A 116,464-nucleotide genomic window follows, 5' to 3' on the forward strand; every position below is an offset into this window, starting at 1 on the left:
TTAGAAGATTTTGGGCTGGGTGCGGTGGCTCACGCCTGTAATCCCAGCACTTTGGGAGGCCAAGGTGGGCGGATCACAAGGTCAGGAGTTCGAGACCAGCCTGGCCAATACGGTGAAACCCCATCCCTACTAAAAACACAAAAAAATTAGCCCGGGCATGGTGGCACACGACTGTAATCCCAGCTACTCGGGAGGCTGAGGCTGGAGAATTGCTTGAACCTGGGAGGCGGAGGTTGCAGTGAGCTGAGATCGCACCACTGCCCTCCAGCCTAGGCAACAGCGATACTCCGTTTCAAAAAAAAAAAAAAAGGTTTTGTTTCGTTTTGTTTTTGGTCTTTTTGGAGACACAGGTCTTGCTCTGTTGCCCAGGCTGGAGTGCAGTGGCTTGATCATGGCTCACTGCAGCCTTGATTTCTTGGGATTAAGTGATCCTCCCACTTCAGCCTCTCAAGTAGCTGGGACCACAGGTGTACGCCACCATGCCCAGACAATTTTTTTTTTTTTTTGGTAGAGATGGGCATCTCACTATGTTGCCCAGGCTGGTCTTGAACTCCTGGGTTTGAGCAATCATCCCACCTCCCTAAGTGCTAGGATTATAGGTGTGAGCCACCACACTCATGGTGTTTTCATGTTTTCAATTTTTGCATTTTATAAATAATATTGTGCGTTTATGAAGAAAGCTTTGGCTGTATTTCAGATTATTTCCTTCAGAAAGAATCCCAGATATGTGATTACGGGGCCCAAGAGTTATGAACATTCTTTTGTTTGAGACAGGGTCTCACTCTGTTGCCCAGGCTGGAGTGCAGTGGTGCCATCATGTTGAGAGGTGACAGCGTGCTGGCAGTCCTCACAGCCCTCGCTCGCTCTCCGTGCCTGCTCTGCCTGGGCTCCTACTTCGGCGGCACTTGAGGAGCCCTTCAGCCCACTGCTGCACTGTGGGAGCCCCTTTCTGGGCTGGCCAAGGCCGGACCCAGCTCCCTCAGCTTGAGTGGAGGTGTGGAGGGAGAGGGGCAGGAGGGAACTGGGGCTGCACACCGTGCTTGTGGGCCAGCGCGAGTTCCAGGTAGGCATGGGCTCAGCGGGCCCCGCACTCAGAGCTGCCTGTCGACCCCACCGGCCCGGACAGTGAGGGGCTTAGCACCTGGGCCAGCAGCTGCTGTGCTCAATTTCTCGCAGGACCTTAGCTACCTTCCCATGGGGCAGGGCTGGGGACCAGCAGCCCGCCATGCCTGAGCTTCCCCCTGGTCTCCGTGGGCTCCTGCGCAGCCCGAGCCTCCCCACGAGCGCCACCCCCTGCTCCACGGGCGCCCAGTCCCATCCACCACCCAAGGGCTGAAGAGTGCGGGCACACGGCACAGGACTGGCAGGCAGCTCCACCTGTGCTGCGGTGCGGGATCCACTGGGTGAAGCCAGCTGGGCTCCTGAGTCTGGTGGGGCCTTGGAGAACCTTTATGTCTAGCTAACGGATTGTAAATACACCAATCGGCACTCTGTATCTAGCTCAAGGTTTGTAAACACACCAGTCAGCACCCTATGTCTAGCTCAGGGTTTGTGAATGCACCAATCCACACTCTGTATCTAGCTACTCTGGTGGGGACTTGGAGAACCTTTGTGTCGACACTCTGTAGCTAGCTAATCCAGTGGGGACATGGAGAACCTTTGTGTCTAGCTCAGGGATTGTAAACGCACCAATCAGCGCCCAATCAAAACAGACCACTGGGTTCTCTGTAAAATGGACCAATCAGCAGGATGTGGGTGGCACCAGATAACAGAATAAAAGCAGGCTGCCCGAGCCAGCAGTGGCAACCCGCTCAGGTCCCCTTCCACAATGTGGAAGCTTTGTTCTTTCACTCTTTGCAATAAATCTTGTTGCTGCTTACTCTTTGGGTCCACAATGCCTTTATGAGCTGTAACACTCACCACGAAAGTCTGCAGCTTCACTCCTGAGCCAGCGAGACCACGAACCCACCAGAAGGAAGAAACTCCAAACACATCCGAACATCAGAAGGAACAAACTCCAGACGCGCCACCTTAAGAGCTGTAACACTCACCGCGAGGGTCCGCGGCTTCATTCTTGAAGTGAGACCAAGAACCCACCAATTCTGGACACAATGTTACTGGAAAGGAGTCCCCACCCAGACCAGCCTGGCCGACAGGTTGAAACCCCGTCTCTATTAAAAGTCAAAAAAAAAATTAGGTGAGCGTGGTCTCAGCCGCCTATAATCCCAGCTACTTGGGAGGCTGAGGCAGGATAATCGCTTGAGCCCAGGAGGCAGAGGTTGCAGTGAGCCAAGATCGGGCCACTGTACCCCAACCTGGGCAACAGAGTGAGACTCTTGTCTCAAAAAACAAACAAACAAAAAAAGTAAAGGAATAAAAGAATGGCTACTCCATAGGCAAAGCAGCAGCTTGGGGTGCTGGACTAAAACTACCTATAGTTATTTATTGATCATATGATAAACAAGTGTTGGGTTATTCATGAGTTTTCTGGGAAAGGGGTGGGCAATTCCCAGAACTGAGTGTTCCTCCCCCTTTTAAACCATATAGGGTAACTTCCTGATGTTGCCACGGCATCTGTAAACTGTCATGGTGCTGTTGAGTGTCTTTTCGCATGCTCCTGTATTATAATTAGCATAAAATGAGCAGTGAGGATGACCAGACATCACTATCATTGCTATCTTGGTTTTGGTGGATTTTGGCCAGCTTCTTTACTGCAACTTGTTTTATCAGCAAGGTCTTTATGACCTGTATCTTGTGCTGACCTCCTGTCTCATCCTGTGACTTACAATGCCAAACCTCCTGGGAATGCAGCCCAGCAGGTCTACACCTTATTTTACCCAGCCCCTATTCAAGATGGAGTCGCTCTGTGGTCAACGCCTTTGACAATCATAGCTCACTGCAGCCTCAAATTCCTGGGCTCAAGGGATTCTTCTGACTCTTCAGCCTCCTGAGTAGCTAGGACTATAGGTACATGCCACCATGCCTGGCTAATTTTTATAATTTTCTTTTGTAGAGATGGGGTTTCAGTATTTTGATCAGGCAGGTCTCGAAAATCCTGGGCTCAAGCACCTTCCCGCCCCAGCCTCCCAAAGTGTTGGGATTACTGGTGTGAGCTTCAGCAGCACTGGCCAGTTATGAACATTCTTTTTGCTTTTTTGCTTTGTTTTTTTTTGAGAGGGAGTCTCGCTCTGTCGCCAGGCTGAAGTGCAGTGGCATGATCTCGGCTCACTGCAATCTCTGCCTCCCGGGTTCAAGTCATTCTCCTGCCTCAGCCTCTCTAGTAGCTGGGATTACAGGCGCGTGCCACCACACCCAGCTGATTTTTGTATTTTCAGTAGAGACGGGGTTTCACCATGTTGGCCAGGATAGTCTCGATCTCCTGACCTCATGCTCTGCCCGCCTCAGCCTCTCAGGAAGCACGGGGATTACAGGCATGAGCCACTGTGCCCTGCCATGAAAATTCTTAAGGGTTGAATCACAGTGCCAAACAGCTTTATAAAGAGATTATTTCAGTTTACACTCCCACTCACAATGTCTGAGAGTACCCTTTTTATCTCACCAGCCTTGAATGTTTTCTTTCACTTAAATATTTACTAATACGATACCCAACTAAAATGTTGCAATTTTTGGTCTGTTTGCTGTTGCAGAGGATAGGATAAAATCAAGGCTTTTGGAGTCAAATATATATTTGGGTTTGGTCGCTGCTCTGCCAGTTCCTAGTTTTGTTACATTGCGGAAATTACTTACCTCTTTTTAAGCTGTCTTTATTCATCGATTGTTTTTTAAAAGGGTCAACAATTGTATTTATCCCAGAGGGTTTTTGTAACCATTAAAAGACACAGTCATGTAAAAGAATTTCACACCAGTGTCTGGCACCTGACCAACAACAGTAAATCCTTCACTTTCAGTTGCAAAAATGTGTTATATAATTTCACTTGATTAGTGTACTATGTACGAATTTACATAATACATTTTTTCTTACCTACTTCATGGGAAGTATTACATAATACTTTGATTATGCCTGCAACCTGATGTGGTAGGCTGAACAATAACCAGGATAATTCTTGCACCCTAGGGAGAAGGTAAGGAGTGATCTTTTGGTGGTCCCTAAGAACCACAAGAACCTATTTGGTTGCAAAGCACACACCTGGTTCCCATCCTTGAGGAATTTGCTATCTAAAGGCCCATGAGTTTAACCCTTGAGTCTCTTGGGGGCTTTTAATTGTTCAGAGAGGTCTCAAAGGGCAATAGTGGAAACTCACTGAAGAGGCAGAACTAGTGAAAGTGATTTGCAGATATTTCCTGGAAAAGCTACTGTCTCACCTAAGGTAAATGCTAAGGCAGGAAGTATAGGAGTTATTTGTCCTACAAAAGTAAGTATACTCAGGAGTTTTGTTATTTGAATCTAAAGTTTGTTCACAAAAGATAAGCTAAAAAAAGTACTGCAAACAGGGCAAGCCAGGCGAATCTGATTTTGTGCGCTTGCTGTTTGTATACTCATAGCAAGTTTTGCTCCCTGAATCATCCCAGCAGACAATACTGAGGGGACTCAGCATGGATTAGATGACAGAAGACCGATCCAGAAGTCAGGAGCTTCCTGTCTTATCCCAGCCACTAACCAAAGTGAGTGGGCTAGACTTAAGTCTTAAGATCGAATGCCTAACTTTCTCTAAATCTAGAATTATGTAGGTTTGGCGGCTCTTTGGGGCCCTACTTCCAACTTTTTCTTGCTAACCCACTCCTTCCAACTGCCAATGCATGTCGTTGGTAATAAAAAATTATCACACATCCTTGCTTGGATTAAAATTTGCACTCCTGATTTGGGGTCTTATCCACTGAGGTTTTGGTGAAGTTTAAAAATTGTCGCTGAAAAATTAAGTTTTTCTAGTTGGTTAATACCTGCCAAAATAATGTAAACGTTCTTTGTTGCAAATCTAAATTCCGCTCAGGTAGGCCCTTTTTCTCTCTCCCAGTCCAGGATCTTCAAACCTAACAGCCAAGTCTCACGCTCCATTTGGTCCCCGGCTCCCTCTGGGAAGAATTCCTCCTCTGGGGGCGACGGCAACGCCCTCAGTGAGTTTGCTGGCACCAGCGGGAGTTTCAAGTTTCCACTCGTTGGGGAGGCGGCGGGCACACTCCGAGCTTTGGGCTGGGCGGCTCCGCTTCCCTCGACCGCAGGCTTAGCTCGAGCCCAGCGCTCTCTGGAAGGGCTCGACCCTCCGGCCCGTTCGCCCTATTTCCCTGGGCGCTCCCGAGCCCGCAGCCTCCACCCTCGCGTTGGCCCGCCCCAGACCGCGACCCCCGGCCACGCCCGGAGCCGGGCCTGTGACTGCGAGCCTGCGGGAGGGGCGGGGCGCGGGCGGCCCCCGGCGGCAGCGTTGGCGCTCAGGCCGCGGCGCGACGACGGCCGGCCGGCCGGGAGGGGGAGGCGGGGGGCGCCGGGCAGCCCCGCCTTTTCCCCGCGGAGGCGCCGAGCGGCCATATTGCGGAGCTGTGTGCGGTGGCGGCGGCGCCTCTCGTCTCCCGCGGCCCAGCGCTCGCACCACCGCTTCTCCCTCCCTGCCGCAACCGCGCCGCCGCGCAGCGCCCCAGCCACACGCCGGCGGGCAGAAGCCGCCCGCTCTCCGGGTAAGCCGCGGCGCTCTCCCTTCCCCCACTCCCCGCTCCGGGTTCCTCCGGAGACGCTGAGGTGGCGGCGAGAAGTTGCGGGGCCCGCGCTGCCCGCCCGTGGCGCCGCCGCCAGGCCCTGGCGCGCCTCCGCTCGCGCCCCGCTGGCCGAGGCGCCACTGTGGTAACGGCCCTGCCGGCCAGGCTCCTCCCGGGGCTGGCAGGGGCCCCGAGGCCCTGCCCGAGTTGTGGCTGAGCCGCGGCCCGAACGTGCCTGGCCGGGCCAAAGTCGACCTTCGCCGCCACGGGATTCTCCTCTCCTTGGGGCGCGGGGTCTGCCTTCAGTGCCGGCCTCGGACCCCCAGCGCCCTGGGGACGGTGGGCTCCCGCTGCCTGGACTGGGACCCGGGCCCGGGCTGGCATGGCCCCAAGGGTTGTTTGAAAATCCAGATATTCAGCGTAGGTAGAATTCGATTTTGCATTTATTAGAACTTGTTCCCCGGCCTCCAGTTTGAAAGGAGGGGTGTTGAATTACTAGAGAGCGTACGTTCCGCCCCAGTGGCAAAGGGGATGTTGCATGACAGGCTTTGGGGCGCCAGCCGCTCCCGCCGCTCGCACCCGCCAGGCCAGGGCCGCGGTTCCCGGCCGCAGCTCTACCTGCTGCTGTTGCAGCTCTCGGAGCCCTGTAACTTTCTCGGGTCCTTGAGGCCGCTCAGTTTTAGTGTCTCAGACCCCACCAGACAAGTTCAGTACATGAGATCCCTCTTTTGCTTTAAAGGATTCTAAACTCAATTCCCGGACTAACTTTGAAAGGGGGCAGTGCATTGTTTTTTTTTTTTTTTTTTTTTTTTTTTTTCAGTTTAAACAGACTACATCACTTCCTAGACGGATGTCATGTTTCTTCAGACATTCCCAATATTTGGTGTTTTTTTTTCCTTAAAGAGTAATTATTAGGTTGGAAATGTGTTAAAAGTCAACTTCATAAAAATATATTTTAAAATACAGTTGAGATTTTGGTGGAAGACACGTTGCTGAGGAGCTCGATGGCATTCCTGTGGTACTGAGACTGGCAGGATGTAAATATAAAAGCCTAAGATAATAAGGGTTTATTTGATAAACGAGTACTTTGACATAGACATTGTAATCTATTGTTTAAGGAGCATACTTCTTTTTTTTTTTGTTTTTTTTTTTTTTTTAGAACACTAAATACTCTTTTATATGACTGATGGAGCTAAGAAAGAACAATTACCCCGTTCATGTTGCTGGATAAATAATGGTTTGATCCATTTGCCAAAACAGCATCACTGGATTTGAGAAAGGAGACTAATATTCAGGATTGCAGTTTTTTATTTTCAGAATTTCTTTGCTTTCCCCAGTGTGCTTTATCTTCCAGAGACTAATACTTTCCTTCAAATACAGCAACATGTAAAACACTCCTTTTGAAGTTAATCGTATGCTGTAAAGACGATTGCAGTGACTTTCTTTGCTTAATCGCTTTTTTATATATGATGGAATTTAATAAACAGTTGGTATATTATTAGCAAGGAATGAATAGACATTGGCATTCTTTACAGTTTTATTTAAATGAGACAGAATTTGATTATGGCATTGAAAAAACGTTGAGTTCTTGACCTTAGGAATCACATACAATGTTTTGTTCACTCCTGTATCCCCACACATGGAAGATTATGTAGGAGAGGCTCAGAAGTAGCTGTAGAATAGATGTAATTAATTTGGGTGTAGGGAAAATACGTTGAGTCTGTCCTTTTGTTTTTTGTTTTTTTTGGAAATTGTGATTAATTAACTGAAAGTCAAATTGATTACTTTCCTGTTGATGGTAAGAAATGACAGACTTTGCTGTTCTTTCCCTCCCTTGCTGAGTCTCATTAGTCTCCGGGATGGGGAACGTCTTTTTTGTTTATTGGTTCACTGTTCCCAAGAGCAGAATTGGATTTTTGTTTTAAGTCGATAAATTTTTACTCAAGGAATTCCATGTTGTGATTTCTTCCACTGTCCATCAGGGTCACTTTAGATCCTCTAAAGAGCTAGAGTCAAAAGATTTATCTTCAAGTTAGTCCTTTTTAATGAAACTGATGCTTATTTTTAATCCAGTTAGCCCATCTCACTCTGTCGCCCAGGGTGATATGCAGTGGCATGATCTTGGCTCACTGCACCTCCACCTCCCGGGTTTAAGTGATTCTTGTACCTCAGCCACCCGAGTAGCTGGGGCTACAGGCGTGCACCACCATGCCCGGCTAATTTTTGCATTTTTAGTAGAGACGGGGTTTTGCTATGTTGGCCAGGCTGGTCTGGAACTCCTGGACCTCAGGTGTTCCGCCCGCCTCGGCCTCCCAAAGTGCTGGGATTACAGGCATGAGCCACTGTGCCTGGCCAGAATTGGATTTTATTATTCATTTTTTATCTTTGGCAGGCTGTTGAAGTGAAAGTCTTTATATATTTTTATTTTGCTTTCAGTTCTCAATCTTTTAACCTGCTATCTGTGATCTGATATAATAGTCTGAAATGGTGAATGATGGTGAGAGTCTTGTTTTTTCATCCATTTTTAATTTAATGCATTTTAATTTATGCTACTCATGTTTAAAAACGGGGTCAAATTTTAACCAATATTTCCTCTAGGCCAAAGTCTAAAAAAATATGTTTTATTAAGGTTGTGAAGACTGAGCTATATGCTGGTGGAGTTTATCTGTAAGGTGTAGCTAAATATAATTTCATGTTACTTCTGTGAATCGGGGAAGTCAAGCAAGTCACCCTTGGGTGGCAGGAACCTTCCTGCAGACCACGAGCTGGCAGGTGGTACTTAACTGATACTACCCTTGGGGTACAAGATTCAGTGGAGCTGGAGTGGGTTGCTATGGACTCTACCCTTAAAACATTATTTTAAGTCTCATGGCATTACTGATCCAACTAAAGGCTGTTCTGGTAACTTCCTTTGCTGCAGCCAGGGTGTGCGTACTGCTTTGATGATAGAGGTGTCCAATCTGGCCCCAGAGAGTTCCTCAATTTCTAGCCTATTTTAGAGAAATCTTGCTTTTCCTACTTTAAGTTCCTGGTATATATCTTTATATTGAATGTGTAGTTTAAGCCATTTTAAAAAAACTATAAAAGTGATATATTTTATGGCAAAGTTTAAAAACTCAGAAAAATGTCAAGGAAAGGGTCAATGTCCTCCTTACTCCCTAGAACACCCCAGCTCCTTTCCCAGTCCTGTTTTCCATAGGTAGCTGCTGTTGGCAATTCCTTGTTTATAGAAAATGCTAGTAGGTATGCAGGGATAAACATATACTTTATATCCCTTATTTGTGATTTTAAAGTCTTGTTAAAATAGGGTTATATTGTAACAGACATTGAAAGGATGCTTATTAACTTGTGTTAAACATTGAGTAAATCATATTTCTCATGTTTTCATCATTTGAATAAAAGCACACAATAGAATTCCCTACGCTAATTCTCAAGTGTGTATATGTGCACATTTGTTTGTGTACAGATTTTCTTGATTAATGATTGAAGATGAAGTTTACTTTTTGTTTTCTAGCATGTGGCATATAGTTGAAAATGAGAAATGGTGTCTTTTAAAAAAGGAGGTTTATAATTTGGTGTGGGAAATATCCACATCTTGCTCTTCATGAAATAAGTTTGCCAGCTCCTTAGAAAAAACATCCTGTTGAAAGGATATTTTAGATATAGTATTGAAGAAACAGGTACTGCATCGTTTATTTTCTCTAAAATTATGGAATTTATAAAGCTGTTAGTAATTGAGATAATGGACTGTTTTCTTCTGAGTTGTAGATAATCTCTATGGCTTTCAGGACTTTAAATGTTTTTTTTTTTAATTTATTTGTGAAAAGTTTAAGTCAACTAGGACTGACTGCAGGTAAATTTTTGAAGTGAGCACTCTTCAGTTTTGAGCCCTTAGGTCATTTAAGATGCTTTGGCATCAAATAACAGAAAATTCTCCAACTGGTTTAAACAATGAGGAAATTTAATGTCATTTTTTCTTAATTTTTTTTTTTGAAAACAGAGTCTTCCTCTGTCACCCAAGCTGGAGTGCAGTGGCACTACTACAGCTCACTGCAGCCTTGACCTCCTGGGCTCAAGTGATCCTTTAAGTTCCTCCCACATCAGCCTCACTAGTAGCTGCCACCACAGGTGTGTGCCACCATGCCCAGCTAATTTTTTTTTTTTTTTTTCGAGACAGGGTCTCGCTCTGTTGCCCAGGCTGGAATGCAGTGGCATGATCTTAGCTCACTACAGCCTCTGCCTCCAGGGTTCAAGCGATTCTCCTGCTTCAGCTTCCCTAGTAGCTGGGATTTAAGGCACATGCCACCAGGCCCGGCTAATTTTTGTATTTTTAGTAGAGACAGGGTGTTACCATGTTGGCCAGGCTGGTCTCAAACTCTTGACCTCAAGTGATCTGCCCGCCTTGGCCTCCCAAATTGCTGGGATTACAGGTGTGAACCACTGTGCCTGGCCAACAACTAATTTTTTAAAAAACTTTTTTGTACAGATGGGGTATCCCTATGTTGCCCAGGCTGGTCTCAAATGATCATCCTGCCTCAGACTTCCTGCCTCGGACTTTCTGCCTCGGCCTCCCAAAGTGTTGGGATTACAGGTGTGGGCCACTATGCCTGGCCAAAATTTAATGTCTTACATACTGAAAGTCCAGAGGCTCAAGAATGATTCAGTGATGACATCAAGGACTCCTTCTCTTTCCAACTCTCTTCCCTGTGATTTTCCCCATTAACTTCATAGTAAGACTGCCCTTCCCCATCTCAATTTGGCTGCTGCAAAGGAACCAGGAGCGGTGGTGTGGACCTGCAGTCCCAGCTACTCAGAGTGCTGAGGTTGGGGGATCACTTGAGCCTGGGAGGTCAAGCCTATAGTGAGCCCCTTGTCCCAGTTTGGCTGCTGCATGCCATCCAGACAGGGCAATATCCAAAGGAATAAGAGGAACTGTTTCCAGAAACCCCCAAGCAGATGTCTTTTGAGCTTCATTGGCCAGGATTCGGGCACATTCTATACCTAACCAGTCAACTGGCAAGGGTAATGGAATTGCCCTTTCTTCCAACTCTGTTCCCAATAGATTCTCTACTTCTTTTTTCTTTTTCCTTCCTCCCTCCGTCCCTCCCTCTTTCCCTGTCTCCCTCCTTCTCTCCCTCACTGTCGCCGCTCTGCTGCTGGAGTGCAGTGGCATGATTATAGCTCCATGCCACGAACTCCAGGGCTTTGAACTCCAGGGCTCAGCCTTGAACTCCGGGGCTCAGGCAGTCCTCCCACCTCAGCCTCTGGAGTAGCTAAGACTACATGGGCACACCACCATGCTTGGCTGATTTTTATTTTTTTTTAGAGATACCGTTTCACTATGTTGCCCAGGCTAGTCTCAAACTTCTGGCCTCAAGTGATCCTCCTGTCTCAGCCTCCTAAAGTGCAAGCAACTGCACCCAGCCCTGCTATTTTCATTATTCATCTATATTACATGTCTTTGGTTCTTTTTTTACCGCCACCCAAAGTCATACCCGAAATTGATCCATTACAGATAGTCATATGCAGTGAGCTCATATCTTTGTAGGTACCAACTTCAGTTAAATTATGAAAGGAAAAGTGTTGATTCCTGTTAAACTACTTGGCAAATTGTGGTCCATGGGCTAAACCCAGCCTACTGCCTGTTTTTGTAAATAAAGTTTTATTTGAACACATCGTAGCTTACTTGTTTACATATTATCTATGGCTGCTTTCCTGCTACAACAGTAGAATGGTTTCAACAGAGATTGTGTGGCTTACAAAGCCTATAATGTTTACTTAGCTGGCCCTTTACAGAAAAAGTTTTCCGACCACTGCTTTAAGGTGTCAGTCGTACATTCGGACAGTTATTATATGCCACATACTCTTTGCATTTGAGAATGGAAAAATGAGTAAAATACTGAGGAGTTCTCACTCTAATGGGCAGATAGATGTGCCATATTGTATTCATAAAGTGTGTTAAATGCTTTTTTTTTCTTTTTGAGACAGTGTCTGTTGCCCAGGCCAGAGTGTGGTGGCTTGATTATAGCTCACTGTGAACTTTACCTCCCAGGCTGAAGTGATCCCTCCACCTCAGTCTCCCAAGTAGCTGGAACTATAGGAGCTTGCCACCGCTCTCGGCCTTTTTATTTTTTGTAGACATGGGGTCTCACCATGTTGCCCAGGCTGTCCTGGCTTCAAGTGATCCTCTGGCCTCAGCCTCCCAAAGTGCTGGGATTACAGGCGTGAGGCACCACACCCGGCCTGTTAAGTGTTGTCACAGTAGTGTGTATAAGTTAATTAATACTCATTGCAGCAGCGTTTTAAGCACAGTCTTCTGTGCTGTGAGTTCTGGATGTTTCTTGCTTCCTTTGTTTTTTTTTTCTTTGTTAAATCCTGTCGTTTTTGTAAATTGACTGATAATCTTTTAATAAGTTAACCAGAGTGAGTATGTTTATAACAAAAAATCCTGGAATAATGTACATGGAATAATGTGGATACATTATGCAACATAAGGACTCTTTTTTTTTTTTTTTTTGAGACAGAGTCTCACTTTGTCACCCAGGCTGGAGTGCAGTGGCATGATCTCAGCTCATTGCGGCCTTTGCCTCCTGGGTTCATGCGATTCAACTGCCTCAGCATCCCGAGTAGTTGGGACTATAGATGCACACCACCAAGCAGGTCACCACATCTGGCTAATTTTTATATTTTTAGTAGAGATGGGACTAATTTTTATATTTTTAGTAGAGACGGAGTTTCGCCATTTTGGCTAGGCTGGTCTTGAACTCCTGACCTCAAGTGATTCACCTGCCTTGGCTTCCCCAAGTGCTGAGATTTCTGGTGTGAGCTACCGCCCCCAGCCAACATAAGGACTGAGTGAAAGGGAGAATGGGAACACAGAAAATCTCAGCTGTGGTTAATTGACTTTAGATCCCTTTGGCTTGGATTAAATTTTCTTAGCCACTGTGAGGACTCCTGATACTTAAGCTGTTTATAGGTTCTAGACTTAGAAAATAAAAACTTAGTTTGGCTATTTAGCAAAGTTAGTATATATCACCAGAAAGCTTACTACTTATATCTAGTCAACAAGCAGCATGGTAATTACAGTTATCATTAAGTGTGTCAAATTATCTGGCCTTTAATTTGATTGTCAACTTAATTGAAATTATTAAAATATTTTTGGGTAGAGATGGTTAAGGCTTGAATTTCGGAGGCCTAGTTGTAAAAAGTTTTTTTTTTTTTTTTTTTTTTTTGAGATAGAGTTTTACTCTTGTTGCCCAGGCTGGAGTGCAATGGCACGATCTTGGCTCACCACAACCTTGGCCTCCCAGGTTCAAGTGATTCTCCTGCCTCAGCTTCTCAAGTAGCTGGGATTACAGGCATGCGCCACCACGCCTGGCTAATTTTTTATTTTTAGTAGAGATGAGGTTTCTCCATGTTGGTCAGGCTGGTCTCGAACTCCCGACCTCAGGTGATCCGCTCGCCTGGGCCTCCCAAAGTGCTGGAATTGCAGGTGTGAGCCACCGCGCCCAGCTGTAAAGAGCTTTTTTTGTTTCCCATGTTCATGTTGGTTCTCTCTTCTTAGTGATGCTTATTAGTTTGGTCATTTTACAATATAAAAAGAGAGGAAACTATTGCCCTTGACACTAATCAACAGAAAAATTAAAATTAGTATTATGTGTAAGATTAATTCGCCAACAAAATCAACAGACATTTTGAGGCCCAACTGTGAACCAGGCATTGTATCAGTTTTTCAAAAAAGGGAGTTAATATCTAGAAAATTAGAAGCTTAATTTTTTTTATAGTAATAGAACTGCCATATAGCCTCATTGACTGTGTTAGAGAATATTGTCTAATTATAAAGACGTTTAAGAAACATTGACTTTGTTCTGTTTTGAAAATAAGCTATAATATCTGATGTTTCAAAGCACATCAAGGGTAGAATTATTTGTGAGAATTATTTTGTGTTTGCTTCTTTCCTGTTATATAAGTGACGTGCATGAACCTATCTTTGTTTTCCCATTTCTAAACATTTTTATGTGAATGTTTAATGTTTTCTTAAGAGTGAAATGAGGAAGTTGAACTGGATTTAGCTTTCTTACCTTTTTTATTTTTATTTTTATTTATACGTTTTTTGAGACGGAGTCTCGCTCTGTCACCCAGGCTGGAGTGCAGTGGCGCGATCTCGGCTCACTGCAAACTCCACCTCCCGGGTTCACGCCATTCTCCTGCCTCAGCCTCTCCGAGTAGCTGGGACTACAGGTGCCCGCCACCACGCCCGGCTAATTTTTTTGTATTTTTAGTAGAGACGGGGTTTCACCGTGGTCTCGATCTCCTGACCTCGTGATCCGCCCTCCTCAGCCTCCCAAAGTGCTGGGATTACAAACGTGAGCCACCGTGCCCGGCCAGCTTTCTTACCTTTTAGTATTTAATAATTGCAAATGATAGTGTATTATTTTGTTTTCTGCTCACCTTAGGAACAATACAGATATGATTTTCCTTTTTAAATTTACAAAACTCTTAGAAGAGATCCTAAACTCAGTGTAAAACTTTGGTGTTAATATTGCAGTTCAGCTTTATAAATTTTAGAAATTTGCTTTGCATTTTCAGTAACATGTATATTACTCAAATGTTGAATATTTCATTTCCTTGAAAATATCATTAAACCAGAAATCATTTCTACATGAGCAAGACTTAATATCTTATTTAAAACTGCCTCTCACCCTTATAGGAAACGCACTTACAGAGATGATCATACCGGTTATTAATGTGCACTTAAAACATCTTTAGAGGTAGTCTCTTGACCTGCTAACAATAGAGAAGAGAGCTTTAATAGCCTACTTCTTGAAAAGCCCTAGTAATTGTTTGGAATGAACTTGTCTAGAATGGTATCTGAGAAAAGTAGAATAAGATAATCAAAAGAGCCCAAGACTAGGATTTAAAAGGACTTCTGTCTTTGTTAAGTAGCCCCCTGACACTGAGCAAGTCATTTATCTGAATCTTAATTTCTTTTTTAGAAGAATGAGAGATTGTAACACCTGTCTTGGGCAGGAAGGGGGAGGGCAGTTATTGTGAAGATTAGGAAATGTAGGCAGAGTGGAGAGTGAGCATTCTACAGATGCTCCCTGTATTCACTACCCTTCTTGCTTTTGGCCTTATTTCTTTACTTGGAAAATGGAGCTAAAAATTCTTGTCCTCTTTGCTTCACTTAGGGATGACAGGATGACATGGCATTATATAGGTAAAAGTGCATTATTATTGCCATTAAATTTATTAACACTGAGCTAACAGCATAATAAGCATAGTTCTTTGTATATTAAAGGTTTTAAACCTGGGGACATATGACCTTGAATGGGGAAAAAGTTACATCTTTATTTTTACTTTTTCTTCTGTTATGAATATAGACAACATTAGCATTAGCAGTACAGTACCAGAGACTGTGTCGTCTGTTTTTTAATTTAATTTTTATTTTTTATAGAGATGGGATCTCAGTCTGTTGCCCAGGCTGGAGTGCAGTGGCACCATCACTCCTGGGTTCAAGTGACCCTTTGGAATAGCTGGGACTACAGGTGCACATCACCACACACAGCTATTTTTTATTTTTTGTAGATTGCCCAGACTGGTTTTGAACTCCCGGCCCAAAGCCATCCTCCTGCCTTGGTCTCCCAAAGTGTTGAGATTACAGGCATGAGCCACCATAACCAGCCCAGAGACTGTTTCTAATAGAAATGGTAGATACTTTTTTTAATACATTAAAGCTGTCTCAAAATAACTTACTGTTACTTGAAGTATTAAAAAAGAAGCATATATATCACTCAAAGTTTGTGTTTTTTATGTTTTGATAATTATATTCCAGTGTAAATGGTTTCTTTTGTAATTTTCTGTATTTTGTGCATGTATTTTATGCATTAAAAAATACTTTTCTTGGAAAGAGTTCATAGGCTTCACCAGCAGGGCCCATGCAGGAAAAACAAAATGATTAAGAACTTCTTTAGTAGATTCCATTATTGTGTTGATTGGACTGCCAGAGTTGCCTTATTCAGTTTATACTGTTCTTTGTTGTGCTGCTTTCTTCCAGTAAATTGGCAGAGGAGTTCTCTTGGAGTATTTTGGTTTCTGGAGAGACCACAGTTATGTTCAGAGGTCATTTCTAAGTCCGAAAAGGCAGAAAGAAATTAAAATAATTAAAATAGGCTTAGGGAAAAGAGTATCTCAAAAGTAAAATCAGGCAATCTGCTATGAATTATTGATGCTTCAGTGCAGGCCCTGCATGGACTAGACTTTATAACACCTGTTTTACCACCTGACAGGTGGGAGTCTTGTGCCACTGACTTAACAGAGCTCAATGTGTTGAGCGTGAGGCTATTTTTCCATTGTATTAGGTAGAAAGGAGACTGAAGGTTACCCTCAGAGTTAAAAGACAAAGGAGAGAATGTTTATTATGGCTATTTTGTCTCTAACATGTGGCACTGTGTTTGAGTATATATTCATATGAGTGGCTTTCTCGAGATGGGAGACGTTTGCTGACTGGCAGCATCTCTCCAGACGACCTGCTGGGTATGTTGCTGCCATGACTGCTCTTTTATTTTGGAGGAGTAGGTATGGAAAAGAGGCAGGGCAAGACCACTTTTAAGACATTTAAGAGTGGGAGAAAATTAAGAATTTAATTGGTTTAATTAAGTTTAAACCAATAAACTTGCAGATTAAAATTAAGAGAAGAGTGGGGAGGAGGGAGTAAATATGAGGGAAGAGTGGAAGTATACAAATATTTGATATATAAATATATGTCTGATATATAATGGTTTAGGCAACTTATTTTTTATTATTATTTTTATACATTTTTTTAATAGAGGAAAGACTTGAAAGACCACGTTTTGTTTCAAGTTAGAGATGGAACCCCAGGATATGCATCTAGGTTTCTTTGTTTTCCATGTGACATATTATGAAATTATCTATTCTGCTACTAATAGATGCCAGTTTCAATTAAAAACATACTAATATATTCATAGACTAGAAATGTCTTTTTTTTTTTTTTTGAGACAAAGTCTCACTCTGTCGCCCAGGCTGGAGTGTAGTGGTGTGATCTCAGCTCATTGCAGCCTCTGCCTCCGGGATTCAAGCGATTCTCATGCCTCACCCTCCTGAGTTGCAGGGACTACAGGCATGCGCCATCATGTTTGGCTAATTTTTTATTTTTACTAGAGACAGGGTTTCACCATGTTGCCCAGGCTGGTCTCAAACTCCTGACCTCAAGTGATCCGCCTGCCTCAGCCTCCCAAAGTGCTGGGATTATAGGCGTGAGCCACCATGCCTAGCTAGAAATGTCTCATTGAGGTTAAACAATATTCTCTTTTATTTTCTTTTGAGATGAGGTCTCACACTGTCACCCCGGCTGGAGTGCAGTGGCGCGATCTTGGCTCATTGCAGCCCCCGCCTCCCAGGTTCGTGCAATTCTGCTATCTCGGCCTCCCCAGTAGCTGAGATTACAGGCACACACCACACCCAGCTAATTTTTTGTATTTTTAGTAGAGACCGGGTTTCACTGTGTTGGCCAGACTGGTCTCAAACTCCTGACCCCGTGATCCGCCCGCCTCGGCCTCCCAAAGTGCTGGGATTACAGGCATGAGCCACCGTGCCCGGCAACAATATTCTCTTGATATAAATATTTTCCATTAATCACTAAATTGGTGTAAAAACGTAGGTTTTAATAGCATTTATACGTAGCTTTGCCCTGAAAAATTTAAGGTAGAATTTTTACATCTGTGTGTTATAGAAGCTAATGAAAGATATGTATAAGCAATTTCATGAAATATGTTTTTGAAATTCTTATCTCTGATTTTTAAAATTAGAAACTTAACAAAACTCTGTTAAGTACTAAGTTTCTGTGTATTCAGACGTCCTTTTTAATAACACCTGTGTTGGCCGGGCATGATGGCTCACGCCTGTAATCCCAGAATTTTGGGAGGCTGAGGTGGGTGGATCACGAGGTCAGGAGATTGAGACCAGCCTGGCTAACATGGTGATATCCCGTCTCTACTAAAAATACAAAAAAAAAAAATTAGCCGGGCGTGGTGGCGGGTGCCTGTAGTCCCAGCTACTCAGGAGGCTGAGGCAGGAGAATGGTGTAAACCTGGGAGAGAGAGCTTGCAGTGAGCGGAGGTCGCGCCACTGTACTCCAGCCTGGGCGACAGAGCGAGACTCCATCTCAAAAAAAAACAAAAAACAAAAAACAAAAAAAAACCTGTGTTTTTCTGTGTTGATGGATGGGTAGTTACATATTCTGCCTTTACACTTAACCTTACCTAAATGTTGACACAGTTTGTTTTAATAATACCAAAAAACAAATAAAAACCCCCCACAACCCTGGAGTAGTCCATGTTATCACATAGTATCAACATTACTTTGGTGATTGTAATCATTGGCTGTTGTAAAGAATGCTGCTGTGAATATCTTGATACAGATTACTTTCTTTTATATTTAGTTTGGGGGGAGAAATACCTTCTGGGGGATTTATTACAAAAGCAGAATTTCACATTCAAAAAAGCTGTGTAGCTTTTGTTATGTATTCTCTACTTTCTGGAAATGTGGAGCCAATATCTGTTGATACCTACAATACTTACCTACTTGTTTACCAACATTGTTCGTCAACCTTAGCATGCATAATTAATATTTATTTTGCTAGTTTAATGAGTATATCATTGGTAAAACATTTGTAGTTTTAATCAGTAGAACATTTGTGTGTTTTTTTTAACATAAGATTTGTTGGCGAAGTTTCTTATTGAAGTGTTTACTGAGTGGAATCTGAGCAATATCTTTATATATTTAACCATTTGATTACTTTGCATAACAGCTTTATTCTACTGTTGCAAATTTTTCTACTCTTTTATTTTGGTATTTATTTTACCTATGTAGAGATTTAAAATAAAATATATTTATGTTTTTATTAACCTATATATCTTTCTTAGTCATATTATGTTATTCTTCCAAAACTATAATTTTTTTCAAGTCTCTTTTTTTTGTTTCAAATTATTTTTTAAAAAACATAGAGACGGGGTCTTGCTATGTTTTCCAGGCTGGTCTTGAACTCCTGGGCTCAAGCAGCCCACCTGTCTCGGGCTTTCAAAGTGCTGGGTTTACAAGTATGAGCCACTGCTCCTCCTTTCTTTTTGAAAAAAATATTAACTTACTTACATCTTATTAAATGGTATTGTGAAGTTATGAGTCCAACTTTAGTTTACTTATTTAGAATAATTCTGTTTTTTCATTGTAAGAAATTAGTTTTTTAGGCTGGGCATGGTGGCTCACATCTGTGAGCACTTTGGGAGGCCGAGGCAGGCAGATTACCTGATGTCAAGAGTTCGAGACCAGCCTGGGCAACATAGTGAAAGCCCGTCTCTACTAAAAATTCAAAAATTAGACGTGGTGGTGCATGCCTGTAATCCCAGCTACTTGGGAGGCTGAGGCAGGAGAATGGCTTGAACCTGGGAGGCGGAGGTTGCAGTGAGCCAAGATCACGCCACTGCACTCCAGCCTGGGTGACAGAGCGAGACTCCATCTCCAAAAAACAAAAAACAAACAAAAAGAAAATTAGTTTATTACAAAACCTCTACATTTTCATTTTACAAGTTTACAGATTTCATTTTAATTATTCGAGCCTCTTAATATTTTAGAATATAATCATTCTGGTCTTTTCATTCATTCCTTTTTTTTTTTTTTAAGTGATATTCTATGGATTTTTTTTTTTTAATGTTTTATTTTTTACATTTTAGACAGAGTCTTGCCCTGTTGCCCAGGCTGGATTGTAGTGGTGTGATCATAACTCACTGCAGCCTCAAACTTCTGCGCTCAAGTGATCTTCCTGCCTTAGCCTCTTGAGTAGCTAGGACTACATGTGCACTCTACTATGCCTGGTTTATTTTTATTATTTGTAGAGACATGGTCTCTCTGTGTTGCCCAGGCTGGTCTTGGACTCCTGCCCTCAAGTGATCCTCCTGCCTTGGCCTCCCAAAGTGCTGGAATTACAGGTGTGAGCCACCATGCCTGGCTACTATGGATGGTTTTAATACATGCCTTTGTACTTAGTGGTTTGTGAATATCTTCCTATGTCATTTAGTATTTTTCTATAATATTTTGTTGAGCTGCATTGTGATCTGGTGGATCCTTAGATATACCATGATTGACTTAGCTAAACTGTCAGTTTTACATGTACTTTTATAAATTGTACTGTAGAGTCTTTGTAGTTGTATCATTATACATATTTGTTAATATTTTCTTCAGGTATATTTCCACAAATGAAATTAGTTAGCAGTTTTTTCATATCAAAAAAAAGGAAGACAGGCTGGTATGTTGTAGAACTCTGGATGCTAGGTGTCAAAAGGCTTGTAGTTTGGCCATTTATTGCCCACGTAACTTAGGACAAGCCATTTTGGCTTAGGATAAAACCTTTAGTGATTGTATTACTGATTCAAAAAATTGCTTATGTAATCTAAACAACTATTATGATTCAAAAAATGGCCAAAGTTTTGATGCAGACACACGTCTTTTATATGTGTGAAGAATTTGAATAAAATTGTTCTGTGAAATGTGAGATGAAGCCATTTTTCTGAACCAGTAGGTTATAGATCAGTTTTTGTTTGTTTTTTGAGATGGGGTCTTGCTCTGTCACCCAGGCTGGAGTGCAGTGGTCGCAGTGGTGCATTCAAAAAAAAAAAAAAAATCTCAGGCGGAAATTTCCCCTGAAGAGGCTTATTGGTAATCAATTACTTGTGATTGAGTAGAATTTAGGGAAATGGCCCTACCTAAATTTTATTTTTATTACAACTTAGAGAATTTCTCTTTTATTAGTTATAGCATCTTTTCTTTTTTTTTTTTTTTTTTTAGAAACACAGTCTTGCTCTGTCGCCCAGGCTGGAGTGCAGTGGGATGATGTCGGCTCACTGCACCCTCTGCTTTCCGGGTTCAGCTGATTCTCCTGCCTCAGCCTCCTGAGTAGCTGGGATTACAGGCACCTGCCACCATGCCCGGCTAATTTTTGTATTTCTGGTATAGATGGGTTTTCACCATGTTGGCCAGGCTGGTCTCAAACTCCTGACCTCAAATGATCCTCCTGCCCCAGCCTCCCAAAGTGCTAGGATTACAGGCATGAGCCACCATGCCCAGCCTTAGTTATGGCATCTTAAACAGCAATCAATAACATTTTTTTGTTTGTTTGTTTGTTTTTGAGACAGGGTCTTGCTCTGTTGCCCAGGCTGGAGTGCAGTAGTATGATCACTGCTCACTGCAGCTTCAGTCACCTGGGCTTAAGCAGTCCTCTCACCTTGGCCTCCCAAAGAGCTGGGATTACAGGTCCTAAAGTGTTGGGATTACAGATGTGAGCCGCTGTGCTAGCTGAATGCAGGTTGTTAGTGTGCAGAGCTTTGCCTGTTTCATACACATTGGGTGAATAAGCTATTCATATTTTCCCCTATTCATATTTTCAAACTTAAAAGAAGGAAAAATAAGCCAGGCATGGTGGTGCATGCCTGTAATCCTAGCACTTTGGGAGGCACAGTTGGGAGGATTGCTTGAGGCCAGGAGTTTGAGACAGCCTGAGCAACATAGGGCAATCTTGCCTCTACAAAAAAATAAAATAAAAAAACTGGCTTGGGCATGGTGGCACATGCTCGTGATCCTAGCTGCTTGGGAGCCCAAGGCAGGAGGATCACTTGAACCTGGGAGGTTTAGGCTGCAGTGAGCTGTGATGTTACCACTGTACTCCAGCCTGAATGTCAGAATGAGACACTGTCTTTAAAAAAATAAAAAAAATAAAAATTAGTTTCTTCCATTTTTTTGTAGATTACGTTCATCAGAATTTCCTTTTGTTTTTGGCAGTACAGAAAAAAAACATTGAAAAAGTATTCTTAAGATCTTCAGAATCTGAATCCATGTGTCCTCACTTTTATTGTTCCTTTCTCTAACATCCGGGAAACAGAGATGAACCTGACTCAGAGAGCGAGCTTTTGGGCTCTAAGCAATGATGTTTCCTTGTTCTTTGTTGTCTGTAATTAAATTAAAACTTCTGGTAGATCAGTGTGTTTATACCATGTTATTTGAGATGTGTGGTATTTTTAATCTCAGATTTCAATCTTTTTAGGGAATGTGCAATGCTAGTAGAAGATAATGAAAATTAGAATGAAATCACTCCTTGTTACTTTAAATCCACCTTTTCAAATATTTTAATTTATGTCTTATACAAATTATAGTTAAAATAGAAACCTTATATAAAAAGATAATAGATAATGCTTTTTTTTTTTAACAGAAAGTGACAACAGAATTCATTGAAGATTTTTAAAGAAGGTAACAAAAAGAGAAAGAAAATGCCGAAACCAGTAAGTGTATTTTATTACATTTGACAGTGTCTCAATAATAAGATATCATTAAATTTGTTTTGGAACAAGGCAAAGAATGTTGGTAGAGTTGTTGGAAGAAAAAGGCACTGATACTATTTGTTTTTAGATTAATGTGGCCAGAGCATAGTATTATGTGGTCATGAGTTCTAAGGTCAAACTGTCTTAGTTTTTACCTTGGTTCTGCCACCAATCTGGGTGACCTTTGTTAATTTAGCTCAATCTGTCCAATTTTTAATTTCCTTGCATATAAAATGGGAATGTAATTAGTTACCCAACGGAGTATGGTAAGGGTTAGAAGAATCTGATACATATTTAGTGCCCAGTAAATGGTAACATTGTTAAATGGGAGGAAATAATGAGAGGTCAGGAAGATCTGTGCATTTTAGTGTTCTCATAATTCTAGTTAAGATGCAAGTGTTATCCATACTGATATTATATAGTCTTAGATTTTTTTATTTAAGGGTACGCGTGTGATTATTTTACTTAGTTTTATAGTTATTTGGTTCTTCTTGACTAAGGTTTATTCCTTTATTCTTAAGGTGTAAATGTTCTTTTCTTAATCTAATAAAGTGAGTTTTTTTTTTTCTTAAATGGTTCTTTTGGCCAATTATAATTTTAAAGAAAGTCATTAGTTATCATTTTTGGGATTTTCTAGCATGGATAACACTTTAGAATGACTTAAAGACTCAGCAGGTCGCAAAGTATGCATTGTTAGAGGGAGAGAAGAATTAAAAAAAGGCATAAAGATCAAAATGAAAATTTCCTATTTGCAGATGACATGATTGTTTCTGTAGAAAATCCTCATAAATCTACAAAACAATTACTAGAACCAATAACTGAATTTAGCAAGATTGCCAGATATAAGATTGTGTTAAAAAAAATCAATGGCCTTTTTTATATAAAACTAGTTTGGTTATTAAGTTATTAAAAAAACATGACATACTTAGTAATAAATGTACAAATGCTGTACAAGGTCTCTACACTGAAAACCAGCTATAAGAAATTAAAGATTTAAATACATAGAGAACTATAAAATATGTATAGAGATCTTTATAAGACGTCAGTTCTCCATGAAAGTGTTCGTGAATGAAATTCATTTCCAGTCAGTTGAATCCAGGTAGTCTTCTTTGATTAAAATTGATTAAAATCCAGGCAGTCTTCTTTGATTAAAATTAAAATTAAAATAGCTGATTCTAAAATATATTAATATATGGATATGCCAAAATGTGTACAGGGTAGCTAAAGCAATTTAAAAAAGAAAACTTACACTCCTGGATTTCAAGGTTTATTCTTAAGTCACTAAAATAAGACATTGAGGTATTGATGAAAGAATAAATAGATTAATAGGACTGGTGAAACGAAAATACACCAACACACATATACACATATGTATTCATTAGATTTTTGACAAGGGTGTCACACAATTTAATGGAGAACTGTAATTATTTTCAACAAATGGTATTGGCACAAAGGGTTATCCATACAGAAAAACATGAACATTGACTGTTGTCTCACAGTTTACAAACATAAACTCAATGGATTATAGACCTACATGCAAAAAGCTCAAACTATAAAACATCTAGAAGAAAACATAGGAAAAAATTTTTGTGACCTTGGAGTAGGTGAAAATTTTTAATATAATACACAGAAAATTTGAACCATTAAGAAAAAGTTGGGGCCGGGCACGGTGGCTTATGCCTGTAATCCCAGCACTTTGAGAGGCCGAGGCGGGCGGATCACGAGGTCAGGAGATTGAGACCATCCTGGCTAACACGGTGAAACCCCATCTCTACTAAAAATACAAAAAATTAGCCAGGCATGGTGGTAGACGCCTGTAGTCCCAGCTACTCGGGAGGCTGAGGCATGAGAATGAAGTGAACCCAGGAAGCGGAGCTTGCAGTGAGCCGAAATTGTGCCACTGCACTCCAGCCTGGGAGACAGAGCAAGACTCCGTCTCAAAAAAAAAAAAAAAAAAAAGTTGGACTTAATCAAAATTGCTCTTGAAAGACAGCAATAAGAATATGGAACGGCAAGACAATGGGAGAAAATAATTGCCATATAAAGTTCTTTTACAGTTCAATAATAACACAACTGGGATTTTTTTTTTTAGTGGACAAAATATTTGAGCAGGTATTTCACAAAAGAAGCTATGTTGAAGACTGGTTGGCTGGGCATGGTAGATCATGCCTGTAATCCTAGCACTTTGGGAGGCTAAGGCGGGAGGATCACTTGAAGTCAGGAGTTCAAGACCAGCCTGGCCAACATGGTGAAACCCCATCTTACTGAAAGTACAAAAATTAGCCAGGCATTGTGGCACATTCCTGTAATCCCAGCTACTTGGGAGGCTGAGGCAGGAGAATCACTTGAATCCAGGAGGCGAAGGTTGCAGTGAGCCAAGATCGCACTACTGCACTTCAACCTGGGTGACACAGTGAGACTCGTCTCAAAAAAAGCAAAACAAAAAAATAACAAAAGAAGACTGGTAATAATCCAGTGTAGATATGGATGTGGAGCATCTGCGACTTTATTGTGTTTTTGTTAGGAATGTGAACGTTTACAGCTACTTTGGAAAACTCTCTGCCAGTATAATTTAGTGGAGAGTGTTTATTGTTCCTTAAAAAAATCAAAATTGTATGCAGTTGGATATCAATTGTGTGTTGTTGATTTATTGAAGATTCTGGAAGTATAGAACTTGCCTTGTGGAGAAAACAACTCTTGAAGCTAGATAAGTTTCAGAATGTGGAAGTTTTTGGATTTTAGAAAGATGAATATATAATATATTATGTGCATATGTCATTCTACCATGAAACCCCCATCAAGGTCTGTGGCATCACCTCTAAAACATTAGTATTTCTATAGTTTAATGAGTGAATAGTCACGTGAAATGGAATAAATTAATTCACTACAAGAGATAGTCTTGTATCACTTCATGTCAGATTTTTCCTGAAAATTAACTCATCTTCAGGTTTCTGTGCTTTTAGGATGTTAAAATTATGGAATAGAAACTGTGGATCCATGTTTACAATACCCACAAAGCCATAATGATCTAGGAGAAAATATCTAACAAATGAGTAAAGTGATTTATATGGAGTAAATTATAAGCAAAGTGATTTATATGGAGCAAATTATAAGCACTTCTTTCAAAAGATTTTGAGTCATTAAAGGAGATCTAAGTCAATGTACAGTGAGAAAACCATAGTCATGTATAGAGTCTATATTAAAAAAATGTTAATTCTTACCCAAAGATACCAAAGAATCTCGTGTCGTTCCAATACTAAATCATAAATGGTGTATTTTGTAAAGTTCACAGTTTTATATGGAGCCAAGAGCAAAGATAATGACCCAAGACTAGTCAAAATAGTTCTGAAGAATAATGGAGACTTGCCCTACCAGATATTAAGACTTATTTAAAGAAATGCTAATTAAGACAATATGATATTAAGAGTAGTTTAATTGACCATGGAACAAAATGAGATCCACACTTATGCAGATACTTGATTTGTGACAGCACAGACTTTGGAGAATAAATGAACTAATAAATTATGTGGGGATTTAAAAAAAAAACCCTGTATTTTCATTCATATGGAGATTAAAAAATGAAATTGGACCTCTAACATCATAAGCAAAAATCATTGAAAATTATGAAAATCAAAATAGGAAATATATGAATATCCTTATGACTCCAGAGTGTGGAAGGATTTCTTAAGGATGGCAAAAAATTGGCTGGGTGCAGTGCCTGATGCCTGTAATCTCAACACTTTGGGAGGCCGAGGCAGGTGGCTCACTTGAGGTCAGGAGTTCGAGACCAGCCTGGCCAACATTGTGAAACCCCATTTATACTAAAAATACAAAAAATAGTCAGGCATGGTGGTACATACCTATAATCCCAGCTACTTGGGAGGCTGTGGCAGGAGAATCACTTGAACCCGGAAGGCGGAGGTTGCAGTGAGCTGAGATCGCGTCACTGCACACTAGCCTGGGCGAGAGAGTGAGATGCTTTCTCAAAAAAAAAAAAAAAAAAGATGGTAAAAAATTGGTATCTGTGTGTAAAATATTTATAAATTCAACATTAAAATTAAGAATGTCAATTTATCATAAAGGACACTACGGAGAAAGTAAAATGATGAGCCACAATATGGGAGGTTCTCTTGTAAGAAATAACTGACAAAGGATCAGTATCAAGAATATATAAAGACTTCCCACGTTAAAGTAAGAAAAAACAACCCAGTAGAAAAATAAGCCATATGTGTGAACATTCGCAGATGAGAATGAGTGGTCAGTTAAACATATTGTATTAGTTTTCCATTGGTCTATGACCAATTACCACAAATTTAGTGTTATAAAACAGCACCCATGTATTATCCCACAGTTTTATAGGTTAGAAATCTGGGATGCTGTGACTGAGTTCCCTGCTGCAAAGTCTTATAAGGCTGAAATCAAGGTGTAACTTATTCTGCAGGTAGCCAGATAAATTGATTAGCTTAGGCCCTCCTAGATAATCTTCCTGTTCTAAAGTCAGCTGATTAGTAATCTTAAGTACTTCGGCAAAATCTCTTTAATCATGTAATGTAATGTAATCATGAGCATGACACCAAGGGCCATCTTAGAATTCTGTATGCACATGCCATGTACAGAAATGTGGACGTCATCAGCAATCGAGGATCCCACTTTAATACCATATTGAGATACCATTTTCTGCTAACTGAATTGTCACATATTAATAAATCTGATAATGCCCACTGTTCCTGGAAATATAGAACAGCAAGAATTCTTATACAATGCTGACGGGAGTATACGTTGACACAGTTACATTGTACAATTCAGCATTATGTGATAAAAGTAGAAGGTGTGCTCACACTTCATTACTCAAGAATTCTGAGCATATTCTGGAGAAATTCTGACACTCGGAGACATGTACAAGAATGTTCATAGCAGTATTGTTCTTAATAGCCAAAAAATTGGAGACAGTGTTCATTGACAGGAAAATGGGTGAGTAAATTTTTGTTTGGCCACATACAGAATGTTGCATAGCAGTGAAAATTCTAATTACAAAAACATCAATGAATCTTAGAAACACACTGTGAAAAATTAAACTAGTATAGTGCAATTTTAAAGAATTTATTGAAGTAGAATATACATACCAAACAGAATATATGAGAAGTGTGTAGTACAGTAGTCCCAGCCACTCCAAGAGGCTGAGGCGGTAGGATCGCTTGAGCCCGGGAGGTTGAGGCTGCAGTGAGCTGGGATTGTGCCACTGTGCTCCAACCTAGGCAACAGGGAAAAAAAAGTATGTAGTTGATGAATTTTCGTAAAGTGAATATACCCGTGTAAGCATTGCCCATATCAAGAAGGAAAACTTGATCAACAAATATCGTGCAGTTATAATACAGCTAAAAATCAAGAAAAATGAAGCTATTTTACATACAGATATGTATATTTATGTTAGAACCATTTTTTTTTAAAAGCAAGAGAATAACAAAATTTAGGTTAGTGATTACCTGTTGGTATTTACAAAGAACAAATACAGTGGTATATGCAACATTATTTACCATTTGTTGTTATTCAGTTGGATGGTAGATTTATGGGTTTCATTTTATTGTTCTTCATTGTTTACATATGACATGTTTTGTATATATCATTTCTTAATAAGATACAGTTTTAGAAAAGAAAAAAATAAGATTGTTTTAAAGAAGGATGAATCTAAGATTTGATTACAGAAGTTATTCCAGGTGAAAGCTATAACGTGCTGAGGTTGTGATTGTTAGACATATGGGGAAATAAGTCTGATTTAGAGTTTTTATAGTGTGAGTTAAAGTTAGAAAGATAAAATGGCACAAGCTGTGTCCTCAGTAAACCTACAGGCTGATGGAAAAAGATACATAAAAACAAATGCAGTAATACATATTAATATAAAATTTTAAATACAGTTGTTACAGAAACAATGTTAGAAATCACTGCAGTTTATACTAGTTAAGGGAAAAGTAAAGATTGTTACAGAATAGATACAGAAACAGCAAATGAGATGTGGGAAAATTAAAGGAGAAATAAGTTAATAAAAGATAAAATAATTTAAAAAGCTAAAAAGATATATTTGGATCACGTGAAGAATTCTAGGTGAAGATGCTATTCTGTGGTAAAATTATTTTGGTAAGGCATGTTGTTTTTGAGATATTAGAAAGGTATTTACACAATAAAATTATTATTTAAAATAGAGTTTGGAGCTAGGCATGGTGGCACACGCCTGTGCTCCTAGCTGCTTGGTAGATTGAGGTGGGAGTATAGACTTGCGTCCAGGAGATCAAGGTTGCAATGTGCCGTGATTGCACCCATGAATGGCCACTGCCCTCCAGCCTGAGCACAGCATAGTGAGATCCTGTCTCTAAAAACAACAAAAAATAGAATCTAGCAAATAAAGCACTCTAGATAAATGCTTTCCTAAAGTGAAGAATGTATTTAAAGTATGAATAAAATGAAATCTGATTTTCATGTTGAAAGAAATATGGGATAATGAATCACATTCAAAGAATTTGGAGTTAGACCTCAATTTAAATACCTACTTTGCCTTTTTTGTTTTGTTTTGTTTTTGGAGGCAGGGTCTTGCTCTGTTGTGCAGGCTGAAGTTCAGTAGTACAATCATAGCTCATGGCAGCCCTCAAACACCTAGGCTCAAGTGATCCTCCCACCTCAGCTTCCTGGAAATAATAGGCACATGCCACCACGCCCAACTAATTTTTAAATTTTTCATAGTCTTACTGTGTTCCCCAGGCTGGTCTCAAACTCCTGGCTTCAAGAGATCCTCCCACCTTGGCCTTCCAAAGTGCTGGGACTAAAGGTGTGAGGCACCATGTTCGGCTCTTGCTCTGCCTTTTAATATCCATGTGTCCTTAGGTGAATAATGGAAACTCTTTGCGTTTCTGTAGAAATAAAGGTAGTATCTCCTAGTATTATAGCAAGGGCTAAATGAGAGTATGGAAAGCCCATAGCTTAGTGCCCAGTATATGTTAAATATTCAACAGATGTTCCTAAATGAGAACTTTATAAGCTCTTTGTTTTTCAAATAGATTTAAGATTTCTTGTGATTAAAATAAAACTTTATCACTTTAATAAAGAAAATCATAAAAGTTTTCTCATGCCTAATAACTTCTCTTCTACTTATTATTCCTTTTATTTTTGTTACAGATCAATGTAAGAGTAACTACAATGGATGCTGAGCTGGAATTTGCCATTCAGCCCAATACAACTGGCAAACAACTTTTTGACCAGGTATCATTATACTGCATGAAATATGCAACTTTTGACACCATAGTGTGAATGTTGTTGCATACCTCTTTCTCTGTTTTTCTGTACTTTTGCTGATAATCCAACAGTGTACCACTTGGAATTTTTCATAGTAGCTATTCAGATATCCCTACTACAGCAGTAGGGATATTCTTTATTCTTTCACATTCCTACATTTGTGGGAGAGGACTTCTTGAAAATAATTTTCAGCAGGCATTTATTTAACATCTATGAGAATCATTGTGATGGTGACTAAAAGGGATTCAAGGATAATCCACAAAGTTGTTGAGTGAAATGAGTAGGAATCCTGGGCAGAAGGAACAGCAGGAGCGAAAGGCATAGGGAATTACAGGTTGAAAGCATCCGTTATCCAAAATGCTTGGGACCAGAAGATTTTGGATGTTTTTAGATTTTGGAATATTTGCATATGTATAATGAGATATCTTGGGGATGGGACCCATGTCTAAACACAAAATTCATGTATGTTTTGTGTACAACTTATACACATAGGCTGAAGGTAATTTTATAAAATACTTTAAATAATTTTGTGCATGAAATAAAATTTATACTGAGTTTTGACTGCGACCCATCATGTTAGGTTAGGTGTGGAACTTTCCACTTGCAGAGTCATGTTTGTACTGAAGAGGTTTCAGATTTTGCAGCATTTCGGATTTTGGATTTTTGAATTAGGGATGCTCAACCTGTATAGGCTATACAGAGATCACTAACAACAATTTGGTGTCATAGGTTCATAATGTATGAGGCAAAGGTTGGGATATGGAGGTCAGGTATCCGGTATGTTAAGGAACTGGGACTACTGATCTTATCTTTCTTCTCAGTCTTGAGTGTGCATTAGTCACCTGTGGAGCTTTAAAAAAAGGGAGAGGAGACAGCGCTTGGAAACCCCTTCCAGAGATGCTGATTTAATTGTCTGGGCCTACTCTAAATCATCAGTATTTTAAAATTTAAGCTTCCCAGATAATGTTGTATTGCAATGTAAGCAAGTTTTGCTGAGAAAATGAGGTAAGAGATTGGCCCCAGGGATTAAGTAAGAACATGAAGAAACTGTTGCAAAGAGAGAGGAAGGTGGTATATATCATGCATGGCATGAAACTTAGAGGAGGATAACTTTTACATAAACTTTACATACACTTTTTCTTAGGAGCAGGTGAGCAATAGCCTGTAGTCAGAATAACTTGATCTTAAAGAATGAAAGAGTTTCTAGCATTTCAGCAGTAAGTAACACTAGATACCTTGGTTTTGTTAGTTGTTACTCTGTCAAATACAGATTCGAATCTGATGAAATAAAAATTCTAAATTGTGTAAAGTTGTTTATTCTCCTGACAAATAATATACTTAATCTCCTGATTTGGTAATTCATAAATTTAAAAGTCCTGGTAAGGTCTTTTGGGATGATGAAAAGCTTTTTGTGTGGATGTGCAAAATTTTAAAGCAAAATCATAAAGAGCTAAGTTCACCATACCTTGTGAACCAATCTCCAGTTTTTTCTTTTTTCCAAATCACTTTTGTTCTGATACAATATCCACTTCTGTTGATTCTTCTGTGCCTCCTGTTTGTGAATATATAGTCTATCTTATTTGAAAAAAATGTGAATAGAGTTAGCATTTATTGTACTTCATAGCAAATGGAAATGTTATTTATAGTAAGTGAAATGTTTGTGGCAGCCAAAAACTAATCAGCAAGTTATCCTTTTTGGTATTGGATACTAAGAAATAAAACTTGTTTTTTATTAAGTAGAATTACTTTCACTTGGATATAGGAAAATGAAACCTCATTTATTATAGGGCAGTGATGTATAGTGGTTTAGAAGTGTGGGCACTGGAGTCACACTGCCTGCAGTAGTTGTAGTTGTAGCTGTTTGACTTTGGACAAATTAATCTCTTTGCCTTATTTTTCTTGTTTGTACAATTAGGATGATGGTAACATTACTTCTTCAGAGGTTTATTGTGAGAGTTAAATGAAAATCTATGTAAAGTGCGTAGAACAGTATTTGATAGTTTTGTGCGTATCTGTTTCTATTTATGTAGATAAATACAGTGTCCTGTGCCACATAATGACATTTCGATCAATGACGGGCCACTTATGCAACAGTGGTCCCGTAAGAGTGTAATACCATATTTTTAGTATACCTTTTCTATGTTTAGATACGTTTAAATACACAAATACTTAACAGTTGTGTTAGAGTTGCCTACAGTATTCAATATAGTAACATGCTGTACAGGTTTGTAGCCTAGGAGCAACAGGCTGTACCATTTAGTCTAGGTGCGTAGTAGGCTATACCATTTAGGTTTGTTTAAGTATACTCTATGATGTTCATACGATGATGCAATTGTCTAACGATGCGTTTCTCAGAATGTAACCCCTTTGTTAAGCAACCCTGACTACACACACACACACACACACACACACACACACGCACGCACACACAATTCATATTGTAAATGGTCCAGATTATTACTTATTTCTTTATTAAAAAATTTTTTTTGTTTAGATAGGCTCTCACTCCTGTCGCCCCAGGCTGGAATGCAGTGGTGTGATCTCGGCTCACTGCAACCTCTGCCTCCCAGGCTCAAGTGATCCTCCCACCTCAGCCTCTTGAGTAGCTGGGACTACAAGTGTGCTCCACCGTGCCTGGCTAATTTTTTTTTGTATTTTTGGTAGAGATGGGGTTTCGTCATGTTTCCCAGGCTGGTCTTGAACTTCTGAGCTCAAGTGATCCGCCTGCCTCGGCCTCCCACAGTGCCGGGAGTACAGGCGTGAGCCACCGTCCAGCCTGGTCTAGATTATTGAGTATTGTTATCTGTTATGGACTCTTCTCAGCAGTTCTTTAGTCCCTGTTCTATGTCCTGACTGCTTTCCTTGAACTCAAATGCAATGATGAACTTTCCTTGAACTCAAATGCAAAGATCAAAAAATGCAGACTTTACTTTTGTATGTAGTGTGTGTGGGATAAGCTGGCAGGTTCAGGTCAAGCCAAGGGTAAACTGGGTTCTCTAAAATGAGAGCACATAGCTACATGAGTCCATGTGTAGTAAAGCCCCACGTCTGATTATGATGTTAGATCGAGGCCAGCTGCTCTGTGTTTGGGGACTCTGAGTGCTTGAAGTCCTTTGGTTTGCTTCTTGCTGACTTTTTTCTTGACTAGCCTCCTCCTTTAGCTGCTTCTTGTGGGATTAGTTTACAGAGTGTTCATACCCCCAAAGAGTGTGCAAGAACATCTCTTAGGGTGAAAGAAGTATTAAAATATATTTTTAGGCTAGACTTGGTGGCCCACGCCTGTAATCCCAGCACTTTGGGAGGCCAAGGCGGGAGGATTACTTGAGGTCAGGAGTTCAAGAGTGTAATACCATATTTTTACTGTACCTTTTCGTGTCCAATATTGCAAAACTCTGTCTCTACTAGAAATACAAACATTAGCTAGGTGTGGTGGTGCACCCTTGTAATCCCAGCTACTCAGGAGGCTGAGGTGGGAGAACTGCTGAAACCCAGAAGGTGGAGGTTGCGGTCTGCACTTCAGTTTGGGCAAAAAAATAAATAAATAAATTAAAAATATATATATATGTATGTATAATATGTGTTTTTAAAAATTTTTAAAAATATATGCTTTATAGTGTATTAGCATGGTAGTATGTAACTTGTAAATAAGTATACATGTTATAGTTGTGTGCCCAAGCAGATTCGCTTCTAAAAGTATGTGATCAAAAGTTTATGGGAGCTCAAAGGACAGCCTCACTAAAATATATTAATTAAAAAAAAGCATTCTAGGAGCACCTTCTGAAGAAGTAGAGAACCACTGGGGGGATAGGGCCTTTTAGGGAATTTCACAGCTGAGCTTTCTTGTTCCTTGTATTTGTGTAATAGTCTAAAGTTAGTTAAGCTATTATCCCTTGTGCCCACTGTGGAGCATCTCCCTTTTACTTAGCATTGTGAATCTCACAGAGTGTGGAGGCAGAAGCTGAGTCCAGCTGCTTTGTTATACTTCTCTCTGCTGCTTTTGACCTGTACATTACTACTCCTGCCATTCCAAGCTTGAATGTTTTCTATGGCACTGCTGGGGCAACCTATCTTTTACCAAAGTTAGATTATTTGGAATCTCCTTTTGTCCACATTGAATTTTTCATTGTTTGACATTGATCAGCTTTTACATTATCAGTATGAGACTTTATATTCCACATCTTCTAGAAATTTCTCACTTTTTACTTTTTTTTTTTTTCGAGGCAGAGTCTTACTCTGTCACCCAGGCTGGAGTACAGTGGCGCGATCTCAGCTCAATGCAGTGCAGCCTCCACCACCCGGGTTCAGGCGTTCTCTACGTCAACCTCCTGAGTAGCTGGGATTACAGGCGCTTGCCACCACGCCCGGCTAATTTTTGTGTTTTTAGTAGAGATGGAGTGTCACCATGTTGGCCAGGCTGGTTTTGAACTCTTGACCTTGTGATCCACCTACCTCAGCCTCCCAAAGTGCTGAGATTACAGGCGTGAGCCACCATGCCTGGCCCACTTTTTGCTTTTTTGATGGTAACGTTTTCTAAATGCTTTTTTCTTATTTTTAATTTTTTTTTTTTTTAGACAGGGTCTTGCTCTGTCACTGAGGCTGGAGTGCAGTGGCATAATCACAGCTCACTGCAGCCTTGACCTCCTGGACTTAAGTGATCCTACCACCTCAGCCTCCTGATTAGCTAGAACTAGAGATTGGCCTGACTACTCAGCTAATTTTTTTTTTTTTTTTTTTTTTTTTTTTAAAGAGACAAGGTCTCCTTACGTTGCCCAGGCTGTGCACCACCATACCTGGCTAATTTTTGTATTTTTAGTAGAGATGGGGTTTCACCATGTTTACCAGGCTGGTCTTGAACTCTTAGCCTCAAGTGATCTAGCCGCCTTGGCCTCCCAAAGTGCTGGTATAGGTGTGAGCCACCCTGCCCCGCCAAATGTTTTAAGATTATTTTTTAAAAAACAGGCTGGGCATGATGGCTCATGCCTATAATCCCAACACTTTGGGAGGGCGGGGTGGGCAGATCGCTTGAGCTCAGGAGATCAAGACCAGCCTGGGCAACATAGTGAGACCCTATCTCTACTAAAAGTATAAAAAATTAGCTAGGTTTGGTAGTGCATGCCTGTGGTCCCAGCTACTCGGGAGGCTGAGGTGGGAGGATCACTTGAGCCCGGGGTGGGGGTGGACGTTGCAGTGAACTGAGATTGCACCACTGCACTCCAGCCTGGGTGACAGAGTGAGACCCTGTCTCAAAACAAACAAACAAACAAACCAAGGGCCAAGCACAGTGGCTTGCATCTATAATCCCAGCATTTTGAGAGGCTGAAGTGGGAGGATCACTTGAGGCCAGGAGTTTAAGATTAGTCTTGGCGACATAGCAAGACCCCTGCCTCTACAGAAAACAAAACAAAACAAAACAAAAAAAAACATTAATGTGGTGGAATGCGCCTGTGGTCCCAGCCATTCAGGAGGCTGAGGCAGGAGGATTGCTTCAGCCCAGGAGGTCAAGGCTCCAGTGAGCCGTGAATCACACCACTGTACTCCATTATGGGTACAGAGTGAGACCCTGTCTTTAAAAAAAAATAAGCAAAAAATCCCACAAAAAACCAAGAATGTTTATTATTTAAGAACTGATATTGAATCTTTCTGTAAAGCTTTTAAAATGTTAATGAACTTTTACCTCCCCTGGATCATTTTCCTCATTTTATTTTAAATATAGATTTTTTTAAAAAACATACGCTTTTGTTAGGTGTGGGTAAGTCCTGGGTGTGTATCCTAACTCCACCACTTTATTTACTCTTACTTTCTTTTCTTTTTTTTTCTTTTGAGATGGAGTCTTGCTCTGTCGCCCAGGCTGGAGTGCAGTGGCATGATCTCGGCTCACTGCAAGCCCCGCCTCCCGGGTTCACGCCATTCTCCTGCCTCTGCCTCCCAAGTGACTGGGACTACAGGCGCATGCCACCATGCCCGCCTAATTTTTTTTTTGTTTGTATTTTTAGTAGCGATGAAGTTTCACTGTGTTAGTCCGGATGGTCTTGATCTCCTGACCTTGTGATCCGTCCGCCTCGGCCTCCCAAAGTGCTGGGATTACAGACGTGAGCCACCACGGCTGGCCTACTTAGTCTTACTTTTGACTGTCTACCACAGGCTAATCATCCTGTGAGATGCTATGGATTTTAAGACACATAAATCAATAATCTCTGTCCATAAGCAGTCAAGGAGGGTAAATAGACACACTGCTATAACACAATTATGATAGAGTAAATTTTCTAATAGCAGGATAGATAAAGTCCTATAGGAATATCAGGGAACAAGTGATTAATTTTATCTAGATGGTAGGAGAGCTTTATTCACAGAAGGCACGTTAGTTGAGCTGGTACTTAAAGAATAAATTGTTCAATAAGTCATAAAAATACAGAAGACCCATTCTAGGCAGAGGAAAAAACATCAGCAAAAATGTAGAAGGGTGGAATTTATGGTATGTTCTAAGAATGGTTTCTTGCTCAGTGAAGGTAGAACATGGAATATATCAGGCACTTTTCTTATCACCAAAATGATACCATTTGCCCTAAATATACCAGTAGGGTACTTGTGGGGGTAAATAGAAATTGGAACGTATGATTATGAAAACTATATATGTATATATTTTCGAGACTCTTGTTATTGTTGAGGTCATGATAGATAAGGAAAAGGAGGTATGAAAAAGTGGATCAATTAAAAGGATTGAAGTGACACTACAAAATTGAGGATTAGAGGCCAGGTGCAGTGGCTTACACCTATAATCCCAAGACTTTGGGAGGCCAAGGCAGGCAGATCACCTGAGGTCAGGAGTTCGAGACCAACCGGGCCAACATGGTGAAACCCCATCTCTACTAAAAGTACAAAAAATTAGTTAGGCGTGGTGGTGCATGCCTGTAATCACAGCTACTTTGGAGGCTGAGGCGGGAGAATCACTTGAATGGAGACGGAAGTTGCAGTGAGCCGAGATCGTGCCATTGCACTCCAGCCTGGGTGACAAGAACAAAAAAAAAAAAAAAAAAAAAAAAACTTCTTCTCAAAAAAAAAAGAAAAATTGAGTATAGAAAACTCGAATTTGAGTTTTCAAAAATGTTCCTTTAATATCTTAAATTTAGGAAAAGCCTTTTCTATGGCAAAGGAATATACGTATACTTATGTAGTTTTGTTCTCCTTTGGAAGTGTATCATCTAGACACAATGTGTATGTTGGACTGAAATTGTTTTTTTGTCGTTGTTGTTGTTGTGTTTTAGGTGGTGAAAACAGTCGGTTTACGTGAGGTCTGGTTTTTTGGGCTGCAGTATGTAGACAGCAAAGGTTATTCTACGTGGCTTAAACTAAATAAAAAGGTAAAATATGTACGATAACATTAAACTAATAATTATGTTAAGTTGAAGTTATCATGAATTTGTGCTGGAAAAGCTAAGTCTGACTGATTCCAGGCTTCCTTTTGTAGTTATCTGTTAATCATTATGAGGTACCATGTTTTTTTTAAATTCAATCAGGCACCATCAGCTTACCATCTCAAAAAAAAAAAAGAAAAAAATGCTTACTTTTCCTATTTGAAAACTTAGCCTATAACAAATATTAAAGCAGGTATTACAAATGGCATACTGAGTACTTCAATTTTGATGTAAATATCTGTAGGATAAGCTTCTCAATAATATGGAAAAAAGTTTTCAATTTGGTTATTAGAATCTGAGTTATAGGTCACATTCAAGAGCATAGAATCTTTTATCACATGTATTTGTTTACAGATTTAGAATATTACACACTAAAATCTTCATAGATTTAGAATCTATTTCACTTTTCATTTTCTTCCAAAAAGAATTTGATGTGACTAGGTCTAATTATTGTAAACTTAAGATTTTTGTTGATTATACTTGAAATTACTTTTCCAGGTGACACAGCAGGATGTTAAAAAAGAGAATCCTTTACAGTTCAAGTTTAGAGCTAAATTCTTTCCTGAAGATGTTTCTGAGGAATTAATTCAAGAAATAACCCAGAGACTTTTCTTCTTGCAAGTTAAAGAAGCCATCTTAAATGATGAGATATATTGCCCTCCAGAAACTGCAGTTCTTTTGGCTTCCTATGCTGTCCAAGCCAAGTATGGAGATTATAATAAAGAGATTCATAAGCCAGGCTACCTGGCTAATGATAGACTGCTACCCCAGCGGTAAGTGAAACATGCGTTTGCATTATATTGTCTGAAAATTATATTCTAGAAGTCTACAAATAAAATGTTTTTCAGGTTTTTTTTTTGTTTTGGAGACAGGGTTTGGACCTGTCACCCATGCTGGAGTGCAGTGGCGTGATCTCAGCCCACTGCAACCTCTGCCTCCTGGGTTCAAGCCATACTCCCACCTCAGCCTCCTGAGTAGCTGGGTCTATAGGCACATGCCATTATACCTGCTAATTTTTTTTAAATGTATTTTTCATTGAGATGGGGTTTCATCATGTTGCCCAGGCTGGTCTCAAACTGCTGAGCTCAAGTGATCTGCCCGCCTCAGCCTCCCAAAGTGCTGGGATTACAGGCATGAGCCACCGCACTTGGCTTTTTTTTTTTTTTTTTTTTCAGATTTTTAAGTTGCCAGCTGGATCATGGGGTATACTTCTAAAAATCATTACCTAGCACCTCCATAGATTTATATGCTCTATAATTACCTAAGGTTGATCTATCTCTTCTTTCCTCATAAGCAATAAATGGAGGCAGTGATAATCTGGACTTGAGGAAAGGATGTGACTGTTGCTGCTTGGTACAAATTCTAACATAGGCAGGTGCTTAATAAGTGAGAGTAAGTGGCAGGCTGTGTTTTCTTCATAGAATTCCCTGACTCCCCCCTCGCCCCGAGATAGAGCCTCACTCTGTCACCCAGGCTGGAGTGCAGCAGTGCAATCTCAGCTCGCTGAGATTGGAGTCTGCCCCTCAGGTTCAAGTTGATTCTCCTGCCTCAGCCTCCCGAGTAGCTGGGATTATAGGCATCCACCGCCATGCCCAGCTAATTTTTGTATTTTTAGTAGAGACAGGGTATCACTGTGTTGGCCAGGCTGGTCTCGAACTCCTTACCTCAAGTGGTCCTCCCACCTTGGTCTCCCAAAGTGCTGGGATTACAGGCGTGAGCCACTGCTCCTGGCTGAATTTTCTGACTTTCTGAAAAGGCTTTTTAAACTAGGTTTTCAGACTCCTAGGCTGGTGCATTGTTCTTATCTACAGTGTACTGCTGCTTCTATAATGGCTACTTTAAAATAATATGGCATAGGAAAAAATTACCAGAAGACCTACATTTTGAGTACTGATTCCACCCTTTGCTATATATGTGACCTTAGGTACGTGACCTAAAACCTCTGAGCTCAGTATCTAAATCTGCAAAGTGGGGATAATAATCCTGCTCTGGCTACCTTCTAGCTTATGATTATAATTAATGAACTGTATGATTTACAGTTTTAATTGTCAGGTGTGATACAAGTGTTATTTGGCAGTATTATTGATGGAATCTAGAAAATGAAACATCAAATATTACTTTTTAATTTTTTTTTTCTTTGAGACAGAGTCTTGCTCTGTCGCCCAGGCTGGAGTGCAGTGGCACGATCTCAGCTCACTGCTATCTCTGCCTCCCGGATTCAAACGATTCTCCTGCCTCAGTCTCCTGAGCAGCTGGGATTACAGGCACGCACAACCACACCCGGCTAATTTTTGCATTTTATTGGAGATGGGGTTTCACTATGTTGGTCAGGCTGGTCTCAAACTCCTGATCTCAAATGATCCACCCGCCTCGGCCTCCCAAAGTGCTGGGATTATATGTGTGAGTCACCATGCTTGGCCAAAATTTAATTATTAAATGTTACAGTGTTCCGCCCTTTAATTTTGTAGCAATAGTAGTCACCTTGGAAAAGGATAGAATTATGTAAGTTGTTCACCAAGACAGTCAGGAATATGAGATATTTGATAGTCTGTTTATATTCTTTTGGTTTTGAATGTTATTCTAACCTAACATTCTTCATCTTAGACTACTGAATTGAGTAATCAGACTGTTATGGTGGAATTTCATTTCATATAAGGATTACCTTTTATTTTATAATCAGAATTACTAAAAAAAATTTTTTAAAAGTTAAATAGGAATGCTTTATCTAAACAAGTACAGCATTGATCTTTCATTGTTAAGCCAGATTGCTGTTTGATTGAGCAGCAGATGAAGTAATTGGCTTACATTTCATAACTCATGTAATTAAAAAAATTCTTAAACACTACAATAACACACAAGCACAGTTTATTTTAAATACATGTGTGCTCTAACCTACTCTGTTTAAAAAGAAGGAAGGTGGCTAAATGCTTTAGATAGGGTTGCTTGTGGTTGCTAGTGCAAATGCCCGTTTCAAGATTTGTTCCTTAATTTCGTAGGTCATTTGTTCCTTCAGAGTTGATATTCCATGGAGGACTAATTCAAGCCATCTAATCTTAAATGAGACTTAGTCATAAAGTTAGAATACCATTTTTTTTTTATTTTCTGTTTAGAACAGAGAGGATATTTTCACAGTGATTGGCTTATTCCAGTATGGTATATAGGATGCTATTTCTCAGTATCTAAGTACAATCTGGGGAGGAAATGAGTAATTAGGTTATTTGGTGATAACAAATCAAATAAAATAATTTAGTGATTCTGATACATTCTGATTTCTTGTATTGAAAAACCCAAATCAGCAATCTGTTCTTACTGTAGAAAAGTTTAGCTCTTGTGGTATAGATAATTAGCTCCACCAGATAGTACTGCTTCCCTTTGAAAAGAGCTGGATATACATAAACTTTTACTTACCAGGTTTCTGACTTGGGCGGCTGGGTATTTGGTAATACCTTTTATCAAAATGAGTGGAAGAAAAAATACATTTGAGGGGGAAGATGAATTCAGTTTTGAACCTATTGAGTTTGAAATATGTGCAGTATAACCAAGAGAGATATCTAGTATTTATTTGCATATGTGGGTACAGACCTTTTAGAACAGTCTTGGACTATACATACAGTTTTGGGAGTAATCAGTGAATAGATGGTAATTAAACCATGAGGATGAAAGAGATCAATCTACCAAGTACATACAAAATGAGAAAAAGACCTAGGACAGATCTTGTTGAACCTCAGCTTTTGTCTTTGGGTTCTGCATTCACAGAGTCAACCAACCACAGTTTGAAAATATTTGAAAAAAATAAAATAACACAGCAATGAAAAGGTACAAAATTTTAAAAATACAGGATAACAATACATAGCATTTGTAGTGTATTATTATACTACATAGTAGTAATAATATGGTGTATTAGTATTATTAGCCTAGAGATGATTGAAAGTATACAAGAGGATGTGCATAGGTTATATGCAAATATTGCACCATTTTATATCAGGGACTTGAGCATCCACAGTTTTTGGTATCCACAGGGAGTCTTGGAACCAATCCTTTATGGATATGGAGGGACAACTGTACTGAGACAAAATGGCCAGAGATTCAAAAATAATTCTATACTAGAAGATGGCTGGGCATGGTGGCACATGCTTGTAATCCCAGCTACTCGGGAATCTGAGACATGAGAATCACTGGAACCCGGGAGGCGGAGGTTGCAGTGAGCCAAGATGGCGCCACTGCACTCCAGCCTGGACGACAGAGTGAGACTCCGTCTCAGAAAACAAGAATAATACCAGAAGAGTATTATATCATGGAAGCCAAGGTAAAAGAATACTTTAATGGAGAGAATGGTCAGCACTGCCAAATAGTATCAAGAGGTCAAATACGAGGAGAACTAATGTATCTGTTGGAATAAGGAGATTGGTAGTGACCTTAGAAGAGCAGTTTCCGGCTGGGCGTGGTGGCTCACACCTGTAATTTCAGCACTTTGGGAGGCCGAGGTGGGCGGATCACCTGAGGCTGGGAGTTCGAGACCAGCCTGACCAAAATGGAGAAACCCCGTCTCTACTAAAAATACAAAATTAGCTGGGCATGGTGGTGCATGCCTCTAATCCTAGCTACTTGGGAGGCTGAGGCAGGAGAATCGCTTGAACCCGAGAGGTGGAGTTTGCAGTGAGCCGAGATCATGCCATTGCACTCCAGCCTAGGCAACAAGAGTGAAACTCTGTCTTAAGAAGAAAAAAAGAAGAAGAGCAGTTTCCATAGAGTATTGGGTGTTTGAGCCAGATTATGGTAGACTGGGGGCAGTGGATGTCACGTATGGAAATTGAGGTTATTGTATAATGGACAGCCCATAAAGGAAAGTTGTCTCTGAAAAAGAAGAAAAACTAGGGGTTGGGAAAAATTGATTAATTCATTTATTCACTCTACAAATTTTTGAGGCCCTCTTTAGTACTGGCATTGGGCATATAATTATGGTAAGCAATCGACTGCACTGGGTTATGTCTCCAAGGCTGATTGCATGCCTGTCTGTGAGCCCAGAGGCCAGACAGCAAGAAAGACAAGAAACTATGGAAACCTAAGCTCTCTAAGAAGGAAAATAAAACTCTTCTCCCCAAAAGCAAGAGCTTGGAAAAGATGCTTATAGAAAGGAGCAGAGTATATAATAAGAACATAACAGTATGTCTGAGACCCCTTTAAGGAATCTACTCTAAGTAGTAGGTAACTTATCCAGGGGGAGATTTTATCATTCCTTTATACTGCCAAGAAATCCTTGGGTTTCATGCAAGATTTTTTATATAGTAAAACAGTAATATTTTAACATCACAGCTTCTGCTCTCAGTAAAGTAGGATCTGGTAAATAAAGGTGAATAATTATCATATGAGCCAAAGAGAATAGAAATCATAAACTGTAATGTGCATAGTAGGTAACTTATAATCATGTTAACTTTGCTGATTTGGTGTTAAAATAGTAGTAGTAGAATATAATGTTTGTATTTGGCTGGGCGTAGTGGTTCGTGTCTGTAATCCCAGCACTTTAGGAGTCCGAGGCAGGTGGATCACTTGAGGTCAGGAGTTCCAGACCAACCTGGCCAACATGGCGAAACCCCGTCTCTACTAAAAATACCAAAAAAACACACAAAAAAGAAAAATTAGCCAGGCATTATGGCGCACACCTGTAATCCCAGCTAAGCGGGAGGCCGAGAGCATCGTGGCACACACCTATAATCCCAGCTACTTGGGAGGTTGAGACAGGAGAATCACCTGAACCCAGGAAGCAGAGGTTGCAGTGAGCCAAGATTGTGCCACTGCACTCCAGCCTGGGCAACAGAGCGAGATGCCATCTAAAAAAAAAAAAAAAAAAAAAAGTGTATTTGCTCACACTTGAATTAAGAACACTGGAAGGATAAAAAAAACAAGTTATTTGGGGAGTATTGGACTGGAGTATGACTTTTCACTCTACTTTTTTTTTTTTTTTTTTTTTTTTTTTTTTTGAGACGGAGTCTTGCTCTGTCGCCCAGGCTGGAGTGCAGTGGCGCAATCTCGGCTCACTGCAAGCTCCGCCTCCCGGGTTCACGCCATTCTCCTGCCTCAGCCTCTCCTAGTAGCTGGGACTACAGGCACCCGCCACCATGCCCGGCTAATTTTTTTTTTGTATTTTTAGTAGAGACGGGATTTCACCGTGGTCTCGATCTCCTGACCTCGTGATCCGCCCGCCTCGGCCCCCCAAAGTGCTGGGATTACAAGCGTGAGCCACCGCGCCCGGCCTTCACTCTACTTTTTAATTGAAAGTATTACTTACATAAAACAACAAAATTAGTAGCAAAAAAGTAAATACATAAAGGAAGAATTAGGGCCCAAGAATTCTGGTTTTCAGTCTGGTCTTTACTTTTCCTATTAACAATGAGCCACTTTTTTATCTAATATTTTATTCCTTTGAACTATTTAGGTTCCTATAAGCTATCTTGATAATCACTTTATGGAGCAAGTATTATTTCAAGGAATGTAAGGATCATCCTAGACACTTTTAACTTTGAGATAATTACTGATTATTCTGATGCAATTGTAAAAAATAAGAGAGATCCCTGGTATCCTTCTCCCAGCATTCCCTGATGGTAACATCTTGTGTAACTACAGTACAATATTACAGACAAGATACTGACATTGGTACAATGTAGCCACCTTATTCAGATTGCATCAGTTTTACCTGCACTCATTTCTGTGTGTATGGAATTTAGTTCTATGCAGTTTCATCATGTGTATTAATTTGTCTGACAACTAGCACAGTCAAGTTACTGAAAGGATTCTCTACTTTTAAAGTGTATGCTTTTGAATCATCAAGGCATTATAATTTTTTTTTTTTTTTTTTTGGTCCTCAGTGTATTGGAACAACACAAACTAACAAAAGAACAGTGGGAAGAAAGAATACAGAACTGGCATGAAGAACATAGAGGAATGTTAAGGTATTTGGGTAGCTATTTTCTGTGTTTTCTTTTTTCCTTCAAAGTAGTTTCATGTCGTAACATTTACTATTACATTATTTCCAAAAGGTTATTTGACTTATGTAAAGTACTAATTTTTAATTTCAGGTATTTTGCAACTTTAGTTTGATATGCTCCTACTTAAATATATTACATTTAGTTTTATTTCAACAGGGAGGATTCTATGATGGAATACCTGAAGATTGCACAAGATCTAGAAATGTATGGAGTCAACTATTTTGAAATAAAAAATAAAAAAGGAACTGAATTATGGCTAGGTGTTGATGCTTTGGGTCTGAATATTTATGAGCATGATGACAAGTAAGTAAATTAGTTGCATAGTGAACTAGGCATTGTTCAGTGGTCTAAATGACTTTAATCTTATGTCCTGTTTTTCAAAGTAGTTTCTTGTCTTGATTACCCTTACTATTTTCAAACTAAAAGATTAGTTAATGACACATAGACTTGTAGATATTTTACCTCTATTTTCTTATCACCTTGCAGTTTCAGAGTTTTACTTTTCAGTGTATTTATCAAATGAGATGATTGACTTTTGTTTGAATTGTGCTGCTTTAGCTCTTGTGAGTTATGTCTAGTAACTTAATTAAAATTTGCTCCCTCGATAGGTGAGAAATAATTCTTTAAAATGCTATTATGCTTGACAAATAGATTGAAATTGAACATACATAAGAAATCAGGAGCAATGAGGGAATGGATTTAATAAATATGTCTATTATATCTTAGAGGATTTTTTTGAACATTTATATATAGGAATTGTTTTGAATATGTTTGGACATTAATGCAATAGAATATCCCTGTATTACACATATTGAACACTGTAATTATATCTTGAAATTGACCAAATCTTTTTTATTATACATATATAATTCATCAATATTTTATTATATGTATAATATATGTATATTTACATATACATATATATACTATACAAATACATGGGTAGATACTATATAGAGGTGGTATATTATACACATACACATGCAATATAAAATACATCAGACTCTTTTCAGGATTAATAACTACAATTGTCTTAGACTTTAATTTATTTACCATACCACATAAGCATGCAAGTCTATGCCAGTAATTAATGCCTTTTCCTAAGGCATTATTCTTTATTCTAGGTTGGCGCCAGAATTTTAATTTTTATTACTACAGATACCTAATAAAATATTAATTTCAAAGCATATGTGATTCCAAACAAGAGCATTTTACTATTTTTACCCTAATATCTTCTCATATTTTTATTACAAAGCAAGTTAGAACGTTACATCATTCAGAAAATTTTTGAAAAGCAAAAATGACTTCAAGACTAGTTTTTGTAAACTGAATCTTTTTTTTTTGTTTGTTTTAGAGAATGGGAGCTTGCTATGTTGCCCAGGCTGGTCTCGAACTCCTGGCCTCTAGCAATTCTCACGCCTCTGCCTTCTCCAGTGCTGAGATTACAGGCGCGAGCCGCTGTGCCTGGCTTCTTAATTTTTTTGGTTATTGTTGTTCTGGCACATATTGGAGCAAATTTTTTAAATGTTAAAAAAGTTATTGTATTAGCTTCCAGGCTTACCTCACAAGAGTGTTGTGAGAATTATATGAGGCAATTGCTTTAGAATTTTTCAAAGTAGCATATAAACGTAACATAGTGTTCTCTAAAATACTGTGTTGCATTCCTGCAGTCTCCGTTTTAAGCATGTTACTTTGACTTATATCAGGGGCCATTAGAGGGCCCTCTAATATGCTTATTGAGTAAAGAATGTTTTATGTAGAAAAGACTCTGCTGTGCTGCAGTACCTACTCTGCTTGAGAACTAAAAGGAATATAAATAGGTAAAAATTCATGCTGTGTTGTCAGAAGCCTGGCTAAAAGATGTCTTCTGGCCAGTATAGGTGTCAAAATAATTTCTCACTCTTAGTTATTAGGACAATAGGACAATAGTGATGCATATGATAGGTAGTTTGAAACAGTAAAATACATGAAAAGGCAGAAACAAAATCACTTATTCCAATATGATTCGCTATATCTTTGTGCGTAGGGTGGTTAAAAAGGAGGCAACTGCTGTGTCTAGTCTCGAGTTTGAATTCCATCTCTATTATTTATCCAAATATTTATGTATGTGTTTAAAATTAAGTTGAGATATAATTCATATACCATAAGATTCTTTCAAAATATACTGAAAATTAAGTATTTTTAGTATATTCATGAATATCCAGACATTTTCAAATTAAACGCAGGAAGGAAGTACTGTTTTTTTATCTGCAGTAACTTGCCCATAATTCACATGAGACGTTATAAAGGCCTTTTTTTTCTTCCCCCTTCTTACACATATTTAAACTGTAGTTGTAGCTTGAATCCAAACAGAATAAAAACTGAACAGCTAGTTCAAACCCCAGGAGGCTTCGTTCTACACTCGGGTCACCAGGTAGTTTTTCTAGGTAATTTTAGGAAAATATACTGCTTTTAAGGTTCATGACACATTTATGAAATCTTTGGACAGTTATTTGTTTTATGTGATTTATCAGTTTTCCCCTTAAAAGATAAGGTCAACTGTAGTTATGAATAAGTTAATACATTTTGAAAATCTGGAACTCTTAAGATTGGTCATTCAGTCAGTTTAGGTCCTAAACAAGAATTTTATTCATTGTTTCCTGCCTTTAATTAAGGAGATGCTCTCATTTTTTAAGGTTAACACCTAAAATTGGTTTTCCCTGGAGTGAAATCAGAAATATTTCATTTAATGACAAAAAATTTGTTATAAAGCCAATCGACAAAAAGGCACCTGTAAGTAATTTCTTTAATATTTTGTGTATTAACTGTTTAATATCTGCTAGTTTCCCATGATATCACTTGAAGAATAACAGTGTTCATTTATTAAATTGCTTCTGAGGACCATTCTCTTTCCATAGGTCAGCTTTCCCAGTGATGAAATAATATATGTTAATAAAAATCCAAAGCTTTAATTTTTTAAAGTAAGATGTAAATATTAGAATTTTATTTTATTTGAGATTCAGTTATAAAAAGATAATATTTATTAGGAGGCTAATGAAAACAATCACGATTCCTAAGAAACAATTTTAAAGTGTTTCTTCATTGGTGGCTAGAATGTAGTAGAGGTAGCCCTATTCTAAATTAACTTCATTTATGCAGTTTTGCTTTATAAACTTTGTATTTTTGTAACTTGAAGCCTTGAACTTAAGAAATCTTTTTATTTAAATAGATTTTTAAAGTTCCTCTAATGTCAAGTATACTCTAGTATCCTAACCCTGTTAGTTACTGAAAAGGTAAAAGTAAGGAGAACAGGCTGGGTGCGATGGTTCAGGACCATAATCCCAGCACTTTGGGAGGCTGGAGAGGAGCAGATCACCTGAGATGAGGAGTTCATGACCAGCCTGGCCGACGTGGTGAAACCTCATCTCTACTGAAAATACAAATATTAGTCAGACGTGGTGGTGCGTGCCTGTAATCCCAGCTACTAGGGAGGCTGAGGCATGAGAATTTCTTGAACCCTGGAGGCAGAGGTTGGAGTGCACTGAGATGGCACCACTGCACTCCAGCCTGGATGACAGCGAGACTCCGTCTCAAAAAAAAAAAAAAAGAACAATTCTAGGTTAAAAAAAACTCTACAGCCATGAACGAAGAACCAATTTTGACATTAATGGCAAATGGTGTATAAGGAACAGGTGCTCATAGTTACTTTGGAGAACAAAAAGGAATAAATGACATTTAATGTATTGCAAGGATAAGAATATTAGCCTCTTTACAAAACTGGTAGGATATGAAAAGGTGAGGAACCAGTTATGTGAAAGTATGTCATGCTCACTGGGAGTTATGAAATTGTATGATTTCTTATTTCTAAACTATATGTAATATGACATTAAAATTCATACCTCACGTTAAAATTTAGTACAGATTGTTATGAGAGACAGTATCCTTCAGGAAGATTTTAAATTCAGAATACTTTATGTTTAGGATTTTGTTTTTTATGCACCTCGTCTGAGAATCAATAAGCGGATTTTGGCCTTATGTATGGGAAACCATGAACTATACATGCGAAGAAGGAAGCCTGATACTATTGAAGTACAACAGATGAAAGCTCAGGCTAGGGAGGAGAAACATCAGAAGCAGTTGGAAAGGTATGGAGTTTATGACCTTTCACTTTTAATTGGTAGGAGTAGGCTATCTAAAATTTAAGACTGCTCAGTTTTTTAAATGTACCTTAAATTTGTATTTATTAATATTTTCATTATATTAAAATTCAAAGACAGTATTATCACTCTATCCTTTAAAACTAGTATGTATAATTTTCAATTTAGAAATCTTTGACAGATGTCTCGAAGAAAATAGCTTTTTGTGACTCATTTCTTGCTTTTCACTGATAGACATTGTTTTAGATATAGTAGTTTGAAACTTTCAAAATTGTTTCGGTTGTGACTTATATTTCTTAATTTTTTCAGGGTAAGAATGTGCTGAATATTTAACTTTGAAACAATGTCAGTGACATTGTAGAACACAACTGAAACGTCACTGTGCCAAGTAGGGTAACATCAGTACTCCCTGCCAAAGACCCTAATCTTTTTAACTCTGTTTCTCTTAGACTTAAAAAAGAAACTGTTAAATATATTAAATTGATAATTTTTTAAATTGAATGATAGTGAATAAAATTTATATCAACCCTGGAATCAGATTACTGGGTCCAGTGACATTAATTCCCAAATCTGGTTTTAGATTAATTTCAACTTTGTGCTTTACTTGAAAAAATTTAGAGGCCAACTAAAGTTAACCTTTATTGAATAAATCTTTATGGAACAACGTGATAGTCTAAGAAATAGAGTAAGTCCTTAAAAAAAAATTGAAGAGCCCTAAATATATATATTTTAAATATTGGATATAAGGTACTTTGTATCTAGAAGGAAGCCATCTGCAAGATACCATTTTGCTGCTATAGTTTTAGATTTTATATTGAATGATTTTTTTTCTTATTCAACAACTGTTCTGTGTAAGAGATTTTATTGATTTTTACCTATTTTGTAATATTAAGTCAAATTATCTTCCTTAGAGAAGTTAACCACATAACAAAAACATTTTTTATATGGGTATGAAGCTTGTCAGTAATTACTAATCCCTTCATTAAAGATACTGAGTTGGTGAGCTGAGCATGGTGGCATGTGCCTGTAGTCTCAGCTACTTGGGAGGCTGAGGCAGGAGGATTGCTTGAGCACAGGAGTTTGAAGACAATCGGGGCAACAGGCAACATGCAACATGGTAAAACCCTTTCTCTTAAAAAAAAAAAAGAGTAATGAGTTGGATTGTTACTTTGATGGGCTCTGTCCTTTTTCATTGTGGTTATGTTCTTTAGCATTACATTGTGGTTCTAATCTTAAATGCTTTTTAAAAATACTCTTTATTGGGCTTTACTTTCTATACAGTACATTCTTATCCACATAGCCTTGCATTTGCCTCTGTCAAAGAGAAGACTTCTTTTAGTTTCTACTTAATTTTTTTAAATCGTCTTAAAGATTTCACTGTCTCTTAAAGGTCTTCTAGCATGAGATAAATGAGGAATTATTTTATATACAGTTCCTGTATCTCATACTCATCACTCTATAGTATGCCTAACTGTTCTGCTCATTCATAATGTTGATATATTATTTACATTCTCAACTTACTATATTTATCTATATGTCCTTTTTTTCATGGCTTATAGAGGAGTACTGTATTGCTTCTAGTACAGGTAGTATGTTTACTTAGTATCATTTGGATTTGCTATATTTTAGTTACTCTAAGGCTTAGATGGAAGTGGAAGACTTAAGTTTCTTTTTTGGCACAATAATCCGTAGTTCTCCTGGATGAATGTTAGAGCTCTTCATTAGTAAGCATTTATTGACTGCTTTATAATCAGTTGGAATTCAGTAACTTTTATTCAGTTTGAATGCCTAGGAGATACATTATTCTAGTCACCTAGGAATTGGCAGTCTTTCAGAAATGGCATGCTGAGTCATTTATTCCCTGCTTTACAGGTCAGAGACAGAGAAATGGCAGCTGTCTGTGTGGAAACAATTTTGATTAGGCCCATTGGCAAAGTAGCCAGCAGACATACCTGGGAGAATGCTCAGAGGTATGCTGCCTGTGCTGCTAGACTCTCTTGGGCAAGAACAGTAGTTGGGAGAGAGTAGCAAAGAGACCTCTTTCCCTACAATACTTTGGTATATTTGGCTATATTTACTCCCTATAATTTTTATAACCTTGGGGTTTTTTGGCAATGAAAATGACCTTATACACTATGAGTGGTTATTCCATGTAGTTTTTGAAGCTCTTAAATTATTGGCACCCAAATCGAATTATGACTCATAATTTTTGCACATTTTTGTATGGCTAAAACTGTTTCCACATGTGAAAACTGAAAGCCCCCAAGTTTACATTTTAGAGTTACATACCCGTGTACCAATTGTAGTTTAGCTGTGGGAGATTCTGCACCAAGGCTGGCTAGTGTCATACAAAGAACACAGGTTTTGGAACTAGATAAATCTGGGCTTGGCTCCTCTTCTAACACTCAACCAAACAGATAATTTTGAGCCTGTGTTTCCTTGCTCTTACTATGAAAATAATATTCTTACCTTTTTGTAAGAAATCACGACAGTGGTATACAGGCATTTAGCAAAGTACCCGGTACTTAATAAACAATAGCCATTATAATAATTCCTAATATTATTATAAACTAAGTTGGATATGTTTTTAATATTCATGGAAGAAAAATGTAATTGGACCCATCTGATCTTTAAAAAGTAAGATATTCTAAAGTAATTTTTTGCATATTAATACAAGGAATAATAGTTTATTAATGTGATTTATGTCCTTGAAATAGAACAACTGCGTTGAAATGAGTGTTTTCAAACCCAAACTCCAAATAAAAATATCTGCATCTATTATTACAGTAATCACAAAAGACTTCATGAGGAAAGTGGGACTGAGGCTTGAAGGTTAGAGAGAGCAAGAGATAAGTTAAGAAGAAGAAGCCAACATAGATGAATATGTAGAGATAAAAATATGTGTGGTGTGCCTATGGGCCAGTGAGGTCCTCTAAAATGAACAGCATTTAGGGGAGCAGCAAGATCTGGTTTCATAAAGGAGACAAGACAGGCCTACAAAAACTAGGTATCACTGAGTGATGTAAAGGGCTGAAGGCATTTGTATTATTTGAATGAAGTGTTGGCTGGAGATGGCTATCGTCAGGGTAGGATTCTTGTAAAATGTGAGATATGAGCCTCAGAGTACAGTAAACTACAACATGTTTTAAATATTATAATCAGGTTAAATATCTGCTGTATACATATTCCGTTTTTCTGTAGGAAGACCATTCTCCACCCCCTCCCAACTTGCATATGGCCAGATTATCTTCATTCTTTTTTTCTGCTTCCATATCTCCTTCACCTCCATCCTTGAAGAACAAATGAAACATCAATAGGGAAAAGCTAAATAAAACCAGCACATCCATCTGCAGAAAGGGCCATATATGCCAGAGCTGGGTCTGAAAGGCTCTTAGTTGGTGGAATATGATGGTAGCCTTCTGGTTGAGATCTGGTTTGCAGTGTAAGTCCTCGAGAATTGTCTTGGGACCTTGGGAAAGGAGGGAGGGAGGTAGTTGGCTTGGGAACTGTGGCAGAACTGGATGTGATTGCATAGAGGCTGGGGAGTGATTGGGTAGTCTAATCAACATCCTAGGGTGGCAGACAACCTGGCATGGAAAAGAATAGCTTTTGGCCTTACTAGCAATTACTCGAAAAGTACTGTGCTTTTGCTTCTTTTGCTTTCACACAAAGCCTGATGTTTTAGCTATCTAAAGAACACAGAAAGGTCAGCAGCCACTGCAGGGGCCACCAGGCCTTTCTTTTGCTCGGAGAGATTGGGAAACACAAACTTTCCCTTAAACTCACATCTTCTAGAAGTGTGGAAGCTTGTATCTCCTTAAATCTCTCTGCCTGTATATGCTTTATAAATTGAAATAGGATAAAGAGAAAGAGGTGAATGTCCTGCAGAGTGAGCCCAAGTACTGGGGTTAGGAATTATTATTGGCTCTTCCTCCTTGCTGTTGTGAAAGTACCTCATAGGCATAGGGAACTCCAGAACAGAGATGGAGCTTCCCTTGCATGAGTGCCCACCAGGCCCTAGTTTTTTTGTTTTTTATTTGACAGGGTCTTGCTCAGTTGCCTGCCAGGCTGGAGCACAGTGGCATGATCATAGCTCACTGCAGCGTTGACCTGGGCACAAGTGATCCTCGCACCTTAGCCTCTTGAGTAACCAGGACTATTGGTACACACCACCATGCCTGGCTAATTTTTTATTCTTGTTTTTAGAAGAGGTGAGGTCTCGCTATGTTGCCCTGGTCTTGGACTCCTAACCTCAGGCAATCTTTCTGCCTTTGCCTCCCAATGTGGTGGGATCTCAGGCATGAGCCACCATGCCCAGCTTCTCTAGATTATTAAATGGTGGGAGGATTCATTAAACCAGCAGCAAGGTGTGGTGACCCTTTATGTTTTGGCTTGGTGCATGCACTAGGAGGTCACCATCAGTGTTTGACCTCTTGCTGACTTGTGACACCTCTACCTGTTTGTCCCAAAGGTAAGGTCTCTTTTCTGTTTTAGGGGCAAATGGGTATCTAGGAGCTGCAGGAATTTTAAAATTTAGGTTTATAAATGAGGGCGAAATCTTTGATAGCAAAACTTTGCTGATAAGTTTATCAGAGACTGCAAGTTGAGAAACTATAGGGTTTTGTGCTTGAAATTCAGAATTGACAGCAGGTGGCAGTGCTCTTTTTGTGGAACATTAAAGCATACTCAGATAAATTTCAGAGATGAAATCATAACTGATTTTTTTAAGTTATTAGTGATTTGAATATTGATTCAACTTAAGTAAACAATATTGTCTGATAATAGAGTTTTTCCATGTGACTTTTATTCCTCTTTATATTTTTGCCCCTAACATAGATTCTGACGCATGGTAGGCTCTTGGTAGATGTTTGGTGAATGAATTTGGCAGTATTTAAAAGAAACACTCTCATCAGGCCCATGGCAGATGCAGCTAAATGATCAAGGCATTTTTTCCCACTGAGCTCTGATGATATTTTTTAAGATCATTAGCCACCTACTATCATTCTAATGGAATTGTGAAAGGAGGTGAAATTGATTTGTCATCTTGTATCTAGGCATAAATGGGTACTACCCAAGAAATTAAACTTGGATTAATTCATTTTTAATGATTGAAAATTGTTGCCCTCCCTGTTTTAAGATACATGCCTTTGTTTGCTCCCTTCAGTCCTTTATTATTTCCCCAGTGGAGGTCTCCGGTTAATCTAAAGAAGACATTTTCTTGGGGCATGGCAACTGTGTGGTTAACTCTTTTGGTGCTGACATTTAATTTGTTGTCAGAGTTCTTCCCGTATGCAAATGGTAAATCTGATTTTTCCCCCATTAAAGTGTGCCTTATAAGCATGTTCTGTACACAGGAATATATATTCAACAGTTATACTTTACTAGCAGTTTTGTAAACTCATCCTTCGAAGATGTTCCTAAATGTCTAAGTTTTTAATATTTTTTAAAAATAGTCTCAGTGGTCTTTATTGTGAACCCACAGTAAGTAATATATTGGAACCTAGCACATGTATGTACATACATGAGCGTATGTATGTCATAGTCCTGTAATTTTAACTACATATGCTATTTTGAACACAAGTGTAATACAGTGAAAACCCTGTTAAAATATTTATGCTGTTGTTTCTTCTTAGTTGATTCAGTTCTTAGGTTTCACATGAATACTATTTCCAATTATTATTATTTTATTTCAATAGTTTTTGGAACATAGGTGGTTTTTGGTTACATGAATGGGTTCTATCATGGTGAATTCTGAGATTTTAGTGCACCTGTCACACGAGCAATGTACGCTATACCCAATATGTAGTCTTTTGTCCCTCACCCCATTCCCAACCATTGCCTCTCAAGTCACCAAAGTTGATTATATTACTCTGTCTTTGCGTCCTCATAGCTTAGCTCCCACTTATAAGTGAGAACATATGGCATTTATATGTTCTGAGTTACTTCACTTAGAATCATGGCCTCCAGCTTCATCCAAGTTGCTGCAAAAGACATTATTGTGTTCCTTTTTATGGCAGAGTAGTATTCCATCACATGAATAATGTTTCTGTTTGTTAATTTGTAACAGCAATTGCAATTCCTTTTAAGGGCACAATTAGAGAATGAAAAGAAGAAAAGAGAAATAGCAGAAAAGGAAAAGGAAAGAATAGAACGTGAAAAGGAAGAGCTAATGGAACGTCTAAAACAAATTGAAGAGCAGACAATTAAAGCCCAGAAAGGTAAAAGTTTCTTTTTGAAAATGGATTAAAAATTTTTATTGCTCTGTTGTCAGATAGTGGTATTTATTTTTTACTACTCTTAAACCTTATTTGTTATACAGGACAATTGTATATTTAATTGCCAAATTAATACTTAGTGGAATCACATCATAAACATGTTTCACTAAGGCACATTCATTTATACAGTGCTGATGTTTCTCTTAAACATGCAGATATTTTTCTTTTTTTAGTTTTTTATTTTAAACATGCAAATTATTTTTCATATGTATTCTTAAATAATTGTAAATGTATATATGGGCTTTATAAACAAAAAACATATATCCAATACATTCTGGCATTTAAACAAAAGTGTGCAGTGCTTTATGGCTGTATGAGTAAGGCATTTAAGTAATTTAAAGTAATTTAAGCTATTCCTACTATATGAACTTTTTTGGAACTCAATTCCTAAAAATATTTTACTTTATTCTACTAGAAAATACACAACACATAGACATGTTATAATGTTTTTTGTTTGTTTTTGGTAATATGTTTGGAAGAACTTACTTCTTAGGCAATATATAACCAAAGTGCTACTGTATATAGAAAGGATACACTAGATTTATAATATGTGGTTTATATTAAGTAACTTTAGGATATACTACTTTCACTCAGCAAATAGTGGAGAAAGCAAGAAAAAAAAAAGTATTGCATGAATAAAATGTTTTTCTCCTCTAAGCAGCAGGCTCTCAGGGGTAACATGAAGTCTACACTCTTTATAAAAGCTCTATTTAATAACCTGCTTTCTTACAATTGGTAAAACAAGCTATTCAGTTCTGTTGGAAATAGCCAACACAGGTTGAATATCCCTTGTTGAAAATGCTTGGAAACAGAAATATTCCGAGTTTGGGATATTTGCATTGTCCTACTGAGCATTTCAAATCTGAAAATCCAAAATTGGAGCTTTTTTTTTTTTTTGAGACACAGTCTTACTCTGTCATCCGTGCTGGAGTACAGTGGCATGATCTCAGCTCAAGCTATTCTCCTGTCTGAGCCTCTCAAGTAGCTGGGATTACAGGCGTACTTCACCAGGCCCAGCTAATTTTTGTGTGTTTAGTAGAGAGAGGGTTTTGCCATGTTGGCCAGACTGGTCTTGACCTCCTGACTTCAAGTGATCCACCTGCCTCGGCCTCCTAAAGTGCTGGGATTACAGGCATGAGCCACCATGCCTGGCCCTGGGCATTTTCTTTGAATGTCATGTTGGTGCTTAAAAAGTTTTGGATTTTGTAGCATTTCAGATTTCATGTTTTTTGGATTAGGGATACTCAGTCTTATTTAAGATATATTTTAATTTCTCACACCAGTCTGCTGTGGTGGAGACGTACTCTTGAGCAATGAGTAGAATAATTGTAAGGGAGAGTAGCTAGAGGGGAAAGCCACAAAGATTGCTATAAATGCTCAAGCTGATTGATCATTTCAATTCCAAGAGGATTAGAAATAATACTTCTAGGAGAATAAAGAGCAATAACCTAGGCTGGGTGCGGTGGCTCATGCCTGTAATCCCAGCACTTTAGGAGGTCGAGGCAGGAGGATTGCTAAAATCCAGGAGTTTAAGGCCAGCCTGGGCAACATAGTGAGATCTTATCTCTCCAAAAAATAAAAGTGAGCTAGGTGTGGTGGCATATGCCTGTCATATTAGCTACTCAGGAGGCTGAGAGGTGGGAGGATCACTCCAGCCTGAGCAACAGAGTGAGAACCTGTCTCAAAAAAAATGAAATATCTATATATAGAGCACCAGACCTGCATTCAGTTACTGTCCCAGCAAATATCAAAGTGAATTCCATCTTCAAGAAGACAAACCACAGAAAAGAGTTGGTATAATGATTTCATTCATTTTGGATACACCTTGTGTGTACTAGGCACCTTTCTAGAAGTATTGAGATTATAGTACTGGACAAAAACAGTTCCTATTCTCCTGGAGTTTACATTTTATTGGGGGAAGACAAAGCAATATATTAAATAATACAATTATTTTACGTAGTTTTAAGTGTTACAAGGAAAGGAAACATGATAATGTGATGAAAGCAGTAGTTGTGGGTAGGAGGGGAGTGTCTAATTTAGATATATATTGTTTACAATTTTAAAAAGCTTTACTTCTGTCATTAACTTAGAATATGACTATAAGCAAGTCATTTTAACATCTTAACTTCCTTAGGATCCTAATTTCTAAAATGGAAATAATCCCTAATTTAGCATTCTAAGATTAAAAAGAAAATTTCTAGTTGGGTTCTTTTGGTGAGACAGATTCTTACTCTGTTGCACAGGCTGGAGTGCAGTGGGTGTGATCAAGGTTTACTGTAGCCTCAAACTCCTGGGCTTAAAGTGATTCTCCTGCATTTGGCCTCCCAAAGTGCTGGGATTATAGGCATGAGCCATTGCACCCAGCCTTATAGTTGTATTTTTTAAAAAACAAAAAATTTGGCCGGACGTGGTGGCTCATGCCTGTAATCCCAGCACTTTGGGAGGCTGAGGTGGGCAGATCACTTGAAGTCAGGAGTTTAAGACCAGCCTGGCCAACACGGTGGAGTGTAAGTCTCTACTAAAATTACAAAATTAGCAGGTTCCTGTAATCCCAGCTACTAGGGAGGCCAAGGCAGGAGAATCACTTGAACCCAGGAGGCGGAGTTGGCAATGAGCCAAGACTGCACTACTGCGCTTCTGCCTGGATGACAGAGCAAGACTGTCTCAAGAAAAAAAAAAAAATTTGAAGTACAGATACAGTAATATACATATTTCTCAAGTATGAGGCTCAATTTTTACAAAGTGAATTTACTCCCATAAGTGCCCTGAACATGATAGAGAAAATTATGTGCCCTCACACAGTCTCCTTTTCTCTTTTTCTTTTAACTTCAAATGTGATTTCTGTCATTCTGACTTATACCATCATATAGAGATTAGTTTTGTTTGTTGTTTTCTAATAGCTTTGTTGAGATATAGCTTATAATTTACATACCATGTAATTACCCATTTGAAGTATACAGTTTAAGGGTTTTTAGTATATTCACAAAGTTGTACAGCTATCATCATAATCAATTTTAGAACATTTTCATTATCCCAAAAAGAAATCCCATACCCATTAGTGGTCACTCCCATTTCTTCTCAGTACCCCTTCTCTCTGCCGTAGACAACCATGAATCTTTCTCTAAAGATTTGTCTGTTCCAGACAATCATATATGAATGGAAATCATGCAAAATTTGGTCTTTTGTGACTGGCTTCTTTTTTTAAATATAATATTTTAAAGGTTCGTTTATATTGTGGCATTTATCAGCACTCCACTCTTTTTTTTTTGAGCCAGAGTCTCACTCTGTTGCCCCAGGTTGGAGTGCAAATGGCATGATTTTGGCTTGCTGCAACCCCCGCTTCCCAGGTTCGGGCAATTCTTCTGTCTCAGCCTCCTGAGTAGCTGGGATTACAGGCATCCACCACCACACCCAGCTAATTTTTATGTTTTTAGTAGAGACGGGGTTTCACCATGTTGGTCAGGCTGGTCTTGAACTCATTTTATGGATATGGTATATTTTATTTATTTGCTTGAAATCTGATGTTTTTTATTGTTTCCACTATTTAACTAAGGTGACTAATGCTGTTATGAACATTTGTTAGGTAGGTTTTTGTTCTTCCTATGTCCTCATTTCTTTTGGGTGTAACCTAAGGAGTGGAATTGCTGGGTCATGTGGTAACTGTATTTAACTTCTTGAAGAACTGCCACATTGGTTTCTAAAGTGACTGTACCATATTACATTCCCACCAGCAAGTTTGATTTCTCCACATTTCACCAGTACTTGTTAATGTTTGTCTTTTGGATTATAGTCATCTTAATGGGTGTGAAGTGGTATTTTATAGTTTTTATTGTGTATCTCTAATACCTGGTGATGTTGAGTGTCTTTCTTTGTGCTTTTTGGACATGCATATTGCATCTATTCTTTTCTTTTTTTTTTTTTCTTGAGACAAGATCTTGCTCTGTCACGCAGGCTGGAGTGCAGTGGCATGATCCCGGTTCACTGCAGCCTCAGTCTCTGAGCTTCAAGCGATTCTCATACCTCAGCCTCCTGAGTAGCTGGGATTACAGATGTGCAGCACCACGCTCGGCTAATTTTTATATTTTCAGTAGAGACAGGGTTATACACTTGTTGGCCAGGCTGGTCTCCAACTCCTGGCCTCAAGTGATCTGCCTGGCCTCCCAAATTGCTGGATTACAGGCCTGAGCCACTGTGCCCAGCCGTGGATCAGTTTTATTCCTGTTACTAGTGATTGAAAGTACATTTGCTCTATGTCCTTACCACTTCTTCCACTAGTTTTTATTGTTAGGGTTTGGTTTTGTTAGCCATTCTGGTGAGTATATAGTGAATATACAGGTTGAGCATCCCTTATCTTAAATACTTGGGGACCAGAGTGTTTTAGATTTCAGGTTTTTGGTTTTTGGTTTTTTTCTTTTTTTTAAATTTTGGAATATTTGCATTATACTTACTGGTTGAGCATCCCTCATTCAAAATTCCAAAATCTGAAATGCTGTCAGTAAGCATTCCCCTTGAGTGTCATGCAAATGCTGCAAAAATTTAGGATTTTGGAGTAATTTGGAGTTCAGATTTTTGGATTAGGATACTCTGTCTGTAGTTTATTTTCTTGATTACCAATGATGATAAATATTTCATGCTTTACAGACCACATGGTCTCTGTCCCAGCTATTCAGCTCTGCTATTGCAGTGTGAAAGCAGCTGTGTAATATAATACCTAAACAAATGAGGGTGGGTATGTTCCAGTAAAACTTAATTTACCAAAACAGAAAACAAAAAAAAAACCATTGGATTGGGTTTGCTCCATGAGCCATAGTTTGCTAACTCCTGTATTAACTCAGTTAATTGGAGAGGAAACAGCAGAAACCATTTATGGGATATATGACTGTTAAAAACCTTCCCTTTTTAGAAGGGACTGGAGTAGACCTGATGTTTTCAGAGTTCATTTTAAACATTTTTTAAAACTTACACTTTTATACAATTCTTAATATATCACAAAATACCTGTTGCCTTATCTGTCATTTATTACAAAAAGCTGATAAAATGAATATTGGGGAATGTTTTAGAATTTAACTTTGTAACCCAGACTTATTTTTCTTTTTTATCTCATAATACAGAAACAATTTTTATTATGAGAGAAAATAAAGCATTGAAGTTTTTGGCTTTTTTTTTTTTTTTTTTTAAATTTTTTGAGACAAAGTCTTGCTCTTGTCCCCTAGGCTGGAGTGCGATTGTGCAGTCTTGGGTCACTGCAACCTCCGCGTCCCGGGTTCAAGCGATTCTCCTGCCTGATTACAGGTGCCTGCCACCACGTCTGGATAATTTGGTATTTTTATTAGAAACGGGGTTTCACCATGTTGGCCAGCCTGATCTTGAACTCCTGACCTCATGTGATCCGCCCGCCTCGGCTTCCCAAAGTGCTGGGATTACAGGCATGAGCCACCGTGCCTGGCCAGTTTTTTGCCTTTTTAAGTAATATAGTTCACTGATGCAAAATATATTGGGAATGTTGTGCAGCCATCACCACTATCCAGCTACATAATTCTTTTCATCTTGTAAAACTAAAACTCTGCACCCATTAAACAATCCCCGTTTCCCCGCTCCCCACAACCCCTGGCAACCACAATTCTACTTTTCGTCTTTGTGATTTTGAGTATTCTACCTGTATAACTGGTATCATACAGTATTTGTCTTTTTGTGACTGGCTTATTTCACTTAACATAATGTCTGCAAGGTTCATCCACGTTGTAGCATATGTCAGAATTTCCTTTAAGGCTGAATGATATTCTGTTTGTATACCACATTTTGCTTATCTGTTGATGGGCACTCAGGTTGCTTTTGTGTTTTAGTTATTGTGAATAATGATGTTATGAACATGGATGTTTAGGTATTGCTTTGAGACCCTACTTTCAATTCTTTAGTGATTTGTTTGCTTGTTTAGATGGAAGATAAAACCATGAGCTTTGTGGGTGTTTTATGTATCAGTCAATCAGATGAAAGGAATTAATCATTAAAGTTTGAGGCTGGGTGCAGTAGCTCACACCTGTAATCCCAGCACTTTGGGAGGCCAAGGCGGGTGGGTCACCTGAGGTCGGGAGTTCGAGACCAGCCTGGCAAACATTGTGAAACCCCGTCTCTACTAAAAATACAAAAATTAGCTGGGCATGGTGACACACGTCTGTAATCCCAGCTACTCTGGAGGCTGAGGCAGGAGAATTGCTTGAACCCGGGAGGCAGAGGTTGCAGTGAGCTAAGATCGTGCCACTGCACTCCAGCCTGGGCAATAGAATGAGGCTCCATCTCAAATAAAAAAAGAGAAAGAAAGAAAAGTTTGATAGGCCAGCTTGATTATCTAAATTTTAGAAGGCAGATTCTAAAATGAGTAATCGTAGAATATCGCTATGGTAACATCTAGTGCTGTATACATTTTGTCTTTATAGCCAAATAGCTACATAGAATTTTTATATTATTTATTTTTTATTGAGGTAAAATATACACATATAATACAGAATGTACACATCTTTACCTTTTTTTTTTTTTTTTTTTTTTTTTTTAGAGACAGTCTCACTCTGTCGCCTAGGCTGGAGTGCAGTGGTGTGATCTCGGCTCATTGCAACCTCCGCCTCCTGGGTTTAAGTGATTCTCCTGCCTCAGCCTCCTGAGTAGCTGGGGTTACAGGCGCTCACCACCACACCCATCTAATTTTTTGTATTTTTAGTAGATACGCGGTTTTGCCATGTTGGCCAGGCTGGTCTCGAACTCCTGACCTGAGGTGATCTGCCCACCTCGGCCTCCCAAAGTGCTAGGAGTACAGGCATGAACCACCGTGCCTGGCCATCTTTACTGTTTTTAAGTATACAGTTCAGTAGTAATAAATACATTTATATTCTTTTTTTCCTCCCCTCAACTCCCCCCACCCACTTCCTGGCCTTTGGTAACCACCAGTTTATTTATCTTTATGAGATTTAGCTCTGACATATGAGTGAGAACATGCAATAGTTGTCTTTCTGTGCTTGGTTTATTTCACTTAACATAGTGGCTTCCAGTTCCATCCATATTGCTGCAGATGACAGGATTTCATTTATTTTTATGGCTGAATAATATTCCATAGTGTATATATACCACATTTTCTTTATCCATTCATTTATTGATGGGCACTTAGGTTGACTTCCTGTTTTGGCCATTGTGAATAGTGCTGCAATAAACATAGGAGTACAGCTATCTCCAATATATTGATTTCCTTTGTTTTGGATATATACACGCAGTAGTGATATTGCTGGATACTATGGTAATTCCGTAGTTTCAGTTTTTTGAGGACTGTCTATATTGTTCTACATAGCGGCCTTACTAATTTGCATTCCCACCAACAGTGTATGAGTGTTCCTTTTCTCTACATCCCCGCCAGCATCTGTTACTGCCTTTTTTTTTTTTTTTTAAACAGAGTCTTCCTCTATCAACCCAGGCAACCTCCACCTCCCTGGTTCAAGTGATTCTTAGCCTCTGCCACCCAAGTAACTGGGATTACATGTGCCACCATGCCCAGCTGATTTTTGTAAATCCCAAAGTCCGGAGATTTACAGGCGTCAGCCACCTTGCCCAGCCTTGCCTGTCTTTTTGATACAAGCCATTTTGACTGGGATGAGATGATAGTTCATTGTGGTTTTGATTTATATTTCTGTGATTATAGTGATTAACATTTTTTTCATATAGCTTTTGGCCATTTGTACGTCTTTTGAGAAATGTCAGTTCAGATGTTTTGCCCGTTTGTAAACGAGATTATTTGGTTTTCTGCTATCGAGTTTGAGCTCTTTATATATTCTGGTTATTCGTCTTTTTTTAGATGGACAGTTTGTAGACACTTTCTTCTGTTCTTTGTTTGTCTCTTCACCTTGTTGGTTGTTTCTTTTGCTGTACAGAGCTTTTTAGCTTGATGTAATACCCGTTATCTCTCTTTGCCTGTGCCTTTGAGGTCTTACACAAAAAATCTTTGCCTAGACCAATGTCCTTGTTTCACTTCTTTGGTTAGATTGATTCCTAGGTGTTTTACTTTTTTTTTTTTTTTTTGGCTATTGTAAATGGAATTGCTTTCTTGGTTTATTTTTCAGATTGTTTACTGTTGGTATATATAAATGGCTACTGATTTTTCTTTTTAATTTTAGTTTTTAAGAAGAGATGGTGTCTCACTCTGTTGACCAGACTGGTCTCAAGCTCCTGGTCTCAGGCAGTCTTCCCACCTTTCCCTGCGAAAGTGTTGGGATTACAGGCGTGAGCCTAACCAAAGCCTAACCAAAGAGTCATTCTTCTACAACCCTCTCAAAACCTTCCAAGTGTTTTTTTTTTTTTTTTTTTTTTTTTTTTTTTTTTTTTTTTTTTTTTTGAGACAGAGTCTTGCTCCGTCGCCCAGGCTGGAGTGTAGTGGTGCAATCCTGGCTCACTGCAGCCTCCGCCTCCTGGGTTCAAGCGATTCTTCTGCCTCAGCCTCCCAAAGTAGCTAGGATTACAGGCGCCCACCACCATGCCTGGCTAATTTTTGTATTTTTAATAGAGACGGGATTTCACCAGGTTGACCAGTCTGGTCTCAAACTCCTGACCTCAAATGGTCCACCCACCTCAGTCTCCCACAGTGCTGGGATTACAGGCATGAGCCACAACACCTGGCCTAAAACCTTCCAAGTCTTAACTGCAGTTACTTAACTAGTTCTGATCAAGACCAACAAAATTAAGAACAGTAAGTAAAAGCTTGTAAGTTACAGTTAGCTTTCAAATTTCATGACATATAGATTTTCTTAGTATACAGTAAGGGAGAATCATTCTTTGTAGGACCTTGTACTGTCTTAGTAGGTGGCATTCTGTTGTCTTCTGTCACAGGGCTTAAATAATTGTCAAAATAATATTTAAAGTTAGTACTGTTAAACTGTCTTAAAAATTTATTTTCCTTTCCTGTTCAACTCATTGGAATAAGAAAAGAGAGCTGATTTAGTGATCTATACACGTAGGATTAAAATTCATGTTATTTATCTCCCAATATTACTTATCTTCATGCTGTAGGAATGAATAGATACCAATAACTCACATTTTTCAATAATTCATATAATTCACATCAAAATTCCTATTTTGGGGTCAGTAAATACTGTTTTCAATCTTAATTTCTTGGATTTACTTATTAGTTTAGATAAGTAAAAGCTTAATGGAAGTTTTAAAATGTATTATAGATTTCTGAAACATGGCAATTTGTTTACTGAGGTCAAAACTTTAGATGGAGAGATTATTTTTTAAAAATAGAATAGTTACGTGCTTGTAGCCTTTTTACATAACTTGAATTGCAAAAGATTTTCATTTCTCTTTAAAAATTATTAGGCTTTTGCCAAGTTGGAAACGAGGTATAGCGCCTGTAGTCCTAGCTACTTGGGAGGCTGAGGCAGGAGGATTGCTTGAGCCCATGAGTTCGAGGCTGCAGTGGGCTATGATCGTGCCACTGCACTCCAGCCTGGGCAACAGAGCGAGACCCTGTCTCAAGAAAACAGAGGTATATATGTATTTACATGTGTGCTAATTTTTAGAAATTGAACAGATTTGATTTCTTGCTACTGTTTTAGCTTCTTTTGATAATGAGAATGGTTGGAATTAATCACTGTTGGGGGGAATACACATATTTCACAGAACTAGAAGAACAGACTCGAAAAGCTCTAGAACTGGATCAAGAACGAAAACGAGCAAAAGAAGAAGCAGAACGGCTTGAAAAGGAGCGTCGAGCTGCTGAAGAGGCGAAGTCTGCCATAGCAAAACAAGCTGCCGACCAGATGAAGAATCAGGAGCAGCTAGTAAGGAACTGTCTTCTTAGAGAAAAAAATTTAAATAAAAGCATAGAGTGAACCTTCTAAAAAGAAAAAACAAAAAACAACCATTTTGTGCTTTCTGGAGAGCAAGCCAAAGATAACATGTAACTTAATAACAAAGTGTGGACAAAAACCTAAAAAATTTATTTCTGCCTAAACAAAAACCTAAAAATACAAAAGAATAAGATATTTTTCTATAGATGATTTGTAAATGGAGTCTACTTCAGCAAAAGGTTCTGATTCACTTTGACGTTGGACAGGTTCCGCAATAAGTCAGTTGGCGTCTTTTGCTTTAGATAAATTAATATGTTATAGTTCCTATGAGATAACTACAGGCCATAATTGGTTGGGTTTTTTTTTTTATTTAGTGGACTTGCAAATAATTAGGTGTAAGCATGTCACTTAAAAGATCCTGGATTTAAATATTCGTTCACACATGTACTTGCTATGTATGTGTCCTTGGGTCTTTCTGAGCCTCAGTTCCCTCCTTTTGAAAAGAGGAATGATGGCCGGGCGCAGTGGCTCACGCCTGTAATCCCAGCATTTTGGGAGGCCGAGGCAGGTGAATCACCTGAGGTCAGGAGTTCAAGACCACCCTGACCAACATGGCGAAACCATGTCTACTAAAAATACAAAATTAGCCAGGCACAGTGGTGCACGCCTGTAATCCCAGCTACTTGGAGGCTGAGGCAGGAGTATTGCTTGAACCTGGCAGGCGGAGGTTGCGGTGAGCTGAGATCATGCCACTGGGCTCCAGTCCGGGCAACAGAGCGAGACTGTCTGAAAAAAAGAAGGAGGAATGATACTACCTGTTAATGATACTACCTCTTAGGATTATTGGGGTATTAGATGATTTGACAAAGTGCCATTTAAAGTATATGGCATTAGATAAATATTTTCTCTTTTGTGGACTTTAACAGATAGTTTATTGATGGAAATTTTTTTAAAAAGCTTTTAAGTTACACATTTTAAGTTCCTGCTACTGAAAGCAGGATTAACTAGTCTGTAGAATAATAGTAATCTTTTAATTTTGTCTCCTTAGCTCAGTACCGAAAGGACTTACTGTAAATAAGCTATTTAAGATCTTAAGAAATACTGTATTTTTTTAAATGGAAGGCTAAGAAAAACATAAACAGCCTAAGCATGTGCATTAAAGCTTTGTTGACTTATAAGATGATTCAAAATATGTTATTTTAATCTTGGAATTATATTGTTTACTTTAGGCAGCAGAACTTGCTGAATTCACTGCCAAGATTGCACTTCTAGAAGAAGCCAAGAAGAAAAAGGAAGAGGAAGCTACTGAGTGGCAACACAAAGTAATCATTTATTCATTTACTAGCTTTTATTGAATAGCTTTTGTACCCAGGATTATGCTGACTTTGTAGAGATAAGTATAAGATACTGTCATAATTTAGAGTAGGAAAGATACTTGTGTTATGTGTATTGTAAATATTTATCTATGGATATAAACCAAGTACTTTGGGAACACAGAAGAGTTGATTAATTTCTGTGGGGACCAGGGAGTTGTCGGGAGACCCATATACGTTTAAGCTGGGTCTTGAATAATGAATTAAATTTTGGGGGTACGAAAGATTGGGATGTAAGATTGGGAATAGTTAGAGACTGAAGAAGTGGTCATTCTAGACAGAGGGACCTGAATGAGTATAGGAAGTATGAATGTATGTAATAGATTTGAGGATAACCAATAAGCAGCCGAGGCTTAGTGTTGTTCAGAAATGTTGGGAGATGTGGCCCTCAAGTTTGATAATAGGGAATTATGAAAGGCTTTAAATAAATGCTCTGCTACAGCAAGGCAGTGGGAGTATCGATTGACTTGGGGCTTAGAGGATTTCAAAACAGGATTGTAACATGATCAGATACGATTTTATAAAAACCATGTAGTGATCACTGTGAAGAAAGGATTGGGATAGTGGATACTTAAGAGATAAAGACCCAAACTGAGGATGTGGAAATGAGAATAAAGAGGAATGGGAAGAGATAAGAGACATTTTATGGTAGACACAAAAAGGCATGGGAACCAGTGATTGGATATGAAGTTGAATTATTATTTTTTTTTTTTAGAGACATGGTCTTACTCTGTGTCCCAGGCTGGAGTGCAGTGGCACAATCATAATTCATTGCAGCCTTGAACTCCTGGGCTCAAGGGATCCTCCCACCTCAGCCTCTGCAGTAGCTGAGACTACAGGCATGCACCATCATTTTTATTTTTGTTGAGAATGGAGGTCTTGCTGTGTAACCCAGGTTGGTCTCGAACTGCTGGCCTCAAGCAGCCCTCCCATCTCAGCCCCCAAAGTGCTGGGATTTTAGGTGTAAGCCACTGTGCGCAGCTGATACCGAGGTTTCTAATGAGTCCTAAGTAGCTGAAACCACTGTTGTCTAAAGTAGCACACAATTGTAAAATCAGGCTTTGGTTGAAGGGTGGGGGAATATAAGATAATGAGAGTTTAATTCAAACAACATTAACTCTTAAATGAAAAGATAATTTTTTTTACCCCAAAAGATGATATTTAGTTTTAGAAGATGATTTTTCTACAATAAAATGTACTTATACAGAAAACAGTTTTCTTTCACTCTTAAGTAAATCTTTGTAGCAGTTTAAATTTCATTGGGTAATTTTAGATGTATTGAAAATTAGTTGTATATAAATAAAACTACAAAAGGAATGCCACTGTTAATTTCCCAGTTACTCTACTTTGTTATTAGAATTTTTTAGATCCCTTTTAGGGTTGATTTGTGAAATTTAGAGACACAAACTTTAAAAAATTAGCATATTACAGATATCAAGTCTGTGAATTACAGAAAATTAGAAAATGCACACAAAAGACAATTGTATTCCCATAAACTAGGGGCAATACTGCAAAACCTTAGTACATATCCTTCCAGGATACTTCCTGTTTATATATTCAACATGAAATCTTACGGTATGTACTATTTCATTTTAGTCAATTTTCGTCTCAGAATATTAGACTATATTAAGAATTTCCCAAAAAGTCTCATAGCTAATTTGCCAGACAAGTGTTCAGAGGACTTTACATTGTCTCTATTTGCTGTAAGTCTCTTTTAATGGAGGGCAGTTTCTCTTTTTATTATTTTGATTTATTGAAGGGACCTACAGAATGTCTCACCTCCTATATTTGTTTAGTTACTTCCTTGTGTCATCGACCTTATCCTTTAACTCCAGTATTTCCTTTGAACCAGAAGTTAGATCTAGAACCTGGGGAATTCAAATTAAATGTTTTTGACTACAGTGCATCAGAGGTGAGACTTCCATATAATTGAACATCTAAACTGGAGTACTTTTGAGGAAAAGGGGATATTGTTCATAATTACACCAGGACAACAGTGTAACAGGACTTTTCCAGGTAAACCAAGATAATATGATCACCCAAATAATTGGTGATGTTAGATATTTCTTCTGTATCATATCAGAAGACACTTAATATCTTGTTAACTCACCATTAGTATTTTTTAGTGATCATTGGATTTGAGTAACGACAGTCTCATTCCTCCATTATTTGGTTACATTTTCCCCTTGTGGCTCAAATAAAATCTATTGGGTGTGAGATTCTTAGGCATTATGTGAATATCCATTTCTCGTCAACTATTTGTACAACAGTTTTAGCAAACAATTGATAATCCTTGCCAGAATTAATAGTTCTTTTTTTGCATGTGTGCTTGTTTTTCTTTTAACCTGTCACTGACTTGAAGCTCACAGTTAGTAATTCTAATAGGGTTTGCATAATAATGTTTTTGATTTTCTCTTTTACCTGTTGGCATTCTTTTATGAAAATAGAAGTTTCATAAATAGGGCTTATTTTCATTTCCTTGAAATACAGTTTCTGTTAAAAAGGGAGTATAACTTGATTGTTTTGATTATTAATTTTTGAAGTAAGTTGCTCATAAATGTATTTTTTATGGTCAGGCTTTTGCAGCCCAGGAAGACTTGGAAAAGACCAAAGAAGAGTTAAAAACTGTGATGTCTGCCCCTGCTCCACCTCCGCCACCACCAGTCATTCCTCCAACAGAAAACGAACATGATGAACACGATGAGAATAATGCTGAAGCTAGTGCTGAATTATCAAATGAAGGGGTAATGAACCATAGAAGCGAGGAAGAACGTGTAACCGAAACACAGAAAAATGAGCGTGTTAAGAAGCAACTTCAGGTATTTAAAATTTGCAGTTAGTTGTATGCGCATTTGAAATATAATGCGCATTTGAAATATAATTTGCATTTTCCCCATCTTAGACAAACTTAGTTAAAAAGAATATAGAAGTTTTAATACTGGCTGCCCTTGTGATTGGTTTGTGGGTGTTTGGCCTATAGTCATGTTATTTCATTTCTTCCGTTGTGTGAACCCATTAGCAAATACCTGTTAGCTTTGTATAATCAGACCTTAACTAGTGAGTTATTTAATTACAGCTTGACCCATTTTAAAAGGTAGAAAGTATTCTAATGTCATGTTGAAAAACATGTGAATTTAGTTTTTGATCAATAATATGTCCATTGAGGGCCAGGTGCAGTGGCTCACACCTGTAATCTCAGCACTCTGGGAGCCCGAGGCAGGTGGATTGCTTGAGGCCAGGAGTTCAAGACCAGCCTGGCCAACATGATGAAACTCTGCCTCTACCAAAAATACAAAAATTAGCTGGGTATGGCGGTATGAGCCAATAATCTCAGTTACTTGGGAGGCTGAGGTGTTGCTGGAACCTGGGAGGTGGAGGTTGCAGTGAGCCGAGATCATGCCACTGCACTCCAGTCTGGACAGTAGTTAAGTGACTCTGTCTCAAAAAAATAAAATAAAATAAAATAAAATGTACATGGGAAGGAATGATAGTTAATATACTATGTTTAAGACATTGCATAATCTTAATTATTTGTTCAGATTTTATATTGGCAAAAGGTCAGTATATTACATGGACATAACTAGGTCAAAGTAGAGGATTTTAATATTATGAGCTTTCTTTTTTCCCAATAAGTTATCTAATATTTTAATTGTTAAAATCTTTAAATATTAAAAGAAAATGAGGTGATAGTTACAATAAATATATTAAGACTTTTGGAGAAGGCTTCCCTTGAGGTATAGATTTTAAATCTCATAGTAATATTAGTCTATAATGGCTACATTGAACTTTTTAGCCATTTCAAGTATTAGATGAGAAAGTTAAGGAAATTTAGAATAATGTACAAAATACCATGGTTGATAAATGTAGAATGTCATGTGTATTCCCTCCTTACCACTGCCACCACTATTACTAAAACAAACTTATACACTAAAGAAAAAGATTTCACAGTGGAAATGATTTGAAATATGTATTTTTGCATCTTAAAGCCATTTTCATAAATTTTTTTAAATCTAAGAAAAAAATAATAGTTATGCTTTTTATTTTTTAAATAGGCATTAAGTTCAGAATTAGCCCAAGCCAGAGATGAAACCAAGAAAACACAAAATGATGTTCTTCATGCTGAGAATGTTAAAGCAGGCCGTGATAAGTACAAGACTCTGCGACAGATTCGACAAGGCAATACAAAGCAGCGTATCGATGAGTTTGAAGCAATGTGAGAGCTGTTATTTTGCATATATGTTCTTCATAAGCTGAACCACCAACAGAGAAAAGCAGGCCTTTGCAGATATGATGGAATGCATCCCACCTTGCCAAAGCACTTATACCAGTTTGACTGTGCTAGCTAAAAGACAAGTTTAAGGGGAGCTCTTCAACATTAAGGCAGTATGATATCATGCTTGGTTTTCTTTTTTCTTTTGGTCCAGGGAATGGAGAATGGTGTTCCATTGCCTCCTTTCACATTTTTTTCTTTTTTTTTTTTTCTGTTGAAGATTAACACTAATTATCACGTCTGACAAATGTGTATGTGTGGTTTCAGTTCTGTGTACATTTTAAAGGATAATGGTGAACATTTTAATGGGTTTCCCTTGCCCCTTCCATATTTAACCTGTGTTTCCACATTCTCACTCACATTTTCTTAGTATGCCCTTCTCTTATCTGCCATGTCCATAGCCATAATTCCACCATCATACAGATCAGGCAGTGTTTAAAATGATGGTAGGTAGCACAGTGGACAGTCTTTGATCATCATGTAGAGTATGGCTATGAATCATGAAAGAGATTAGAACATTTAATAATTATGTACAGTTGGTGGTTTTTTTTTTAATCTAAATTTAATTACCTTATTGGATATTTGATATTTGGTTATTTAATCACAGTCATCTTTAACAGCTTACGTTGATTGGTGTTTTATCTCCTGTAATTCTTTGATGGCTTTTTTTGCCTACCATTTCACAGAGGTTTAGACAGCAGTGGTAGCTCCCTAGGAGAGTTTACTGATGAAACAGCCTCTACAAGATTTTAAAAGTTTTGTTCTTTTATAGGCTGATTTAGAAAAGCAGATGATTAATAAAAAAAAGAAAATATACATTTGTTGGTAACTAATGTTAATTATTTTTTAAAACCTGGATCTTTCTGGAAGGGCAGCATATAAAAACATCAGTCCCGAGGAGGGGACAACAATACTACCTCACTACTACACCTGTGATGACTGGTTGTTCAAACACAATGTAGTGTGTAAGCTATATGTTTTATAATTCATAATCATAGCCTTGATCATCAAGAAATACTTTCGAAATTTCATTTTCCTTCAGAATATCTTAAGAGTGCTAAATTTTTAACTGCCTTTTTGTCGAGTCAAACTGTGGGATTCTGATTTGTATTAAAATTGTAAGCTCCTTACTGGTATACTATCATCCTGGAGGGGTGTCGTATGGCTGAGCAAGAGAGAGAATGAGAGAGAGACTGTGTGTGTGAGTGTGTGTACTCTGCGTGTGTATGAGAGAGAGAGAGAAATGCTAACCTTGTAGCGTATGAAGAATGTCTGTACTTTGATACGATACTTACATAATCAGTATATTTGGTTTCTAGATCACTGTGCTTATTTTTTTTCAATCTCTGACTAAAAATACTTAAATTTGGTTTGTTCTTATTTTAGAAATTATAATTTTAGTTTATATTAATTTCAGTTATAGCTTACTGAATAAATCTTTCCAGTTAGAAGGAAGTTCTAATATTCACCTGTTCTAATACTTTGTTTATTGTAAAACAGCTAAATTTGGAGATACATAAAGCCTTGTTTTCTCTGTGTGGTTCAGCTACTTTCCATTTGGTATTACACAGTCAAATTTACATTTATCTATTAAAATTGCCATTTTATTAAACATTTTCATGCACAGTAGATTCAAGTTGTGTCTGAAAATATCTCTTGTGCTTTTTTGATTTTGCTGACTTAAAAAGGATTAATCTGGGCAGACATGAAAAAGAAAGGTTGCGTTTAATATATTTTTTGAACTTTGTAGGACAAAACATAGCTGGTTAACCTTGAAGTGACTGTTGTACCATGGTTGTGCACATGCTTCAGAATCTTATGGAAGAGAGTGTTCCTACTTGCAGTACATCAAAGGAATGGATGGTGGACCCTACTATTCATGTTTTGAAACAAAAATGTTCACTTTAAAGCAATTGCCATAATAGATAAAAACCTGAACTTTCATTGGATTTTTGTTAATTTTCCTCATTTTGAATTATGTGCACTACCATAGCTACATCAGTTTGATACAGTATTGAAAAATTATCAGTTATATTTTGCTGTTTATGATCTATTTGTAGATTAGGATTAAAATGGATTTAATCCATTTTTAAGGCTGTGTGAATTTTTCTAAACAAGAACCATTTGCAATATGGATTTCTTAGAGATTAAACCAATTATAACTTATTAGCAGTCGCGAGCACATGTTCATATAGTCAATGTAAAAATACACTAATGAGTATTTGGTAAATCCCAGTAGGCTTTTACCATTAGCATAATTTTGTGTTGTACAATTAAGTTACAATTACATCTCTAATTTTGGATAATATTCATTGGTTAACAATAAAGTGACAAAAGCTCATGCCTTCAAGGTCCACTGTTGTTATTTAACATGGATTTCTTGTATATTTCTTGAAAATTACAATCTTTATCACAGCCATAAATCACCACAACTTAAAAGTAAGAAGTAGATAGGAAATAATTTTAAATCCTCATTGATCTACTCTTTCCCCCAAATGATACCTCTTTGGTATGGAAGTAATAGTGATTAATTCTGTGGAAAAGTTAAATTATTAAATTGACTTTCTTGACAACAAAACGTAATTTAGGGTTTCCAAACATTGCCTTTATTGTATAGTGGTTAATTTCTTTTTCCTGAGGAAGATAGTTTCTTGTCATTGATTCATCTCACTATTAACATTTCAACATTCTTTAAAGAACTGTATGCTAAGTATATTTATTTAAGTACATGTTCTTATTTTGAAGCTATATTATAGAGCAGTTACTATAAATCTAGAAATTGCCTTTTTTAAGTCTTCTTACTAATTTTTAACTTAAATAAGTGATAAATCTATAAAAATAGTAAAAGCTAGATTTTTTTGTTGATAGTAATATTTAACTGTCACTTTATTATTTCTGTTCTCAAGGACACATAGTGATTTTTTTTACTCTGATCCTGTCAGAAAATGGAATTTTAAATAATATTTTGCTTTATGTCTAATTAGAGTTTTTAAGAACTGGAATGGCCCCTTATAAAGTTATGTTAGATTTTATTGGAAGTCACTCATCATTAGAAGTGTTTCAATATTATTGTGTTTTTTTTTTAAATCCCACTGTATTCTGTCCCAGTATTGATCACCTTGTTGATTGTTAATGTTTTTAGAAATGAAAATAATTTTTTTAATTCACAGGCGTCCCATTTTACACATGCACAATAAAAACAATTAGTCATAAAAGTTAAAGCTTGAAACTAAAGTCTAAGGGATTACTAACTTATCATTAACATACTGAACTAATGAGTAAACCAAAGCTTAGTAAGAATAAGAGAAAACAGTTCAGTGTGGAGCTGTACTGTTAGGTTCCTCTCTTAAGTCTGTTCTAAATGAACAGAACTTTAGCAGTTTCTTAGTTTGTACCACTTCCATTTTTTAAACTATCAGATATTCTAATGTGGTCTGTCACACGGAATGACAGTATTCTAGCTCATACAAAAGCTCTTTGGATTCCGCAAATGTGTTTGATAACTTTATGAAATATTCAGGCAGCCTGACTCCCCACAGTCTACGGTAGTAACTAGGAAAAACTGGCTCACAATCATGTTCCATATGTTAAAGATTACCACATTCTTATCCTTAGCTTTTCCAATTAAATAATTTTAACTCCCAATTTTTCCTTAGTAGACCTACCTCTTACTATGTCCATCTATCAAGATATAAGAACTACCATTTTCCCTGTGGAAAGATCATGGCTGTGTGGTTCAGCTACTTTCCATTTGGGTAGTAGACACTCAGATTTACGTTTATCTGTTAAAATTGCCATTTATCTCCTCAATACTTTGACTTCCCTTAACCTCTGTGATAGAAGAGTTTTCTGATTTGGGATTATATGGACTGCTTTAGGAGTTGAAGTATTTCCTATACAATTTTTACATGAACAATCTTGACTAAGGTGATTACCCCATGACACATCCTTTGCATTCAGGTTTATGTTTTGGCTGTGGAGATCCCTAACTACTCGATGGCTCCAGGTTCTTATTTAATGGTTGTCGTTTAGCCAATACATTTTTATTAAGAGCTGGCTATATTCAAGGACTTAGAAGCAAGATTAGGATGATTGTGACCCTTTGTTTTGGCCTATATAAGGGACTTCAAATACTAATTTATCTTAGCCTTAGATCATTTGCATTTATCTATTACAATATCATTTCTTTTAAAATGGCAATGCCATATTGTTGATTCCTGTTATTTGTATGCCCAGATTCCTCCATGTTTGTAGCTAGCTAGTTGCTTCTATCAGTGCAACTTGTTATTTTTACCACCCTATTCTAATTGTTCTTGACTTTTATTTAATAATTATTTTAAATATTTGGATTCATTTTCATATTTATGCATGCCATTTAGTTTGCTCCTAAAAATAGTGATACTGGTTTTAGTTTTTTACTTACTAAATCAGTATAGCCAAATGTCCATCTTCCTAGTGGTAATATGCTATCAGAATGTCTGAGATTATTTATGTGACTATTTTTGGAAAAGTTTCTTTTGATAAAACATGGATTTATTATATGAAATTCTTCTTGTACTGTGTTACAATATATGCTATGATATCCCTTTTTTTTCAACTTAAATATGGTGTTTTATATTGTTTTAGACTTAGGAATCATGTATTTTTTAGAATCATAAGGGAATATATCTCCTCCCTCACTTTCCTTTTATATATATTGAAAAGTCTATGAAATTCAAGTCTAGCATTTGAATTCTCTATGCTATCATTGCATTTACCTAATTATTTACTTTTAAATTTTAGCTATTTTCGTAAAAACAGTTTTGAGATGAAGGAAACTTACACAATAAAAGGAAGATCAATAAGCAGGAAAATTAGTAACTGACAGGGAATACGAATGAATACTCAGTATATGTTTCTCAGGTATGCTTATTTTCTGATAAATTACTTAATTTTCATTTCATAGGCCAAATTTTAAACACCAGTTAATAAAGTTATCCTAAGAGTCTCTAATTTGAAAAGTTTTTCTAACCTAGGAAGACTCATTTTAGACCCAACTGACCAGTCAAATATGAGTAATTGATAATATCTGTATTAAATATTGAGAAGATTAATAAAGTTAAAAGTTTTCAGTTGAATCTTTTTTTATCGTGGTAAAATATACATAAAATTGATCATTTTAACCACTTTTTAAGTGTACAGTTCAGTGCCATTAAGTACATTCACATTGTTGTGTAACCGTCACCACCATCCATCTCCAGGACGTTTTCATCTTCCCAGACTGAAGCCTGCACCCATTAAATGGTAATGCCCCATTCCCCCCTCCTCCCCAGTCCTTGGTGACCACTGTTCTACTTTCTGTCTCTATAAATTTGATGTTTCTAAGTACCTCATAAAAGTGAACTCATACAGTATTTGTCCTTTTGTGTCTGGTTTATTTCACTTAGCATAATGTTTTCAAGGTTCATTTATGTTGTGGTATGTATCAGAATTTTATTCCTTTTTAAAGCTAAGCAATATTCCGTTGTATGCATATACCATATTTTATCCTTTTATCTGTAATTGATGGATGCTTAAATTACCGCTATCATTTGGCTACTCTGAATATTGCTGCTTTGAACATTGGTGTACAAATATCTTAGAGTCCCTGCTTTCAGTTCTTTGGGGTACATACCCAGAAATGGAATTGTTTGGTCATATGTTAATTCTGTGTTTAATTTTTTTTTTGAGATGGAGTTTTGCTCTTGTTGCCCAGGCTGGAGTGCAATGACGCGATTTTGGCTCACTGCAACCATATGCCTCCTGGATTCAAGTGATTTTCCTGCCTCAGCCTTCCGAGTAGCTAGGATTACAGGCATGCACCACCATGCCCTGCTAATTTTGTGGTTTTTTCTTTTTTTTTTTTTTTAGTAGAGACAGGATTTCTCCATGTTGGTTATTAGGCTGGTCTTGAACTCCCAACCTCAGGTGATCTGCCCGCCTTGGCCTCCCAAAGTGCTGGGATTACAGGTGTCAGCCACCGCACCTGGCCCTATGTTTAATTTTTTGAGGAATTGTCATGATATTTTCCACAGCAGAAGCACCATTTTATATTCACATAGCAGCGCACAAGGTTCTAATTTTGCCACATCCTCACTAACGATTGTTATTTTCTGGGTTTTTTGTTTGTTTGCTTATTTGCTTGCTTGCTTGCTTGATTTTGATGATAGCCATCCTAATGGTAAAGCAGTACCTCATTGTGGTTTTGACTTGCATTTTCCTTTGATACATTTCTCAGATCATAAAAGAAGTTAGATGTTTTTTCATGTGTTTATTGGCCATTTATATATCATTTTTGGAGAAATGTCTATTCAAGTTTTGCCCATTTTTTAAATTGTCTATTTTTCTGTTGTAGGAATTCTTTATATTTGGGATTCAAAACATTAATCCATTATCCCAGGATTTGGAATATTCCTTTTCAGATATGAGTTCCTAATCTTTTTTCCCATTGTGAATTGCCTTTTCACCCTTGGTATAGTGTAGTTTTCTTTGATGCACGAAAGTTTTTAATTTTGATGAAGTCCAATTTTTTTGTTGTTGCCTGTGCTTTTGGTGTTTGTGTTCTTTTGAAGAGGAAAAATAGTTTTTAATGAAGAAGGTGTTACAAAAAGGCACAACAGAAGAGAGAATACGTATAGTGGTTAGTCTCTAGACTGTAGAAATGCAAGTAAATAGATAGAAAATGTGAGCCAGTGTGCATTGACTGTAGGATGATAAAGCTGGAGTGGGTTGGGCCCAGGAATTTATGGAGCCTTGAATCCTATGTTTAGATGGTTTAGTTTGATTTGAGGACAACTGATAGCTTTGGGAAGGCACAGCTACAGGAGGGAATAATAACTAAACCTTGCTTGAAAAAGAAAACTCATGTTGTGATGTAAAGTATACTAGAAAGTGCAGAGGAGATAGCATAATAGAAGAGCTATGTCTACTGTAGTTAGCCTAAGAAAGGCCGTGGCCATGGGAATGAATTTAAAGGAAATTCTGATAAAGGAAATGTCTAAGTGTAATTTGCTCTCATGTTTGCTATATTGTTCATGTTTGTGGTAACGTATTTTCTTCTGAACTTATTTTCCAGCTGACCTCTTTTGAGACACTTAAAACCTCAGTTTCTTTTCTTTTATCCATGACTTTTTGGGAATGGGTTCTTTAGTGGCACAATAGAAGTAGAAATTAAAGACATGCAAGAACAGATGAATTTGGTTCTGGGTTCTAATTCCAAGTCTTATACTCTCGTACTCTAGCTTTTTTAACCGATTTTATAGTTCTGAATCAGATTGTCCTTTTTCAGAGCATTTCTCTGGATTCAGATTATGGACACTTCCATTCTAGATCCATTATCTTCACAAAAATGTATGCCTAACCAAGGCTTAATATCTGTGTATGTTTGAATTATTAATACTAGTTTATAGTTGAAAACTATTAACCTTAGAGTAATGCTTATAACAATAGTTTATCAAACTTCTTTTTGCTCTCAGATGACCATAATGTACTGGCTTTTAGAAGAAATTCAAAGGGTTTTTTTTTTAAACAGTTTGGGGTTAGAAAAATAACTCAGCTCATTATGAAAGGATTATGTTCACCAAAACACAACTCAGAGATTATCTCAGAATATACAGACACAATTATTTCCTGGCTGTGACAACTGTAAACAAATCACTTTGGAAATTTCTATAGATTTCTTTCTTTCTTTTTTTTTTTTTGAGATGGAATTTTCACTCTTGTTGCCCAGGCTGGAGTGCAATGGCGCTATCTCATCTCACCTCAACCTCGGCCTCCTGGGTTCAAGTGAAATTCTTGTGCCTCAGCCTCCCAAGTAGCTGGGATTACAGGCATGCGCTACCATGCCTGGCTAATTTTTGTATTAGTAGAGATGGGGTTTCTCCATTCTCCATGTTGGTCAGGCTGGTCTCAAACTCCTGACCTCAGGTGATCCGCCCACCTCGGCCTCCGAAAGTGCTGGGATTACAGGCGTGAGCCACTGCTCCCGGCCTAGATTTTTTAAAAGTTGAAAACTACTTGATTATGCTCATCAATTTAGCTTTTGCTAGAGGTATGATTTGATTCATCTGCTTACACCCAAATGACATCTTAGATTTTTTTTTCCTTCTTACTTTTGATTGTTTCTCTCAGACAATTCCTAATACAATCTAGTTCTCAATTTTTAGGCCGTAAAGGTTTTCAAATACCGGTAGATGAAATATTTTGATAGAATCTAAGTTACAAGTAGATGGTTTCTTCTCAGGAACTTTACTTTATTTATTTTTTTGAGACAGTGTCTCGCTCTGTTGCCCAGACTGGAGTGCAGTGGTGCGATTTTGGTGCAGTGCCACTTTCACTTCTCGGGTTCAAGCGATTCTCCTGCCTTAGCCTCCCAAGTAGCTGGGAATAAGGGTGTGTGCCAACATGCCTGGCTAATTTTTTTATTTTTATTGTTATTATTATTTTTTGAGATGGAGTCTCGCTCTGTCGCCCAGGCTGGAGTACAGTGGGGCGATCTCGGCTCACTGCAAGCTCCGCCTTCCGGATTCACGCCATTCTTCTGCCTCAGCCTCCAGAGCAGCTGGGACCACAGGCGCCTGCCACTGCGCCTGGCTAATTTTTTGTATTTTTGGTAGAGACAGGGTTTCACCATGCAGGCCATGCTGGTTTTGACCTCCTGACTTCAAGTGATCCGTCCCCCTTGGCCTCCCAAAGTGCTGGGATTGCAGGTGTGAGCCACCGTGCCCAGTCTAAAATTTGTGTATTTTTAAAGCATTTGCTGTTGAAGGACATATAATCATTCATTGTATGTAAAAGTACATAATAGTTTACTTTTTAATTCCATTAATGTTTGCAAATGTACTTGATAGTAGCTCACTTGGGTTTCTTAAAACCTTTAGGTTGGTTAAACTGCCTGTCATTTTTCAAGAAATATTAACATCTTTTAAAAGTAGTCGTTTTTGTTGATGGGTACAATATAAATCCCTGTTCGTTCGTTCATTCATTCATTCATTCATTCATCCATTTATTTGAGTCGGGAGTCTGGCTCTGTCGCCCAGGCTGGATGGAGTGCAGTGGTGCGATCTCGGCTCACTGCAAGCTCCGCCTCCCGGGTTCACGCCATTCTCCTGCCTCAGCCTCTCAAGTAGCTGGGACTACAGGCGTCTGCCACCATGCCCGGCTAAGTTTTTGTATTTTTAGTAGAGACGGGGTTTTACCGTGTTAGCCGGGATGGTCTCGATTTCCTGACCTCGTGATCCGCCTGCCTTGGCCTCCCAAAGTGCTGCGATTACAGTTGTGAGCCACCGTGCCTGGTCCATTTAGTAATTTATATGCATTCTTAAAATAAGCTGAGATAATACTTCCATTTTGTAAAAGCTTTGTACCAGACAATATAAGACCTGGAATTAGAATCCAGAACCTAATCCTCTGGTTATAGTCTAATGTACTCTTAAGGATATTTAAAATGAATTTGGGGGGCATAAGCTGTATAAAAGGCTTTGTGTGAAATGTATCCATTGGAAAAGTAGGTTTGCATCTTTACAGGCGGTTAAGGTATGTAAATTTTTGGAATGTTCTCAAGCATTGGGAAGACTGCAAGTAAGTATGTCTTCTAGATAACTAATGAGATGTATACAGATAGGAAAATGTTGTCTGCCACCTCTTATTTTTCAACCATTATGTTTTAGCTCTTAAAAATTAGATATTTAAAATATTTTCAGTTTAATAGTACTATGAAAGGAATGCTGAATTAGGAGAAAAGAAGGCATGATGTTTATTCCCTTTTCCATAAAATAAGACATGTATAGACATAATATACATTTGCATTCAGAGTCATTCAATCAGTGATTTTCAGAGCAATTGCTGTTTGTGCACTGTTGGAATTATGGGAGATAGATGAATAGTGAGACTTTGCGACTCTGCCAAGAAAATTGTAGTTAATCAGGGATTTGAGTCCTGGACTCAGATTCAGGTATAGAAAGTATGGTAGTTAAGTGCCAGAAGAAAAACTGAGATAAAATGTGCAGGAGATAGAGAAATGAGAGGCCACTTAGTTCAACTTTAGGTCACTTTGATTCAGTGTTTATTCATGTGATATTTCTTGATGAAGCTAAGGAAATGTTCTTTGATTTTAGAGCTTAGGTTTTAGATCAGATATTGTTCTTGTGCCTATAAACTTTTATCTTAGTTCGTGTGTGTGTGTGTGTGTGTGTGTGTGTTTTGGAAACAGGGTCTTGCTCTGTTGCCCAGGCTGGAGAATAGTGGTGCACTCTCGGCTTACTGCAGCTTCCACCTCCTGGGTTCAAGCAATTCTTTTGCCTCAGCCTCCTGAATAGCTGTGACCACAGGCATGTGCCACACCACACCTGGCTAATTTTTGTATTTTTAGTAGAGATGGGGTTTCACCATGTTGGCGAGCCTGGTCTCAAACTTCTGGCTTCAAGTGATCTGCCCCCCTCAGCCTCCCAAAGTGCTGGGATTACAGGCGTGAGCCCCCACGCCCAGCCTGATCTTAGTTCTTAAATGATTTTCTTGCACCACAAGTATTTTGGGGGAGTACAGCCTAGGATTTGTTTCAAAAGTGCTAATGATAGTTCATGTTAATAACATAGAAGAAACAACAATCTTAGTAATTTGTGATTTCCCTCTCCCTAGTCCTTTTCCCCAAGAGTCACATTACATTCTTCATTTGTGTACCAGAGAGATTCAGAAGGGCTTAGCCTGTAATGGTCACCATCTTGCCATTGCTCTTTTAGCCAGTCGCTGCCACTGAGGTCTGATCCTGTCTCTGCATGGTTTTTCTAGGCATGCTTAGAAACTGTCAGGAGTCAAAATACAGACTCTGTAGCGCATGGTTATCCCCAAATTAGGGGTATAGGGATCCCGTACCAAATTTTCCTGCTTTTTCAACAAATGTTTTGTTTTTTTTTTTTACAGAGGCTGTTTAGATCCAGGTTTTATCAGTTCACAGCACATTAGATACATAGTCTGACAGGCATTAAGAGAATCTCTGGGGCCGGGCGAGGTGGCTCATGCCTGTAATCCCGGCATTTTGGGAGGCCAAGGCAGGCGGATCACCTGAGGTCAGGAGTTCGAGACCAGCCTGGCCAACATGGTGGAACCCTACTCTACTAAAAATACAAAAATTAGCCAAATGTGGTGGCAGGCGCTTATAATCCCAGCTACTCGGGAGGTTGAGGCAGGAGAATCGCTTGAATCCAGGAGGCGGACGTTGCAGTGATCCGAGTGCAGTTTGGGTGACAAGCAAAACTCTGTTTCAAAAAAAATAAGAGAAATCTTTGGGATAGCTGTGAGGCACCATGATGTTGAGGTAACTGCATGGGTTTTAGATTCCCACATCGGGTTTGAATCTTGGCCTGGCCACTTCTGAGACCTTGGGAATCCACTCGGCCATTTGAGCCTGAGTTGTCTCATCAAACAGAAGTTAACACTATTAATCTTGTGAGTGTTGATTGTAATAATAAACATGAAATACTTTGTTTACAGCCTTGGCATAGTGGAAATGTTAATAAATAGTAACTTCTGTCATTTTGGTTTTCATCTGTCAGTATTATGAATATTCATATTTGTAGCCAAGTCCTTTGGGTTCCATTTTTTAATATGTTTTGTTTACCTTTTAAGGATTCTAGTTATGATTCTCTTAGAAGGTATCACTCCCTATGTTTGTTGAGTGTGTGCCAGGCCTATGCAAAGCATATAGAGATAAGAAAGACATGCTCCTAAGCAGTAAATAGTTTATGGTTTTCTCCCGGTACACAAAATACATAATTTATATGTGTTTGTGTGTTATGAATAAGTGCGGTTCCTTCCTCAACCCCTTAATATTATAGTGTGCCAAGTCTCAGTCCTTCTGTCTACATTAGGGTCTCTTAGTGACCTTATCCAGTGTCATTGCTTTAAATACCACCTGTAGGCTGAGAAACTTAAATCTCTAACCAAATTCTCCCCTGAACTTCAGATGTATATATCTAACTCTCTACATAACATTTCCAGTTTGATATCTAATAAGCATCTCAAACTTATGTTAAACTCAAGATCTTCCCTCCTTAAACTTGCTCCTGCCTCAGTCTTCCCCTTCTCAGTTGATGAATGGTAAGTCCCTTCTTCCAGCTAATTAGGCCAAAACCTTGACCACATCTATGACTCTCTCATAATCTCCATCCAGTCCAATCACAAATCTGTTGGCCCAGCATTCAGGATATATAATGTATCCAGAATATGACCACTTCATCCTCCACAGCCATCAGTGTTCCACCCACAGGATTGCCTGGATTATTGCAAAAGACTTCCATTCTGTTTTCTTGATTTCCTCTTTGCCATTTTACAGTCTTTTAAGATCTTACAACAGGTAAATCAGACCATGTCACTTGTGCTCAAAACCTTTCCGAGGTTTCCCATCTCCAGGTAAAAGCCATGTTCTTTTCAGTGGTCATTTGCAGCCTAATCTATTCTGGTCCCTGCCAAAGCTCTCGGGCCTCCTCTGCTGATTTCCTCTTCTCTGGTTAAATTGAAGTCACACTGGCTTCCTTGTTATTCTTTAAAGCAGCCAGCTGGTCCAACTCCTCTTACTCAGCTTGGAAGACATTTTCCCAGATATTGTTATGACTCACTCCCTTGCCACCTCCAGGAATTTGCTTAAATGCCACCTCAATGAGGCCGCCTCTTACAACCCTATTTAAAATTATACCTTCCCCAAGTATCTCGTACCCATTTCTTGCCTTTATTTTTCTCTGTAGCACTTACCATCTAGCATACAATATATTTACCTATTTGTATTGTATCTGTCTCACCCCACTAGAATGTAAGCTCCATGAGGGCAGTAATTTTACTGTTGTGTACACTGGTATATGCCTAGGGCCTAGAGCAGTGCCTGGAATGCCGTAGATGCTCCTATTTAATAAATGAATCGATAGATGAGCTCTGAGAGCTCAGAAGGAAGGCACCTGATCTTACTGCAGAGCTCCAGGGAAGGCTTCCTGTAGGAGATGATCCCTAAGCCAAGTCTTTCAGGACGAGTTACTCTTAATCGAGGAGGCAAAGATAGGAAAGTTTCTGGAAAGAAGGAACTGCATATGCAAATACATCAAGTCACAAAAGGATGTGGAGTGTGCTGGGACTGTCCATTTGTATTGAAAACGTAAAGTTTGAGATTCAGAAGGTAGTGCTGTGAAATACTAGAAAATCATGAGGGATAGCAGGTTTGGGTGTGCCTGTGACATTTCTTTTTGGACAATTTGAGTTTGGAATGCTGATGGAATGTCAGATGAAATTTCCCAAAGGGAAAGTGTAAGGAAAGAATTGGTGGGTTTAGTATAGGACCTTGGAGAGTGCCAACATGAAGTACTGCCAAAGCAAGAGAGGACCCCACAGACATGTAGGACAGAAAGGTGACTGCATGTGACCATCAGTGCCACACGGGGAGAAAAATCTATTACAATATTTAAAATGTAAACTGGTTTCAGCAACAAGAAGATCATTGAAAAGAGCAATTTCTTTGAGTTAGAATAGTTGTCACTTAACTGTGTTTCTTCTGCAAAGTGTTTTCCCCAAATCTACAGATAATTCTTATGTTCCAAGAATAACAAGAACAAGAAAATGCTGTCTCTAACAGTGTCCTCTGTCAGCTCCATATGTCTAAATCTGACATGTTGGCATGAACCCCACTCCATACCCCTGCTCAAGTAAGTGAGATTATGCCTAGTAAAGTGAAAATCTGTTCCCGTATTTGCCATCTATAGTAAATAGGCTCCACGAAGCACTTGAGTGATGTCATCCATTCAAATAATGTTATTCATTCATTAAACATTTATTAGATGCCTCAAGTTAGGCTCTGAGGATTCATAAGTAATTTAATACATCATAAATAATTTAAAACATCATCTAGAGGAAGAAACAGAAGAGTTAAATAATTATGACAATGAGACGAGTAACAAGAGGCACTCAGAGCTAGGTAGTGACCAACCTCTTGCTAACATTGACAAGGTTATAGAGGTTATTGTGATTGTCAGCAGTCACCTCAGGAACAAGTACCATCTCCCCCCTACCCCTTGCCTTTAGGGCCAAGGGCATATCTCAGTGGATGTTCAGTTCAATAGTGGTCTTGATGCTGATTCACAGAGGAGTTTCAGAATCTATCATGCTTTAGGAGTAATTTCCAGCACTAGAGCCAAAGGTATCTGCTGTATGAGTAGAGGGTGAGGAGGTCTGGTAGCACTGCCTTGGGCTGTCGGTTAGGAAAGTCTGTTTCTATCTTGGGCTGCTCTCCTCAGGAGAGGTTAAGATGGACTTTGTGTACGTTCTGGGGCTGCTAAGGACTTTTGGTGGGAGGAGTCCTTCCATTTATTCATCCAAATATGTTGGCGCTTGACAGGCGCTGTGTACTAGTCATTCAGAATATCATAGTAGCCAAGTCCCTGCCCTAATGAACTGAATTCCAGTAGGAAAACACAAACACTGGAAAACAGAATAATTAATACAAATTGTATTACTAGGTTGAATCATGTGCAGTTACTGATATTTAACCATCCCTGAGCTATAAAAACAGCAATTTTATATCCACTTAAAACTATGAAAGAAACAAGGGACTGAGTTAGAAGAAAATGTAATCAAGGACAGGAGGTAAGAAAAAGTCTCTGAGAAGTGGCATGTAAGTTGCTACCTGAAGGAGGAAAAGGCCAGCTCCTCTTGTTCCTCTGTTTAAATCAAGATGGTAGATGCAAATGCCAGACAGATGAAAAGAGTGCCCTGGGCCTGGTGGGGACTGTGTCTAGTCAGGAGTCTCCTGCCCTGTTGGAAGAGTGAGGAAGAGGGAGGGCATCAGCTCTTTACATATGGGGTAGGTAGGCCCTGTGTTGCTATACCTTGTGATCTTCCAAGATAAGCCAGAAAATGGCTTTTAGAAGAAAAGCATTCAAATATACTATATTTGAGTTGAAATGTAATTTTTATGTGAAGTCTTTCAGATTATACATGTCAGCTATTTCAATGCAGTGGTTTACACCTGAAATCCCAGCAATTTGGGAGGCTGAGGTGGGAGGATTGCTTGAGTCCAGGAGCTCAAGACCAGCCTGGGCAACATAGCAAGATCTCAACTCTACAAAAATTAAAAATAAAATTAGGGCCTGGTATGGTGGCTCACACTTGTGATCCCAGCACTTTGGGAGGCTGAGGTGAGAGGATCACTTGACGCCAGGAATGTGAGACCAGTCTGGGCGACATAGTGAGACCTCCTCTCTATTAAAAAAAAAAAAAAAAAAAATTGGTGTGGTAGCGCACCTGTAGTCTCAGCTACTTGGGAGGCTGAGGTGGGAGGATCACTTCAGCCCAGGAGGTTGAGGCTGCAGTGAGCTGTGTTTGTGCCGCTGCACTCCAGCCTGAGCAACAGAGCGAGACCCTGTTTCAAAAAAAAAAAAATTAGAAAAAGTTTTGCAAGCCAAACTAGGTACACCTGCTTGCCAGAAGTAGCCCACTGGACACCAATTTACAGCTTTGCTTTAAAATTCCAGGTAGAGGGAACAACATATGCAAATACTTTGAGGCAAGAAAGAGCTTCACTTGTTCATGGAAAAGACAGAAAGGCGGCATGTCCAGAGCCAAGTGATCCCAGAGGAGAGTGATGTGTGAGAGGAAGTTGAGGAAGAGCCAGATCACAGGAGCTTCCTAAGCCATGGTGAGAAGCCTACAAGATCTAGGCCAATGTCCACGGAGCAGTTTGGCCCTGTAGGACAAAAACATTGCTACCAGAATCGAGCTAAGCAAAGGTAAATTCAAGAGAAGTTTGAGGAACAGAGGTGCAGGGATGGAAGTGTGAGTGTAGTTTGTATTCTTCTCAACAAACTGTACCCTGGGGCTAAATGGCTGCATCTGCCTGAGCAAGGGGCACTGTTTCCTTATCCACACAAAGACATCATAAAGGCTGCAGGTGTCCTTGAAGGTATTCCATTTTACAGCTAGGTAACCTGCCCAAGGACAACCACAGTGGCAGACTCCGCATTTGGATTTTGGTTTTCTTAGAAGGGAAAGCCCGTATCTTTTTTATTACAAAACATGACCTTTCCAGTTTAAAGCCAACTGAGACATGTTTACTTGCTCTTGGAAGGATTATTTTGTCTGCATAACTCAAAGTGAATGTATCGATTGATTTATAGGCCAAAGAAGACTGCTTTAAATCTTAAGTTCGACTTGAATTCAGAGTGGTAGTGACCTGATCAAACCCACCAGATTGAAGACCAGCCTCCTTGAACCACTGCATGTGGGCTTGTAACTCTAGTCTATCCAGTTTAGTGCTCCTGTTTTCAAGATGAGGTCAATATAGCTTAAAGATTTAAAGTTGAAATATATGATTTACTCTTGGAGGGGAGGGAAAACTTTATTATTATTATTATTTTATGTATTTATATATTTTTTGAGGTGGAGTCTCGCTCTGTTGCCCAGGCTGGAGTTCAGTGGCACGATCTCAGCTCACTGCAACCTCCGCCTCCCGGGTTCACGCCTCCCGGGTTCACGCCATTCTCCTGCCTCAGCCTCCCGAGTAGCTGGGACTACAGGCGCCCGCCGACCATGCCTGGCCAATGTTTTGTATTTTTTAAGTAGAGGCAGGGTTTCACCATGTTAGCCAGGATTGTCTCAATCTCCTGACCTCATGATCCTCCCACCTCGGCTTCTCAAAGTGCTGGGATTACAGGCATAAGCCACTGCGCCCAGCTGAAAGCATTATATTTTTTAAAATTATTACTTTGAGACAGAGTTTCGCTCTTGTTGCCCAAGCTAAAGTGCAGTGACGCGATCTCTGTTCACTGCAACCTCTGCCTCCTGGGTTCAAATGATTCCTCTGCCTCAGCCTCTGGAGTAGCTGTGATTACAGGTGGCCGCCACCACCCCCAGGTAATTTTTGTATTTTTATAGAGACGGGGTTTCATAATGTTGGCCAGGGTGGTCTTGAACTCCTGGCCTCAAGTGATCCGCCTGACTCGGCTTCCCAAAGTGTTGGGATTATAGGCATTAGCCTCCACGCCTGTCTATTTTTTTAATTAATAATTGACTATTAAAGCCCTAGAAATCAAAGAAGAGTCTGTGCTCAATAAATACTCGAAATCTAGAGGAAAGTTGAAATTGGAGAAGTGAAGATGGATGTGGATAGAAGGCTTTTTAAGCCACCCAATAGGTGTTGAATAAAATAATTCAGGAACTCAGTGAGCAAGTCTTCAGTGATAAGAACTGAACTCAGTCTGGAGAAAATTCAGGAGGTTGAGGATCAAAGGGAAGAAGGCTCTTGGTGAGTTTTAGCATGTGGAAGAGAGCCAGCAAGGAGGGACGCCACTGTGAGAGCTGAAAAATGAAGTTATCAGACAGCATTTGAGACAGGCTTATAGTTTGAGTTAACCTCCTGAATAAACGCAGGAAGAGAATGCTACATTCGTTTTCAGAACAATGTTTCAGAATTGAATGAGTATTTCATTGAAATGTACCAGTCAATTCTTTGTGCAATTCTTTGGCATTTATTAGAAATTTGAAGAGAGAAAGCATAACTAGGAACATTTTTCAGATGCTCTGTGCGGATTATTTGAATGGCTTTGTAGATAAAAATAGATCTGGGCCGGGCATGGTGGCTCATGCCTGTAACCCCAGCACTTTGAGAGGCCAAGGCGGGAGACCACCTGAGCCCAGGAGTTTGAGACCAGCCTGGGCAACATGGTGCCCCGTCTCTATTAAAAAAAAAATCTGATTCAACTTCCTTATGATTCTTTATTAGATTTTTGCCTGTGTGTAATAAAAATGAAAATTGCTTTTTCAACAGGAAATTGCTATAATTATATTTTGCTTTTAGACTAGTAGATTCTATCAAATTAGAGCAAACAGGGCAAATGATCTTTATGAAAAGGCCCAGATACTAAACATTTTGGACTTTGCAGGCCAGTTGTCTGTCCCAGCTATACAACTCTGCTGTTGTAGTGCATAAGCAGCTATATGTAAATGAATGAGCATGTTTGTGTTCCCATAACATTTTATTTATGGACACAACTCTGAATTTCATATAATTCATGTGTCACAAAATATTCTTCCTCTGATTTGTTTAAAAAAAAAAAGGTAAAAAATGTTCTTAAATCACATTCTGTACAAAAACAGATGGGAAGCTGCGTTTGGCCCATGAGCCTCCTGAGTTAAAGGTTTTTAAAAAATAATGTTCTCCTAAGGGCCAGTGCTGTGTCTTTCTGTCTGGATGACTGTTAATATTTTGATGTGACCCTAGGGAGGTCTTATTTTGTTATAATGAAGGGATTTCTTAGATATTTGAACAACTTTTGGCAGTGGTTCTCACACTAGCGTGCATCAGAATCACCTGGAGGGCTTGTTAAACCCCGAATTGCAGGGTGCCCTCCTCAGGTTTCACATTCAGTAGATCTATGCAGCTGCTCAAGAATGTGCATTTATAGCCAGGTGCGGTGGCTCAGGCCTGTAATCCCAGCATGTTGGAAGGCTGAGGTGGGCGGATCACTTGAGGCCAGGAGTTCGAGACCAGCCTGGCCAATGTGGTGAAACACTGTCTCTACCAAAAATACAAAAATTAGTTGGGCATGGTGGTGCACACCTGTAATCCTGGCTACTAGGGAGCCTGAGGCATGAGAATTGGCTGAACCTCAGGAGGTGGAGGTTGCAGTGAGCTGAGATCATGCCACTGCACTCCAGCCTGGGCAACAGAGCGAGACCATGCCACAAAAAAATAAAATAAAATAAGCGCATGTTTTACAGGTGAGTCTGATGCTGCTATTTTGGGACCACACTTTGAGAATTGCTCAACTGGGTCTCACTCGAACCCAATACTATGGAAATAACACAGTTGCTTCTTTTACTCAGTGTTCTTAGAGTAACTATTGACTTCTACATAGTTTCTTTGAGACCTTTGAAATTCGAATGGTCCAAAGACCAAAGATATTTGGAACAAAATTCATAACTTCCCCATCTATTGTAGTATTTTTCCTCCATTACTTTCTGTTTTTAAACACTTAAAAACTAGGGATTCATTTATAACAGTATTAGAGAATGAAATGCATCTAGTAGAAATATAAATGATGGAATATATGTATATATGTTAGATACTCATGTATCAGTTTGAAAAATAGTATGTTGCCAGTAACTGGCACTGCATGTTCCTCTCCATCACGTCATCCTTTTCTTTGCTTTTACTATCTGTGTTTGTATCTACAACAATATAATGTCTAGTTTTGTGCACACATGAACTTTATAAAAAGTTTTTTTTTTTGTAATCCATGATGAAGTTCTCAAAACATAGTTTTATTACACATGCATATCCATTTTGATGAATATAGCTGTGGTTCATTTTCACTGCTGTATTTATTTTATGAGTGCACTACAATTTATCAGTTCCCCCGATGGTGGACATTTGGATTGTTACCAGTATTTTTTTTTTTTTGGATAGGTAAACGTTTTACAGTTTCTTGTAGCTTAATTTATAAATTACTTTCATTATAATTTGTGGGGATTTTTTCCTGTGTGTGTCTTGTTTTAAGAAATTATTCTCTCACTTTATGTCATAAAGATATTTTCCTATATTTTCTTCTAAAAGTTTGGTTATTTTTACATTTAAATCTTTAGTCCAGCTATAAATAACTTTTGTGCATGGTATGAAGTATGGATCCAATTTTATTTTATTTTTTTGTCTAGATGACTAGTTGTCTTGATACTTTAACAGTTCATCCTTTTCCTATTGATCCCATTGCCATTTCTTTCATATTTCTTCCTCTGTTCTGTTATACTCTCATCTGTTGCATTGGTCAGTGTTTCTATCCCTGTGTCAATACTATTCTGTCTTAATTACTACAGTCTTTGCCTTTTAACAAGTCTTGATATCTAGTTGAGCTTTCTTAAAAAGTTGCTACACCTTGTTTGTAAAATAAGCTCCTGAGTAATTTTGGTTCTTTGTTCTTCTGCATTAATTCATGTAACCTGTATGGGAAAAAATACTTTGGGGACTTTTGCTTGGAAATGTATTAACAGATTAATTTGGTAAGAAATTGCAGCCGTATGGCCGGGCACGGTAGCTCACGCCTGTAATCCCAGCACTTTGGGAGGCCAAAGCAGGCAGATCACGAGGTCAGGAGTTCGAGACCAGCCTGACCAACATGGTGAAGCACTGTCTCTACTACAAATATAAAAATTAGCCGGGCATGGTGGCGTGTGCCTGTAATCGCAGCTACTCGGGAGGCTGAGGCAGGAGAATCGCTTGAACCCGGGAGGCAGAAGTTGCAATGAGCCGAGTTTGTGCCATTGCACTCTAGCCTGGGCAACAAGAGTGAAACTCTGTCTCAAAAAAAAAAAAAAAAAGAAAAGAAAAAGAAAGAAAAGTAATTACAGCTGTACAATATTAAGCATTCCTAATCATGAATATGCAGTGTCTTTCCACCAAGTCTTCCTTGATGCCATTCAGTAAAGTTGTTTAAATTTTTGCATTAAGATCATGTATTTATTTTGTTAGATTTATTATTAAGCATCTTATTTTTTGCTGTTGTTTTCAGAGTTACATTTGAAAACTATTTCTGGCTGGTGTAGAGAATGCAGTTGATTTTTTTTTTTTGCTGACCTTAAATTAAGGAACCTTGTTTCATTCTCACCGTTTCTAATAATTTGTGAAGTCTTTTGAGCTTTCTACACAGACTTTCTTCATTTTCTGCAAATAATTATAGTTTTCAGTCTTCTCCATCCATAAAACTTTTATTCTGTTTCTTACTGAGTTGACTGGCTGCAACTTTCAGTCCCATATGGAACATAAGTGATGTCTCATTTCTTTTCTTGTTTGAGACAGGGTCTCACTCTGTCACTCAGGCTGGAGTGCAGTGGCGCTATCTCGGCTCACTGCACCCTCCATCTCCCAGGCTCAAGTGATCCTCCCACCTCAGCCTCCTAAATAGCTGGGACTATAGGCGCATGGCACCAGCCTGACTAATTTTTAGTACATGACTTTTATCAGATTAGTGAAACTTCCTTTTACATATATATACATATTTTTCTAAGAGATTTTTCTTTTTAACTAGAGGGTTTTAAATTTATTAAACACAATTTCTGAGTATATTGATGTAACTGTGTGTGTGTACTTTAATTTTTTAATTTTTAAAACATTTTTGTAGATGATGCTACTAAAATTTTATTTAAAAAATTTATTTTTAATTTTTGTGGGCACAGAAGTGTATATATTTAATTTTGATACAAGGATGCAATGTGTAATAATCACATATGGAAAATGGGGTATCCATCCCCTCAAGCTTTTCTCCTTTGTTTTACAAATAATCTAATTATACCTTTTTAGTTATTTTTAAATGTACAATTAAATTATTATTGATTATAGTCACCTTGTTGTGCTATCAAATACTAGGTCTTATCCATTCTTTCTTTCTTTTTTTTTTTTTTTTTTTTTTTTTTTTTACCCATTAACAATTCTCACCTCCCAACCTCCTGCTTCCCCACTACCCTTCTTACCCTCTGGTAACCATGCTTTTACTCTCTATCTCCATGAGTTTAATTATTTTGATTTTTAGATCCCACAAATCAGTGAGAACATACAATTTTTGTCCTTCTGTGCCTGGCTTATTTAACTTAACATTAGTGATCTCCAGTTCCATCCATGTCGTTGCAAATGACAGGATCTCATTTTTTTAATGGCTGAATAGTACTCCATTGTGTGCAAGTACCACATTTTCTTTATCCATTCATCTGTTGATGGACACTTACGTTGCTTCCAAATCTTGGCTATTGTGAGTAGTGTTGCAGTTAATATGGGAGTGCAGGTATCTTTCTGATATAATGATTTTCTTTTTGAGGGGTATATACACAGTAGTGGGGTTGCTGGATCATATGGTAGCTCCATTTTTAGTTTTTTGAGGAGACTCCAAACTGTTCTCTACAGTGGTCGTACTAATTTACAGTCCCACCAACAGTGTACAAAGGTTCCCTTTTCTTCACATCCTCACCAGCATTTGTTATTACCTGTCTTAATAGAATAAAAGCCATCTTAACTGAAGTAAGATGATTATCTCATTGCAGTTTTGCTTTGCATTTCTCTGAAGCTCAATGATGTTGAGCACCTTTTCATATGTCTGCTCCATTTGTGTGTGTTTACTTTAAAAAAAAAAAAAACTGTTGGCTGAGTGCAGCAGCTCATGCTTGTAATCCCTGGAGGATTGCTTGAGCCCAGGAGATCAAGACCAGCCTGGGCAACATAGTGAGACCTCATCTCCCCACCTCCCCCAACCAAAAAACAAAAAATATAGAAAGAAAAAAAAATTAGCCAGGTGCAGTGAAGCACACCTGTGGTCCCAGCTTCTCGAGAGGCTAAGGTGGGAGGATTGCTTGTGCTTGGGAGGTTGAGGCTTCAGTAAACCGTGATCATGTCACTGCACTCCAGTTTGGAGGACAGAGCAAAACCCTGTCTAAAAAAAATTTGTTAATATACTAAACTAGACAGATTTTATTTTTTTTGAGATGAAGTCTTGCTCTGTTGCCCAGGCTGGAGTGCAAGTGGCATGATCTTGGCTCACTGCAGCCTCTGCCTCCAGGGTTCAAGCGATTCCTGTCTCAGCCTCCAGAGTAACTGGGACTACAGGTGCAGGCCACCATGCCCGGGTAATTTTTTGTATTTTTGGTAGAGATGGGGTTTCCCCATGTTGGCCAGGCTGGTCTTAAACTCCTGACCTCAGGTGATCCACCCCCAGCCTCGGCCTGCCAAAGTGCTGGGATTACAGGTGTGAGCCATGGCCTGTACTAGATAAATAGATTCTTTAAAATGTTAAACTAGGCTGGGCGCAGTGGCTCATACCTGTAATCCCAGAACTTTGGGAGGCCAAGGCGGACGGATCACCTGAAGTCAGGAGTTTGAGAGCAGCCTAGCCAACATGGGAAACCTTAACTCTACTGAAAATAAAAAAAAAATAAAAAAAAAAATTAGCCGGGTGTGGTGGCATGTGCCTGTAATCCCAGCTACCTGGGAAGCTGAGACAGGAACCGCTGGAACCCTGGAGGTGGAGGTTGCAGTGAGCCAAGACAGCGCCATTGCACTCCAGCCTGGGTGACAGAGTGAGACAATATCTTAAAAAATAAGTTCAACTAGGTTTGTGTTCCTTATTATATATTCTAACACATAATTTAATATATATTCTTGTTATAACTTGATATATATTCTAACCCATGGCTTACCGCTTCACAAATCCTGAGCCTCCTGTGTTGTGAATATTCAGTCCATTTGATTTTTATGTTATCTCATCCTCACTACCCTTCAGTTGCGCCTTCAGCTAAAATACTGTCATCTAATCTCATTGCGCCACCTGGTGGCAAAGCCTAGAAATTTCTGACGTCTCCATCTTTCTTTCCCCATTAGGGAAACTCATACATGCAGTTTTCTCCTTCAGTTCTATTCCCTCTCTTGTGCCTTTCATCTATTAACTTTATGCCCAAATCCTCCTTTCTCATGCTCTCCTAAATTTTCTCATTATATTCATGAAAAGTAATTCTCTTCCTTTGCTGTCTCTGCTCCTTTATGAGTCTAAATCTACGTGAATAGTACTACTAGTTAATCACAGTGAGAATAATACTACTAGTGACTATGGAAAAACTACAGCTATACATTTTGAAATGACATTTCTTTTTTTTTTTTGAGATGGGAGTTTTGCTCTTCTTGCCCAGGCTGGAGTGTAATGGCCCGATCTCAGCCCACCGCAACCTCCATCTCCCAGGTTCAAGCGATTCTCCTACCTCAGCCTCCCGGGTAGTTGTAATTACAGGCATGCGCCACCATGCCCGGTTAATTTTTTTATTTTTAGTAGAGACGGGGTTTCTCCATGTTGGTCAGGCTGGTCTCGAGCTCCCGACCTCAGGTGATCTCTGCCTCGGCCTACCAAAGTGCTGGAATTACTCAGCCTGAAATGACATTTCATACAATGAAGTGCCAGCCAGACTAGCCTTCAAAGTCTTTGAAAATAGTTAAAATTCCCTTTAAAATGTTCTTAAATTTCAGGTACTATTGAACCGTCGAATTATTTCTGCCCAAGTTAACATCAAGCTCAAGTATTAAAGAAGAATTATAAAACCGTTAATAAATGTCATTGTTTCTATATTCCTTTATTACAATCTTTGACAAATTTGGAGTTTCTACTGTATTTTACTGCAAAGACTCAGTTTTTCATTATGGGTTAAACTGCCTAGAAACAAAATCACTCTTCATGACGTGGTTTCTGTGGGAAACAGCCCACCACAGCTGCCCTTTGGGTACATAACTCATTCGTAAGATACAGATTGCTAGTAACTGCATTTCTAATTGTTTTACCCACAAGGTTAGAAAATACTATAACCAGTGTTCTCCCCAGTCAGGGAACTGACTCATGGATAAGCTTGGCCAGTTTAGCAGTTTCTTTGTTGAGTTAATTCTGCCTTTGTTTTATCTCTAAGGGATATATCGGAGAATGGCAGGTGAGTCAGCCGAGGAAGAGAGACCAGAGAGAGTAGGGCTGAAATTGACCTTTTTAATTCCGGCAATGCCAACGTGTCTGCAGAGGAGGTAGTTTTCATGGTTTGTTTGTCTTAACCTGTCCAGTCTTTTAGTAGGCAGGTACTGATAATTTGCTTATTCAAAAACATAGCAACTATTGATTTTAGAGTAGGCACTACAAAGTATTTTGGATCCATTAGTCTGATTGCTACCTGAAAATAACAATGCCTAGGTTAATCAAAAGACAACTTCAAGTAAAATATAAAATCTGGTAGAACGCATTACTGAATGACATGAAGTTCTGATTTTTATGGCTTTAAGACAAGACCTACTATTCTAAATTATAGGTTTTATTATTGAAAGAGACTAGTTAGCTTGTGTAGAGTTGCTGCACTATTTGAAGTCTAGCATCTATTTAAAAGGAAGGTTTAAAGTTATTCTTATTTCCACATTCTAATCGTGGAGTTTCAAAGGTGGACTGGAAAAAAAAAGAGGTTAAAGATTAGGCAGACAGTTTGACAATAACAAGCCCTACATAATCCAGGCTGACAAGGGCGCCCTGATGTTGCAATGTGCTGAGCAAGCAGTGAACCTGCCCATTCAGCTTCCTACTGTGTTCTTTTGCTAAATGCTTTCTAACCTCTTAATGTCTCTTTTGAAAGGTGGGGACCCAAACTGTATGCATTGTTCCAGATGCGCTCTTGCCAAAGCAGCATAAAGCAAATGTAACCCTTAGGAAGAAGGCTCCCTCCCTCACTAGGTAAGTACAACTGGCAGCCGTGGCCAGGGCCAGCTCACCTGCCCACTAGACCTGCCACACCTTCCACTGCCAGGATGCTGGTGGGACCTCATAAAATCTGAACCTGTTCATCCACAGGACCTGTGGATTTCAAGTCAAAGGAACTGATCAAGAGCGACCTCTATCTTTACAGCCTCTGATTCCATCCCTTCCAGGTTCTTTCCCAATAGTTTGCATCTCTTGGGCTCTTTGCCAATCAAGAACGTCATCCTCCAATTTAATAATTTTGAGGTGAGCTAGAATTTATTAAAATGATGTTTTACCTGTAATCTTGGTGAGCTGATTGGACCTCCTACTTCAGAGGATTCTCTTACCTTTAGAAAGAGCCCTCTCGAGCATTGAGAATGAAAGTATTATGGTGCAAGTTCTCTTATGACACTTGTGTTCTGCTGGGAGGTTTTTCTTCTTTTTAAAAAATCCATATTCAGGCCCGGTCCGGTAGCTCATGCCTATAATCCCAGCACTTTAAGAGGTGGAGGCAGGTGGATCACCTGAGGTCAGGAGTTCGAGACTAGCCTGGCCAACATGGTGAAACCCCATCTCTACTAAAAATACAAAAAAAAATTAGCCAGGAGTGGTGGTGCATGCCTGTAGTCCCAGCTACTTCGGAGGCTGAGGCAGAAGAATTGCTTGAATCCAGGAGGCACAGGTTGCAGTGAGCCGAGATGGCACCACTGCACTCCATCCTGGATGACAGCGAGACTCCGTCTCAAAAAAAAAAAAAAAGACATATTCAGATTTACTTAAAAATGAAGTTTTGTACATGCACATTGAGTAGAACAGTGGCCCCCAACCTTTTTGCACCAAGGACTGGTTTCATGGAAGACAAATTCTCCACGGGCTGGGAGTGGGGTTGGGGGGGTGGAGGGGATGGTTTTGGGGTGAAACTGTTCTACCTCAAATCATCAGGCATTAGATTCCCATAAAGGAGCATGCAACGTGGAACCCTCGCATGCGGAATTCACAATAGGATTCGCTCCTTTGAGAATCTAATGCTGCTGCAGATCTGACAAGAGGCGGAGCTCAGGCCGTAATGCTTGTTCACCGCTCAGCTTCTGCTATGCCACCCAGTTCGTAACAGGCCACACGCCGGTACTGGTCCTCGGCCCAGGGGTTGGGGATTCCTGGAGTAGAGGAATTAAAGAATTGGTTAATAAGCTAGGTTAATATAGTATTATGTACTGACCTGAATTTGGTAATATTTAAAAATCATTTTTCAATATGATTACCATGACAGCAGGTTGTTTTTAAATTCTTTTTTTTTTTTTTTGGCAGAGACTATTTGACTCATCCCATTTCTGAATAAAACCACAACAATGTTGTTTATGTTGTAAATCTTGAGTTCCCCCAACTTGCTGATTAAGCTTCCCAAAGTTCTCTGAACCTCCTTCTAGCTAAATGTCAATATATTTGAGATAATACTTAAAGATGTAGAACCAATGTTCTTTATAGAAATATTATGTTTTAGACTATTTATGTGACAAAAAATGGTCACGTGTGTTCATTTAGGGTAGGGAACTTTTAGAAGCAATTTGCTTCTTTGGCCTTGAATTTGGCCTGCCCTGAAATAAGTTTAAGGTCGTGCCAGATTCTCTCTGCTATTTCATGACACTACCAAAACACTTTCATTGTTTCAAAGTCCACTTGAAACGCTACGACACATCCATCGTCGTTTGCTCTCACTCTCTTTGAAATGGGTCTAGCTGAGAATCCAGCTTGTCTTATTTCTGATATTTGAGCTAAAATCCTGGGTTAAAGCACATTCTTAATGTGCCATAGGTTGCCGCAAACAATACTCTTCTTAGCTATTTATCTTTAGCCATTTCTTCCAGTGCAGAAATTCATTGATGTAACTCTTTCCATTTTGTCAACTAGTAAAACTCCCCAAAGTAAAATCTACCTGATCTTTTATAATTTTTCCTCCTTGATTTTCATCTGTTAATGTTCTTTTTAGAGCAAATCCTTTGAGTGAGTTTGACTCTGAGCTATTGTCGTCAGAAGTAGGAAAAGAAAGTTTCTGAATGAAAAGTCAAGATCAAATGACAGAAAGAGATTTTGAATTATCTAGACATGAATTTATAAAGGGATCCACAGAGTTGGTGATTGCCACATCCTCTGGCTTGAGGTGTCACATAGTTGGCAGCCTTGGAAGAACTGCTGGGCCTCTCCATAGTTGATTATAAAATTATTGACCCAAGAGAAAGAACAGGGACTCTTGAGTGATGTTCTGGTCCTTCTCCCACTGCCCCCAGGGCTTCATCACAGCACTGTCATCCTATCTTCCTCGTGACTAGGGGCCTGTAGGATTATGGTGACATTAAGGAATTAAATGTGACATCTAAAGCCATGGACAGGCCAGGTGCTATGGCTTGTGCCTGTAATCCCAGCATATTTGGAGGCTGAGACAGGTGGGTTGCATGAACTCAGGAGTTTGAGACCAGCCTGGGCAACATGGCAAAACCTTGGCTCTCCAAAAAATACAAAAAGTTATCTGAGCATAGTGGCACATGCCTGTGGTCCTAGCTACACAGGAGGCTGAGGTGGGAGAATTGCTTAAGCCCAGGAGGTTAAGGCTGCAGTGAGCCAAGATCACACCCCTGCACTCCAGCCTGGGTGACAGAGCGCGACCCTGTCTCAAAAATAAAATAAAGCCATGAACAAGATAGAACTGACGGGTTTCCTCATGAATAGAACCCCTGCAGCCTTGGGACCAGACTGTACCCAAATTACTAATCAGCCCCAAAGGCTGGCACAGTCTGGTGTATTTAGACTCATGGGCTTTTTTTCTCAACCTTCAGACCTTTCTCTGAGGCTCTGAGCTGATTTTAGCTGAGGAGGCCAGAGTAAACCCAATCTGCAGGTCCTCCCTCCTGGATTCCCGAGGTGGGAAGGGGCCTGAGGTGGGTCAGATGGAGCTGGTGTAAATAAGGTGAACTCATTCCCTAAGCACACATGCCCTGTGGCTGCTCAACAATTTCTCTTGGGATTCACGTCACTATGGTGTATGTGACTGTGACATGAAAGAGAGAGTGTTTATACCGTGATCTTATATCCACATCATAATTCTGGATCAGAACATTGCAAAATCTGTATGTGAGACTCCTTTTGAGGCCAAAAGTAATTCTAACCAGGCTGAGGTCAGAGTGTAGAGTTTGTGGATGCACCTTTATTTTGATACAATCTGTACATCATTACATTTCCTCACCGGCATTCCATTCCCCTTCATCACTCAACCATCAACTAACCATGACTAAATGTTAACTTAGAAAATGTGCAAAGACATTCAGGGTCATGCCTTTTCAACTGAATGTTGATAATACGAGTGTTCGAGTTGAGTTTTCTTCTTTCTTGCCTGACTTTCCTATTCACTTTCTGTGTCTTCATGCAGGCCCCTGGCTACTGACATATGGGAAGCTTTAGGATAAGGACATACCTGGTGTTCTGAATGTGTATATCCCCCAAAGTCTGCAATCTCAGCTGGAACTGGATGGACCAGTATTCCCTTACCCAGGGCCCTGGCTCATGATTCTCTCCTCTTCTCAGTTTACTGTTGGATTTCCCTTTCTTGCTATTCTCTTTCTCTCCAGACCCCTCTCAATTGCTTTTCCTAAAGACAGACCTTAGCAAGATGGGCCAGGACTTGGGACTTCGCACGGCACCCTGCAGTCCCAAGCCAGCATCTACTGTACCCCATCTTCAAGACTCTATCCCCCAAACAGATGCTGGAAGGCATCAGCTTCTGATAACCCACTTTTTTCTGCATGACTAGCTTGTAAGGAAGAATCTGTGGAGAGGATTTCCAAGAATTTCCCACTTTTTCAAAAAATGTATGTGACTTATATTTGGCTTCAATCCAAGAGCAAACTCAGTGGTGAACAGCTCCATTTCTGTGCACGTGTTGGTGGAATCTGCAGAAATCGATGCGACATTTCTTTCCTGTCTGGGCTGTTTGTATAATTGTATATAAATGTAGCAATAAATATATTCTAACATCAGCCTGAGCCTTACTGCGCACTTGATTCTGCATCCTGGTGGTAGGCGGTGAATATCACTTGCCTGCCCCATCTCAGTTTCCCATCTTCTCTGATTTCAGTTACTTCGGACCTGGCCAGTGTTTGGAGAAAGAGGGTTGAGGAGAGTTCAGTTGCAGAGCTGGGACGTGAAGCAGCATTATTAATTCATAAGATGGCACTAGTCCTGGCACTTTGAGGTGTTTTGAATGTCCAAGGACCGAAGCTTAGAGGATTGGGTGACAGATTGTGACATGAGTCAGCTGCATTAACAGTCACTCTGGCCAGGCACAGTGGCTCATGCCTGTAATCCCAGCACTTTGGGAGGCTGAGGCGGATGGGTCACGAGGTCAAGAGAGCGAGACCGTCCTGGCCAACATGGTGAAACCCCGTTGTGAAAATTTTGTATGTTTGAAAATACAAAAATTAGCTGGGCATGGTGGTGGGTGCCTGTAGTCCCAGCTACTCGGGAGGCTGAGGCAGGAGAATCGCTTGAACCCGGGAGGTGGAGGTTGCAGTGAGCTGAGATCGCACCACTGCGCCCCAGCCTGGGCAACAAAGTGAGACCCTGTCTCAAACAAAACAAAACAAAACAAAAAAAACAACAAAAAAAAGTCACTCTTAGAGCCTTCAAGAGCATGTTGTGCTGTGATTATTTGACAGATATTTGCTGGGCACAAAGGTACCCCTTAAAGATTTTCAGAAAAACCCCACAAAATATGCCAACATGACATAGAATTTTCCATCTGTCACTGATGTTTTTCACGGATATTAAGTCTAGTTATTTTAGAGACAACCTCCTCCTACAGGGGACATATAAACAAAATAACCTTTCACTAGGCAGATATGATATTGTTTGTCTAATATCAAGGAATATTTATTCCCAAAGTGGTCTCTTGTAATTTATGTGAAATCTTTGGTTATCAGGCACTTTTATAACTTAAAGGATAACCACATAGTTGTGGTTTCTTATCAAGTTATGGTTTCTCAGGCCTCTCCTTGATTATAAGTGGAAGTTGGCATAAAATCATTCAGTCATAAGACCTGGGAATGCAATGAAATGAAAAGTCATAATATCTGGCTTGGTGCAGTGACTCACCCCTGTAATCCCAGCACTTTGGGAGGCTGAGGTGGGCAGATCAGTTGAGGTCAGGAGTTCCAGACCAGCCTGGCCAACATGGCAAAACCCCATCTCTACTAAAAATACATAAATTAGCTGGGTGTGGTGGCAGGTGCCTGTAGTCACAGCTACTCGCGAGACCGAGGCAGGAGAATCGCTTGAACCCGGGAGGCGGAGGTTACTGTGTGTCAGGATTGCGCCACTGCACTCCAGCCTGTTGTTATCCTATGGCAGGGGCAAACAGCTCTTGCAAGATTACTTTTTGTGTATTAAAAAATACAGTCTGGAAGAGAGTTGAGGAAATCATCTGTCAAGCTCTTTAAAACATTGAACAAGTAACTCTGAACAGTTGTGCCACATCTGTTCTTACTCTCACCTTTTAATAGATATATCAGGGAACCTGAGGCTCCAGGTCAAAAGATAAAGAGGGCACAGTATGGGCCACTGCCTTCAACAGCTAATTCCTGTGCAATGCACTGGGCAAAAAACTTTTTTACATATGGGTTTTTCTAGCCAGGACTGGTGATATGAAGGGACATTATTATAAAATATATGGGACAAATTACCAATTGCTTCGGTTTACAGTGCAGTAAGAGAGAATCCCAATTAGAGATAATGCTGTATAATCAAAAGTTTAGTTTATGAAGCTGTGAAGGATTGAGAGTTTTCAGCCCATAGGTGTTAAAACCTGGGCATTTGCTGCAGCTCTGCCACTAATTAGTAGTTGGAATTTGGACAAGTCACTCCAACTCTCAGGGCCTCTGATTCCTCTGCTGTAAAATGAGGTGTTTGGACTAAATGATTTCTAAGGTTCTTTTTGTTCTTAGAGTCTCTTCTTTGGAAAAGGGAAAGGAGTAGCATAATTTTCATGTTAAAGAGGAAGTCATTAGATGGCAAAAATGTGCAGTTGAGAGGAGAAAATAGTTTATTCTATTTTGTTTTATAATTTCAAGATTTATTTTAGATGTAGGGTGTACATGTGTAGGTTTGTTACATGAATTTATTGCATGATGCTGAGGTTTGGGGTATGAATGATCCTGTCACCTGGGTAGTGAGCATACTACCCAATAGGTGGTTTTTCAACCCCTGCCCCCAACCCTCTCTCCCATCTCTAGTAGTCCCCAATGTCTATTGTTCCCATCTTAATGTCCACGTGTACTCAATGTTTATCTCCAACTTAGAAGTGAAAATATGTGGTATTTGGTTTTCTGTTCCTATGTTAATTTGCTTAGAATAATGGCCTCCAGCTGCATTCATGTTGCTGTAAAGGACATGATCTCATCCTTTTTTATGGCTGCATAGTATTCCATGGTGTATATGTACCACATTTTCTTTATCCAGTCCACTGTTGATGGGCACCTAGGTTGATTCCATATCTTTGGTATTGTGCGTACTGCTGTGGTGACCATATAAGTGCATGTGTCTTTTTGGTAGAGTGATTTCTTTTCTTTTAAATATATACCCAGTGATGGTATTACTGGGTCAAATGATAGTTCTGTTTTAAGTTCTTTGAGAAATCTCCAAACTGCTTTCCACAGTGGCTAACTAATTTACATTCCCACCAACAGTCTATAAGCATTCCCTTTCTCCACACCTCCCCAGCATCTATTTTTTTTTTTTTTGACTTTTCAATACCTAACCACTCAGACTACTGTGAGATGGTATCTCATTGTGGTTTTGATTTGCATTTCTCTGGTAATTAGTGATGTGGAACATTTTTTCATATGTTTGTAGTTGCTTGTATGTCTTCTTTTGAGAAGTGTCTGTTCATGTCCTCTGCCTACTTTTTAATGGAGTTATTTGTTTTTTGCTTCTTGAATGATTTAAATTTTTCAGAGACTCTGGATATTAAACCTTTGTCAGATGCATAGTTTGGGAATATTTTCTCCCATTCTGCAGATTGTCTGCTTACTCTGTTGATAGTTTCGCTTGCTGTGCAGAAGCTCTTTAGTTAAATTAGGTTCCACTTGTCAATTTTTGCTTTTGCTGCAATTGCTTTTGAGGACTTAGCCATAAATTCTTTGCTAGGGCCAGGTTTTCTTCTAGAATTTTTATAATTTGAGGTCTTACATTTAAATCTTTAATCCAGCTTGAGTTACTTTTTGTATATGGTGAAAGGTAGTGGTCTAGTTTCATTCTTTTGCATATAGATAGCCAGTTATCCCAACACCATTTATTAATAGGGAGTCCTTTCCTCACGGCTTATTTTTGTCAACTTTGTCAAAGATCAGATGGTTGTAGGTGTGTAGCTTTATTTCTGGGTTCTCTACTGTGTTCCATTGGTCTGTGTGTCTGTTTCTATACTCATATCATGCTGTTTTGGTTATGGCAGCCTTACAGTATAGTTTGAAGCTGGGTTATGTGATGCCTCTGATTTTGTTCTTTTTGCTTTGGATTGCTCTGGCTATTTGGGCTCTTTCTTGGTTCAATATGAATTTTAGAACAGCTTTTTCTAATTCTGTGAAAAATGACCTTGGTAGTTTGATAAGGATAGTATTGAATCTGTACATGGCTTTGGGCAGTATGGCCATTTTAATAATATTGATTCTTCCTATCCATGAACATGGAATGTTTTTCCCTTTGTTTGGATCATCTACGATTTATTTTAATTTTTGTTTTCTTTGAGACAGAGTCTCCTCTGTCACCCAGGCTGGAGTGCAGTGGCATGATCTCGGCTCACTACAACCTCCACCTCCCAGGTTCGAGCTATTCTCCTGCCTCAGCCTCCTGAGTAGCTGGGACTACAGGCACACAGCACCACACCTGGCTAATTTTTGTAATTTTGGTAGAGATGGGGTTTCGCCATGTTGGCCAGACTGGTGTTGAACTCATGACCTCAGGTGATTTACCTGCTTTGGCCTCCCAAAGTGCTGGGATTACAGGCATGAGCCACTGCGCCTGGCACTTGATTGCTCTTGCTAAGGCTTCAAGTACTATGCTGAATAGGTGTGGTAAGAGTGGGCATCCTTGTCTTGTTCCTGTTCATAAGGGGAATCCTTCCAGCTTTTGCCTGTTCAGTGTGGGTTTGTTATAGATGGCTCTTATTATTTTGAGATATGTTCCTTCAATGCCTACTCTGTTGAAGGTTTTTATCATGAAGGGATATTGGATTTTATCAAAAGATTTTTCTGCATCTGTTAAGATAATCATATCGTTTTTGTTTTTAATTCTGTTTATCTGGTGAATCATATTTATTGATTTGTGTGTCTTAAACCAGCCTTGCCATCCCAGTAATATAGCTGACTTGATCATGGTGAATTAACTGGGTTTGATTTGCTGGTATTTTGTTTTGGATTTTGTGTCTGTGTTCATCAGGGATATTAGTCTGTAGTTTTCTTTTTTTGTTGTGTCTTTGCCAGGTGTTAGTATCAGGGTTGTGCTGGCTTCATAGAATGAGTTGGGGGGATTCCCTCTTCCTCAATTTTTGGGTATAGTTTCAGTAGAATTGGTATTAACTTTTCTTTGTACATCTGGTAGAATTCAGCCGTGAATCCATCTGGTCCAGAGCTTTTCTTGGCGCTGGGTTTTTTATTACTGATTCAATTTTGAAACTTGATACTGCTCTATTCAGAGTTTCGATTTCTTCCTGATTCAATCTTGGGAGATTATGTGTGTCCAAGAATTTATCCATTTCCTCTTGATTTTCTAGTTTGTGCTCACAGATGTGTTGATAATAGTCTCTGAAGATCTTTTGTATTTCTGTGGGATCAGTTGTAATGTCACCTTTCTCATTTCTGATTGTGCTTATTTGGATCATCTCTTTTTTTTCTGTTAATCTAGTTAGTGGTCTATTGATCATTTTTATTCTTTCAAATAACCAACTTTTGGTTTTGTTGATCTTTTGTATGGATTTTTGGGTCTCAATGTCAGTTCTGCTCTGATTTTAGTTATTTCTTTTCTCCTGCTAGTTAGGGGATTAGTTCTTGTTTTTCTAGTTCCTCTAGGTATGATGTTAGATTGTTAATTTGAGATATTTCCATCTTCTTGATGTAAGCATTTATATTTATTTATTTATTTATTTAAGATGGAGACTTGCTCCCTATCACCTGGGCTGAAGTACAGTGGCACAATCTCGGCTCACTGCAGCCTCCGGCTTACTGCAGCCTCTGCTTCCCGGGTTCAAGCAATTCTGCCTCAGCCTCCTGAGTAGCTAGGATTACAGGCACGCACCACAATGCCCGTCTAATTTTTGTATCTTTAGTAGAGACGAGGTTTCACCATGTTGGCCAGGCTGGTCTCAAACTCCTGACCTCAAGTAATCCACCCACCTTGGCCTTCCAAAGAAGTAGGCATTTAGTGCTATAAACTTTCCTCTTAACATTGCTTTTGTTGCATCACAGAAATTTTGGTATGTATGTCTCTGTTTTCATGTATTCCAAATACTTTTTTTATTTTTTTGAGATGGAGTTTCGCTCTTGTTGCCTAGGCTGGAGTGCAATGGCACGATCTCGGCTCACCACATCCTCTGCCTCCTGGGTTCAAGCGATTCTCCTGCCTCAGCCTCCCAAGTAGCTGGGATTACAGGCATGTGCCACCACACCTGGCTAATTCTGTATTTTTAGTAGAGATGGAGTTTCTCAGTGTCGGTCAGGCTGGTCTTGAACTCCTGAACTCAGGTGATCTGCCCGCCTTGGCCTCCCAAAGTGGTGGGATTACAGGCATGAGCCACCACACCTGGCCAAAAGAATTTTTTTGATTCCTGCGTTTATTTTATTGTTTACTGAAAAATCATTCTGGAGCAAGCTGTTTAATTTCCATGTAATTGTGTGGTTTTGAGAGATCTTCTTTGTATTGATTTCTATTTTTCTTCCACTGTAGTTCTAGAGTATGATTGGCATGACTTCAGGTTTTTTAATTTATTGAAACTTGCTTTTTGGCTGAGCATGTGGCCAATCTTACAGTATTTTCTGTATGTAGATGAGAAGAATGTATATTCTGTGATTGATGGGTAGAATAGTCTGTAGATGTCTGTTAGGCCCCATTGATCAAATGTCAAATTTAAGTCCAAAATTTTTTAGTTTTCTGCCTTGATGATCTAATGCCGTTGGTGGAGTGTTAAAGGACCCCACAGTTATTGTTTGGCTGTCTAACTCTTTTCATAGTCCGGAAGTATTTGTTTTATTAAGCTGGATGCTCCAATGTTGGGTGCATATATATGTTCAGGATAATTAAGTCTCTTATTGAATTGATCCCTTTGTCATTATGTAATGCCCTTGTCTTTTTTTTTTTTTAACTGTTGTTCATTTAAAGTTTGTTTTATCTGATATAAAACTATTGACTCCTGCTCTTGTTTATTTTCCATTTGCATGATAGATCTTCCTCCAACCCTTTGCTTTGAACCTATGGGTGTCATTACATGTCAGTGGGTCTCTTGAGGATAGTAGATGTATGGGTCTCGTGGTTTTTTTAAAATCTAATTTGTCACTCTGTGCCTTTTATGTGGGGCATTCAGAACATTGACATTCAATGTTAATGTTGATATGTGAAGTTTGGATCCTATCGTGAAGTTATTAGCTGGCTATTTTGTAGTTTCTATTGTACGGTTGCTTTATAGGGTCTGCGAGCCATGTATGTAAGAGTGGTTTGTGGTGATAGGTATTGTTCTTTCATTTCCATGTTTAGAACACCCTTAAGGATCTCTTGTAAGTCTGGTCTGGTGGTAAAAAAATTCTCTTAGTGATTGCTTGTCCATAAAAGAGGTTATTTCTTCTTTGCTTCTGAAGCTTAGTTTGGTAGGATATAGCATCTTTGTTGGAATTTCTTTGAGAATGCCATAAGAAGGCCCCAGTCTTTTCTGGCTTGTAAGGTTTCTGCTGAGAAGTTCCCTGTTAGCCTGTTAGTGGTGTTTGGTTACATGAATAAGTTCTTTAGTGGAGATTTCTGAGATTTAGGTCCACCCATCACCTGAGCAGTGTACACTGTTACCCAATATGTAGTCTTTTATCCCCCACCCTCCTCCCATCCTTCCCCCCAAGTTCCCAAAGTCCATTGTATCATTCTTATGCCTTTGCATTCTCATAGCTTAGCTCCCACTTATAAGTGAGAACTTACAATGTTTGCTTTTCCATTCTGGAGTTATTTCACTTAAAATAATGGTCTCCACCTCCATCCAGGTTGCTGCGAATGCCATTATATCATTATTATTATTTTGAGACAGAGTCTCGCTCTTGTTGCCCAGGCTGGAGTGCAGTGGTGTGATCTTGGCTCACTGCAACCTCTGCCTCCTAGGTTCAAGTGATTCTCCTGCCTCAACCTCCCGAGTAGCTGGTATCACAAGGGCACACCACCATGCCTGGTTAATTTTTGTATTTTTGGTAGAGATGGGGTTTTGCCATCTTGGCCAGGCTGGTCTTGAACTCCTGACCTTAAGTGATCTGCCTGCCTCGGCCTCCCAAAGTTCTGGGATTACAGGCATGAGCCACCATGCCCGGCTAATGCCATTCTTTTGTTCTTTTTATGAATAGCCCTGTTCACATCTGTTAGCAGGTTTTATATTGGGCAGTGTGGTTTGACCTACAGGCCAGTGGATGGCACTGATGCGTAAAAGCCAGCTGCAGCCAACACAGATGGATGTATACTTGATCCTTGTTACTGGAAGAAGCTCTCTTTTTTCCTCAGGCAGTGGGTTGATCTGTGCAGTGCACCATGGTCCGAGCTCCCTGCTCAGCCCCCGGAAGGGGAGACCAAGATGGGTGGGTGGACAGGACCAAGATAAGTGGGGCTGGACTAGGAAGGACTGCTTACAGGTCCCCTAATGGCAAGCATAAGCACCAGTGCAGAGGAAGAGGTCCAATGGGCAGCCACCAAGCACCCAGAGGTGTGCCTAGATATGGAGCTGGGAAACTTCTCAGCTCCAAGTTCTCTGCACAGGGAGTGGGGGCATCCTAAACTCCTACTCCAGGAGAGTGAGTGGGTGCTCCAGATTGCTGGAGATCTGCCTGAAGGATCAAAAATGGCCCCCTGCACCATGATCTCTGCTCAGGAAGGGTGGAGTGACTCAGGCTATCAATCTGGGTAGGAAGGTCCTCTATATGCCTGGAGATCTGCCTGGGCATGGAGCAAAGAGAGCGCCTCCTGCACCACAAACTCCATACAGGAAGGATGGGGTGATCCAGGCTGCTAATCCATGGAAGCAGGTGCTCCAAATGCCTGGAGGTCTCCCTGAGTGGAGCAAAGAGGGCCCCGCTACACCAAGGACTCACTCAGGAAGAGTGGAGCAGCTTAGGCTGTCAGTTCAGGTGAGCAGGTGCTCCAAATGCCTGGAGATATGTCTGGGGGTAGAGTAGAGAGGGCCCTGCTGTGCCACGATCTCTAAGGCACCCAGCAATTACACATGCAGGCAGTTCCAGGGTGCCAAGTTGGCTCTGACTACAAATCTTTTTGCCCACGAGAAACTGTGGCGGTGGCAGCCCTCCTCCTGCTCCAGGCCTGTGACAGAGGAGAGCACAATTCCAGTGCCTACTGCTGGGACACCTTCCACATTTGCTGCCCAGTTCTGGCTGTGGAGGCCCCTGCTCTGCTCCAGAGCAAACGCTCCAGTCTCTAACCTGAGACTAAAATGACTGCATGGCTACACTGCCAGGGTCACCAAAGCGTGACTGACTTTGTATGAGCCTGGATTAAAAGTGGCATCCTTCTCTTGATCCCGGGTCTGGGAAAGTATCTGCCACTTTTCCATGTCCAGGCAGCTTCCTAAGTTAGCTCCAGGGCTTGGGAGAAATGCAGTGCTCTCCCTTGGCCTGGGTTGTATGGAACCCCTGTGGAAAGATGGGCCATGAGGGACTCTCTGACCCTCCTAGGTTCTGGGGCGTCACTCACTTTTATTGGCTGGGCGCCATCATGGGGGCTGCCTGCCTACCTTCTCCTTGGGATCTGGGGTGTGTTTTGTTATGCTGGTGGATTCCCATTTTCCATCTTAAAGCTCACAGAATTGATCTTTATGCACTATTTTGCTATTTCCAAGTGGCTGAGGCATGCTAGAAGCCTGTAATTCACCATCTTGCGGGAAAAAAAAAAAAAAACGAGTGATGAAGATTGCTTATATTCAGATACCAAAAAATGCATTAAGATAATGACAGGTCAAAGCACCACCTAGTCAAACCCTTTCTGAGGAAACAGAACATACTCAGCTCTCACTTTTCATGCCCTGTTGGCTGGGTTTCTTCTTGGCTCTCTTCTGCACAGGGCAGAAAGACTGCAATGTGTGAGAAAAACCCACTTTTCTTCACCCGTGAATTGCCCACACCGATCAGGCTGGGCAGTGACCCATGAAGAGTGCTTCTGTAACTATCAGATGTCAGTCCTGGTCAAGTTCTTTTCCCAACTGTGTAAGCCCAAAGCTGATGGGTGGAGCAACACAAAGCGGGGAAGCTAGTCACTAATACTTAGGAAATGCATTGGTTTGGGGGGGCTTCCCTCCTCCAGTGTGGATGCAACAGTCGTCAATCAGCACCAAACCCTTTCCCTGGTGGTCCACTCGTTTGTTTCCAGGCAGGTGGAATGAGTTGCTTGACTGGTGGGTTTGTAGCCTAGTCCTGTTCCCGGATTTTCCTTTGGGGAATAAGCTGTCTGCAGGAAGCATAAGCACCTCCATGCCATAGTCTGCTCTTCCATGCCATAGTTTCACAGAGGCCAGGCTCCCACCTGGGAGGGGCAAGTCTGGGGTTCAGTATTAGAAAGCCCAGTCGCCACAGGCGTAAGCCCACATTCTCTAGTGCTAGCTTTATCAAGGATGAAGGTGGTCTGACAGCTTCACCGTCTTCTTCTTTTGCTTTGTTTCTCAATGGATTTAGCCCATGGTTCTCACTCGAATGTGCAGCAGAACTGCCTGCAAGAGTTGTGAAAACACACGTGCTGGGCTTCGCTACCAGAGTTTCTGATTCAGCATGTCAGGAGTGGGGCCCAAGAATTTGCATTTCAGACAAGTTACCAAGTGAAACCGAGGCTGCTGGACTGGAGACCACACTGAAGACCCAAGGAACACTTGGCTAAGAGAAGGCATTCTGTTATTGCTCCCTCAAACTCCAGAAGAACCCAATGTTCTCAAGGCTGTCTGAGTCAGCTGGGCTTCCTTTGCTAACCTGGGGCTGGCAAACAGTCCTCAGTCAGCATGAGTAATTCTTACAAATCAATATCCTCTTCTAGCCCATGGCCTTGGGGAGAAACAAATAGTTATGGATTATCCTCATTTCTGTTCTATGCAGAAAGCAAGATGAGTCAACGGCAGCTGTACATCAGCCCTGAAATGGCTATTTTAAAACAGAGTTTGAGACATGCTCAGTTCTCCTTGGATAAAACCTTGTACAGCACTGTGCACAAATAAAGACTTTTTAATAATGATGGGGCTAGTGGATTTTAATGACTTGTCATTGAAGTGTAAGAGTACAAACATTTGCAGGTTAGGGAACCGTGTGATGAATGCCAGTGGATTCAGGAAAAGGCCAGAGCAGAGTGTGCATCCCCGCAGACATCCCTAGTGCTTTTCTCAGGCCCTAGCCCTCCCTCCAAGGTCAGCACCGTCTCAAAACTCTAACAGGTAGGTATGTTTTATCTGGCTTGCACTTTATATAATTGACATCATTCAGCAGGTACTATGTGTCATGTCTGCTTTCTTTTACTCCACAAATGCAATGAATTCCTAAAAATGTCTCTCCTCTGATCACCCTTGTTATTGACCACACATCCTTCACTCCAGCCTCTCTGTGAGTGGGCTGCCTGCTGCACACCCCGCCTCCCACCTGCAACAAGTTTTTGCAACTTCCTGGCAGAGTGTGGCTGTTCCAGTAGAGCCAGTCCCCTCTAGGACTTTCCTATCTCCAGGGCTTCCTTCAGGCCTCCCACCCCCATCAGAAGGGGTTTCCCTTCTTCCCTCTGCCCATTTCCATCAGTCAGAGCAGGTGAGGCTCTACCACCCACAAGGCTTACACCTTAGAGGCCCATGCCTTGCTCTCTGTTCATTTGGGGGCATGTTGCTCTGCACAGTCCCTCAGGGACCTGGATTTCCCTACACCAGGAGGAACATATGACCTCTTAGGCACCATGTCAGGGAGACAGAGGCTAGAGAACCCCACAGGGCTGTTCACCGCCTGGGCTTGGGAATGACACCTGTCTCTTCTGCCAATATTTCATGGTCAGAACTAGTCATGTAGCGAGTTCTCTTGGCTACAAGCGGAATGGGAAAGGCAGGAGAGCAAAGGGAAGATTTGGTGAACATCCCTGTTGCTGCCACAGTGCTCAGATCAACTCCGTCTCCAGCGCCAGATTGTTCCATCATCCCCTCTGCCCTTGGGCTCTCAGGTGCTCCCTCTCCCTCCCATTATTCTACGGTATCTGTATCTTGCACACCAGTGGTCTTCCAGGGGACATGTCTGGGAACGTTTGTGATTGCTGAGATTTGGGTGTGTGTGGCACTGACATCTAGCAGGGATAGGCCTGGGATGCTGGAAAACATCCTATAATGCACAGGACAGCCCTCCCAACACAAAGCATGGCCCAGTCCTAAGCATCAGTAGCAGCATGGCCAGAGCCCTGTAGTCCGGGGTGCCATTTCACCTGGCGTAGGTCTTGCCTACTCCTGCTGAATTGCAACTCTGGAGAAAACAATCATGGTGGCCTAAAGCCAGGCTTGGTGACGGACTGTGGCCTGCTGCCCTGGCCCCTTCAGTGGGCCTGATGACTCCAGGAGAAATGCGGGACAGAAGTGACCAGGTAATAGAGCAGTGGCAGAGAAAAAAAGGTCATCTGAGTGTTATTTGTAATGGCTTCACCAGCCTTAAAAATATAGCAGATAGTCTGGGTGCAGTGGCTTGTGCCTGTGATCCCAGCACTTTGGGAGGCAGAGGCAGAAGGATCTCTTGAGACTAGGAGTTGGAGACCAGTCTGAGCATCATAGTGGGACACTTTCTCTACAGAAAAATAAATTGGCTGGGCTGGTAGCATGTACCTGTAGTCCCAGCTATGTAGGAGACTGAGGTGGGAGGATCACTTGAGCCGAGGAGTTTGCAGCTGCAGTGAGCTGTGATTGTGCCACTGCACTCCAGCCTGGGTGACAGAACAAGAACTTTTCTAGTATCTATAGATACAGATATACATCTATTAATAGCAGATGGCAAGCCAAGTAGAGCTTCTCACCTGGAGTGCTCCTCCCTCCATGTAGACTGGGCACTGGGCTGCATCGCCACCTCTGAGAGGAGCTGGCAGGTCCTGAGGGTGTACACTCAGGCCTGTTGCACCCTGTACCATTTCTTCATCAGTGCCTGTTTTTTAGTTGATGGTTGAACCAAGGTGCGGGTAACCCACATTAGCAAGCTTGAGTCATCACCCTTCACTGTCCTCACAGTGGGCTGACTCCTGTGGTCTGGCTGTGCCTAGCATTGGTTTGAGATGAGTCGCATTATAAGGCCAACTCTGCCATTTTCTGCTGCATGACTTTGGGCAAATCATTTAGCCTCCCTGGATTTTAATTCTGAAACCTGCAAAAGAATGATTTGCTCTCTGTAACATAGATATTTTATTTTATTCCTCCCCAAATACATAGAATCTGTAGATGCTCAGAACTCATCTTCAGTTCCTTCTGGTTTAATTAAATGCAGCAATGCTATTCATATGTCCTGTTACCCTGGACAGCCTGCTCACCTGGCCTTGAGGGATGGTTGTCAAAAGTTTTCCTAAAGGCAGAAATGAAGAGACTCGGTACAAGTTCTGAGAAACCTCAGCCCATGGCAATGAGGAACAGGATTACCCGAGAGAATTACCATTCTCCTATTCATTCATTCAATAAGTTGTCGTTGTTGTTGTTGTTGTTTGTGACAGGGGCTGGCTCTGTCACCCTGGCTGGAGTACCGTGGCAAGATCTCAGCTCACTGCAACCTCCACCTCTCAGGCTTAAACCATTCTCTCACCTCAGCCTCCCGAGTAGCTGGGACTACAGGTGTGTGCCACCACACCCGGCTAGTTTTGTATTTTCAGTAGAGACGGGGTTTTGCCATGTTGCCCAGGCTGGTCTCAAACTCCTTAGGAGTTCAAGGAGCACAAGCTGTGGCCTGACAATCCCCCTCTAACTTCCTGCTAGGCCTCCAGAGCCTGGCATTGCTCAATCCTTGTAATCCTTGATTAAAATATTCCCTGCGCCACCCCTCTCACCACTTGGCGTTTCTTGCTACCAATCTGGAAAATGGTACCACAAGTCTGTATATTAAGTTGTGAGAGAGATAGAGAAGGATCTTTTAAAGTCAGTTGCCATCTTCCTCTTTCCCCATCTGCCTACACTGCTGACAGGGTGATCGCAATGTCCCCAGGCACCCCGTGGCTGGGGGGAGCAGGAGGCAGAGTTGAGAATGCTTACCTTTTTGGATGACTCAGGGCCAGGAGATGATGGGGTGTGGAAGGCAGGACCCAGGAGGGGTACTGCCTGGATGGGCTCTGGGGTTTGTAAAAGCTGGTGCTAGGCTGGACACGGTGGCTCACACCTGTAATCCCAGTACCTTGGGAGGTTGAGGCGGGCAGATCACTTGAGGTCAGGAGTTTGAGACTAGCCTGGCCAACATGGTGAAACCCTGTCTCTACTAAAAATACAAAAATTGGCTGGGTGTGGTGGTGCGCACCTGTGGTCCCAGCTACTTTCTTGAACCCGGGAGGCAGAGGGTGCAGTGAGCCGAGGTCGTGCCACTGCACTCCAGCCTTGGCAACACAGTGAGACTCTGCCTCAAAAAAAAAAAAAAAAAAAAAAAAAAAAAAAAAAAAAAAAAAAAAAGGCTGGTGCTGGTGCACCCTCACCTGCACCTGCCTTGGCCCAGGGGCCTCCTGTAGTCCCCACTCCCGCCTCTCCCACTGCTTCCCACCTCCCTTCAATGTAGGCAATGAAGTTGAGCTTGGACTAGAACAGGCATCTTGCTCCAATCCTCCTTGTCTAATTTGCAGAGTTTTAACGTGTATTGCCTTCACTATGGCACAATGTGCTTTGTCCTTGTCTTGTTAATTTGGCAACATACAGAGCAAACCCATAAATCTCCTCCAGAGTTTACTGAATAGCTTTTCATGTAGTTACCAAATTGTATTTGCCATCTCCCTCAATCTTTTCACATGCATATTTGAAAGAATTATTCAAATGAATGATAATTACATCCTTGGAAAGTGGAGAGCAGTGGGGAGAGGGCTTTGAAGGCTGAGACAGAAGCCTCGCCTCTGGCAGGCCCCCACCCCCACCCCAGGGGCTGAAGGGGGACCCTCTGCGCACTGACACCCACCCACCCAGACCTCTGGACAAGAGCAGGAAGTGCATTTAAACATTGTACTTGCCATTATTTCAGTGCTCTGTTCCTCACTGAGTTCTCCTGGGGAACTAGAAACGGAATCTGTTTGGTTACCCAATTAAACTTTCCCATTTTTAATCTCACGGTGAATTTGTGCAAAATACAAAGCACGGGGAAATGCCAGTGGCAGCTGCTTCAGCATAAAAGGTGTTGTGTTTGCAGTGGGCATTGTCAAGAGTCTGAAAGCTAAATAGGCCTTCTCTAAAAACACCCTAGAACGTCCCTGAGCATGATTGGAAACATTAGAAATAAATGTACTGCCTTTTACTCTCCAGGGCTACAAAGAATGCTAGAGTGGAGACAAGAGTCCAGACTCTGAAATAACCTCCTTTGGACACAGAAGCTACCACTGTTGCTTATCAGAGGCAGCGGGCCCTGGGTTTTTCTGTGGCCTTAAGCAGTGAACCCTGGTCAGCTGGCTTGAGTCCCAACCCAAGCCCATCACCACAAGCCTCAAGACAGGAAGATCTCAGTGAAACCTTTCCTCTAATCCAAGTGACATCGTTGTCGCAGGTGTTTGTACATGAAAGCAGAGTGATGAAGCTGTGTGGGTCCACGGAAGAAGTAAAAATACAGCACTAGTTCATATTTTTCCTAGTCTCTCCCTGTTCCCAGGTAAAGTTATAGCATGTTCAAGGATGTGCATTTATAGCATAACTGGTTTCATTCCTCAGACCTAACTTTGTGTAGAATAACTCATACCAAAGGTGACTAAGGGCCCATTCCTAGCACTGCCTTGCAGCACACTGAAGTGGGAAAAAGAATTCTGAAAGCATGCATAGTGGGAATTGAATCATGAGGTTGTCTTTGAGTAAGTGCTTTTAGCTTTTTGAGTCTTAGTTTCCTCATTTCTAAAATAGGGATAATGCTTGTTTCATAGGATTTTAATTTATGTAAATATATAGTACTGGACCCTCAGATGTGAGTATTCTTCCTGCTAGCCTTATCTCTCCAACTTAGGAAGCAGCAGTTGTAAACTAGAAAGGAATGCATAAGGGAAAAACAGTTGCCCAATGTCATCTGACATCTCCCCAGAAATGTACATCGTCCACCTGAGACCACACAGCAGCTATTGCTCTGTCCAGGTTGGCTCCGTAGTTTCTTATGGTAAGGGACCGACATTCCTTTTCACTTAGGTCAGGGCTGTGTGCGGTGGGGAAGAGATGCAGACAGGTTTGCGGGGCGCCACCTTCAGGAGTAAAAGTGGAGTGCAGGGGATGTTAGTGATGCCGTCGGAAAACTGCTTAACGGTGAGATTCTGAAAACTTTTTGTAATCATCATTTGTTATTCCACTTTCCCTATTACAATGCAGATACAGAGAAAAACCCTTAAACCAAGAAGAGCTGAGTGATGGGAGTAGCAAGGAAGTGGGTTCTAAGAACTCTTTGAAGGTTAAAATACCACTCCTGAAATAGACCTCACCATTGAATATATCAAATTACGTTGATTGTTAGAATTCAAACTCTTCCACAGCATAACTATAGAGATAGGGAAAGCTCCATTGAGAACGCCTCAAAATTACTGTGCATTTAAATATCCCTAGTTATTTACATAATAATGGCTGTCACTTATTGAACACACACTATGGATTTGCATGTTCAAAGGGTTTTACTTGTTTCAACTCATTTAGTCTTAACAACCCTAGGAAATGGGGGCAATTATTACTCTGTTTAGTAATTTGCCAATCTGCTACATGTATGATGTGTGGAGCTGGGTGTGTACTCTTAACCCAAGGCCGATGACTGCACCTAGAGAGGAATACATTTTTTAAAAGGTTATTTTAAAGATCTTTAAAAAGGGAAACCTTTAAAATGTTAAAAAAATTTAAAAATCCTTTAAAAACACAAAAATGAAAACCATTAACTCTAAAACAGCAACAGAGGCTGAGGTGCAAAGGCTAACAAATAAGGATGTTTAACTAACGAGAAGCCCAACTGCAGGCGTTTTGTTTTGTTTTGAATAAATTCACTATCATAGTTGCTTTTCACCAAACTCCCCTTCTCACATGCCACTTCATTCATCAATATTAACCCATTCTTCTTACCCAATGGTATAGGTGGAGAAGAAATAAAGTCCTTATCCCAGGTAACACTGTTGCCTAATAGAATATTCTCCTGGATTCTCGGCTCAGCCTGTGGAAGTACCTGGGGAACTCTCACACCTAATGCTTATTTCAAATATGCTGACTCCTCTGTCCACAATCAAACATCAATAATCAAATCTGCTGGCAGAGCCAAAATAAATGGTCTAAATCCATAAGCTCGCAGTTACACAGCTTAAAGTAATCAAGTGGGGGAAAAAAAGAATACTTAACAATGCAAATGGAAATTTTAGGGAAAAAGAAGAAAAGCAAAGGTCCAAAAAGCAATGTAGGAAGAGAAACCTGCTCTCTGAAATAGTGGTTCTCACGCAATGACAAGGAACGTCCACATGCTAAATCATGAAGATCATGACCATACGGTGACTGCATCGGAAACAGAGTATTTCATTAATAGAGAATTATTAGGACAATTGGGTCAGGAAGACACTGCTGTCTAGAATAGTCGCAATGCAGCGAAGATTGCTGTTTTACTTCAGCAAGAACAGGGTGGATGCCGCATTGTATTTGTTTGCATCTGTCCTTGAGTCATCCTTACGCCCACGGTCATCACCACCATGTAGCTAGTGACAATAAGCCTGTGAGATAGGCATTCTGATCATTTCACAACTGTGTATGAAAAAGACTCTGAAGAGAATTTGCCCAAATTTTACACATTGTGTGTTTCATATAAATAGTTACCCTAGTAATACGTGCAGGACTGAGATTCAAACACAGCCCTGGAGTACCTGACAGCTGTCTGCAATCTCTCCCAATCTGTGCAGGAATTTCACAGAAGCAGAGCATTTCCCCACAATGATCTAAGTTTTCCAGCCTCAACTATTAAAGAGATAAAAATTTCAATTTCTTTTCATTCAAATCTATTCAATTTATTTTTACAAACAAAATGCTTATTCCTGCTGGCTATGTGGGCCTGTACATTCCAGGCCAGCTAAAGAAGTTAACTTGAAGCGGGATGTGTGGACCCTCGTTCTCTGTGCCCCACTACCTGTCAGGGTGTCATGGACATCAGGGCTCAAAGTTTTGTGCA

At 39.7% G+C, this 116,464-nt stretch overlaps 1 protein-coding gene across 6 annotated transcripts; it reads left to right on the forward strand.

Moving 5' to 3' along the window:
- Positions 1-5,375: 5,375 nt before the first annotated feature.
- Positions 5,376-109,364, forward strand: RDX (radixin). Of its 6 annotated transcripts, none has more exons than XM_030828625.1 (16): positions 5,379-5,628; positions 21,923-21,992; positions 29,196-29,279; positions 36,575-36,670; positions 37,223-37,497; positions 43,588-43,671; positions 43,864-44,010; positions 46,383-46,479; positions 47,668-47,831; positions 53,931-54,061; positions 63,773-63,933; positions 65,172-65,264; positions 67,892-68,134; positions 69,368-69,528; positions 94,759-94,856; positions 108,818-109,364. In XM_030828625.1, exons 2-15 carry the CDS (start codon positions 21,981-21,983, stop codon positions 94,823-94,825), a joined length of 1,815 nt encoding a protein of 604 aa, XP_030684485.1. In that variant the 5' UTR covers positions 5,379-5,628; positions 21,923-21,980; the 3' UTR covers positions 94,826-94,856; positions 108,818-109,364. The 6 variants fall into 6 exon arrangements, with proteins under 6 accessions (XP_030684486.1, XP_030684487.1, XP_030684484.1 ...); XM_004090571.3 differs by lacking the exon at positions 108,818-109,364 and adding an exon at positions 98,284-98,890; XM_030828626.1 differs by lacking the exons at positions 94,759-94,856; positions 108,818-109,364 and adding an exon at positions 98,284-98,890 and having other exon boundaries at positions 5,376-5,628.
- Positions 109,365-116,464: the final 7,100 nt, after the last annotated feature.

This window comes from Nomascus leucogenys, chromosome 15 (genome assembly GCF_006542625.1).
Source record: "Nomascus leucogenys isolate Asia chromosome 15, Asia_NLE_v1, whole genome shotgun sequence".
NCBI lineage: Eukaryota > Metazoa > Chordata > Mammalia > Primates > Hylobatidae > Nomascus > Nomascus leucogenys.

What these genes read in the sequence shown, in the direction of transcription:
- RDX (XM_030828624.1), top strand. An exon ending in GCAAACAACTTTTTGACCAG is followed by an intron (nt 29,280 to 36,574) that starts GTATCATTATAC and finishes GTTGTGTTTTAG; the next exon opens with GTGGTGAAAACAGTCGGTTT. An exon ending in GACAATTAAAGCCCAGAAAG is followed by an intron (nt 54,062 to 63,772) that starts GTAAAAGTTTCT and finishes CATATTTCACAG; the next exon opens with AACTAGAAGAACAGACTCGA.